At 42.5% G+C, this 144,159-nt stretch overlaps 1 protein-coding gene across 1 annotated transcript; it reads left to right on the plus strand.

Moving 5' to 3' along the window:
* The first annotated feature begins 5,546 nt into the window (after positions 1–5,546).
* LOC138851462 (RB1-inducible coiled-coil protein 1-like) lies at positions 5,547–116,526 on the plus strand. Its single transcript, XM_070080614.1, has 16 exons — positions 5,547–5,693; positions 6,619–6,761; positions 9,971–10,202; positions 12,562–12,687; positions 14,002–14,076; positions 17,041–17,232; positions 22,440–22,604; positions 23,578–23,789; positions 24,341–24,536; positions 25,596–25,748; positions 26,604–26,841; positions 26,919–26,950; positions 41,977–42,162; positions 44,528–44,755; positions 46,985–47,165; positions 116,362–116,526. The coding sequence occupies exons 1-16, from the start codon at positions 5,547–5,549 to the stop codon at positions 116,445–116,447; spliced, it is 2,592 nt and encodes an 863-aa protein (XP_069936715.1). The 3' UTR covers positions 116,448–116,526.
* The last annotated feature ends 27,633 nt before the right edge of the window (positions 116,527–144,159 follow it).

The raw sequence follows: 144,159 nt of genomic DNA on the forward strand, positions 1-144,159 counted from the left end.
TTATATCACTGAAACCTGGGGTTGCAATCAGGCGGTCTGTTGACCAGTATGATTTCACTTTGTGCTTATACACATGTGGCATAAGCATTATTGTGGCAAAGAAAAGATACATCTCAGCCACAGTTGCCTCCTTCCACTGGTGTAGACGTGATTTTGGTGAAAGTAATGTGTTTGCCATGGTGTACTCGTAGTATGTGTTGCTTTCCATGACAATACTTTCCATCAGGGGTTCGTCAAAGAATAACTCGAAACATTCCAGTTCAGTGGCATTGTTCCCAAGTGTACAAGATGGCCGTATTCCACTTTGGCTGTCATCAAACTGGTGGGCATTTGGAACAAAATTGACAGCTTCCTGCCAATCCCAGGTGCGGTCTGCTGGTGGGTACTGGACAATGACAGGTGGTTGTGGTTGTGGAGGCTGGTGTGGTGGGTGGGTGGGGGATGGTGGCTTTTGTTGTAGCTCAGCTGAGGCAGCAGCGTGGGTGGCAGCATGGGTGGCAGCATGGCCCACTGCTGGTGCCTCACAGCCAGCACCACCACCACGCACATTTTCCATTCCAATTGCAACACTATCATCGTCATTTTCACTGTCTGTTCCTGTTGTACAGCCACGGGATGTACTCCAAGATGCACTCCTTCCCCTTGGAATAGCATATGGCACACTACCAGAGCGCATATATCGTCGTATATACTGACGCTTCACTGGGGAATATTGCACTTCACTATCACTACTGGAACTAGTTTGAAGAGCTTGTAGTTCATGTTCACTATCACTGTCATCACACATGCTCTCATCTGAGTCTGGGATTTGGGAAAATTGGAGTTTCTTCTTGGATTCTGGTACAACTGAACGTGAACAAGACGGCCCAGCACCAGAGGTGGAAGGCTGAGGGTCGTCTGGGTTTTCCTCACTATTACCGATATTATGATCATTAGTTTCGGTCAAAACCTCACCAAAACCTTGAAACTCATCTTCACTGGCACTTCCATCTGTATTAGAACTGTCACTGGGGAACAAAAGTGTCCCAATTCGCCGAGGAGTGAGGAGCTTCTTACTGCGAGGCATGGTGGACATTGTTTACTAAAATGGCATTCCCACAATGCACCACTGGGTCCCAGATTTTTTTTCTACCGCACACACCAACCACACAGACCCATTCTCTCACATCTAGGCCTACCAGCCTTATCCCGCGAGATTTGACGGCGCTAGAATTCATGCATACTAGTACGACAAAAACCCCTGCACGTAAGCCGTACTAGTACGTCCGAAACCCTCAAAGGGTTAATCATCAATGTCTGTTGATGTTATAATTTCACTCATCAATCTGTTTTATGCTAGATTTATGTTTTATTAATAAATTATTATACAGTAGGCTCTCTTATAAACCTACTCTATATATAGTATGATTTTTGGAGAGCAATTGAAAAAATTGCAATGAAATTGGAAAAATAATTTTGCAGTACAATTGAAAAGAAAAAATTTTGCATTGCAACTGAAAAAAATTCTTTTGCAGTGCAAGTGAGAAAAAATTGCAGTGCATCTTGTCGGTATTTTACGCCATTGTCAATATGTAAGTTAGTCTACATAGCTGTATACAGTGGACCCCCGGTATTTGATATTAATCCATTCCTGAGAGCTCATCGAATACCGATAATATCGAGAACCGAATCAATTTTCCTCATAAGAAATAATGGAAATCAAATTAATCCGTGCAAGACACCCAAAAGTATGAAAAAAAAAATTTTACTACACGAAATATTAAGTTTAATGCAATAGAATGATTACAATAACAATAAAATAATTGACACTTACCTTTAACCCTTTGACTGTCGCAACCCCCAATCCTGAGGTGTCTCCTGGTGTCGCAAAATTTAAAAAAAAAAAATTATTTTTTCTTATGAAACGATAGAGAATCTTTTCCCAATTGCAATGACACCAAAAAAAACGAAATTTGATGGAAAACTGACGGAATTATGCTCTCTCAAAGTTAGCGACCTCGGCGCTGTTTACAAATCGGCGATTTCGCCCATTTTGAGCCCTATTTTCGGCTAATTCCATTTTTCCAGTCACCCAAACTCATAGCTATTTCTTTAGAACTCCATTTTTTCTATCGATTGAGTACAAGAAACTGCCCATTTACCAATTTCAACTACCTAATAATGTGATCAGAATTTTGCAAGTTGGCCAATTTCACGAAAACTAAAAAATATGACAATTTCAAAATAAGGTCCAGAATGAACAATGCAGACATTCCTGGCTCTAAAATAACATTTTCTTTGTTCATCAGTCATGTCTCCAGGCCCCTCTGATATTACTCTTGCTTTCTATTTTGAATTTTTATTCAAACAAAAAATAGAAGATTTACTATTATGCAGACTACTGCAATATTGTAATAATTGTATAAATAACATCAACCCATCCATGACTGCATATTAGAATGGCTAGTTGGACATTTATTGGACAATGACATCATTTGTTTACTTTTGAACATTGGCAAAAATCAAACATTTCCCGTACTTTGTGCTCCATTTCCAGGTTCTTTTTATAGTAAAATCAATCAAAATCACCTCTATTTCTATAATATGTTTTCCATTCTATCAAATGAGACCAAGAAAATGAGAATACAACCATAAATACTATACGAAAATAGACCACAAAGTCGGCATTTTAATTAAAAAAAACGGTCGGAGTTTTTTTTTCTCATTATGCACTGCGTGCTCCAGGATTTTTTTTATATGGTGCACACTGACCACACAGAACCATTCTCTCACATGTGGGCCTACCAGCTTTCTCCTGCTTGATTTGAAACTGCTAGAATTTATGAGTATATATACGTCAAACACTGTACCTCGTAAGATGTATATATATGGCCGCGACAGTCAAAGGGTTAAAGAAGATCTGGTGATGATTGATGGGATGGGAGGAGGGGAGAGGTGTTAGTGTTTAGAAGGGGAATCCCCTTCCATTAGGACTTGAGGTAGCAAGTCCTTTTCCGGGGTTACTTCCCTTCTTCTTTTAATGCCACTAGACCAGCTTGAGAGTCACTGGACCTCTGTCGCACAACAAATCTGTCCATAGAGCTCTGTACCTCCCGTTCCTTTACGATTTGTCTAAAATGGGCCACAACATTGTCATTGTAATAGTCACCAGCACGGCTTGCAATAGCTGTGTTAAGGTGATTTCCATCCATAAAGGTTTGCACTTCAACCCACTGTGCACACATTTCCTTAATTTTTGAAGTAGGCACAATGGAGTCCACAACTGGCATAGGCTTCTCAGGGTTAGCCCCAAACCCTTCAAAATCTTTCTTTATTTCCATACTAATTCTCACCCTTTTTACCACAGGGTTGGCACTAGAAGCTTTCTTTGGGCCCATGGTGACTTATTTTGCAGAAACAAACACCAAACACAGTGATAATATGGATAATATGGAATGTACCGAATGTATCCTTAGATGCACGCACACAGGCTGGCTTGTAAACACTAGCACACACGGGGCAGTTCAGGCCACACGTGGACAGGTCTCGTACGAATAGTATTGAATACCGGGTTTTCAATCGAAAACCGAGGAAATTTTTTTGCGATATAATGCATCGAATACCGGATTTATCGAATACCGATGCCATCGAATACTGGGGGTCCACTGTATTCTTTGTCATGTAAAAGGACACAAGTGCAACTAATGTGACATTGTATTGTGGCAACGTTTTGTTCTCCAGGAACTTGATCAAGTTGTTACAAATAATACATGGACACCAAGGGTGTAGTTACATGAGTGGGTGTGAGTTGGACCTGACTAGCTTGTGCTGCTGGGTCTGGTACCGTGCTCCATTCTTGAGTGGAGGTGACCAGACTGGGTGGGTCATTGGGCTAATCTGGGGGGGGGGTCATTGGGCTAATCCGGGGGGGACATGGACCTGCTCTGCATGGGTCAGTAGGCCTGTTGCAGTGTTCCTTCTTTCTTATGTTCTTATAAGCTTAGAGTGTGGTGTAATACTAGTGGTAGTAGTAATATTAGTTGTGGTAGTAGTAATATTAGTTGTGGTAGTAGTAATATTAGTTGTGGTAGTAGTAATATTAGCTGTAGTAGTAGTAATATTAGTTGTGGTAGTAGTAGTAGTAATACAATATGGTAGAACAATCCACCTGTATATACTGTGTCCATGTATTGTTTGTAACGGCTTGACAAAGCTCCTGGAGAGCGAAACGTTGCCACAATAAAATGTTACATTAGTTGCACTTGTGTCCTTTTACTTAACATATTGTCGGTAATTTTTTATTTATCTATTTATTTAGTAATTTGAGCATACATACAGAGGTACAAAAAAAAAATACAGGTAAGAGCAGCATGCCAAAGCCACTTATATGCATAGCATTACGGGCTGTTCAGAGTAGGCCTGGTAGATTTTGTTCAGAGTAGGCTTGGTAGATTTTGTTCAGAGTAGGTCTGGTAGATTTTGTTCAGAGTAGGCTTGGTAGATTTTGTTCAGAGTAGGCTTGGTAGATTTTGTTCAGAGTAGGTCTGGTAGATTTTGTTCAGAGTAGGTTTGGTAGATTTTGTTCAGAGTAGGTCTGGTAGATTTTGTTCAGAGTAGGTCTGGTAGATTTTGTTCAGAGTAGGCCTGGTAGATTTTATTCAGAGTAGGCCTGGTAGATTTTGTTCAGAGTAGGCCTGGTAGATTTTGTTCAGAGTAGGCCTGGTAGATTTTATTCAGAGTAGGCCTGATAGATTTTGTTCAGAGTAGGCCTGGTAGATTTTGTTCAGAGTAGGCCTGGTAGATTTTGTTTATAGTAGGACTGCTAGATTGTGTTTAGAGTAGGCCTGGTAGAATTTGTTTATAGTAGGCCTGGTGGATCACCCATATCCCACTCTTTTTTTACTTAAAGTTTGTTATAAATGCCATTATAAAGGCGATATTTTATGAGATGTATTAAAGAATGCAGCGCTAAGTGTGGGCGATTACACGAGATGGATTTACATTGCATAGCAATGCCTGCAGGATGTTCAAGCCGCTAGTATTCAAAACCTTCTTTACCTTCCATCTCCATCCATTCCTACCTGTCCTTCCTTCCTCCAGATATGCATAATCAGGGAATGTGTGAGGGTTTGAACCATGGAAAGTGGTAAAAGTCACAGGTCAGTGTGTTAACAACTGTACCAGCTGGTACACACACACACACACATGCACGCATGTACAAACACATGCACACACACATGCACGCACGCACACACAACACACACACACACATACACACAGCGAGGACCTAGTAGTGTTCAGTGAAGAGGCGGGACCAGGAGCTGAATCTCGACCCCTGCAACCACAATTAGGTGAGTACACACACCAGCTGGTACATACTAACTGGTATACATACTAACTGGTATACACACCAGCTGGTGTACACACTAGCTGGTAAACACACCAGCATGATTGTGGTGTAATGTTATCAGAATCAGCTGGTACAGTTGTGAACACAGTGGTCTAGAGTTTTAGTGCTTGTTCGACACAGGTTGAACCCCTGTCCATTCCCTGGTTTGTTTACAGTCATGTTATTCATGAGTGAAAATATGCATAATATTGGTACTAACATGAATTTGGTTTATAGGGAACACCTGGAGTCTGAAACGGATATGGACGAGTTTGAGAAAGTTGGCGTCAGCGGTGGAAGCGATGGCGCGTTCTCCCCCATGGAGGTGGGTTGTGTCTCGATGAATGATGGTCAGGTGTATTGAATAGTACAGTGGAACCTCAAATATCGAACTTTCTTCAGTCCAGAAGGCTGTCCGAGTGCCGTTACCGAACGAATTTATTCCCATCAGGAATAATGTAAATTAGATTAGTTCATTTCAGACCCTCAAAAATACACTTATAAAAGCACTTACAAAAATACACTTACATAATTGGTTGAGTTGGGAGCAGTTCGATTTTTGAGGTTCCACTGTATTAGTAATAATAATACCGCCTCTCCTCGCATAACGACGGAGTTCCGTTCCTAAGATCACATCGGTAAACAAATTCGTCACTAAGTGAGGAACATACTATAATGGTAGTGGGTTTGTGTCAACCATCTTTGATATTGTTTTAATGTCACATTTGTACCATTTATAACATTTGTGTTATGTTTTTAAATGTTTATACAGTAGTGTACTGTATATTGTAATTAATGGAAATAAGGAATTCAGCTCTAATATACATTATTTAGGTATACATACTGGTCAGAGAGCCCATCGTAAGTCTGAGTCATCGATAAATGAGTACGTCACTAAGTGAGGAGAGGCTATAGTTAGAAGAAGAGTTAGAAGAAGTTTGAACAAGAGTTAGAACTTAGAATGATCATTGTCTTTAAATATCTAATCTCTGTGTAACTACTAAATTACCTTAACAGTGATCTAAATACTCTATCAACTTGTTTTAGACATGTCTGACTTTAGTTCTGTATGAAACTCATTCCATAACTGTGACCTCTTCTATTTATGATACACTTGTATAGACCTTGTATTGAGACTGTGTGTAACCTGTTCTAACCTGTATGTAATTCTGTTTTAAATGTGCTGCTGTAATTCCTTAGAAATTGACCTTTGCGACACTTGGGTAAATTGCCATTGTGTGTTGTTGCAGGCGCTACCTGATGCCAGCCGCAACTCCATGAAGACCAAACACCACTACTCAGTGCAGGTCAACGAGTCTAAACACATTAAGCTGGATGGCGGTCACGGCGGCGCCACCTCGCCGGCGAGCTCCACAAACCAGGAGGAGCTGAGGTACGTAGCTCTAGCAGAGTTCTTGCTGTATGTCATTGGGTCTCGTGCCACTGGTGTGCATTTATCATCATCATGCAGCAAATTGCTGGTTCAGCAGACTAATATTGGCGGCGGTTGGCCAGTGGATCGTGGGGAATGATAGCAAGAATAACTGCTCTTGCCATCTTGTCCTTTTCTCTCCAGTGACCTTCTCTACATTTTCTCACTCATTTGTGACTTTAACAGTGGTCCAGGACGGCCTGAAACATTGCCATAAGTTTCATTTTGAGTGAGGTTCGTCGGGGACGAGACCATTCCACCATTTCTGCAACGACGTTGGCTGATCCTCCATGGGGCGGCCTCCGTCCCATGTTTGCGGCATCTGGTAAACCTCCCACAATTACTGGCTGCCCACCACCCATCTATTGGTCTGCTGGACCAATGGGGGATGCTGTTTTAGGCCCAGACTGGGGTAGAGGGGTGGAGGTGGGGGTGGAGGACAGTGTAGTTTTATTTACATTCGAAGTTGTTAGTCGTTTTCAGAGCGGATTTTTTACAATGATGGTCACTGCAAGTCACTGTTATTTTCACAGCAATTCCCACAGTAAAGTTGTGTACCTCATATCTATCCTGTGGATGGTAGTGGCTAGTTTATTGTATACTTCATATCCATCCTGTGGATGGTAGTGGCTAGTTTATTGTGTACCTCATAGCCATCCTGTGGATGGTAGTGGCTAGTTTATTGTGTACCTCATATCCATCCTGTGGATGGTAGTGGCTAGTTTATTGTGTACCTCATATCCATCCTGTGGATGGTAGTGGCTAGTTTATTGTGTACCTCATATCCATCCTGTGGATGGTAGTGGCTAGTTTATTGTGTACCTCATATCCATCCTGTGGATTGTAGTGGCTAGTTTATTGTGCACCTCATATCCATCCTATGGATGGTAGTGGCTAGTTTATTGTGTACCTCATATCCATCCTGTGGATGGTAATGGCTAGTTTATTGTGCACCTCATATCCATCCTGTGGACGGTAGTGGCTAGTTTATTGTGTACCTCATATCCATCCTGTGGATGGTAGTGGCTAGTTTATTGTGTACCTCATATCCATCCTGTGGATGGTAGTGGCTAGTTTATTGTGTACCTCATATCCATCCCATGGATGGTAGTGGCTAGTTTATTGTATACACTAATTCCATTCTATGGATGATAGCACAAAAACATACAGGTACACTATAGGCCTGGGAACGAAGCCTCAAAATGGTTAACCAGATTACATCTGGAGACAGGAACACAGTGTATGATGGGACTGTATATCTCTGTGATTATCTTCAGTGACCAGAGCTTGAGATACAGTCAACTCTCTTATATATCTCCTCTATATAGAGGAGCTTTATAAGTGAGTTGACTGTATATAGAGGAGCTTTATATGAGAGTTGACTGTATATAGATGAGCTTTATAAGAGAGTTGACTGTATATAGAGGAGCTTTGTAAGAGAGTTGACTGTATATAGAGGAGCTTTATAAGAGAGTTGACTGTATATAGAGGAGCTTTATAAGAGAGTTGACTGTATATAGAGGAGCTTTATAAAGAGAGTTGACTGTATATAGAGGAGCTTTATAAGAGAGTTGACTGTATATAGAGGAGCTTTATAAGAGAGTTGACTGTATATAGAGGAGCTTTATAAGAGAGTTGACTGTATATAGAGGAGCTTTATGAGAGAGATGGTTTACACAGGCAGATTTCCACCACACTTGACATTTCACCGTTTGGGATGTTCTGACGAGCGATCAATTGTTTGAGCTACAGCTACTACAGTCATGTGAGTTGGTGCAATGGGGTGTGGAGGATTGATACTCCGTCCCTCATAGCAAGACTGGCGCTTCTCTCGCTGTCGGTATGTTTTATCTTTTTTTTTTTATCAAGTCGGCCATCTCCCACCTAGGCAGGGTGACCTAAAAAGAAAGAAAATCCTCAAAAAGAAAATACAATATATGTTTTACCTTTTTCTTTCTCTTTTCTTTCAACGTACTGGCCGTATCCCACCGAGGCAGGGTGGCCCAAAAGGAAAAATGAAAGTTTCTCCTTTCAAATTTAGTAATATATACAGGAGAAGGGGTTACCAGCCCCTTGCTCCCGGCATTTTAGTCGCCTGTTACAACACGCATGGCTTACGGAGGAAGAATTCTGTTCCACTTCCCCATGGAGAATGTTTTACCTATCATATGTAAATAATATTCGCTCTTCGAGGTGCCATGGTTCTGGTACAGTGATCTTCATCCATAGAAATAGAGTTAGCTTTTTGCATACTTGCCAGTATATAGGCAGTGATCAACTGCGAGGAGCGCAGCGTACGGGCATCGGTGTAATGTTTAAGTTTTAAGTTAAGGTTTGTGCAAGTTATTCCTGAACTTGCGTCTGTAAGGGCAAACTGATTTAAATTTTTTAAATGCCTCAGGTAACTGGTTAATTGATTTCAGCACTGTTGCATCCAGTTGTCTGCCTATATCCAATGAGCCGTGTCCCTCGAGAAGACTCTTGATTCACCGTAATCGTCAAGTTAGGCCTTACTCAGCCATCAGTATACTTGTAATAGTACAAGAAAAGTTTATACCAGACAGTTTTTTACTACTACTACTATTACTGGTACTACTACTACTAGTATTAATAATAAGAGTGCAGTCTGAAGGATGGGTAGGGATGCTGCAGGTCAGAGGGTCGTCTGAACTGTGATGTTAGCACACTTCGGGCATGACAAGTCATCAAATGAATGATGGTGAATGTGTTTCCTCTTTTCTTGTGGTTGTCCTACCTCAATTTGAGATGACTGGTGTGTTAAAAAATTAATAATAATAATAGAGATCTCGTTCTACCTGAATTATATTTCTTAGTCGAAGGGTTTGTCACCCTTTTGTTGTATTGTGAAGTTGAAGTATTTTTTACTAAGGTATAGCTAGTAATGTAACTGATGTAGTTAGTAAGCTATCTAGAAAAGTAACTAGCAACATAACTAGCAACATAACCAATAAAATAACTAGAAATATATTATGAGCGCACTCTGAAATACGGTGGCAGATTTCCTGTTGTTGTTGTATGAGATGGTTCAGTCTGGTTTGCATCGAGTCGGAATGCCGTTGGCACTCTGGGTCACGGCCCATTGGATAAAGCTTGGCGAAGGTGCGGCAGTTGTGAACTAGCGTAGAGGGCCTGGGTATCTTTCCCACTAGGCAGGGCAGTGTAGCCTCGGAGAGTCCCCAGGATCCCCCGTACAGTCCCGAGGAGTTTGCCAACGCCGAATTCTACATTGATGAGTCGATGCCCTCCAGCTACACCGAGAGTGGCGGTACGGCGGCCTCCGGCTCGAGGCATCCCGCAGCACTGGTGAAGACGCACCATGTCGTCACAGCGGAGCTGCAGCAGCAATTGGAGGACAAAAATACAGCCATTATCATCTTGCAGGTTAGTGGGTGCACCTCCCCTGGCTTGTTTTGGAGTCAGCGACTCTGCAGTGGTGACTGCGGAGCCCTGCCCCTTTAAAGTGCACTTTTCATACACTTTTCGGCTACCCACAGTTTACAAAGGAAAATTTAAATTGTGCTTCGGTCTGCTGTGGACGTTTATTCAGTTCCATGGTGGTCTGGGACCGACCGAAAGCTAATCTGAAATTTCCTCTCCTAGTTGTGGTTAGTCGTGAATTTTTTTAATGCACGTGCTGCCTCCCACCAAGGCAGGGTGACCTAAAAAATTAAATGTTTTTCTTTTTATACATAGTAAATTATACAGGGGGGTGTTACTAGCACCTTGCTGCCAGCGTTTAGTAATTATGCAGTTGAAATATTGTAAGTCAAATCATCGTTAAGTTGAAATATGGTAAGTCAAACCATTGATATAAAGTGGACCCCCGGTTTACGATATTATTTCATTCCAGAAGTATGTTCAGGTGCCATTACTGACCGAATTTGTTCCCATAAGGAATATTGTGAATTAGATTAGTCCATTTCAGACCCCCAAACATACACGTACAAACGCACTTACATAAATACACTTACATAATTGGTCGCATTGGGAACTGATCGTAAATCGGGGGTCCACTGTATTGTGTAAGTCAAACCATCATAAAGTTGACATATTGTAAGTCAAACCATTGTGAAGTTGACATATTGTAAGTCAAATATGGTAAGTCAAATCATCATAAACTTGAAATATGATAAGTCAAGTCTCCCCTGTACCGTTATGCTTGTTGCAGTGTTATTAATCTAACATTATTCTATTTGTTTAAGTTTCATGTTATCCTGTATTGTTCTGTGGCAGGTAAGACCCGGGGAGCCTGTTAATATGACCAGCGTATTAGACCTGTGTGTTTACCAGACCTGTGTGTTTACCAGACCTGTGTGTTTACCAGACCTGTGTATTTACCAGACCTGTGTGTTTACCAGACCTGTGTGTTTACCAGACCTGTGTGTTTACCAGACCTGTGTATTTACCAGACCTGTGTGTTTACCAGACCTGTGTGTTTACCAGACCTGTGTGTTTACCAGACCTGTGTGTTTACCAGACCTGTGTATTTACCAGACCTGTGTGTTTACCAGACCTGTGTATTTACCAGACCTGTGTGTTTACCAGACCTGTGTGTTTACCAGACCTGTGTGTTTACCAGACCTGTGTATTTACCAGACCTGTGTGTTTACCAGACCTGTGTGTTTACCAGACCTGTGTATTTAACAAACCTGTGTGTTTAACAGACCTGTGTATTTACCAGACCTGTGTGTTTACCAGACCTGTGTGTTTACCAGACCTGTGTATTTACCAGGCACTGAAGCGTTGGTTGTGCATGTTGACCATGCTCTGGTGAACTAACGTGTTCCCTCAGTTTTGCATACTAAACAGGAGTGGATGGTGGTTAATAATGAGGTGTGGTTGATATCGAGCGGATGATTGTTGATAAATGTGGCAGACTGAGAGAATCCTTTCATCAACAGGCAGTTAGAATGGTTATTGGTGGCAGCATTTAGATATTGGGATATACCTGAAGATTGTATTCTGTAGAATATATCCTGAAGAATGTATTGTGAAGGATGTATCCTGAAGAATGTATCATGAAGGATGTATCCTGAAGGATATTTCCTTGGGGGTTAATGCCACTGTGACCTGGTCCCTGGCTAGTCCTCCTGGTGGATCAGGGCCTGATCAGTCAGACCTATTACTGCTGGCACTAGTATTGTCAGGATATTGAGCAATTATTTCACACGAACAACGACTTTATGAAGTAACGGACAGGCGTGGCATGAATGTTGTATCCCATGAGGTATTCTCACTTTTAATACACATGCGTGAGTGCATTAGATAGGAGTGAGTGGAGACAAGTAGTTTTATGACTTGATGTGCTGTTAGAGTGTGAGCAAAGTAACATTTATGAAGGGATTCAGGGAAACTGGTAAGCTGGACTCGAGTCCTGGGGGTAGGAAGTACAGTGTCTGCACTCTGAAGGAGGGGTGTTAATGTTGCAGTTTTGTAACTGTAGTGTAGGCATGCCTCTGGCAAGACAGTGATGGAGTGAATAATGATGAAAGTGTTTTTTTTTTTTCGGGTCACCCTGCCTTGGTGGGAAACGACCGATGTATCAATAAAACAACGGAAGTATTTCTGCAGTGTGAGGTATTTAAGTATGCCATATGAGGTAACCACATATGCCGTACAAGGTGTTTATGCTTGCAGTATGATGTATTTACAGGTGTGGTATGGGGTATTTACAGGTGTGGTATGAGGTGTGCGTGCACGCCACACCGTGCTACAGGTTGTAACTGTTTGTTTATGGCAGAGTGAGCTGAGTCAAGCCAAGGAAGAGATGGAGCGACTCCAGCAGCGTCTCGGGGCCCTGGCGTCACTACACTGTAAAGACGAAGTCCTCAGCCTCAAGACAGAGCTGGCGGCGCTACGGGACAAGGTACCACAACCTCGGCAAAATAAACATTCATTTTCTTTTCATGTATTTTATTATTTCATTTATTTAAATATAATTATGTGTTTCCACATAAAAAATACATACACACATACACACATACATACACACATACACACATACACACATACACTCACACATACATATCAGGAAATTAGAGAAAGTGCAAAGGTTTGCAACAAGATTAGTTCCAGAGCTCAGGGAAATGTCCTATGATGAAAGGTTGAGGGAAATCAGTCTGACGACACTGGAGGACAGGGGGGTCAGGGGAGACATGATAACGACATACAAAATACTGCGTGGAATAGACAAGGTGGACAGAGACAGGATGTTTCAGAGAAGGGACACAGAAAAAGGGGTCACAATTGGAAGTTGAAGACTCAGATGAGTCGCATGGATTTTAGGAAGTATTTCTTCAGCCATAGAGTTGTTAGGAAGTGGAATAGTCCAGGAAGTTATGTAGTGGAGGGAGGAACCATACATAGTTTTAAGATGAGGTATGATAAAGCTCAGGGAGCAGAGGGAGAGAGGACCTAGTAATGATCAGTGAAGTGGCGGGGCCATGAGCTGAGTCTCGACTCCTGCAACCACAATTAGGTGAGTACAGTTAGGTGAATACACACACACACACACACATACATACATACATTTTTTGTTTTTCAACGTACCAGCCGTATCCCACCGAGGCGGGGCGGCCCAAAAGGAAAAATGAAAGTTTCTCCTTTTAAATTTAGTAATATATACAGGAGAAGAGGTTACTAGCCCCTTGCTCCTGGCATTTTAGTTGCTTCTTACAACACGCATGGCTTACGGAGGAAGAATTCTGTTCCACTTCCCCATGGAGGTAAGAGGAAATAAACAAGAACAAGAACTAGAAAGAAAATAGAAGAAAACCCAGAGGGGTGTGTGTATATACACTTGTACATGTATGTTTAGTGTGACCTAAGTGTAAGTAGAAGTAGCAAGATGTACCTGAAATCTTGCATGTTCATAAGACAGAAAAAAGGCACCAGCAATCCTACCATCATGTAAAACAATTACAGGCTTTGTTTTACACTCACTTGGCAGGACGGTAGTACCTCCCTGGGCGGTTGCTGTCTACCAACCTACTACCTAGAACATACATACATATACATACTTATTGTAATTTTTAATCAAACTTGTTGTTTAAGGTTCATTTCAAGGAAAAAAATTGAGCTCAGTCTTTTCGGTAATTAGCAGAGTTTTATTTTTAATTGACTCACTGGAACGAGTGCTCATTGAGCCCTGACCTGAGTGTAATGCTGGTGTTGTTGACAGGTGCGGGACGAGCGCGAGGCCTATTTGAAACACATCTCTGAGCTGTCCTCTCAGATTATGGACATTCTCCTGCAGGTGAGTGTATGGGGGGCTGCTGCCTCTCTTGTTCTGCTGCAGGAGGTGTTACTAGCACCTGCTCTGTTGTAGGAGGTGTTACTAGCACCTATTCTGCTCCAGGAGGTGTTACTAGCACCTATTCTGCTGCAGGTGTTACTAGCACCTATTCTGTTGCAGGAGGTGTTACTAGCACCTGTTCTGTTGTAGGAGGTGTTACTAGCACCTATTCTGCTCCAGGAGGTGTTACTAGCACCTATTCTGCTGCAGATGTTACTAGCACCTATTCTCCTGCAGGTGTTACTAGCACCTATTCTGCTGCAGGTGGTGTTACTAGCACCTATTCTGCTGCAGGAGATGTTGCTAGCACCTATTCTGCTGCAGGAGGTGTTACTAGCACCTATTCTGCTGCAGGAGGTGTTACTAGCATCTATTCTGCTGCAGGAGGTGTTACTAGCACCTATTCTGCTGCAGGAGGTGTTACTAGCACCTATTCTGCTGCAGGAGGTGTTACTAGCACCTATTCTGCTGCAGGAGGTGTTACTAGCACCTATTCTGCTGCAGGAGGTGTTACTAGCACCTATTCTGCTGCAGGAGGTGTTACTAGCACCTATTCTGCTGCAGGAGGTGTTACTAGCACCTATTCTGCTGCAGGAGGTGTTACTAGCACCTATTCTGCTGCAGGAGGTGTTACTAGCACCTATTCTGCTGCAGGAGGTGTTACTAGCACCTATTCTGCTGCAGGTGTTACTAGCACCTATTCTGTTGCAGGAGAAGGTGTTACTAGCACCTATTCTGTTGCAGGAGAAGGTGTTACTAGCACCTATTCTGTTGCAGGAGAAGGTGTTACTAGCACCTATTCTGTTGCAGGAGGTGTTACTAGCACCTATTCTGCTGCAGGAGGTGTTACTAGCACCTATTCTGCTGCAGGAGGTGTTACTAGCACCTATTCTGCTGCAGGAGGTGTTACTAGCACCTATTCTGCTGCAGGAGGTGTTACTAGCACCTATTCTGCTGCAGGAGGTGTTACTAGCACCTATTCTGCTGCAGGAGGTGTTACTAGCACCTATTCTGCTGCAGGAGGTGTTACTAGCACCTATTCTGCTGCAGGAGGTGTTACTAGCACCTATTCTGCTGCAGGAGGTGTTACTAGCACCTATTCTGCTGCAGGAGGTGTTACTAGCACCTATTCTGCTGCAGGAGGTGTTACTAGCATCTTGCTAGCTTTTATATGCCTCTGAACGTGAAAAAAAAACTTTTTCACTTTTGAGCAATTTCCATTTTACGAAGGTAGCCCAGAACCTAACCTCTTGTATAAGCAGGACCCTCTTGTACAGCAGTAGCCCAGAACCTGACCTGTTGTATAAGCAGGGGCCTCCTGTACAGCAGTAGCCCAGAACCTAGCCTGTTGTATAAGCAGGACCCTCTTGTACAGCAGTAGCCCAGAACCTAGCCAGTTTTATAAGCAGGACCCTCTTGTACAGCAGTAGCCCAGAACCTAGCCAGTTTTATAAGCAGGACCCTCTTGTACAGCAGTAGCCCAGAACCTAGCCAGTTTTATAAGCAGGACCCTCTTGTACAGCAGTAGCCCAGAACCTAACCTGTTGTACAAGCAGGGCTCTCTTGTACAGCAGTAGCCCAGAACCTAGCCAGTTGTATAAGCAGGGCCCTCTTGTACAGCAGTAGTCCAGAACCTAACCTGTTGTATAAGCAGGGCCCTATTGTACAGCAGTAGCCCAGAACCTAACCAGTTGTATAAGCAGGGCTCTCCTGGACAGCAGTAGCCCAGAACCTAACCTGCTGTATAAGTGGGGCCCTCTATATAAGTGCACCAACTAAACAGATACACAAATATATATGAAGTAGGTACTGTAGACTCATTACATCCAGGTTCCTTTCATTTTTTAATCTTTATTATGCAAAGGAAGATAAGCAGAGGGTATATAAACAGTGTGAAGGTCTCTCATGCGGAAAGGTGCAGTACGTGTCTGCTCTCTCAATTTATATATGAACACTGTCTCCAGCTTGATCACAGATGATGCAAATGATATGAAAACACTGTATGTATTAACTGTTGTTTATTGTACAGTAGTCTTCCCCATATTCCCTGGGGATATGTTCCAAAACCTACCTTAGATGCCTGAAACTGCGGATAGTAGTGAAATACAGTGGACCCCCGCATAACGATTACCTCCGAATGCGACCAATTATGTAAGTGTATTTATGTAAGTGCATTTGTACGTGTATGTTTGGGGGTTTGAAATGGACTAATCTACTTCACAATATTCCTTATGGGAATAAATTCGGTCAGTACTGGCACCTGAACATACTTATGGAGTGAAAAAATATCGTTAACCGGGGGTCCACTGTACAGTGGAACCCCGAGTTTCGGTCATAATTCATTCCAGAAGGCTGTTTCAGTGTCGATACCAAATGAATTTGTTCCCATAAGGAATAATGTAAATTAGATTAGTCTATTTCAGACCCCCAAAAATACACTTAGAAAAGCACTTACAATAATGGACTTACATAATTGTTCGAGTTGGGAGCTGTACGAAACTTGGGGTACCACTGTGTATATGCTACAGCCTCTCCTCCCTTAACAACAGAGTTCTATTCCTAAGACCACATCAGTAAACGAATTCGTCATTAAGTGAGGAGCATACTATAATGGTAGTGGGTTTGTGTCAGCCATCTCTGATATTGTTTTAATGTCACCGTTGCACCATTTATAAAATTTTTAGTATATACGTATATTTAACCCTTTCACTGTCGGTCTTGTAATATTACGGCTTGCAAGCCAGTGTTGGTCCTGTAATAGTACGCCAAAATTCTAGTGACTTCCAGCCTTTTGAGAGATAGCTGGTAGACCTACATATGAAAGAATGGGTTAAGTGAGGAGAGGCTGTACTCATAATTTGAATAATGCGACCACTTCACGGGATTCATTATTCACGCTAATCAAGATTTGGCAATGTTTTTCAGATTCAGGTACAAAGTTCTGCAGAGCAGAGTGCCGCAGTGAGTGCTGCAGTGACGCTAGCACAGGCTGACCAGGACAGACTGCGAGAGCAGCTCCAGGAAACCATTGACCTGCAGTCGCACAAGTTGAACGATGCCCAGCGAGAGATTGAAGTCTACCAGGAACAACTCCATCGACAACAAGAGAATTTGCAGGTCAGTGTTGGCGTTCCTGCATATAAATCTGTAGGGGAAGGAAGGCGGGGTAGGGGTTGTCCTCAAAAACGTTGGAGGGATGGGGTAAAGGAAGTGTTGTGGGCGAGGGGCTTGGACTTCCAGCAAGCGTGCGTGAGCGTGTTAGATAGGAGTGAATGGAGACAAATGATATTTGGGACCTGACGAGCTGCTGGAGTGTGAGCAGGGTAATATTTAGTGAAGGGATTCCAGGAAACCGGTTATTTTATATAACTGGATTTGAGTCCTGGAAATGGGAAGTACAATGCCTGCACTCTAAAGGAGGGGTTTGGGGTATTAGCAGTTTGAAAGGATATACAGTGGACCCCTGCCTTACGATGGCATGATGTTACGTTAAATCTGCCATACGATACATTTGAACGCAAAAATTTTGCCTTGCCTCACACTAAAAAACTCGTCTCACGCAATTCGTCTGGGACACGTCCCACATGTGGCCTCAGCGCCAGTGTTTACAAGCCAGCCAGTGCGGTCGCATCTATGCATACATTCAGTACATTTCACATTATCCCAGTGTTTTTAGTGCTTGTAGCTGAAAAATAAGTCACCATGAACCCCAAGAAAGCTTCTAGTGCCATCCCTGTGGTAAAAAGGGCAAGAATTAGTATGGAATTGAAAAAAGAGATTAAGGAAATGTGTACAAAGTGGGTTGAACTTCAAACCTTTACGGATAAAAATCACCCTGACACAGCTACTGCACGCCGTGTTGGCAACCTGTACAACGACAATGTTATGGCCCACTTTAGGAAAGTCTTAAACGAACAAGAGGTACAGAGCTCTATGGACAGATTTGTTGTGCAACAGAGGTCCAGTGACTCAAGGTGGTCCTAGTGGCATTAAAAGAAGAAGGGAAGTAACCCCAGAAAAGGACTTGATACCTCAAGTCCTAATGGAAGGGGATTCCCCCTCTAAACAATAACAACTTCCACACACTCCCCTCCTCCCATCCCATCAATCATCACCAGATCTTCAATAAAGGTAAGTGTCATGTATTCTATTGTTAGTAGAGTATTAACTGTGCATGTCTTCTTCAGTTTGTATTAAAATTAATATTTCGTGTGGTTAAAAATTTTTTTTTTCGTACTTTGGGGTGTCTTGCACGGTAATTTGATTTCCATTATTTCTTATGGGGAAAATTAATTCGCCTTACGATAATTTCAGCATACGATGAGCTCTCAGGAACAGATTAATATCGTAAGGTGGGGTCCACTGTACTGTGTATCTTTATACGTATATACTTCTAAACTGTTGTATTCTGAGCACCTCTGCAAAAACAGTGACAGTGTGTGAGTGTGGTGAAAGTGTTGAATGATGATGAAAGTATTTTCTTTTTGGGGATTTTCTTTCTTTTTTGGGTCACCCTGCCTTGGTGGGTCACCCTGCCTGGGTGGGTCACCCTGCCTGGGTGGGTCACCCTGCTTCGGTGGGTCACCCTGCCTCGGTGGGTCACCCTGCCTCGGTGGGTCACCCTGCCTCGGTGGGTCACCCTGCCTCGGTGGGTCACCCTGCCTCGGTGGGTCACCCTGCCTCGGTGGGTCACCCTGCCTCGGTGGGTCACCCTGCCTCGGTGGGTCACCCTGCCTCGGTGGGTCACCCTGCCTCGGTGGGTCACCCTGCCTCGGTGGGTCACCCTGCCTCGGTGGGTCACCCTGCCTCGGTGGGTCACCCTGCCTCGGTGGGTCACCCTGCCTCGGTGGGTCACCCTGCCTCGGTGGGTCACCCTGCCTCGGTGGGTCACCCTGCCTCGGTGGGTCACCCTGCCTCGGTGGGAGACGACCGACTTGTTGAAAAAAAAAATAATAATAATAATAGTAATAATGTTTATTGCAGCATGGTACGATGTTTATTCAAGGTGAATGACATTTGGGTATACATGCAGAAAGCCCGTAAATATGCAGAGCCGCTTGGGCAAATGTAACATTAGCATAAGATCAATAAAGCAGTAAGAATATTGAGTAATTTAGTACTTAGTTACTTGGGTGAGTGCAAATATAAGTTTAGAAGTTTACAATGCCTACAAGAGAATTGAATATCATATTAGCTTATGAGCATGTTCGATAAGAGTGAATGGAGATGAATGGTATTTGGGACCTGACGATGTGTTGGAGTGTGAGCAGGGTAATATTTAGTGAAGGGATTCAGGGAAACCGGTTATTTTCATATAGTCGGACTTGAGTCCTGGAAATGGGAAGTACAATGCCTGCACTTTAAAGGAGAGGTTCGGGATATTAGCAGTTTGGAGGGATATGTTGTGTATCTTTATTGTGTATGCTTCTAGACTGTTGTATTCTGAGCACCTCTGCAAAAACAGTGATTATGTGCGAGTGTGGTGAAAGTGTTGAAAGATGAAAGTATTTTCTTTTTGGGTCACTCTGCCTCGGTGGGAGACGGCCGACTTGTTAAAAAAAAAAAATTAGCTCGTGGTATATGGGATAATAAGTTTAATTGAGAGTAATACGGGTTTGACTGTTACGGCAAAAGTGGATACAACGGCAGTGTGTTGTTACCCTATTCTATGTGTTAGTTACATAGTGAGAACAGAAGCTAGTAGTGTTTCCCTGTCATATTCCATCACACAGTTTGGATCATATATTGTTGAAATGGTCAGTCTGATCTGGGAGGCTTCAGTAGGCTGAAGAGGATATCAGGTATCATCTTTGATATCCTCTTTGATATCTTCTTTGTTATCCTCTTTGATATTATCTTTGTCCATGTGATGTCTAACAGATCAGACTGACACATTTCGACAATCTTCTTCTTCTTTCAACAAACCGGCTGTATCCCACCAAGGCAGGGCGGCCCAAAAAGAAAAACAAAAGTTTCTCTTTTCAAATTTAGTAATTTATACAGGAGAAGGGGTTACTAGCCCCTTGCTCCCGGCATTTTAGTCGCCTCTTACAACACGCATGGCTTACGGAGGAAGAATTCTGTTCCACTTCCCCATGGAGATAAGAGGAAATAAACAAGAACAAGAACTAGAAAGAAAATAGAAGAAAACCCAGACGGGTGTGTATATACGTATATGCTTGTACATGTATGTGTAGTGTGACCTAAGTGTAAGTAGAAGTAGCAAGACGTACCTGAAATCTTGCATGTTTATGAGACAGAAAAAAGACACCAGAAATCCTACCATCATGTAAAACAATTACAGGCTTTCGTTTTACACTCACTTGGCAGGACGGTAGTACCTCCCTGAGCGGTTGCTGTCTACCAACCTACTACCTAGGATATTTCAACAATATATGATCCAAACTGTGTGATGGAATATGACAGGGAAACACTGCTAGCTTCTGTTCCCACTGTATAACTATCACATAGCATAGGGTAGCAACACACTGCTGTTGTATCCAATTTTTCTGGATACAAAATCGTATTTTTCGATGAATTAGGCACGCTTTTTACCCCCACAATAAGTCTTGGAAAATCGCCCTGGGCCTTGTATGCTCAAGGTCAGCATCAAGGATAAGCTTTGTGTTACACTTTAGTAGTAGTACTTATTTACTAACGTTATGTTACAGCTGCTTAGTAACATTATTTTGTATGTTTTGTATACCGCAAAAACGGTACTAGGTGGTGAGGTGAAGCAGGTGGTAGGAGGGCAGGTGGAGCAGGTGGTAGGAGGGCAGGTGGAACAGGTGGTAGGAGGGCAGGTGGAGCAGGTGGTAGGAGGGCAGGTGAAGCAGGTGGTAGGAGGGCAGGTGGAGCAGGTGATAGGAGGGCAGGTGGAACAGGTGGTAGGAGGGCAGGTGGAACAGGTGGTAAGAGGGCAGGTGGAGCAGGTGATAGGAGGGCAGGTGGAACAGGTGGTAGGAGGGCAGGTGGAACAGGTGGTAAGAGGGCAGGTGAAGGTGGGAGGAACAGACAGGACAGTAGAGGAAGGGATAGAGATGTATCAGGTCTAAACAGCAAATATAACAGTGGGAGGATTTTCCAACGTAGATATCTGTTATTATTATCTATTGTGATTATCTATTTTGATTATTATTATTGTGATTATCTGTTTTGATTATTGTTATTATCTATTGTGTTTATTTTGATTATTGTTATTATCTATTGTGATTACCAATTCGTAGCTGCAGGACTAGAGTTGACGTCATGGCATCTTGTCGAGAATAGCTCTAGTGCCGTCAGTTCGCAATCTAACATCTTAGTCAATTCTCTTGTAAAGCTCGACTATATATTGTGATTTTCTCATGAATACAATTTAAAAAATTAATCTGGAATGGAGCTGTAAAGGCCTTGCAAAATTCTATTAAATTTTGAATGTAATTTTTCAGTTACATTTACAAAATGTTGTACTGTATGGAGGAGCTTTATAAGGGAACTGACTGTATATAGAACTTTATAAGGGAACTGACTGTATATAGAACTTTATAAGGGAACTGACTGTATATAGAACTTTATAAGGGAACTGACTGTATATAGAACTTTATAAGGGGACTGACTGTATATAGAACTTTATAAGGGAACTGACTGTATATAGAACTTTATAAGGGGACTGACTGTATATAGAACTTTATAAGGGAACTGACTGTATATAGAACTTTATAAGGGGACTGACTGTATATAGAACTTTATAAGGGGACTGACTGTATATAGAACTTTATAAGGGAACTGACTGTATATAGAACTTTATAAGGGGACTGACTGTATATAGAACTTTATAAGGGGGCTGACTGTATATAGAACTTTATAAGGGGACTGACTGTATATAGAACTTTATAAGGGGACTGACTGTATATAGAACTTTATAAGGGAACTGACTGTATATAGAACTTTATAAGGGGACTGACTGTATATAGAACTTTATAAGGGGGCTGACTGTATATAGAACTTTATAAGGGGACTGACTGTATATAGAACTTTATAAGGGGACTGACTGTATATAGAACTTTATAAGGGAACTGACTGTATATAGAACTTTATAAGGGGACTGACTGTATATAGAACTTTATAAGGGAACTGACTGTATATAGAACTTTATAAGGGAACTGACTGTATATAGAACTTTATAAGGGGACTTACTGTATATAGAACTTTATAAGGGGACTGACTGTATATAGAACTTTATAAGGGAACTGACTGTATATAGAACTTTATAAGGGGACTGACTGTATATAGAACTTTATAAGGGAACTGACTGTAACTACTTAACTGACTACACATTTCAGCAAACAACTGTGGAGTTCGAGGAGGCCAAGAGAATGTTGGTAGAGGAGAAGGTGGAGGCTGTGAAGAGACTGACCTTGGAGCACGAGCTGGAGATGGTTGCCCTCAAGGAGCGCTGGCGCGAGGACGACCTTACACGCCAGGAGGAGATTGTGACCCTCACCCAGGTCAGTTGTCTTCCTGCCTTCCTTCCTGCCTTCCTTCCTGCCTTCCTGACTGACTGCTTTCCTTCCTAACTGCTTAACCTAACCTAACACTTGTCTTGTTTCCTGACAAACCTAACCTAACCTAACCTAACATAACCTAACCTAACTTAACTTAGCCTAACCTAACCTAACACTTGACTTGTTTCCTGACAAACCTAACCTAACCTAACTTAACTTTGCCTAGCCTAACCTAACCTAACCTAACCTAACCTAACATAACCTAACCTAACCTAACCTAACCTAACATAACCTAACATAACTTAACCTAACCTAACCTAACCTAACCTAACCTAACACAACACTTGTTTCCTGCCAAACCTTACCTAACCTAGCCTAACCTAACCAAACCTAACCTAACCTAACCTAACCTAACCTAACATAACCTAACCTAACCTAACATAACCTAACATAACCTAACTTAACTTAACCTAACCTAACCTAACCTAACCTAACACAACACTTGTTTCCTGCCAAACCTTACCTAACTTAGCCTAACCTAACCTAACACTTGTCTGTTTCCTGACAAACCTTACGTTACCTAACCTAATAGAAGAATGAGATTTAGAACGGCATTTTGGTCCACTTGGAGCATTGACTAGCCACACTCCGCGCTTCTGTGTGACCAGTTAACGGTCCAGGTCGGACCAAAACCTGGTCATAAGTTTGCTGTCAGCATTTACCTTTAAGAGAAATTAAAAGTCCTTGAATCTCCCATCAGCATTTACCTTTTACCTAAAAGGCCTTGAATCTCCCATCAGCATTTACCTTTTACCTAAAAGGCCTTGAATCTCCCATCAGCATTTACCTTTTACCTAAAAGGCCTTGAATCTCCCATCAGCATTTACCTTTTACCTAAAAGGCCTTGAATCTCCCATCAACATTTACCTTTTACCTAAAAGGCCTTGAATCTCCTATCAACATTTACCTTTTACAGAAATTAAAAGGCCTTGAAGATGCTCTGGTGGAGGCTGAGAGAGAGCGGAGTGAGTTGGAGAAGAATTTCCAGAACCGCTTTGAGGTACACATCCAAGAGGAGAAGGACAAGATTGTACAGATCCTGGAGGTCAGCTTCAGCGAGAGAGAAAAAAAGGCTCTGGAGAGTCTTAGGGAACAGCTGGTACAGGAACACCAGCAGCACGTCACCAGGTGGGTCGGATTTGCTCGTTGCAGCAGCACCAGCTGTGTGTCAGCAAATGTCGGCCAGGTTGTTATTGCTGACGGTCTGGGTGACCAGGCTTGTCTGGTGCTAGCCTGGTCAACCAGGTTGTTACTGCTGGCAAAACCTGGTTGATCAGGCTTGTCTGGTGCTAGCCTGGTCAACCAGGTTGTTACTGCTGACAGTCTGGCCAACTATGTTGTTACTGCTGACAGTCTGGCCAACCAGGTTGCTACTGCTGACAGTCTGGTCAACCAGGTTGTCAGCAGTAACAAATTATGTAAATAAAAATTTTTAAATGCAAATTTGGTAAAAATTGTCAATAATAAAAATTTTTAAATAAGAATTTTGTAAAAATTAACTTTGTAAATAATAAAAATTTCGTAAATGATAAATATTAATTTTGTAAATAATAAAAATTTCGTAAATGATAAATATTAATTTTGTAAATAAAAATTCAACAGTCCAGTTTTTCACATATAATTTTAAAACCGCTGAAGGCATTAAAGAATGGGCATGATGGGATCATGTTTGCTGTCAGGCTGGCGAATGAGCGGGAGGCGGCGGTGCAGGCGGCGTGCGAGGAGGTGCGCACCAAGCTGGTGGTGGAGTGGAGGGAGGTGGTGGAGCAGCAGCACAAGGACCTGGGCGAGCAGCACAGCGCACACCTGGCGCAGTGCCAGCACCAGTGGCAGCTTGACAAGCAAGCTGAGATTGACGCCAGGCTGGCCCAAGTTGTACGTTGTTTGTTGTTGTTATGAGGGTCGACTTGTGTAGTGTCTACTGTAAGAGTCGACTCTTGTGTAGCGTCTAGTGTAAGAGTTGACTCTTGCGTAGCGTCTCGTGTAAGAGTCGACTCTTGTGTAGCGTCTCGTGTAAGAGTCGACTCTTGTGCAGCGTCTAGTCTAAGAGTCGACTCTTGTGCAGCGTCTAGTCTAAGAGTCGACTCTTGTGTAGTGTCTAGTGTAAGAGTCGACTCTTGTGTAGTGTCTAGTGTAAGAGTCGACTCTTGTGTAGCGTCTAGTGTAAGAGTCGACTCTTGTGCAGCGTCTAGTCTAAGAGTCGACTCTTGTGTAGCGTCTAGTGTAAGAGTGTGCACTGCTGTCTGAGCTGTGAGTGAGCTCTTGTGTAGCGTCTAGTGTAAGAGTGGACTCGTGTCTGTCTAGTGAAGAGTTGACTCTTGTGTAGCGTCTAGTGTAAGAGTCGACTCTTGTGTAGCGTCTAGTGTAAGAGTCGACTCTTGTGTAGCGTCTAGTGTAAGAGTCGACTCTTGTGTAGTGTCTACTGTAAGAGTCGACTCTTGTGTAGCGTCTAGTGTAAGAGTCGACTCTTGTGCAGCGTCTAGTGTAAGAGTCGACTCTTGTGTAGCATCTAGTGTAAGAGTCGACTCTTGTGTAGCGTCTAGTGTAAGAGTCGACTCTTGTGCAGCGTCTAGTGTAAGAGTCGACTCTTGTGTAGCATCTAGTGTAAGAGTCGACTCTTGTGTGGTGTCTACTCTAAGAATCTTGTATATAATCTATTATAAGACTCAACTCGTCTCTCATTAACATTACAGTCTGGCATCACAATAACAGCATTTATCATTCACCTTGAGGTGGTGGTGGCGACACAGGGTGCTCGGTGGAGGGAGGAGCAGGATAGCAGCGTGGAGCAGATATGGCATCACAATAATAATAATAATAACATAATAATAATAACATAATAATAATAATAATAATAATAATAATAATAATAATAATAACAATTATCATTGACACTGCACTATGACCCTGTTATTGTGGTGATAACAAACGCAGGATGCTCGGTGGAGGGAAGAGAGGGACAGCAGTGTGGAGCGGGTACGACAGCAGTATAAACTGGAGCTGGAGGGTCTGCGTTCTCGCTTCCGCATGATGACCACGGCCAGCATGGACAAATCCCCCTCCGAGACCTCCCTCGAGAAGTTTGAGGTCAGTGATGTCCTTGTCTTTTGTTTGCTCTTGTTTACAAGTTAATTTTACAGCTTAGGAACTTTTATCCTAACTTAAGTTCATTTTAAAGTCCTAAACTACCTAAACCAGGGGTCCCCAACCTATATCCCGGGGGCCACATGTGGCCCTCCTAAGAAAAGGATGTGGCCCTCACTTAACATTACAAACCCACTTTTATGTACCCACAAACCTACTTTTACATAGGTTCAGTACTGCACAACAATTACCAAAAAAATTTTTGCCATTCGTAAAAATTAGGAAATACAGTAGACCCCTGCTTTACGATCAGCTCCCAACACCACCATGGGGCAGAGCATATGTGGGTGCGCTTGTACGTAGTATGTTTGGGGTGGGTCTGAGCTGACTAACGAATTTACAGTATTCCTTATAGAACAAATTCGGCCAGTACTGGCACCTTGAACATACTTCTGAATGAAATAATATCAAATCTGTGGGTCCACTATACATTGTCAGTATTTGTGAGAATTATTTAAATGTGGCCCTTCTTTAAATTTGGCTAAATTGGTTCATTCATACGAAAAAGTGTTGTGGAACTACTGGTCTATATACACCCTCCCGGGGATGCCACCCACACCAATCCACTAACACCCAGGTACCTACTTATTGCTAGGTGAACAGTGTATGTACACTGAGAAGTGTTTATCTCAGTCTATATATATATATATATATATATATATATATATATATATATATATATATATATATATATATATATATATATATATATATATATATACAGAAGATATATATCTCAGTGCATATACACAGAGAGGTGTATATTCTAAAGTATGTACAGAGAGGTGTATATCTCAGTGTATATACACAGAGAGGTATATTTCAGTGTGTATGATTGAGAGGTATATCTCAGTGTATACCTTGAGATATACACTGTTTGAAGTAGCCGATGGTGAACGATCACGTGCCAAGCTTAATTTGAAAATCACAACAGGTGTCAATTTCCACTGTACATGCCTGAGTTCAGGAGCTGGGAGAAGGAGGCAATACACTGTTGTGGAGGATCGCAATAGGGAGGACGGAGGCGGTGGAGGCGGTAAGGTCAATCCTCCAGCAGAAGTTTAGGCGACAAAGAGTAGCAGATGTTAAACACGACGCAGAGAAGTTAAAGAGAAGAGCAACGAAGAATGGAAGCAGAGAAACAAGTGAGAGGGAGAGAGAGAGAGAGAGAGTGGGAGAGAGAGAGAGAGGGGGAGAGAGAGAGAAAGGGGAGAGAGAGAAAGGGGAGAGAGAGAAAGGGGAGAGAGAGAAAGGGGAGAGAGAGAAAGGGGAGAGAGAGAAAGGGGAGAGAGAGAAAGGAGAGAGAGAGAGAGAGAGAGAGAGAGAGAGAGAGAGAGAGAGAGAGAGAGAGAGAGAGAGAGAGAGAGAGAGAGAGAGAGAGAGAGAGAGAGAGGGAGAAGAGAGAGAGAGAGAGAGAGAGAGTGGGTGAGAGAGAGAGCGTGAGAGAGAGAGAGAGAGAGAGAGAGAGAGAGAGAGAGAACTGATGTAGGTAACAGCTCTTAAATTGTCAATAAAGCTAGGGACCCTTACCCTAACCTTGTCAAAAACCTGTGTAAAAAAAGAGAAAGAGGGAAGATAGAGAGAGAGGGGAGAGAGAGAGAGAGAGGAGAAAGAGAGAGGGGAGAGAGAAAGAGGGGAGAGAGAGAGAGAGAGAGAGGAGAAAGAGAGAGGGGAGAGAAAAAGAGACATCCTACCACCTATAACAGGAACTTGCACATGCAAGCCTGTAGGCATATGGGTGATGTTCAAAAGTGGGCCATTGCTAAATGGGAGTTGGACACTCAAAGAAAGTTAGCATCAGGTAGGTAGGCTCCAAAACCTGCGGTCCCTGTCAAGGACAGACAAGGTTATCTGGCCTGATGAACTTATTCCACCTCTAAATCGACAGGATGGGACCACCTCTACTAGTAGTCAAGAGAAAGGACCTCTTTGCTGAACACTTTGCTACTAAAATGCAAGTTCCTGATCCAGCAAGGGACCCTCCTTATTGAAGGCAAGAACTGTATCAAAACCGTCAGTGACAATAAGGCAGGAGGAGGTGCATTTCCCTTCTTAAATCACTTGACCAAGAGGCGTGCGCTGCAAAGGCCCAGACAAGTTGGAGCCCAAGATTGTTGAGAAGATGTGCAGACCAGCTAGCAGCACCTCTAATCAAGATCTTTCAGCACTGCCTAGTACAGTGCAAATGGCCCTCTCCATGGAAAGAGGCAATGCAGTCCCTGTTCACAAAAGAAGAGCAGAGCAGAAATCTCCGCAACTACAGACCAGTGTCACCCTGTCAATCACTGGTAAGATCCTGAGACAATAATCTCAAGACAAATGACAGATTTTTTTGACTACCACCACTACTTTATGATCGTCAATATGGTTTGAGAAAGGTTACCTGCTGCTGATCTGTTGTTAAACCTCCACTAAGTGGCACCCAGCTTTGGATGAATCCAAAGTCAGTCAGGTGGGTAGCACTGACACAAGCGCGCTTTTCGAATCGGTGTGCACCAGGGCCTCTTAGCAAAAACTTCAAGCACTGGGAATTGCAGGTTTACGCTATGTCTCCTCAGTGATTACCTCATGGTAGATCTCAAGTGTAGTCCTCAATGGAACGGAATCAGCAAGACATCCTATTGGGGCAAGTTGCCCACAAGGAAGTGTGCTGGGTCCACTGTTATGGAATGTCTACTTCAACGACCTTCTTCATCTCATCCCAGAATCACATGCATATGCAGATTCACTGCACACTGACATTCACTTATCCAAGAGAAGAAATGCCAGCTGCTCTGGGTTACATCAATCACCAGCTGAGAGCCATCAGCTTGGGGAAATAGATGTGGGCAACATTTGCACCTGAGAAAACGCAAATGATGATCGTCTAGGCACCAAGGATGGTACGCTGGTGCAGTAGTTAGATGAATGGGAGGATGTTGGCACCTGAGAAGAAGTTGATACATCCTTATGAAATTTGACTCAACCAACCAATAGAAGAACCATGTTAACCCGGTAAACAAGGCAGCCAGGAGCTTACAGCACTTCGCCGTATCTCGCATCTGTTTCTGACAGTAGGGGCTGTGCATGTCGTAACAGGCACAAGTACGCTCACACCTTGAGTATGCTCCATTTTCTGGTTTGCCTGTCCCCCTCTCATCTGCGCATCGCTTGACAGAGTAGAGAACAGAGCAAGGCGCCTCATCTTCTCGCCTGGACCCATCCTGGATGATCTGTCATTTCAGCAGAGCCTTCCAACATAGGAGGGATGTGGGTGGCCTACTGTTATGTACAAGGCCAATATTGTCAAAATACCACACTTGGATCCACTTTGAGGACAGCGAAATGCTTTTATGCCACAAGACGGCAGAGCAGCACCTTCACTCTGGCTGTACCCTTCTCCAGAACATCACTCCATCTGAGATCATACATACCCAGGATGACTCTCGAAAGATGGAACACATCTGCTCAGCATAATGATGTCAACGTAGATAACGCTGCTGATCAAATGAAAATGCTGGCTCCACAGATGGCTCCAGAACTTCATCCTGTTCCCTACTTGTATGTCTCATAACAATAAAATAAGTCAAATGAGCTGATGTAGGTACAGTTTCAGCTTATCAATAAAGGAATCCTTAACTCAAATATTTGTCAATAGCTTAGATCCTTAACCTTGTCAAACCATGTGTAAAAAGAGAGGGGGAGAGAGAGGAGAGAGAGAGGAGAGAGAGAGAGGGGAGAGAGGGAGAGAGAGAGGAGGAGAGAGAGAGAGGGAGAGAGAGGGGAGAGGAAGAGAGAGAGAGAGAGAGAGGAGGAGAGAGAGAGAGAGAGAAAGGAAGAGAGAGAGAGAGAGAGAGATAGAGAGAGAGAGATAGAGAGAGAGAGAGAGAGAGAGAGAGAGAGAGAGAGAGAGAGAGAGAGAGAGAGAGAGAGAGAGAGAGAGAGAGAGAGAGAGAGAGAACTGATGTAGGTAACAGCTCTTAAATTGTCAATAAAGCTAGGGACCCTTATCCTAACCTTCAAAAACTCTGTGTAAAAAGAGAAAGAGGGAAGATAGGAGAGAGAGGGAGAGAGAGAGAGAGGAGAAAGAGAGAGGAGAGAGAAAGAGGGAGAGAGAGAGAGACAGAGAGAGAGGAGAGAGAGAGAGAGAGAAAGAGAGGGAGAGAGAGAGAGGGAGAGAGAGAGAGGGGAGAGAGAGAGGGAGAGAAAGAGAGGGGAGAGAGAGAGGGAGAGAGAGAGAGGGAGAGAGAGAGAGGGGAGAGAGAGATAGGAGAGAGGATATATATATATATATATATATATATATATATATAGATGGATAAAAGGCTTCAAGGAAGAATATTTGGATTTTCTTCCTTGAAGCCATTTGAATATTCCACTCCTCCATCAACTCATCTTTTAAACTATTTTTTTTTACCAATAGGAATATTTTTATTACAATATGGCACAGAAGGTTTAAGAGATACATTGTTGATATAAAGGTGGCATATAATGGTACATGCTGTTACGTGTATCACCGACATAAGGCTTAAAATCCTCATCCAGCTCCTCGTGAGCTGGGGCGTAGCCCAAAATGCAGCATGCATTACCCTTTGAACAGCCGCTGAGTCACGGAACAGAAAACTAGCTGCCCTGGGATCCCTAGTTACCCTGATGAGTCTTTTTCCCAGCTCCTAAGGAAAATTAGATGCACTCTTTCCCATGAGCCAAGGGTCTCTGAGCCTATGGGAAACAAAACATATAATGATGGGCAAGTTCTCCATATTTTCTAGGACTTTTGGGACTCCCTAGCTGGCAGCTGCCCCCTCCTTCCTCCCTGGTGTATTGAGACAGGTATCAGCCAAGGTAGATGCACATGGTCCCACACCACCTGCTCCCATCTGTCCAGGCTTGGAAGGGTGATACCATCTGGACGCTCTGGCTGCCATCAGATCTGCATAGCTGGGGTGGCTCCTTTACTGCTGGGCATCCAGCTGTTGTGAGGCTCCTCCGATAATGTTATATATATATATATATATATATATATATATATATATATATATATATATATATATATATATATATATATATATATATATATATACATTTATCACACTGGCCGATTCTCTACCAAGCAGCAGGGGGTGGCCTAAAGAAAAACTTTCTACCAACATCTACTCCATCACCAGTTCCTGCCAGAAGCTTTACACTATAGTTTTTAAACTGCAATATTAACACCCTCTCAGAGGCAGGCACTGTACTTCCCATCTCCAGACTCAAGTCTGAACAATGTTTCTTCGAACCCTTCATAACAAGCATGAGCCACACTCCAAACAGCACGCCATATTAAATTGATGAACCATTCACCTTATCAAACACGCCGCCACGCATGCTCGTTGAAATCCAAGTCTTCAAGACAAAAACCTTCTCACCCTCCCTCCAACCTTCTCTAGGCTGACCTCATTCTTCCTTCCACCAGACCGATACACTCTTGAAGTTAATTTTAGCTTCAGCCCATTCCTCCACATTAACACCAACAACCTCTTTCCCGTGCCCCTCTGGACAACAGTTTTGCATCTCGCACCTCCTCCCCAACTTCTTCAAACTGATTTAATTCCTCTGCACAGCAATACACCATTACTGCTTCAGACATGACATCTTTCCACTGCCTTCCAGTTTTTCTTCCTCGCTGCAACATTCATCACTCATGTTCACACCATTACAAGAGTCAAGCAGGTGTCCATATTTCCTCATATCTTTTCTCTTCTCAGCTTCCAAGGACAAAAAGTTCTTGTCTCCACAGACTCCTACATACCACTCACTTTTCATCAATTCTAAGGATTCACCTCATCTTTCATAGACCCATCCGCTGACACGTCCACTCCCAAATATCTGAATACATTCACCTCCTCCATGCTCTCTCCCTCCAATCTGATATCCAATCTTTCATCACCTAATCTTTTTGTTATCCTCATAACCTTACTCTTTCCTGTATTCACTTTCAATTTTCTTCTTTTGCACACCCTACCAAATTCATCCACCAATCTCTGCAACTTCTCTTCAGAATCTCCCAAGAGCACAGTGTCATCAGCAAAGAGCAACTGTGACAACTCCCACTTTATGTGTGATTCTTTATCTTTTAACTCCACGCCTCTTGCCAAGACCCTCGCATTTACTTCTCTTACAACCCCATCTGATATATCTGTGGCCCCTCTATAAACATGTACATCCTGAAGTCTACTCAACAGTCTTTTATCTACCAAAACATAATCCAACAAACTACTGTCATTTCGCCCTACATCATATCTTGTATACTTATCCTCTTTTTCTTAAAATATGTATTACCTATAACTAAACCCCTTTATATACAAAGTTCAAGCAAAGGGCTCCCATTATCATTTACACCTGGCTCCCCAAACTTACCTACCATATATATATATTTATATATATATGTATATATATGTATGTATATATATATATGTATATATATGTATATATATAGTATATATATATATATCACCCAGGGAGGTACTACCGTCCTGCCAAGTGAATGTAAAACGAAAGCCTGTAATTGTTTTACATGATGGTAGGATTGCTGGTGTCTTTTGTCTGTCTCATAAATATGCTAGATTACAGGTACGTCTTGCTACTTCTACTTACACTTAGGTCACACTACACATACATGTACATGTTTATTTATACACACTCATCTGAGTTTTCTTTGATTTTATCTTAATAGTTCTTGGTCTTATTACTTTTCCTTTTATATCCATGGGGAAGTGGAATAAGAACCTTTCCTCCGTAAGCCACGCGTATTGTAAAAGTCAACTAAAATGCCGGGAACAATGGGCTAGTAACCCCTTTTCCTGTAAAGATTACTAAAAAGAATAAGAAGAAGAAAATTGTCAAAGTGGGAAGTGTGAATGTGCGTGGATGTTGTGCAGATGATAAGAAAGAGATGATTGTGGATGTTATGAATGAGAAGAAGCTGGATGTCCTGGCTTTAAGTGAAACAAAAATGAAGGGGGTGGGAGAGTTTCAGTGGAGAGGTATAAATGGGATTAGGTCAGGGGTTTCAAATAGAGTTAGAGCTAAAGGAGTAGCAATAATGTTGAAGGATAAGTTATGGCAGGAAAAGAGGGACTACAAATGTATAAATTCAAGGATTATGTGGAGTAAAATAAAGATTGAATGTGAAAAGTGGGTTATAGTAAGCGCGTATGCACCTGGAGAAGAGAGAAGTGTAGAGGAGAGAGAGAGATTCTGGGAAATGTTGAGTGAATGCGTGGGGAGTTTTGAATCAAGTGTGAGAGTAATGGTGATTGGGGATTTCAATGCTAAAGTGGGTAAAAATGTTATAGAGGGAGTAGTAGGTAAATTTGGGGTGCCAGGGGTAAATGTAAATGGGGAGTCTTTAATTGAGCTATGTGTAGAAAGAGATTTGGTAATAAGTAATACATATTTTATGAAAAAGAGGATAAATAAATATACAAGGTATGATGTAACACGTAATGAAAGTAGTTTGTTAGATTATGTATTGGTGGATAAAAGGTTGATGGGTAGGCTCCAGGATGTACACATGTTTATAGAGGGGCAACTGATATATCGGATCATTATTTAGTTGTAGCTACAGTTAGAGTAAGAGGTAGATGGGAAAAGAGGAAGGTGGCAACAACAAGTAAGAGGGAGGTGAAAGTGTATAAACTAAGGGAGGAGGAAGTTCGGGAGAGATATAAGCGACTATTGGCAGAAAGGTGGGCTAGTGCAAAGATGAGTAGTGGGGGGGTTGAAGTAACCAGTGTCCGTTGACTCAACGACCAACCGTCTCTGCCTGAGTCACGGTCTTTCATATTGCGCTGAACTGACACTATTTCAAAAGACCCACTCACTGGGTACTGGGCAGCCAGCTAGTCAGTATTACGAGTGTAACCAAGGAGATAGGTACGGCTGGCAAGGGCTCTCTCCACATAACAGCAATTATACGTAATAACAGCCTACGTGAGTATTTCTTACCTAATCCACGTATCGAACTCCCACATGATACTGGAACTGATGGGATCATGACAGAAATGTTAAAAGCAGGGGGGGATATACAGTGGACCCCCGGTTAACGATTTTAATCCGTGCAAGAGGGGTAATCGTTATGCGAAATAATCGTTATGTGAATGAATTTTCCCCATAAGAAATAATGGAAATAAAATTAATCCGTGCAAGACACCCAAAAGTATGAAAAAAAATTTTTTTTACCACATGAAATGTTAATTTTAATACACACAAACTGAAAAAGGCATGCACACTTACATGACACTTACTTTTATTGAAGATCTGGTGATGATTGATGGGATGGGAGGAGGGGAGAGCATTATCTTCTTACTGTTTAGAAGGGGAATCCCCTTCCATTAGGACTTGAGGTAGCAAGTCCTTTTCCGGGGTTACTTCCCTTCTTCTTTTAATGCCACTAGGACCAGCTTCAGAGTCACTGGACCTCTGTCGCACAACAAATCTGTCCATAGAGCTCTGTACCTCCCGTTCCTTTACGATTTGTCTAAAATGGGCCACAACATTGTCATTGAAATAGTCACCAGCACGGCTTGCAACAGCTGTGTCAGGGTGATTTTCATCCATAAAGGTTTGCAGTTCAACCCACTGTGCACACATTTCCTTAATTTTTGAAGTAGGCACAATGGATTCCACAACTGGCATAGGCTTCTCAGGGTTAGCCCCAAACCCTTCAAAATCTTTCTTAATTTCCATACTAATTCTCACCCTTTTTACCACAGGGTTGGCACTAGAAGCTTTCTTGGGGCCCATGGTCACTTATTTTCCAGAAACAGCACCGAAAACACTGTAATAATACGAAATATTCCGATTGTATGCTTGGATGTTATTGCGGAGGCTGGCTGGTAAACAATGCCACCGGTGGAACATGTGAGCGTAGCTCAGGCCGCACATTGGAAGCGTCTCGGACGAAAATCGGTAAGCGGGTTTTTAAGCGGTATGCGAGGCAAAATTTTTGCAATTAAAGTAAGCGGTATGCGAAATAATCGCTATGTGATGCCATCGTTATGCGGGGGTCCACTGTAGTGTTGGAGTGGTTGGTACTTTTGTTTAATAAATGTATGAAAGAGGGGAAGGTACCTAGGGATTGGCAGAGAGCATGTATAGTCCCTTTATATAAAGGGAAAGGGGACAAAAGAGATTGTAAAAATTATAGAGGAATAAGTTTACTGAGTATACCAGGAAAAGTATACGGTAGGGTTATAATTGAAAGAATTAGAGGTAAGACAGAATGTAGAATTGTGGATGAGCAAGGAGGCTTCAGAGTGGGTAGGGGATGTGTAGATCAAGTGTTTACATTTAAGCATATATGTGAACAGTATTTAGATAAAGGTAGGGAAGTTTTTATTGCATTTATGGATTTAGAAAAGGCATTTGATAGAGTGGATAGAGGAGCAATGTGGCAGATGTTGCAAGTATATGGAATAGGTGGTAAGTTACTAAATGCTGTAAAGAGCTTTTATGAGGATAGTGAGGCTCAGGTTAGGGTGTGTAGAAGAGAGGGAGAATACTTCCCGGTAAAAGTAGGTCTTAGACAGGGATGTGTAATGTCACCATGGTTGTTTAATATATTTATAGATGGGGTTGTAAAAGAAGTAAATGCTAGGGTGTTCGGGAGAGGGGTGGGATTAAATTATGGGGAATCAAATTCAAAATGGGAATTGACACAGTTACTTTTTGCTGATGATACTGTGCTTATGGGAGATTCTAAAGAAAAATTGCAAAGGTTAGTGGATGAGTTTGAGAATGTGTGTAAAGGTAGAAAGTTGAAAGTGAACATAGAAAAGAGTAAGGTGATGAGGGTATCAAATGATTTAGATAAAGAAAAATTGGATATCAAATTGGGGAGGAGTATGGAAGAAGTGAATGTTTTCAGATACTTGGGAGTTCACGTGTTGGCGGATGGATTTATGAAGGATGAGGTTAATCATAGAATTGATGAGAGGAAAAAGGTGAGTGGTGCGTTGAGGTATATGTGGAGTCAAAAAACGTTATCTATGGAGGCAAAGAAGGGAATGTATGAAAGTATAGTAGTACCAACACTCTTATATGGATGTGAAGCTTGGGTGGTAAATGCAGCAGCGAGGAGATGGTTGGAGGCAGTGGAGATGTCCTGTCTAAGGGCAATGTGTGGTGTAAATATTATGCAGAAAATTCGGAGTGTGGAAATTAGGAGAAGGTGTGGAGTTAATAAAAGTATTAGTCAGAGGGCAGAAGAGGGGTTGTTGAGGTGGTATGGTCATTTAGAGAGAATGGATCAAAGTAGAATGACATGGAAAGCATATAAATCTATAGGGGAAGGAAGGAGGGGTAGGGGTCGTCCTCGAAAGGGTTGGAAAGAGGGGGTAAAGGAGGTTTTGTGGGCGAGGGGCTTGGACTTCCAGCAAGCGTGCATGAGCGTGTTAGATAGGAGTGAATGGAGACGAATGATACTTGGGACCTGACGATCTGTTGGAGTGTGAGCAGGGTAATATTTAGTGAAGGGATTCAGGGAAACCGGTTATTTTCATATAGTCGGACTTGAGTCCTGGAAATGGGAAGTACAATGCCTGCACTTTAAAGGAGGGGTTTGGGATATTGGCAGTTTGGAGGGATATGTTGTGTATCTTTATACGTATATGCTTCTAAACTGTTGTATTCTGAGCACCTCTGCAAAAGCAGTGATAATGTGTGAGTGTGGTGAAAGTGTTGAATGATGATGAAAGTATTTTCTTTTTTGGGGATTTTCTTTCTTTTTTGGGTCACCCTGCCTCGGTGGGAGACGGCCGACTTGTTGATATATATATATATATATATATATATATATATATATATATATATATATATATATATATATATATATATATATATATATATATATATACAGTGGACCCCCGCTTAACGATCACCTCCAAATGCGACCAATTATGTAAGTGTATTTATGTAAGTGCATTTGTACGTGTATGTTTGGGGGTCTGAAATGGACTAATCTACTTCACAATATTCCTTATGGGAAAAAATTCGGTCAGTACTGGCACCTGAACATACTACTGGAATGAAAAAAGTTCGTTAACCGGGGGTCCACTGTATATATATATATACACATATATATATATACATATATATATACACATATATATACATATATATATACACATATATATATATATACATATATATATACACATATATATATATACATATATATATATATGGTAGTAGGTTGGTAGACAGCAACCACCCAGGGAAGTACTACCGTCCTGCCAGATGACTGTGAAACAAAAACCTGTAACTGTTTTGCATGATGGTAGGATTGCTGGTTTCTTTTTCTGTCTCATAAACACGCTAAGATAACAGGGATATCTTGCTACTCCTACTTACACTTTGGTCACACTTCACAGACACGCACATGCATATATATGTATACATACATCTAGGTTTTTCTCCTTTTTCTAAATAGCTCTTGTTCTTTTTTATTTCTTCTATTGTCCATGGGGAAGTGGAAAAGAATCTTTCCTCCGTAAGCCATGCGTGTCGTATGAGGCGACTAAAATGCCGGGAGCAATGGGCTAGTAACCCCTTCTCCTGTATACAATTACTAAAAAAGAGAAGAAGAAAAACTTTATAAAACTGGGTTGCTTAAATGTGCGTGGATGTAGTGCGGATGACAAGAAACAGATGATTGCTGATGTTATGAATGAAAAGAAGTTGGATGTCCTGGCCCTAAGCGAAACAAAGCTGAAGGGGGTAGGAGAGTTTCAGTGGGGGGAAATAAATGGGATTAAATCTGGAGTATCTGAGAGAGTTAGAGCAAAGGAAGGGGTAGCAGTAATGTTAAATGATCAGTTATGGAAGGAGAAAAGAGAATATGAATGTGTAAATTCAAGAATTATGTGGATTAAAGTAAAGGTTGGATGCGAGAAGTGGGTCATAATAAGTGTGTATGCACCTGGAGAAGAGAGGAATGCAGAGGAGAGAGAGAGATTTTGGGAGATGTTAAGTGAATGTATAGGAGCCTTTGAACCAAGTGAGAGAGTAATTGTGGTAGGGGACTTGAATGCTAAAGTAGGAGAAACTTTTAGAGAGGGTGTGGTAGGTAAGTTTGGGGTGCCAGGTGTAAATGATAATGGGAGCCCTTTGATTGAACTTTGTATAGAAAGGGGTTTAGTTATAGGTAATACATATTTTAAGAAAAAGAGGATAAATAAGTATACACGATATGATGTAGGGCGAAATGACAGTAGTTTGTTGGATTATGTATTGGTAGATAAAAGACTGTTGAGTAGACTTCAGGATGTACATGTTTATAGAGGGGCCACAGATATATCAGATCACTTTCTAGTTGTAGCTACACTGAGAGTAAAAGGTAGATGGGATACAAGGAGAATAGAAGCATCAGGGAAGAGAGAGGTGAAGGTTTATAAACTAAAAGAGGAGGCAGTTAGGGTAAGATATAAACAGCTATTGGAGGATAGATGGGCTAATGAGAGCATAGGCAATGGGGTCGAAGAGGTATGGGGTAGGTTTAAAAATGTAGTGTTAGAGTGTTCAGCAGAAGTTTGTGGTTACAGGAAAGTGGGTGCAGGAGGGAAGAGGAGCGATTGGTGGAATGATGATGTAAAGAGAGTAGTAAGGGAGAAAAAGTTAGCATATGAGAAGTTTTTACAAAGTAGAAGTGATGCAAGGAGGGAAGAGTATATGGAGAAAAAGAGAGAAGTTAAGAGAGTGGTGAAGCAATGTAAAAAGAGAGCAAATGAGAGAGTGGGTGAGATGTTATCAACAAATTTTGTTGAAAATAAGAAAAAGTTTTGGAGTGAGATTAACAAGTTAAGAAAGCCTAGAGAACAAATGGATTTGTCAGTTAAAAATAGGAGAGGAGAGTTATTAAATGGAGAGTTAGAGGTATTGGGAAGATGGAAGGAATATTTTGAGGAATTGTTAAATGTTGATGAAGATAGGGAAGCTGTGATTTCGTGTATAGGGCAAGGAGGAATAACATCTTGTAGGAGTGAGGAAGAGCCAGTTGTGAGTGTGGGGGAAGTTCGTGAGGCAGTAGGTAAAATGAAAGGGGGTAAGGCAGCCGGGATTGATGGGATAAAGATAGAAATGTTAAAAGCAGGTGGGGATATAGTTTTGGAGTGGTTGGTGCAATTATTTAATAAATGTATGGAAGAGGGTAAGGTACCTAGGGATTGGCAGAGAGCATGCATAGTTCCTTTGTATAAAGGCAAAGGGGATAAAAGAGAGTGCAAAAATTATAGGGGGATAAGTCTGTTGAGTGTACCTGGTAAAGTGTATGGTAGAGTTATAATTGAAAGAATTAAGAGTAAGACGGAGAATAGGATAGCAGATGAACAAGGAGGCTTTAGGAAAGGTAGGGGGTGTGTGGACCAGGTGTTTACAGTGAAACATATAAGTGAACAGTATTTAGATAAGGCTAAAGAGGTCTTTGTGGCATTTATGGATTTGGAAAAGGCGTATGACAGGGTGGATAGGGGGGCAATGTGGCAGATGTTGCAAGTGTATGGTGTAGGAGGTAGGTTACTGAAAGCAGTGAAGAGTTTTTACGAGGATAGTGAGGCTCAAGTTAGAGTATGTAGGAAAGAGGGAAATTTTTTCCCAGTAAAAGTAGGCCTTAGACAAGGATGTGTGATGTCACCGTGGTTGTTTAATATATTTATAGATGGGGTTGTAAGAGAAGTAAATGCGAGGGTCTTGGCAAGAGGCGTGGAGTTAAAAGATAAAGAATCACACACAAAGTGGGAGTTGTCACAGCTGCTCTTTGCTGATGACACTGTGCTCTTGGGAGATTCTGAAGAGAAGTTGCAGAGATTGGTGGATGAATTTGGTAGGGTGTGCAAAAGAAGAAAATTAAAGGTGAATACAGGAAAGAGTAAGGTTATGAGGATAACAAAAAGATTAGGTGATGAAAGATTGAATATCAGATTGGAGGGAGAGAGTATGGAGGAGGTGAACGTATTCAGATATTTGGGAGTGGACGTGTCAGCGGATGGGTCTATGAAAGATGAGGTGAATCATAGAATTGATGAGGGAAAAAGAGTGAGTGGTGCACTTAGGAGTCTGTGGAGACAAAGAACTTTGTCCTTGGAGGCAAAGAGGGGAATGTATGAGAGTATAGTTTTACCAACGCTCTTATATGGGTGTGAAGCGTGGGTGATGAATGTTGCAGCGAGGAGAAGGCTGGAGGCAGTGGAGATGTCATGTCTGAGGGCAATGTGTGGTGTGAATATAATGCAGAGAATTCGTAGTTTGGAAGTTAGGAGGAGGTGCGGGATTACCAAAACTGTTGTCCAGAGGGCTGAGGAAGGGTTGTTGAGGTGGTTCGGACATGTAGAGAGAATGGAGCAAAACAGAATGACTTCAAGAGTGTATCAGTCTGTAGTGGAAGGAAGGCGGGGTAGGGGTCGGCCTAGGAAGGGTTGGAGGGAGGGGGTAAAGGAGGTTTTGTGTGCGAGGGGCTTGGACTTCCAGCAGGCATGCGTGAGCGTGTTTGATAGGAGTGAATGGAGACAAATGGTTTTTAATACTTGACGTGCTGTTGGAGTGTGAGCAAAGTAACATTTATGAAGGGATTCAGGGAAACCGGCAGGCCGGACTTGAGTCCTGGAGATGGGAAGTACAGTGCCTGCACTCTGAAGGAGGGGTGTTAATGTTGCAGTTTAAAAACTGTAGTGTAAAGCACCCTTCTGGCAAGACAGTGATGGAGTGAATGATGGTGAAAGTTTTTCATTTTCGGGCCACCCTGCCTTGGTGGGAATCGGCCGGTGTGATAAAAAAAAAAAAAAAAAAAAAAAAAAAAATAATGTATATATATATAGATATATATATATATATATCTAAATATATATATATATATATATATATATAGATATATATATAATATATATATATATATATATATATATATATATATATATATATATATATATATATATATATATATATATATACAGTGGACCCCCGCATAGCGAACGCCTTGCATAGCGAACAATCCGCATAGCGAACGCTTTGTTCGCTAAAATTTTGCCCCGCATAGTGGACAAAAACCCGCTCAGCGACCTTCGTCCGAGACGCGTCCAATGTGCAGCCTCAGCCAACCTCACATGTGCCGCCCGTCCCATTGTTTACCAGCCAGCCTCCGCGGTAACATTCAAGCATACACTCGGAATATTTCGTATTATTACAGTGTTTTCGGTGCTGTTTCTGGAAAATAAGTGACCATGGGCCCCAAGAAAGCTTCTAGTGCCAACCCTGTGGTAAAAAGGGTGAGAATTAGTATGGAAATTAAGAAAGATTTTGAAGGGTTTGGGGCTAACCCTGAGAAGCCTATGCCAGTTGTGGAATCCATTGTGCCTACTTCAAAAATTAAGGAAATGTGTGCACAGTGGGTTGAACTGCAAACCTTTATGGATGAAAATCACCCTGACACAGCTGTTGCAAGCCGTGCTGGTGACTATTTCAATGACAATGTTATGGCCCATTTTAGACAAATCGTAAAGGAACGGGAGGTACAGAGCTCTATGGACAGATTTGTTGTGCGACAGAGGTCCAGTGACTCTGAAGCTGGTCCTAGTGGCATTAAAAGAAGAAGGGAAGTAACCCCGGAAAAGGACTTGCTACCTCAAGTCCTAATGGAAGGGGATTCCCCTTCTAAACAGTAAGAAGATAATGCTCTCCCCTCCTCCCATCCCATCAATCATCACCAGATCTTCAATAAAAGAAAGTGTCATGTAATTGTGCATGCCTTTTTCAGTTTGTGTGTACTAAAATTAACATTTTTTTGTGGTAAAAAAATTTTTTTTCATACTTTTGGGTGTCTTGCACGGATTAATTTTATTTCCATTATTTCTTATGGGGAAAATTAATTCGCATAGCGAACATTTCGCATAACGACCAGCCCTCTTGCACGGATTAAGTTCGCTATGCGGGGGTCCACTGTATATATATATATATTATGTGTGTGCATTGATGACTATACCTGACCACGTGTCGTTGATGACTGTATCTAGCCACCTGTCGTTGATGACTGTAACCATCTACCATTGATGACTGTACCTAACCACCTGTCATTGATGACTGTACCTAACCACCTGTCATTGATGACTGTACCTAACCACCTGTTTTTGATGGCTGTACCTAACCACCTGTCCTTCAGATCGTGTTTAATGATGCCATCAAGTCGGTGACACAAGACAAGGAGAGGGTCATTGAGGACCTGCGCCTCAGAGTAGAGCTCCTCACCGACGAGACGGAAAAGCTACGGAGGTTGGCACACGGTGCTTCCGCAGAGGCCTCCGAACACTTCGTCAGCGCTCTCGTCAGCGAGAATGATGGACTCAAGGTACGGCAGGATCTAAAGTTCAAGGTACGGCAGGATCTCAGGTTCAAGGTATGTCAGGATCTAGGGTTCAAGGTATGGCAGGATGTAGGGTTCAAGGTACGGCAGGATCTAGAGTTCAAGGTACATCAGAATCTAGGGTTCAAGGTACGGCAGGATCTAGGGTTCAAGGTACGGCAGGATCTAGGGTTCAAGGTACGTCAGGATAGAGAGTTCAAGGTACCATTTAGTTATTGGGCAGGAGATGCAATATTCCTCAAGTGAAAAACATAGGTGCCATGAGTACGCTAAAAGACAACACAATAAGTGTCAGCAGCCCAAGACTGTTCAACTGTCTCCCAGCATACCACTGGCTGTCTTCAAGACCCCTGGCTGTCTTCAAGAACCCTGGCTGTCTTCAAGACCCCTGGTTGTCTTCAAGACACTTGGCTGTCTTCAAGACCCCTGGTTGTCTTCAAGACACTTGGCTGTCTTCAAGACCCCTGGTTGTCTTCAGGACACTTGGCTGTCTTCAAGACCCCTGGTTGTCTTCAAGACACTTGGCTGTCTTCAAGACCCCTGGTTGTCTTCAGGACACTTGGCTGTCTTCAAGACCCCTGGTTGTCTTCAAGACACTTGGCTGTCTTCAAGACCCCTGGTTGTCTTCAAGACACTTGGTTGTCTTCAAGACCCCTGGTTGTCTTCAAGACACTTGGCTGTCTTCAAGACTCCTGGTTGTCTTCAAGACCCCTGGTTGTCTTCAAGACACTTGGTTGTCTTCAAGACCCCTGGTTGTCTTCAAGACACTTGGCTGTCTTCAAGACTCCTGGTTGTCTTCAAGACACTTGGCTGTCTTCAAGACCCCTGGTTGTCTTCAAGACACTTGGCTGTCTTCAAGACCCCTGGTTGTCTTCAAGACACTTGGCTGTCTTCAAGACCCCTGGTTGTCTTCAAGACACTTGGTTGTCTTCAAGACCCCTGGTTGTCTTCAAGACACTTGGTTGTCTTCAAGACCCCTGGTTGTCTTCAAGACCCCTGGTTGTCTTCAAGACACTTGGTTGTCTTCAAGACCCCTGGTTGTCTTCAAGACACTTGGCTGTCTTCAAGACTCCTGGTTGTCTTCAAGACACTTGGCTGTCTTCAAGACCCCTGGTTGTCTTCAAGACACCTGACTGTCTTCAAGACACCTGGCTGTCTTAAAGACACTTGGCTGTCTTCAAGACACCTGGCTGTCTTCAAGACACCTGACTGTCTTCTAGACACCTGGCTGTCTTCATGAGGGAAGCTGGACAGACACACAAAGTCAGCACCTGACCAACTAGGCTGTGGTTCCTACATTGATTTACATGCAAGCCAACAGCAACAGCCTGGTTGATCAGGTCCTCATCCAGCATGAGGCCTGGTCATGAACCGGGCTATGGGGGCATTGACCCCTGAAACACCCAGGTATACCAGCCTTACCACTAACACCACTTCCTCTCTTCCCCCCCACCTCATATACAGCCTCTCCTCACTTAATGACGGAGTTCCACTCTTGGGACATCAGTAAACAAATTCGTCACTAAGTGAGGAACATACTATAATGGTAGTGGGTTTGTGTCAACCATCTTTGATATTGTTTTAATGTCACATTTGAACCATTTATAACATTTCTGGTATATTTTTAAATGTTTATACAGTAGTGTGCTGTATATTGTAATAAACAGAATAGAGGAAATTAGCTCTAATATACAGTGGTACCTCGAGTTTCGAAGAGCTCCCAACTCGAACAATTATGTAAGTGTATTATTGTAAGTGTATTTTTGGGGGTCTGAAACAGACTAATCTAATTTATTATTCCTTATGGGAAAATTCGTTCGGTAATGGCACTCGAACAGCCTTCTGGAACGAACTATGGCCAAAACTCGAGGTACCACTGTACATTATTTAGGTATATACAGTGGACCCCTGCCTTAGGATATTATTTCATTCCAGAAGTATGTTCAGGTGCCAGTACTGAACGAATTTGTTCCCATAAGGAATGTTGTGAATTAGATTAGTCCATTTCAGACCCCCAAACATACACGTACAAACGCACTTACATAAATACACTTACATAATTGGTCGCATTGGGAGCTGATCGTAAAGCGGGGGTCCACTGTATTCTGGTCAGAGAGCCCGTCATAAGTTTGAGGCATAGGTAAACAAGTACGTCACTAAGTGAGGAGAGGCTGTACTGTCTCCCTCGTTTGTGTAACTGACTTGTAAACATTGCCATCTGCTCCTGTCTCCTATATGTGGGTTATTTGTGTATAGTATTGGCACCCTTCTGGCAAGACAGTGATGGAGTGAGTGATGATGAATGTGTTTCTTCTTTTTAGGGTAAAAAATTGTGGTTTTTGCATTGCAGGAGCGTTGCGAAGTGTTGCAGAAGGACGTCATTCGCCTGGAAGGAGAGGTCCTGCGTGCCAAACGACTGAGTTTCGTAGTGGCGGCGGAACGACCGACGGATCTCTCTATGTCATTCACAGACGCCGGTGCCGCCGCGACCGCCACTACTAGCCCCTCGGCGCCAGTCAGTACAAATGATGACATCAGGAAGTTGCAGCAGGAGAACCAGGAACTCAGAGATAAACTGGTGAGTGGTGTACCTTTGTACCTTTTATTTGTACCTTTTAGTTGTACCTTTGTACCTTTTAGATGTACCTTTGTACCTTTTAGATGTACCTTTGTACCTTTTAGATGTACCTTTGTACCTTTTAGATGTACCTTTGTACCTTTTAGATGTACCTTTGTACCTTTTAGATGTACCTTTGTACCTTTTAGATGTACCTTTGTACCTTTTAGATGTACCTTTGTACCTTTTAGATGTACCTTTGTACCTTTTAGATGTACCTTTGTACCTTTTAGATGTACCTTTGTACCTTTTAGATGTACCTTTGTACCTTTTACATGTATCTTTGTATCTTTTAGATGTACCTTTGTACCAGCTTTATAAGAGAGCTGACTGTATATAGAGGAGCTTTATATCAGAATTGACTGTATGAAGATAAATACATGAGTGAGATATCAGACTGGGCAAATATTTTTATTAGTGGGTTTGAGAATGACCTGCCTAGTATGTACCAATAGACCTACTACAGTGTCTCTCCTTTCTTTTTTTTTTTTTTATTATCGCACTGGCCGATTCCCACCAAGGCAGGGTGGCCCGAAAAAGAAAAACTTTCACCATCATTCACTCCATCACTGTCTTGCCAGAAGGGTGCTTTACACTACAGTTTTTAAACTGCAACATTAACACCCCTCCTTCAGAGTGCAGGCACTCTGGAGTCGAGGTAATCAGTCCCTCAGCCTGGAGTCGAGGTAATCAGTCCCTCAGCCTGGAGTCGAGGTAATCAGTCCCTCAGCCTGGAGTCCAGGTAATCAGTCCCTCAGCCTGGAGTCGAGGTAATCAGTCCCTCAGCCTGGAGTCCAGGTAATCAGTCCCTCAACCTGGAGTCAATGGAATCAGTCCATCGATCTTGATGATAATACAGTATATGGGGCTAATATACTCACTTATCTGCAGTATATAAACCCTTCATGCATATGATGTATTCTTATCAAGATTGAGGGACTGATTAGCTCAAACTCCTGATCTTCACCATTTTTCTCTGTATAGGACTGATGATGCTACTGTGTAGCAAAACATTTCCACGGTAAAGATACCCAGGTGTTGTACATGTGTCTAATTTTTCAACTTATCAGCTTCCTCCTCAACCCTCTAACTTCTACATTTGCTTTGAAGGAAAGTCTCTGAGGTTTGGCCTAAGTAGCGATATTGGGCAGTGCAGAAGCAGCTGATATATGAACCATTTACCTACGTTTATGTTCTTATACAGTAAGGTCACAGTAAATAGGTGATGCAGTAAGATTTTAATATAAATATTGGTTTAGGATTATACAAATTAGATTAATTTTTAACGATAAAATTTAGGAAGAATTTAAGCTATACAATGGAACCTGGCTTTTCGTATACCCTAGTCTGTGTGTAAAAACTATAGTTTTTTTTTATTTTTAACAAGTCGGCCGTCTCCCACGGAGGCAGGATGACCCAAAAGGAAAGAAAATCCCCAAAAAGAAAATACTTTCATCATCATTCAACACTTTCACTTCACTCACACATAATCACTGTTTTTGCAGAGGTGCTCAGAATACAACAGTTTAGAAGTACAGTGGACCCTCAGCTAATGATGGCATCACCTAACATTAAATCCAGCTAACGGTACATTTTAACACAAACATTTTGCCTCAGCTAATGCTAAAAAACTCACCTTACGATATTCGGTCTCAGGTACCAATTAATATCGTTAGGTGAGGGTCCACTGTATATATAAAGATATACAACATATCCTTCCAAACTGCCACTATCTTGAACTCCTCCTTTAAAGTGCAGACATTGTACTTCCCATTTCCAGTACTCAAGTCCGGCTATATAAAAATAACCGGTTGTTCTCTATAAAATGTATTTTTTGTTAATATTTTTGGGTGTCTGGAACAGATTAATTGGATTTACGTTATTTCTTATGGGAAATGTTAAAAAAAATACATTTTATAGAGAATAACTATAGTTTTACATACAGACTAAGGCATACGAAAACCCAGGTTCCACTGTTTTTGACAAGTCCTTGACCATCCCACCCACATCATTCCATGATGGGTGTAATGTCGAATGTGAGGTGATATCTCAGCCTTACAAGCCTTCTGCTGTTTTTTTTATTTTTTTGCAGTTCCTTGATAATGTGAGAAGTAACGAGAGCACTGGGAATTTAACCATTTTTTCAGTGGTTGTTTTGCATTATATTGTCATGTTTGTATTGTGGGACAGAGTCGCAGTGCAACATCTCTGGTGGAACGTGGCAAGATCAGCATTCACTCTTGTCAGGCTGGAGAGGCAGTGTTGCTGGTGTGGGATGATAACCACCACCACTACAGAGTCTTGTTGGAGGGTAACCCACACCTACACTTCCTCCACACTGACTCCTACAATCCACTTGGCCTCTCTAAAGGTATGTGTATGATGTTCTATGTACTTCTGTCCACTTTACCATTCTAAACTGCAGTGTACCATGGTGTTTGTACCTGTACTGTCTACTGTACCATTCTAAACTGCAGTCTACCATGGAGTTTGTACATGTACTGTCTAGTTTACTGTTCAAGGTACTTATACTACCCACTATACTGTTTTCAGTACTTCTACTATGCACTTTACTGTTCTAAATACTTGTACTTATAGTAAAGTAAGTTCCTGAGCCCCAACAAATTATTTTCAAGGCTAATTAAAGAACGAAAGTTGGAACTTAGTCAGCCATTAATGAGCCTATTTAAATGCGTCCATCCAAACTGGTGTTGTGCCAGAGATGTGGAAGACGGCTAATGTAGTTCCTATAGTCAAATCGGAGTAAGTCCATTCCAGCAAACTACCATCCAGTAAGTTGTCAGACTTACTGGATGGTAAGTCTGACGACTTACCATTAGAATCATTTTTTGTTTTTTTTCAACAAGTCAGCCGTCTCCCACCTAGGCAGGGTGACCCAAAAAAAGAAAGAAAATCCCCCCAAAAGAAAATACTTTCATCATCATTCAACACTTTCACCTCACTCACACATTATCACTGTTTTTGCAGAGGTGCTCAGAACACAACAGTTTAGAAGCATATACGTATAAAGATACACAACATATCCCTCCAAACTGCCAATATCAGTTATAGCTGATATTATTAGAAGTCACCTTGATGACCATAATTTGATTAACGAGTCTCAGCGTAGATTCACGAGAGGTCGTTCCTGCCTGACCACTTTACTGACATTCTTTAATAAAGGTTTTGAGGCAGTAGGTAACTTTATTGAGGAAACGTGTTACCATACAGTGGCTTCATCAGTCCATTACAAATAAGAGCGGTGTAAAGAGAGGAGGAGTTAAAGGCAATCAGTCCCTCAGCCTGGAATCAATGTGTTCATTCCATCAATCTTGAAGGAAGTACAGCATATATAGGTCGGAATATTCTTCAACACTTGTCCAACTTTTGGATGAAGACCTACTTACACTAGTGGATGGTTCCACTGTGACTCCGCCTCCTCCTGCTACTTACACTAGTGGATGGTTTCACTGTGACTCCGCCCCCTCCTGCTACTTACACTAGTGGATGGTTCCACTGTGACTCCACCTCCTCCTGCTACTTACACTAGTGGATGGTTCCACTGTGACTCCACCTCCTCCTGCTACTTACACTAGTGGATGGTTCCACTGTGGCTCCACCTCCACCTGCTTCCACTCACCTGACTACAGTATATAAGCCACTTCTCCCACCATATGCTGTACTGTCTTCAACATTGATGGACTGAGTATGTCAGTTCCAGGCTGAGGGACTGATTACCTAAAACTTCTCTGCTTACACCATTCATCTCTGTATTGGACTGATAAAGCCATTGTGTGGTAAAACATTTGCTCAGTAAAGATTCTCATAAGTGTCTCATTCTTCAACTTGTCAATTTTCTAAACCATTTGTCATAATAATATTTATATAAGTACAGTAGGACTTCCGTATCCAAGGACCTGCCGGGGATACCAAAACTGTGGATAATAGCAAACACTATATACAGTAGGACCCCCGTGTCCAAGGACCTGCCTGGGATACCAAAACTGTGGATAATAGTAAACACTATATACAGTAGGACCCCCGTATCCAAGGACTGCCAGGGATACCAAAACTGTGGATAATAGCAAACACTGTATACAGTAGGACCACCGTGTCCAAGGACCTGCCGGGGATACCAGAATCGCAGATAATAGCAAACTCTTTATATAACTCTGATACATACCTTATTATAGAGTGTAATTGATAAATTATGCACAATAAGTGAAGAATTGTCACTTTTTCACCAATGGGAAGCAGCTCACAGCTTCCCTTAGGCTTCGAACAATTGCCAGCTTCTCTAGTTTTGTGCATTGGGGCCATTATTATGCAAAATTTTTGGACCACAGTAAACCATTTATACCACATCAGTGAATACTGGGGTTCTACTGTACATAAGAATATAGGAACACTAGGCAGGTCCTACTGGCCCACACTAGGCAGGTCTACTGATACTAGGGTTCTACTGTACATAAGAACAGAGGAACACTATAGCAGGCCTACTGGCCAACACTAGGCAGGTCCTACTCAAACTCAAACCCACCAACAAAAATATTTGTCAAACCCATTTTTTCTCCACAGTAATATAAATATAAACACTAGTAATTGAATAAATTGAAGAAAATTCTGTCCCAAACGTTTCTTGGGATTTAAATAATATGAGTATGTTACTGAGAACAAGTAATAGTATATATAACTCCGCAAGAACATAATCTCAACAAAAAGTATCTTAAAGTAAACAAAGGAACTGATTATAAATAAAACTCCTAAATCATTATTCAATAAACAAAAATATTTCCTTCTTCATTAAATAAATATTTAACTCACACACCAACACTCTTGTGTCTTTTGTTTATACCATTGGTGAGGCTTTTCACCTTGGCCTTGTTCGCAGTCTTTTTATTCATCTCTGCCTTCTTAGGGTCAGTTATTTTGTATATACCTTTTCGATTACTGGCACCTCGGAGGGCAGTTAACCTGTAGGCTAGGTCAACATCATTAATTGTTTCTATCTCTTGAATTTTCCTCTTTTTGCTCTTCTTTTGCTTGCCATTTAACCCTGTCTGGTCCTGGTCAGTTTTCTCCGATGCATTTTGTCTGCGACGTCTGTTATGTTTCCTTGTTTTTGGCTTTCTTACCATAGCCATCTTCAGTGTATCGCCGGTTGGTCTCCTCCAGAGTTTGACTGGTGCGATCAGTCCCATGGCACTCATTGTAATTGACATGAGGACACACAACACAGTCATTGTGAAGGGAGTAGAGGAACACTCATCACAGCGTGATGTCACCTCAAGAAGTGTTGTTTTGAGATTTTGGATTTCCACGTAACATTCGTAAGCGGTGATGAAGCGACCAATGATGGGCAGCCACCTTGGATCAAACTGAAGGTCACTGTCGGCACTTGTCTCTTGTACTGGGGTGTTGCTCACATATCGCCACACATCAACTACAGTTGAGAGAGAGAACCAATAGAACACTGGCTGGCAAGCATCAGTAGCTTGGTTAACCTCTCTTCTGAGGTCGTCTCTCTCCTTTTCTAAATCACGAACCCATGGATCGAAAAGCTGATAATAACAACCCAATATTTCCAGAATGATTCCCACTGCCAGCATCCACAAGCAGCAGGTTTTCAGTGCCATTTTGCAAGACATTTTGATGACTCTTATGCTTAGTGTTTAGTGCTTTATTTGATTATAATTTGATTTTGAATCTTAAGCTCAGTTATTTCAATCATATATTAATATAATAAATGATGCCCCATATTATTAAATATATCAATATTCTGAAAAAATAGTGACCTTCGAATTTTCATTTTATAATTGAGTGTGTGTGTAGAATTTATTTAACCCTTTCAGGGTCCGTCCCGTAGATCTACGGCTTTATGTTCAGGGTCCAAACCGTAGATCTACGCCATGAGCTCAGCTCACTCTGATAAACTGTGAGTGGTACATTTGGGCCTAGATATGAGAGAATACATCTATGTGGTATGTGTGCACCACATAAAACAGATCCTGCAGCACACTGTGTATAATGAGAGAAAAAAATTGAAATCATGATTTTTCGATTAAAACAGCAACTTTGCAGTGTTTTTTCGTATGTTTTTTATAGTTGTATTTGCGATTTCTTGGTCTCATTTGATAGAATGGAAGACATATTACAGAAATAGAGATGATTTTGATTGGTTTTAGCATTGGAAATGGCTTGAAACTGAGCTCAAAGTAGCGGAAATGTTAAATTTTTGCCGATATTCAAGAGTAAACAAACGACCTCACACGTCTAATACACACCAGCTGGTGGGTCTAATATACATTCACAAATATGGTGATGATATTTATACAATTATTACAGTATTGCATAACAGTAAATCATCTATTTTTTGGTGTGAATAAAAATTCATTATGTGAATAAAAAATCAAAATGGAATTTATTTGTAAAGCCTCAAAACATAACTAATGAACAGAGGAAATGTTAGTTTAGTGCCAGGAATGCCTACATTGTTTATTCTGGACCCTATTTTGAAATTGGAATATTTTGAACTTTGTGTTAAATTGGCCAAATTAACAATTTCCGATCACTTTATTTTGTAGTTGAAACAGTTGACTTGGCGATTTCTTGTGCTCAATCGATAGAATAGAACTAATACTAGTGAAATAGCTAAGAATTTGGTTGATTGGAATAATGTAATTGGCCTAAAATGGGAGTCAAAGTCGGCAAAATCGCCGATTCGTAAATATCGCTGACACATCAAAATTCGCGAGAGCATAATTTCGTCAATTTTCCACCAAATTTCGTACTTTTTGTTTTATTACCTTCACAAAAAGATTCTCTACGATTTCATAAGAAAAAATAACGAATTTTTTTTTTGAAAATTCTTGGACACTGGTGCGTGACTCCAGATTTGGGCCTTGGACCCTGAAAGGGTTAAATGGAAGGGAACTGAAATTTTATAGTGTAACAGTGTAAGTGTTTTGTGATGTGAGATGTAGTATAATGTGTAGTGATAGTGAAGTGCTGTATAGTGATAAGTATAGTGTTTAGGGATAGTGTATTATAGTTTTTCCTCTTTTCTTATTGTCTTACTGGCCCATGCTAGGCAGGTCATTATAAAACTCAGTTCTACCAACAAAAATATTTGCCCAACCGATTTTCTATGCTACCCAGGAATAAGTTTTGATTGTAGTTATGTCTATTCTTGATGTAGTTATGTTTAGCCTGGGCGTAGTTACATCTAGTCTGGACATACATCTAGCCTGGGTGTAGTTATGTCTAACCTGGGCGTAGTTACATTTACTCTGGGCGTAGTTACATCTAGCCTGGATGTAGTTACATCTAGCCTGGACATAGTTACATCTAGCCTAGACATACATAGTTACATGTTGCCTGGACGTACATAGTTACATCTAGCCTGGGCGTAGTTACATCTGTCCTGGGCATAGTTACATCTATCCTGGGCATAGTTACATCTATCCTGGGCATAATTGCATGTAGCCTGGACGTAGTTGCATGTAGCCTGGACGTAGTTATGATCTCTCCACATTAATAGATATAAACAGTATTTAAATAAATTAAAGTCTATTTCTCAAATGATTTGTTGGGATTTAAATAATTATTTTTATTATGGAGTACATCTTGTCTCCACGTAAGTTAATATTGAGCACAGGTATTGTAATATATACATCTCCTCAACAAAATATTCTCAACAAAAAAATATCTTAATGTAAACATAGGAACTGATTATAAATAAAACTCCTAAATCATAATTCACTAAACAAAAATATTTCCTTCTTCATTAAATAAATATTTAACTCACACACCAACACTGTGTCTTTTGTTTTTACCATTGGTGAGGCTTTTCACCTTGCGCTTGTTTGCAGTCATTTTATTCATCTCTGCCTTCTTAGGGTCAGTTATTTTGTATATACCTTTTTGGTTACTGGCACCTCGGAGGGCAGTTAACCTGTAGGCCAGTTCAGCATCGTTAATTGTTTCTATCTCGTTAATTTTCTTCTTTTTACTCTTCTTTTGCTCGTCATTTAATCCTTTCTGGTCCTGGTCAGTTTTCTCCGATGCATTTTGTCTGCGACGTCTGTTATGTTTCCTTGTTTTTGGCTTTCTTACCATAGCCATCTTCAGTGTATCGCCGGTTGGTCTCCTCCAGAGTTTGACTGGTGCGATCAGTCCCATGGCACTCATTGTAATTGACATGAGGACACACAACACAGTCATTGTGAAGGGAGTAGAGGAACACTCATCACAGCGTGATGTCACCTCAAAAAGTGTTGTTTTGAGATTTTGGATTTCCACGTAACATTCGTAAGCGGTGATGACGCGACCAATGATGGGCAGCCACCTTGGATCAAACTGAAGGTCACTGTTGGCACTTGTCTCTTGTACTGGGGTGTTGCTCACATATCGCCACACATCAACTACAGTTGAGAGAGAGAACCAATAGAACACTGGCTGGCAAGCATCAGTAGCTTGGTCAACCTCTCTTCTGAGGTCGTCTCTCTCCTTTTCTAAATCACGAACCCATGGATCGAAAAGCTGATAATAACAACCCAATATTTCCAGAATGATTCCCACTGCCAGCATCCACAAGCAGCAGGTTTTCAGTGCCATTTTGCAAGACATTTTGATGATTCTTATGTTTAGTGTTTAGTGCTTTATTTGATTATAATTTGATTTTGAATCTTAAGCTCAATTATTTCAATCATATATTAATTAAATAAATGATGCCCCATTTTACTAAATATATCAATATTCTGAAAAATAGTTATCTTCGAATTTTCATTTTATAATTGAGTGTGTGTGTAGAATTTATTTAAATGGAAGGGAACTGAAATTTTATAGTGTAACAGTGTAAGTGTTTTGTGATGTGAGATGTAGTATAATGTCTAGTGATAGTGAAGTGTTTCATAGTGATAATAAGTATAGTGTTTAGTAGTAGTGTAGTATAGTGTTTCTCCTTTCTTATGGTCTTACTGGCCCATACTAGGCAGGTCTTTATAAAACTCTGTTCTACCAACAAAAATATTTGTCCAACCCATTTTCAGTGCTACCCAGGAATAAGTTTTGATTGTAGTTATGTCTATCCTTGATGTAGTTATGTTTAGCCTGGGTGTAGTTACATCTAGTCTGGACATACATACATCAAGCCTGGGTGTAGTTACGTCTAGCCTGGGCATAGTTACATCTATCCTGGGCGTAGTTACATCTATCCTGGGCGTAGTTACATCTAGCATGGATGTAGTTACTTCTAGCCTGGACATATATAGTTACATCTTGCCTGGACGTACATAGCTACATCTAGCCTGGGCGTAGCTACATCTGTCCTGGGCATATGCCCAGGATAGATGTGACACATCTATCCTGGGCGTAATTACATCTAGCCTGGACGTAGTTGCATGTAGCCTGGGCGTAGTTATGATCTCTCCACATTAATAGATATAAACAGTATTTAAATAAATTAAAGTCTATTTCTCAAATGATTTGTTGAGATTTAAATAATTATTTTTATTATGGAGTACATCTTGTCTCCACGTAAGTTAATATTGAGCACAGGTATTGTAATATATACATCTCCTCAACAACATAATCTCAACAGAAAAATATCTTAATGTAAACAAAGGAACTGATTATAAATAAAACTCCTAATCATAATTCACTAAACAAAAATATTTCCTTCTTCATTAAATAAATATTTAACTCACACACCAACACTCTTGTGTCTTTTGTTTTTACCATTGGTGAGGCTTTTCACCTTGGCCTTGTTCGCAGTCTTTTTATTCATCTCTACCTTCTTAGGGTCAGTTATTTTGTATATACCTGTTTGGTTACGGGCACCTCGGAGGGCAGTTAACCTGTAGGCTAGTTCAACATCGCTAATTGTTTCAACCTCATTAATTTTCTTCTTTTTGCTCTTCATTTGCTTGCCATTTAACTGTGTCTGGTCCTGGTCAGTTTTCTTCGATGCATTTTGTCTGCGACGTCTGTTATGTTTGCTTGTTTTTGGCTTTCTTACCATAGCCATCTTCAGTGTATCGCCGGTTGGTCTCCTCCAGAGTTTGACTGGTGCGATCAGTCCCATGGCACTCATTGTAATTGACATGAGGACACACAACACAGTCATTGTGAAGGGAGTAGAGGAACACTCATCACGGCGTGATGTCACCTCAAGAAGTGTTGTTTTGAGATTTTGGATTTCCACATAACATTCGTAAGCGGTGATGACGCGACCAATGATTGGCAGCCACCTTGGATCAAACTGAAGGTCACTGTCGGCACTTGTCTCTTGTACTGGGGTGTTGCTCACATATTGCCACACATCAACTACAGTTGAGAGAGAGAACCAATAGAACACTGGCTGGCAAGCATCAGTAGCTTGGTCAACCTCTCTTCTGAGGTCGTCTCTCTCCTTTTCTAAATCACGAACCCATGGATCGAAAAGCTGATAATAACAACCCAATATTTCCAGAATGATTCCCACTGCCAGCATCCACAAGCAGCAGGTTTTCAGTGCCATTTTGCAAGACATTTTGATGATTCTTATGTTTAGTGTTTAGTGCTTTATTTGATTATAATTTGATTTTGAATCTTAAGCTCAATTATTTCAATCATATATTAATTAAATAAATGATGCCCCATTTTACTAAATATATCAATATTCTGAAAAATAGTTATCTTCGAATTTTCATTTTATAATTGAGTGTGTGTGTAGAATTTATTTAAATGGAAGGGAACTGAAATTTTATAGTGTAACAGTGTAAGTGTTTTGTGATGTGAGATGTAGTATAATGTCTAGTGATAGTGAAGTGCTGTATAGTGATAATAAGTATAGTGTTTAGTAGTAGTGTAGTATAGTGTTTCTCCTTTCTTATGGTCTTACTGGCCCATACTAGGCAGGTCTTTATAAAACTCTGTTCTACCAACAAAAATATTTGTCCAACACATTTTCAGTGCTACCCAGGAATAAGTTTTGATTGTAGTTATGTCTATCCTTGATGTAGTTATGTTTAGCCTGGGCGTAGTTACATCTAGTCTGGACATACATACATCTAGCCTGGGTGTAGTTATGTCTAACCTGGGCGTAGTTACATTTACTCTGGGCGTAGTTACATCTAGCCTGGATGTAGTTACATCTAGCCTGGATGTAGTTACATCTAGCCTAGATGTAGTTACATCTAGCCTGGACATAGTTACATCTAGCCTAGACATACATAGTTACATCTTGCCTGGACGTACATAGTTACATCTGTCCTGGACATAGTTACATCTATCCTGGGCATAGTTACATCTATCCTGGGCATAATTACATCTAGCTTGGACGTAGTTGCATGTAGCCTGGACGTAGTTATGATCTCTCCACATTAATAGATATAAACAGTATTTAAATAAATTAAAGTCTATTTCTCAAATGATTTGTTGGGATTTAAATAATTATTTTTATTATGGAGTACATCTTGTCTCCACGTAAGTTAATATTGAGCACAGGTATTGTAATATATACATCTCCTCAACAAAATATTCTCAACAAAAAAATATCTTAATGTAAACATAGGAACTGATTATAAATAAAACTCCTAAATCATAATTCACTAAACAAAAATATTTCCTTCTTCATTAAATAAATATTTAACTCACACACCAACACTCTTGTGTCTTTTGTTTTTACCATTGGTGAGGCTTTTCACCTTGGCCTTGTTCGCAGTCATCTTATTCATCTCTGCCTTCTTAGGGTCAGTTATTTTGTATATACCTTTTTGGTTACTGGCACCTCGGAGGGCAGTTAACCTGTAGGCCAGTTCAGCATCATTAATTGTTTCTATCTCGTTAATTTTCTTCTTTTTACTCTTCTTTTGCTCGTCATTTAATCCTTTCTGGTTCTGGTCAGTTTTCTCCGATGCATTTTGTCTGCGACGTCTGTTATGTTTCCTTGTTTTTGGCTTTCTTACCATAGCCATCTTCAGTGTATCGCCGGTTGGTCTCCTCCAGAGTTTGACTGGTGCGATCAGTCCCATGGCACTCATTGTAATTGACATGAGGACACACAACACAGTCATTGTGAAGGGAGTAGAGGAACACTCATCACAGCGTGATGTCACCTCAAGAAGTGTTGTTTTGAGATTTTGGATTTCCACGTAACATTCGTAAGCGGTGATGACGCGACCAATAATGGGCAGCCACCTTGGATCAAACTGAAGGTCACTGTCGCCACTTGTCTCTTGTACTGGGGTGTCGCTCACATATCGCCACACATCAACTACAGTTGAGAGAGAGAACCAATAGAACACTGGCTGGCAAACATCAGTAGCTTGGTTAACCTCTCTTCTGAGGTCGTCTCTCTCCTTTTCTAAATCACGAACCCATGGATCGAAAAGCTGATAATAAGAACCCAATATTTCCAGAATGATTCCCACTGCCAGCATCCACAAGCAGCAGGTTTTCAGTGCCATTTTGCAAAACATTTTGATGATTCTTATGCTTAGTGTTTAGTGGTTTATTTGATTATACTAATTTGATTTTGAATCTTAAGCTTAATTATTTCAATCATATATTAATATAATAAATGATGCCCCATTTTATTAAATATATCAATATTCTGAAAAAATAGTGACCTTCGAATTTTCATTTTATAATTGAGTGTGTGTGTAGAATTTATTTAAATGGAAGGGAACTGAAATTTTATAGTGTAACAGTGTAAGTGTTTTGTGATGTGAGATGTAGTATAATGTCTAGTGATAGTGAAGTGCTGTATAGTGATAAGTATAGTGTTTAGGGATAGTGTATTATAGTTTTTCCTCTTTTCTTATGGTCTTACTGGCCCATACTAGGCAGGTCATTATAAAACTCAGTTCTACCAACAAAAATATTTGCCCAACCGATTTTCTGTGCTACCCAGGAATAAGTTTTGATTGTAGTTATGTCTAGCCTGCATGTAGTTACATCTAGCCTGGGTGTAGTTATGTCTAGCCTGGGCATAGTTACATCTATCCTGGACGTAGTTGCATGTAGCCTGGACGTAGTTGCATGTAGCCTGGACGTAGTTATGATCTCTTCACATTAATATAGATATAAATAGTATTTAAATAAAGTAAAGTACACCTACCATCCGACTTACGACCGAGTTCGGTTCCGAGAAACCGGTCGTAAGTCGAAATGGTCGTAAGTCGAACTTTACTACTGAATATCAACAAAACATTTTTGTAATGACTTTATTTTATTGTTTTATTTTGGTATTTCATGTTTTACTTTACTTTTTATGTTGTTATTACTGTGTTTTATACTGTAAGGTTTAGGATAAACACTGTGTACAACACAAATAGTTGTTTATTTCCCAGAAATTTGGCAAAAAAAACACGGTCGTAAGTTGAGTGGTCGTAAGTCGGATGGTAGGTGTATTTCTCAAATGATTTGTTGGGATTTAAATAATTATTTTTATAATGGAGTACATCTTGTCTCCATGTAAGTTAATATTGACCACAGGTATTGTAATATATACATCTCCTCAACAAAATATTCTCAACAAAAAAATATCTTAATGTAAACATAGGAACTGATTATAAATAAAACTCCTAAATCATAATTCACTAAACAAAAATATTTCCTTCTTCATTAAATAAATATTTAACTCACACACCAACACTCTTGTGTCTTTTGTTTTTACCATTGGTGAGGCTTTTCATGTTGTGCTTGTTTGCAGTCATTTTATTCATCTCTGCCTTCTTAGGGTCAGTTATTTTGTATATACCTTTTTGGTTACTGGCACCTCGGAGGGCAGTTAACCTGTAGGCCAGTTCAGCATCGTTAATTGTTTCTATCTCGTTAATTTTCTTCTTTTTGCTCTTCTTTTGCTTGCCATTTAACCCTGTCTGGTCCTGGTCAGTTTTCTTCGATGCATTTTGTCTGCGACGTCTGTTATGTTTCCTTGTTTTTGGCTTTCTTACCATAGCCATCTTCAGTGTATCGCCGGTTGGTCTCCTCCAGAGTTTGACTGGTGCGATCAGTCCCATGGCACTCATTGTAATTGACATGAGGACACACAACACAGTCATTGTGAAGGGAGTAGAGGAACACTCATCACAGCGTGATGTCACCTCAAGAAGTGTTGTTTTGAGATTTTGGATTTCCACGTAACATTCGTAAGCGGTGATGACGCGACCAATGATGGGCAGCCACCTTGGATCAAACTGAAGGTCACTGTCGGCACTTGTCTCTTGTACTGGGGTGTTGCTCACATATCGCCACACATCAACTACAGTTGAGAGAGAGAACCAATAGAACACTGGCTGGCAAGCATCAGTAGCTTGGTCAACCTCTCTTCTGAGGTCGTCTCTCTCCTTTTCTAAATCACGAACCCATGGATCGAAAAGCTGATAATAACAACCCAATATTTCCAGAATGATTCCCACTGCCAGCATCCACAAGCAGCAGGTTTTCAGTGCCATTTTGCAAGACATTTTGATGATTCTTATGTTTAGTGTTTAGTGCTTTATTTGATTATAATTTGATTTTGAATCTTAAGCTCAATTATTTCAATCATATATTAATAAAATAAATGATGCCCCATTTTACTAAATATATCAATATTCTGAAAAATAGTTATCTTCGAATTTTCATTTTATAATTGAGTGTGTGTGTAGAATTTATTTAAATGGAAGGGAACTGAAATTTTATAGTGTAACAGTGTAAGTGTTTTGTGATGTGAGATGTAGTATAATGTCTAGTGATAGTGAAGTGCTGTATAGTGATAATAAGTAAAGTGTTTAGTAGTAGTGTAGTATAGTGTTTCTCCTTTCTTATGGTCTTACTGGCCCATACTAGGCAGGTCTTTATAAAACTCCGTTCTATCAACAAAAATATTTGTCCAACCCATTTTCAGTGCTACCCAGGAATAAGTTTTGATTGTAGTTATGTCTATCCTTGATGTAGTTATGTTTAGCCTGGGCATAGTTACATCTAGTCTGGACATACATACATCTAGCCTGGGTGTAGTTATGTCTAACCTGGGCGTAGTTACATTTACTCTGGGCGTAGTTACATCTAGCCTGGATGTAGTTACATCTAGCCTGGATGTAGTTACATCTAGCCTGGATGTAGTTACATCTAGCCTGGACATAGTTACATCTAGCCTAGACATACATAGTTACATCTTGCCTGGACGTACATAGTTACATCTGTCCTGGACATAGTTACATCTATCCTGGGCATAGTTACATCTATCCTGGGCATAATTACATCTAGCTTGGACGTAGTTGCATGTAGCCTGGACGTAGTTATGATCTCTCCACATTAATAGATATAAACAGTATTTAAATAAATTAAAGTCTATTTCTCAAATGATTTGTTGGGATTTAAATAATTATTTTTATTATGGAGTACATCTTGTCTCCACGTAAGTTAATATTGAGCACAGGTATTGTAATATATACATCTCCTCAACAAAATATTCTCAACAAAAAAATATCTTAATGTAAACATAGGAACTGATTATAAATAAAACTCCTAAATCATAATTCACTAAACAAAAATATTTCCTTCTTCATTAAATAAATATTTAACTCACACACCAACACTCTTGTGTCTTTTGTTTTTACCATTGGTGAGGCTTTTCACCTTGGCCTTGTTCGCAGTCATTTTATTCATCTCTGCCTTCTTAGGGTCAGTTATTTTGTATATACCTTTTTGGTTACTGGCACCTCGGAGGGCAGTTAACCTGTAGGCTAGTTCAACATCGTTAATTGTTTCAACCTCATTAATTTTCTTCTTTTTGCTCTTCATTTGCTTGCCATTTAACTGTGTCTGGTCCTGGTCAGTTTTCTTCGATGCATTTTGTCTGCGACGTCTGTTATGTTTCCTTGTTTTTGGCTTTCTTACCATAGCCATCTTCAGTGTATCGCCGGTTGGTCTCCTCCAGAGTTTGACTGGTGCGATCAGTCCCATGGCACTCATTGTAATTGACATGAGGACACACAACACAGTCATTGTGAAGGGAGTAGAGGAACACTCATCACAGCGTGATGTCACCTCAAGAAGTGTTGTTTTGAGATTTTGGATTTCCACGTAACATTCGTAAGCGGTGATGACGCGACCAATGATGGGCAGCCACCTTGGATCAAACTGAAGGTCTCTGTCGGCACTTGTCTCTTGTACTGGGGTGTTGCTCACATATCGCCACACATCAACTACAGTTGAGAGAGAGAACCAATAGAACACTGGCTGGCAAGCATCAGTAGCTTGGTCAACCTCTCTTCTGAGGTCGTCTCTCTCCTTTTCTAAATCACGAACCCATGGATCGAAAAGCTGATAATAACAACCCAATATTTCCAGAATGATTCCCACTGCCAGCATCCACAAGCAGCAGGTTTTCAGTGCCATTTTGCAAAACATTTTGATGATTCTTATGCTTAGTGTTTAGTGGTTTATTTGATTATACTAATTTGATTTTGAATCTTAAGCTTAATTATTTCAATCATATATTAATATAATAAATGATGCCCCATTTTATTAAATATATCAATATTCTGAAAAAATAGTTATCTTCGAATTTTCATTTTATAATTGAGTGTGTGTGTAGAATTTATTTAAATGGAAGGGAACTGAAATTTTATAGTGTAACAGTGTAAGTGTTTTGTGATGTGAGATGTAGTATAATGTCTAGTGATAGTGAAGTGCTGTATAGTGATAAGTATAGTGTTTAGGGATAGTGTATTATAGTTTTTCCTCTTTTCTTATGGTCTTACTGGCCCATACTAGGCAGGTCATTATAAAACTCCGTTCTACCAACAAAAATATTTGCCCAACCGATTTTCTGTGCTACCCAGGAATAAGTTTTGATTGTAGTTATGTCTAGCCTGGATGTAGTTACATCTAGCCTGGATGTAGTTACATCTAGCCTGGGTGTAGTTACATCTAGCCTGGATGTAGTTACATCTAGCCTGGATGTAGTTACATCTAGCCTGGATGTAGTTACATCTAGCCTGGGTGTAGTTATGTCTAGCCTGGGCATAGTTACATCTATCCTGGACGTAGTTGCATGTAGCCTGGACGTAGTTATGATCTCTTCACATTAATATAGACATAAATAGTATTTAAATAAAGTAAAGTACACCTACCATCCGACTTACGACCGAGTTCGGTTCCGAGAAACCGGTCGTAAGTCGAAATGGTCGTAAGTCGAACTTTACTACTGAATATCAACAAAACATTTTTGTAATGACTTTATTTTATTGTTTTATTTTGGTATTTCATGTTTTACTTTACTTTTTATGTTGTTAGTACTGTATTTTATACTGTAAGGTTTAGGATAAACACTGTGTACAACACAAATAGTTGTTTATTTCCCAGAAATTTGGCAAAAAAAACACGGTCGTAAGTTGAGTGGTCGTAAGTCGGATGGTAGGTGTATTTCTCAAATGATTTGTTGGGATTTAAATAATTATTTTTATTATGGAGTACATCTTGTCTCCACGTAAGTTAATATTGAGCACAGGTATTGTAATATATACATCTCCTCAACAAAATATTCTCAACAAAAAAATATCTTAATGTAAACATAGGAACTGATTATAAATAAAACTCCTAAATCATAATTCACTAAACAAAAATATTTCCTTCTTCATTAAATAAATATTTCACTCACACACCAACACTCTTGTGTCTTTTGTTTTTACCATTGGTGAGGCTTTTTACCTTGGCCTTGTTCGCAGTCATTTTATTCATCTCTGCCTTCTTAGGGTCAGTTATTTTGTATATACCTTTTTGGTTACTGGCACCTCGGAGGGCAGTTAACCTGTAGGCCAGTTCAGCATCGTTAATTGTTTCTATCTCGTTAATTTTCTTCTTTTTACTCTTCTTTTGCTCGTCATTTAATCCTTTCTGGTCCTGGTCAGTTTTCTCCGATGCATTTTGTCTGCGACGTCTGTTATGTTTCCTTGTTTTTGGCTTTCTTACCATAGCCATCTTCAGTGTATCGCCGGTTGGTCTCCTCCAGAGTTTGACTGGTGCGATCAGTCCCATGGCACTCATTGTAATTGACATGAGGACACACAACACAGTCATTGTGAAGGGAGTAGAGGAACACTCATCACAGCGTGATGTCACCTCAAGAAGTGTTGTTTTGAGATTTTGGATTTCCACGTAACATTCGTAAGCAGTGATGACGCGACCAATGATGGGCAGCCACCTTGGATCAAACTGAAGATCACTGTCGGCACTTGTCTCTTGTACTGGGGTGTTGCTCACATATCGCCACACATCAACTACAGTTGAGAGAGAGAACCAATAGAACACTGGCTGGCAAGCATCAGTAGCTTGGTCAATCTCTCTTCTGAGGTCGTCTCTCTCCTTTTCTAAATCACGAACCCATGGATCGAAAAGCTGATAATAACAACCCAATATTTCCAGAATGATTCCCACTGCCAGCATCCACAAGCAGCAGGTTTTCAGTGCCATTTTGCAAGACATTTTGATGATTCTTATGTTTAGTGTTTAGTGCTTTATTTGATTATAATTTGATTTTGAATCTTAAGCTCAATTATTTCAATCATATATTAATTAAATAAATGATGCCCCATTTTACTAAATATATCAATATTCTGAAAAATAGTTATCTTCGAATTTTCATTTTATAATTGAGTGTGTGTGTAGAATTTATTTAAATGGAAGGGAACTGAAATTTTATAGTGTAACAGTGTAAGTGTTTTGTGATGTGAGATGTAGTATAATGTTTAGTGATAGTGAAGTGTTGCATAGTGATAATAAGTATAGTGTTTAGTAGTAGTGTAGTATAGTGTTTCTCCTTTCTTATGGTCTTACTGGCCCATACTAGGCAGGTCTTTATAAAACTGCATTCTACCAACAAAAATATTTGTCCAACCCATTTTCAGTGCTACCCAGGAATAAGTTTTGATTGTAGTTATGTCTACCCTTGATGTAGTTATGTTTAGCCTGGGCGTAGTTACATCTAGTCTGGACATACATACATCAAGCCTGGGTGTAGTTACGTCTAGCCTGGGCATAGTTACATCTATCCTGGGCGTAGTTACATCTATCCTGGGCGTAGTTACATCTAGCATGGATGTAGTTACTTCTAGCCTGGACATATATAGTTACATCTTGCCTGGACGTACATAGCTACATCTAGCCTGGGCGTAGCTACATCTGTCCTGGGCATATGCCCAGGATAGATGTGACACATCTATCCTGGGCGTAATTACATCTAGCCTGGACATAATTACATCTAGCCTGGACGTAGTTGCATGTAGCCTGGGCGTAGTTATGATCTCTCCACATTAATAGATATAAACAGTATTTAAATAAATTAAAGTCTATTTCTCAAATGATTTGTTGAGATTTAAATAATTATTTTTATTATGGAGTACATCTTGTCTCCACGTAAGTTAATATTGAGCACAGGTATTGTAATATATACATCTCCTCAACAACATAATCTCAACAGAAAAATATCTTAATGTAAACAAAGGAACTGATTATAAATAAAACTCCTAATCATAATTCACTAAACAAAAATATTTCCTTCTTCATTAAATAAATATTTAACTCACACAACAACACTCTTGTGTCTTTTGTTTTTACCATTGGTGAGGCTTTTCACCTTGGCCTTGTTCGCAGTCTTTTTATTCATCTCTACCTTCTTAGGGTCAGTTATTTTGTATATACCTGTTTGGTTACTGGCACCTCGGAGGGCAGTTAACCTGTAGGCTAGTTCAACATCGCTAATTGTTTCAACCTCATTAATTTTCTTCTTTTTGCTCTTCATTTGCTTGACATTTAACTGTGTCTGGTCCTGGTCAGTTTTCTTCGATGCATTTTGTCTGCGACGTCTGTTATGTTTGCTTGTTTTTGGCTTTCTTACCATAGCCATCTTCAGTGTATCGCCGGTTGGTCTCCTCCAGAGTTTGACTGGTGCGATCAGTCCCATGGCACTCATTGTAATTGACATGAGGACACACAACACAGTCATTGTGAAGGGAGTAGAGGAACACTCATCACGGCGTGATGTCACCTCAAGAAGTGTTGTTTTGAGATTTTGGATTTCCACATAACATTCGTAAGCGGTGATGACGCGACCAATGATTGGCAGCCACCTTGGATCAAACTGAAGGTCACTGTCGGCACTTGTCTCTTGTACTGGGGTGTTGCTCACATATTGCCACACATCAACTACAGTTGAGAGAGAGAACCAATAGAACACTGGCTGGCAAGCATCAGTAGCTTGGTCAACCTCTCTTCTGAGGTCGTCTCTCTCCTTTTCTAAATCACGAACCCATGGATCGAAAAGCTGATAATAACAACCCAATATTTCCAGAATGATTCCCACTGCCAGCATCCACAAGCAGCAGGTTTTCAGTGCCATTTTGCAAGACATTTTGATGACTTAAGCTTACTGTTTAGTGCTTTATTTGATTATACTAATTTGATTTTGAACCTTAAACTTAATTATTTCAATCATATATTAATAAAATAAATGATGCCCCATTTTACTAAATATATCAATATTCTGAAAAATAGTTATCTTCGAATTTTCATTTTATAATTGAGTGTGTGTGTAGAATTTATTTAAATGGAAGGGAACTGAAATTTTATATTGTAACAGTGTAAGTGTTTTGTGATGTGAGATGTAGTATAATGTCTAGTGATAGTGAAGTGTTTCATAGTGATAATAAGTATAGTGTTTAGTAGTAGTGTAGTATAGTGTTTCTCCTTTCTTATGGTCTTACTGGCCCATACTAGGCAGGTCTTTATAAAACTCTGTTCTACCAACAAAAATATTTGTCCAACACATTTTCAGTGCTACCCAGGAATAAGTTTTGATTGTAGTTATGTCTACCCTTGATGTAGTTATGTTTAGCCTGGGCGTAGTTACATCTAGTCTGGACGTAGTTACATACATTAAGCCTGGGTGTAGTTACGTCTAGCCTGGGCATAGTTACATCTATCCTGGGCGTAGTTACATCTATCCTGGACGTAGTTACATCTAGCCTGGGTGTAGTTACTAACCTCTAGCTCTGTAGTTACATCTATATGTAGTTACATCTAGCCTGGACATAGTACATAGCTACATCTAGTTACATCTTGGGCGTACATAGCTACATCTGTCCTGGGCGTATACATCTGTCCCAGGATAGATGTACATCTATCCTGGGCATAGTTACATCTATCCTGGGCATAATTACATCTAGCCTGGACGTAGTTGCATGTAGCCTGGACGTAGTTATGATCTCTCCACATTAATAGATATAAACAGTATTTAAATAAATTAAAGTCTATTTCTCAAATGATTTGTTGGGATTTAAATAATTATTTTTATTATGGAGTACATCTTGTCTCCACGTAAGTTAATATTGAGCACAGGTATTGTAATATATACATCTCCTCAACAAAATATTCTCAACAAAAAAATATCTTAATGTAAACATAGGAACTGATTATAAATAAAACTCCTAAATCATAATTCACTAAACAAAAATATTTCCTTCTTCATTAAATAAATATTTAACTCACACACCAACACTCTTGTGTCTTTTGTTTTTACCATTGGTGAGGCTTCTCACGTTGCGCTTGTTTGCAGTCATTTTATTCATCTCTGTCTTCTTAGGGTCAGTTATTTTGTATATACCTTTTTGGTTACTGGCACCTCGGAGGGCAGTTAACCTGTAGGCCAGTTCAGCATCGTTAATTGTTTCTATCTCGTTAATTTTCTTCTTTTTGCTCTTCTTTTGCTTGCCATTTAACTGTGTCTGGTCCTGGTCAGTTTTCTTCGATGCATTTTGTCTGCGACGTCTGTTATGTTTGTTTGTTTTTGGCTTTCTTACCATAGCCATCTTCAGTGTATCGCCGGTTGGTCTCCTCCAGAGTTTGACTGGTGCGATCAGTCCCATGGCACTCATTGTAATTGACATGAGGACACACAACACAGTCATTGTGAAGGGAGTAGAGGAACACTCATCACAGCGTGATGTCACCTCAAGAAGTGTTGTTTTGAGATTTTGGATTTCCACATAACATTCGTAAGCGGTGATGACGCGACCAATGATGGGCAGCCACCTTGGATCAAACTGAAGGTCACTGTCGGCACTTGTCTCTTGTACTGGGGTGTTGCTCACATATCGCCACACATCAACTACAGTTGAGAGAGAGAACCAATAGAACATTGGCTGGCAAGCATCAGTAGCTTGGTCAACCTCTCTTCTGAGGTCGTCTCTCTCCTTTTCTAAATCACGAACCCATGGATCGAAAAGCTGATAATAACAACCCAATATTTCCAGAATGATTCCCACTGCCAGCATCCACAAGCAGCAGGTTTTCAGTGCCATTTTGCAAGACATTTTGATGATTCTTATGTTTAGTGTTTAGTGCTTTATTTGATTATAATTTGATTTTGAATCTTAAGCTCAATTATTTCAATCATATATTAATTAAATAAATGATGCCCCATTTTACTAAATATATCAATATTCTGAAAAATAGTTATCTTTGAATTTTCATTTTATAATTGAGTGTGTGTGTAGAATTTATTTAAATGGAAGGGAACTGAAATTTTATATTGTAACAGTGTAAGTGTTTTGTGATGTGAGATGTAGTATAATGTCTAGTGATAGTGAAGTGTTGTATAGTGATAATAAGTATAGTGTTTAGTAGTAGTGTAGTATAGTGTTTCTCCTTTCTTATGGTCTTACTGGCCCATACTAGGCAGGTCTTTATAAAACTCCGTTCTACCAACAAAAATATTTGTCCAACCCATTTTCAGTGCTACCCAGGAATAAGTTTTGATTGTAGTTATGTCTATCCTTGATGTAGTTATGTTTAGCCTGGGCATAGTTACATCTAGTCTGGACATACATTCATCAAGCCTGGGTGTAGTTACGTCTAGCCTGGGCGTAGCTACATCTGTCCTGGGCATATGCACAGGATAGATGCGACACATCTATCCTGGGCGTAATTACATCTAGCCTGGACATAGTTACATCTAGCCTAGACATACATAGTTACATCTTGCCTGGACGTACATAGTTACATCTAGCCTGGGCATAGTTACATCTGTCCTGGGCATAGTTACATCTATCCTGGGCATAGTTACATCTATCCTGGGCATAATTACATCTAGCTTGGACGTAGTTGCATGTAGCCTGGACGTAGTTATGATCTCTCCACATTAATAGATATAAACAGTATTTAAATAAATTAAAGTCTATTTCTCAAATGATTTGTTGGGATTTAAATAATTATTTTTATTATGGAGTACATATTGAGCACAGGTATTGTAATATATACATCTCCTCAACTAAATATTCTCAACAAAAAAATATCTTAATGTAAACATAGGAACTGATTATAAATAAAACTCCTAAATCATAATTCACTAAACAAAAATATTTCCTTCTTCATTAAATAAATATTTAACTCACACACCAACACTCTTGTGTCTTTTGTTTTTACCATTGGTGAGGCTTTTCACCTTGGCCTTGTTCGCAGTCATTTTATTCATCTCTGCCTTCTTAGGGTCAGTTATTTTGTATATACCTTTTTGGTTACTGGCACCTCGGAGGGCAGTTAACCTGTAGGCCAGTTCAGCATCATTAATTGTTTCTATCTCGTTAATTTTCTTCTTTTTACTCTTCTTTTGCACGTCATTTAATCCTTTCTGGTTCTGGTCAGTTTTCTCCGATGCATTTTGTCTGCGACGTCTGTTATGTTTCCTTGTTTTTGGCTTTCTTACCATAGCCATCTTCAGTGTATCGCCGGTTGGTCTCCTCCAGAGTTTGACTGGTGCGATCAGTCCCATGGCACTCATTGTAATTGACATGAGGACACACAACACAGTCATTGTGAAGGGAGTAGAGGAACACTCATCACAGCGTGATGTCACCTCAAGAAGTGTTGTTTTGAGATTTTGGATTTCCACGTAACATTCGTAAGCGGTGATGACGCGACCAATGATGGGCAGCCACCTTGGATCAAACTGAAGGTCACTGTCGGTACTTGTCTCTTGCACTGGGGTGTTGCTCACATATCGCCACACATCAACTACAGTTGAGAGAGAGAACCAATAGAACACTGGCTGGCAAGCATCAGTAGCTTGGTCAACCTCTCTTCTGAGGTCGTCTCTCTCCTTTTCTAAATCACGAACCCATGGATCGAAAAGCTGATAATAACAACCCAATATTTCCAGAATGATTCCCACTGCCAGCATCCACAAGCAGCAGGTTTTCAGTGCCATTTTGCAAGACATTTTGATGATTCTTATGTTTAGTGTTTAGTGCTTTATTTGATTATAATTTGATTTTGAATCTTAAGCTCAATTATTTCAATCATATATTAATTAAATAAATGATGCCCCATTTTACTAAATATATCAATATTCTGAAAAATAGTTATCTTCGAATTTTCATTTTATAATTGAGTGTGTGTGTAGAATTTATTTAAATGGAAGGGAACTGAAATTTTATAGTGTAACAGTGTAAGTGTTTTGTGATGTGAGATGTAGTATAATGTCTAGTGATAGTGAAGTGTTGTATAGTGATAATAAGTATAGTGTTTAGTAGTAGTGTAGTATAGTGTTTCTCCTTTCTTATGGTCTTACTGGCCCATACTAGGCAGGTCTTTATAAAACTCTGTTCTACCAACAAAAATATTTGTCCAACACATTTTCAGTGCTACCCAGGAATAAGTTTTGATTGTAGTTATGTCTATCCTTGATGTAGTTATGTTTAGCCTGGGCGTAGTTACATCTAGTCTGGACATACATACATCTAGCCTGGGTGTAGTTATGTCTAACCTGGGCGTAGTTACATTTACTCTGGGCGTAGTTACATCTAGCCTGGATGTAGTTACATCTAGCCTGGATGTAGTTACATCTAGCCTAGATGTAGTTACATCTAGCCTGGACATAGTTACATCTAGCCTAGACATACATAGTTACATCTTGCCTGGACGTACATAGTTACATCTAGCCTGGGCGTAGTTACATCTGTCCTGGGCATAGTTACATCTATCCTGGGCATAGTTACATCTATCCTGGGCATAATTACATCTAGCCTGGACGTAGTTGCATGTAGCCTGGACGTAGTTATGATCTCTCCACATTAATAGATATAAACAGTATTTAAATAAATTAAAGTCTATTTCTCAAATGATTTGTTGGGATTTAAATAATTATTTTTATTATGGAGTACATCTTGTCTCCACGTAAGTTAATATTGAGCACAGGTATTGTAATATATACATCTCCTCAACAAAATATTCTCAACAAAAAAATATCTTAATGTAAACATAGGAACTGATTATAAATAAAACTCCTAAATCATAATTCACTAAACAAAAATATTTCCTTCTTCATTAAATAAATATTTAACTCACACACCAACACTCTTGTGTCTTTTGTTTTTACCATTGGTGAGGCTTTTCACCTTGGCCTTGTTCGCAGTCATTTTATTCATCTCTGCCTTCTTAGGGTCAGTTATTTTGTATATACCTTTTTGGTTACTGGCACCTCGGAGGGCAGTTAACCTGTAGGCCAGTTCAGCATCATTAATTGTTTCTATCTCGTTAATTTTCTTCTTTTTACTCTTCTTTTGCTCGTCATTTAATCCTTTCTGGTTCTGGTCAGTTTTCTCCGATGCATTTTGTCTGCGACGTCTGTTATGTTTCCTTGTTTTTGGCTTTCTTACCATAGCCATCTTCAGTGTATCGCCGGTTGGTCTCCTCCAGAGTTTGACTGGTGCGATCAGTCCCATGGCACTCATTGTAATTGACATGAGGACACACAACACAGTCATTGTGAAGGGAGTAGAGGAACACTCATCACAGCGTGATGTCACCTCAAGAAGTGTTGTTTTGAGATTTTGGATTTCCACGTAACATTCGTAAGCGGTGATGACGCGACCAATGATGGGCAGCCACCTTGGATCAAACTGAAGGTCACTGTCAGTACTTGTCTCTTGTACTGGGGTGTCGCTCACATATTGCCACACATCAAGTACAGTTGAGAGAGAGAACCAATAGAACACTGGCTGGCAAGCATCAGTAGCTTGGTCAACCTCTCTTCTGAGGTCGTCTCTCTCCTTTTCTAAATCACGAACCCATGGATCGAAAAGCTGATAATAACAACCCAATATTTCCAGAATGATTCCCACTGCCAGCATCCACAAGCAGCAGGTTTTCAGTGCCATTTTGCAAGACATTTTGATGATTCTTATGCTTAGTGTTTAGTGGTTTATTTGATTATAATTTGATTTTGAATCTTAAGCTCAATTATTTCAATCATATATTAATATAATAAATGATGCCCCATTTTACTAAATATATCAATATTCTGAAAAAATAGTGACCTTCGAATTTTCATTTTATAATTGAGTGTGTGTGTAGAATTTATTTAAATGGAAGGGAACTGAAATTTTATAGTGTAACAGTGTAAGTGTTTTGTGATGTGAGATGTAGTATAATGTCTAGTGATAGTGAAGTGCTGTATAGTGATAAGTATAGTGTTTAGGGATAGTGTATTATAGTTTTTCCTCTTTTCTTATTGTCTTAGTGGCCCATGCTAGGCAGGTCATTATAAAACTCAGATCTACCAACAAAAATATTTGCTAACCGATTTTCTATGCTACCCAGGAATAAGTTTTGATTGTAGTTATGTCTACTCTTGATGTAGTTATGTCTAGCCTGGATGTAGTTACATCTAGCCTGGGCATAGTTACATCTATCCTGGACGTAGTTGCATGTAGCCTGGACGTAGTTGCATGTAGCCTGGACGTAGTTATGATCTCTTCACATTAATATAGATATAAATAGTATTTAAATAAAGTAAAGTGCACCTACCATGCAACTTACGACCGATTTCGGTTCCGAGAAACCGGTCGTAAGTCGAAATGGTCGTAAGTCGAACTTTACTACTGAATATCAACAAAACATTTTTGTAATGACTTTATTTTATTGTTTTATTTTGGTATTTCATGTTTTACTTTACTTTTTATGTTGTTAGTACTGTATTTTATACTGTAAGGTTTAGGATAAACACTGTGTACAACACAAATAGTTGTTTATTTCCAAGAAATTTGGCAAAAAAAAAACACGGTCGTAAGTTGAGTGGTCGTAAGTCGGATGGTAGGTGTATTTCTCAAATTATTTGTTGGGATTTAAATAATTATTTTTATTATGGAGTACATCTTGTCTCCACGTAAGTTAATATTGAGCACAGGTATTGTAATATATACATCTCCTCAACAAAATATTCTCAACAAAAAAATATCTTAATGTAAACATAGGAACTGATTATAAATAAAACTCCTAAATCATAATTCACTAAACAAAAATATTTCCTTCTTCATTAAATAAATATTTAACTCACACACCAACACTCTTGTGTCTTTTGTTTTTACCATTGGTGAGGCTTTTCACCTTGCGCTTGTTTTCAGTCATTTTTTTCATCTCTGCCTTCTTAGGGTCAGTTATTTTGTATATACCTTTTTGGTTACTGGCACCTCGGAGGGCAGTTAACCTGTAGGCCAGTTCAGCATCGTTAATTGTTTCTATCTCGTTAATTTTCTTCTTTTTACTCTTTTTTTGCTCGTCATTTAATCCTTTCTGGTCCTGGTCAGTTTTCTCCGATGCATTTTGTCGTCTGCGACGTCTGTTATGTTTCCTTGTTTTTGGCTTTCTTACCATAGCCATCTTCAGTGTATCGCCGGTTGGTCTCCTCCAGAGTTTGACTGGTGCGATCAGTCCCATGGCACTCATTGTAATTGACATGAGGACACACAACACAGTCATTGTGAAGGGAGTAGAGGAACACTCATCACAGCGTGATGTCACCTCAAGAAGTGTTGTTTTGAGATTTTGGATTTCCACGTAACATTCGTAAGCGGTGATGACGCGACCAATGATGGGCAGCCACCTTGGATCAAACTGAAGATCACTGTCGGCACTTGTCTCTTGTACTGGGGTGTTGCTCACATATCGCCACACATCAACTACAGTTGAGAGAGAGAACCAATAGAACACTGGCTGGCAAGCATCAGTAGCTTGGTCAACCTCTCTTCTGAGGTCGTCTCTCTCCTTTTCTAAATCACGAACCCATGGATCGAAAAGCTGATAATAACAACCCAATATTTCCAGAATGATTCCCACTGCCAGCATCCACAAGCAGCAGGTTTTCAGTGCCATTTTGCAAGACATTTTGATGATTCTTATGTTTAGTGTTTAGTGGTTTATTTGATTATAATTTGATTTTGAATCTTAAGCTCAATTATGTCAATGATATATTAATTAAATAAATGATGCCCCATTTTACTAAATATATCAATATTCTGAAAAATAGTTATCTTCGAATTTTCATTTTATAATTGAGTGTGTGTGTGTAGAATTTATTTAAATGGAAGGGAACTGAAATTTTATAGTGTAACAGTGTAAGTGTTTTGTGATGTGAGATGTAGTATAATGTCTAGTGATAGTGAAGTGTTGCATAGTGATAATAAGTATAGTGTTTAGTAGTAGTGTAGTATAGTGTTTCTCCTTTCTTATGGTCTTACTGGCCCATACTAGGCAGGTCATTATAAAACTCCGTTCTACCAACAAAAATATTTGTCCAACCCATTTTCAGTGCTACCCAGGAATAAGTTTTGATTGTAGTTATGTCTATCCTTGATGTAGTTATGTTTAGCCTGGGCGTAGTTACATCTAGTCTGGACATACATACATCTAGCCTGGGTGTAGTTATGTCTAACCTGGGCGTAGTTACATTTACTCTGGGCGTAGTTACATCTAGCCTGGATGTAGTTACATCTAGCCTGGATGTAGTTACATCTAGCCTAGATGTAGTTACATCTAGCCTGGACATAGTTACATCTAGCCTAGACATACATAGTTACATCTTGCCTGGACGTACATAGTTACATCTGTCCTGGACATAGTTACATCTATCCTGGGCATAGTTACATCTATCCTGGGCATAATTACATCTAGCTTGGACGTAGTTGCATGTAGCCTGGACATAGTTATGATCTCTCCACATTAATAGATATAAACAGTATTTAAATAAATTAAAGTCTATTTCTCAAATGATTTGTTGGGATTTAAATAATTATTTTTATTATGGAGTACATCTTGTCTCCACGTAAGTTAATATTGAGCACAGGTATTGTAATATATACATATTAATATTTTAATATTATCACACCGGCCGATTCCCACCAAGGCAGGGTGGCCCGAAAAAGAAAAACTTTCACCATCATTCACTCCATCACTGTCTTGCCAGAAGGGTGCTTTACACTACAGTTTTTAAACTGCAACATTAACACCCCTCCTTCAGAGTGCAGGCACTGTACTTCCCATCTCCAGGACTCAAGTCCGGCCTGCCGGTTTCCCTGAATCCCTTCATAAATGTTACTTTGCTCACACTCCAACAGCACGTCAAGTATTAAAAACCATTTGTCTCCATTCACTCCTATCAAACACGCTCACGCATGCCTGCTGGAAGTCCAAGCCCCTCGCACACAAAACCTCCTTTACCCCCTCCCTCCAACCCTTCCTAGGCCGACCCCTACCCCGCCTTCCTTCCACTACAGACTGATACACTCTTGAAGTCATTCTGTTTCGCTCCATTCTCTCTACATGTCCGAACCACCTCAACAACCCTTCCTCAGCCCTCTGGACAACAGTTTTGGTAATCCCGCACCTCCTCCTAACTTCCAAACTACGAATTCTCTGCATTATATTCACACCACACATTGCCCTCAGACATGACATCTCCACTGCCTCCAGCCTTCTCCTCGCTGCAACATTCATCACCCACGCTTCACACCCATATAAGAGCGTTGGTAAAACTATACTCTCATACATTCCCCTCTTTGCCTCCAAGGACAAAGTTCTTTGTTTCCACAGACTCCTAAGTGCACCACTCACTCTTTTTCCCTCATCAATTCTATGATTCACCTCATCTTTCATAGACCCATCCGCTGACACGTCCACTCCCAAATATCTGAATACGTTCACCTCCTCCATACTCTCTCCCTCCAATCTGATATTCAATCTTTCATCACCTAATCTTTTTGTTATCCTCATAACCTTACTCTTTCCTGTATTCACCTTTAATTTTCTTCTTTTGCACACCCTACCAAATTCATCCACCAATCTCTGCAACTTCTCTTCAGAATCTCCCAAGAGCACAGTGTCATCAGCAAAGAGCAGCTGTGACAACTCCCACTTTGTGTGTGATTCTTTATCTTTTAACTCCACGCCTCTTGCCAAAACCCTCGCATTTACTTCTCTTACAACCCCATCTATAAATATATTAAACAACCACTGTGACATCACACATCCTTGTCTAAGGCCTACTTTTACTGGGAAAAAATTTCCCTCTTTCCTACATACTCTAACTTGAGCCTCACTATCCTCGTAAAAACTCTTCACTGCTTTCAGTAACCTACCTCCTACACCATACACTTGCAACATCTGCCACATTGCCCCCCTATCCACCCTGTCATACGCCTTTTCCAAATCCATAAATGCCACAAAGACCTCTTTAGCCTTATCTAAATACTGTTCACTTATATGTTTCACTGTAAACACCTGGTCCACACACCCCCTACCTTTCCTAAAGCCTCCTTGTTCATCTGCTATCCTATTCTCCGTCTTACTCTTAATTCTTTCAATTATAACTCTACCATACACTTTACCAGGTACACTCAACAGACTTATCCCCCTATAATTTTTGCACTCTCTTTTATCCCCTTTGCCTTTATACAAAGGAACTATGCATGCTCTCTGCCAATCCCTAGGTACCTTACCCTCTTCCATACATTTATTAAATAATTGCACCAACCACTCCAAAACTATATCCCCACCTGCTTTTAACATTTCTATCTTTATCCCATCAATCCCGGCTGCCTTACCCCCTTTCATTTTACCTACTGCCTCACGAACTTCCCCCACACTCACAACTGGCTCTTCCTCACTCCTACAAGATGTTATTCCTCCTTGCCCTATACACGAAATCACAGCTTCCCTATCTTCATCAACATTTAACAATTCCTCAAAATATTCCTTCCATCTTCCCAATACCTCTAACTCTCCATTTAATAACTCTCCTCTCCTATTTTTAACTGACAAATCCATTTGTTCTCTAGGCTTTCTTAACTTGTTAATCTCACTCCAAAACTTTTTCTTATTTTCAACAAAATTTGTTGATAACATCTCACCCACTCTCTCATTTGCTCTCTTTTTACATTGCTTCACCACTCTCTTAACTTCTCTCTTTTTCTCCATATACTCTTCCCTCCTTGCATCACTTCTACTTTGTAAAAACTTCTCATATGCTAACTTTTTCTCCCTTACTACTCTCTTTACATCATCATTCCACCAATCGCTCCTCTTCCCTCCTGCACCCACTTTCCTGTAACCACAAACTTCTGCTGAACACTCTAACACTACATTTTTAAACCTACCCCATACCTCTTCGACCCCATTGCCTATGCTCTCATTAGCCCATCTATCCTCCAATAGCTGTTTATATCTTACCCTAACTGCCTCCTCTTTTAGTTTATAAACCTTCACCTCTCTCTTCCCTGATGCTTCTATTCTCCTTGTATCCCATCTACCTTTTACTCTCAGTATAGCTACAACTAGAAAGTGATCTGATATATCTGTGGCCCCTCTATAAACATGTACATCCTGAAGTCTACTCAACAGTCTTTTATCTACCAATACATAATCCAACAAACTACTGTCATTTCGCCCTACATCATATCGTGTATACTTATTTATCCTCTTTTTCTTAAAATATGTATTACCTATAACTAAACCCCTTTCTATACAAAGTTCAATCAAAGGGCTCCCATTATCATTTACACCTGGCACCCCAAACTTACCTACCACACCCTCTCTAAAAGTTTCTCCTACTTTAGCATTCAAGTCCCCTACCACAATTACTCTCTCACTTGGTTCAAAGGCTCCTATACATTCACTTAACATCTCCCAAAATCTCTCTCTCTCCTCTGCATTCCTCTCTTCTCCAGGTGCATACACGCTTATTATGACCCACTTCTCGCATCCAACCTTTACTTTAATCCACATAATTCTTGAATTTACACATTCATATTCTCTTTTCTCCTTCCATAACTGATCATTTAACATTACTGCTACCCCTTCCTTTGCTCTAACTCTCTCAGATACTCCAGATTTAATCCCATTTATTTCCCCCCACTGAAACTCTCCTACCCCCTTCAGCTTTGTTTCGCTTAGGGCCAGGACATCCAACTTCTTTTCATTCATACATCAGCAATCATCTGTTTCTTGTCATCCGCACTACATCCACGCACATTTAAGCAACCCAGTTTTATAAAGTTTTTCTTCTTCTCTTTTTTAGTAATTGTATACAGGAGAAGGGGTTACTAGCCCATTGCTCCCGGCATTTTAGTCGCCTCATACGACACGCATGGCTTACGGAGGAAAGATTCTTTTCCACTTCCCCATGGACAATAGAAGAAATAAAAAAGAACAAGAGCTATTTAGAAAAAAGAGAAAAACCTAGATGTATGTATATATATATATGCATGTGCGTGTCTGTGAAGTGTGACCAAAGTGTAAGTAGGAGTAGCAAGATATCCCTGTTATCTTAGCGTGTTTATGAGACAGAAAAAGAAACCAGCAATCCTACCATCATGCAAAACAGTTACAGGTTTTTGTTTCACAGTCATCTGGCAGGACGGTAGTACTTCCCTGGGTGGTTGCTGTCTACCAACCTACTACCTACATCTCCTCAACAAAATATTCTCAACAAAAAAATATCTTAATGTAAACATAGGAACTGATTATAAATAAAACTCCTAAATCATAATTCACTAAACAAAAATATTTCCTTCTTCATTAAATAAATATTTAACTCACACACCAACACTCTTGTGTCTTTTGTTTTTACCATTGGTGAGGCTTTTCACCTTGGCCTTGTTCGCAGTCATCTTATTCATCTCTGCCTTCTTAGGGTCAGTTATTTTGTATATACCTTTTTGGTTACTGGCACCTCGGAGGGCAGTTAACCTGTAGGCCAGTTCAGCATCATTAATTGTTTCTATCTCGTTAATTTTCTTCTTTTTACTCTTCTTTTGCTCGTCATTTAATCCTTTCTGGTTCTGGTCAGTTTTCTCCGATGCATTTTGTCTGCGACGTCTGTTATGTTTCCTTGTTTTTGGCTTTCTTACCATAGCCATCTTCAGTGTATCGCCGGTTGGTCTCCTCCAGAGTTTGACTGGTGCGATCAGTCCCATGGCACTCATTGTAATTGACATGAGGACACACAACACAGTCATTGTGAAGGGAGTAGAGGAACACTCATCACAGCGTGATGTCACCTCAAGAAGTGTTGTTTTGAGATTTTGGATTTCCACGTAACATTAGTAAGCGGTGATGACGCGACCAATAATGGGCAGCCACCTTGGATCAAACTGAAGGTCACTGTCGCCACTTGTCTCTTGTACTGGGGTGTCGCTCACATATCGCCACACATCAACTACAGTTGAGAGAGAGAACCAATAGAACACTGGCTGGCAAGCATCAGTAGCTTGGTCAACCTCTCTTCTGAGGTCGTCTCTCTCCTTTTCTAAATCACGAACCCATGGATCGAAAAGCTGATAATAAGAACCCAATATTTCCAGAATGATTCCCACTGCCAGCATCCACAAGCAGCAGGTTTTCAGTGCCATTTTGCAAAACATTTTGATGATTCTTATGCTTAGTGTTTAGTGGTTTATTTGATTATACTAATTTGATTTTGAATCTTAAGCTTAATTATTTCAATCATATATTAATATAATAAATGATGCCCCATTTTATTAAATATATCAATATTCTGAAAAAATAGTGACCTTCGAATTTTCATTTATAATTGAGTGTGTGTGTGTAGAATTTATTTAAATGGAAGGGAACTGAAATTTTATAGTGTAACAGTGTAAGTGTTTTGTGATGTGAGATGTAGTATAATGTCTAGTGATAGTGAAGTGCTGTATAGTGATAAGTATAGTGTTTAGGGATAGTGTATTATAGTTTTTCCTCTTTTCTTATGGTCTTACTGGCCCATACTAGGCAGGTCATTATAAAACTCCGTTCTACCAACAAAAATATTTGCCCAACCGATTTTCTGTGCTACCCAGGAATAAGTTTTGATTGTAGTTATGTCTAGCCTGGATGTAGTTACATCTAGCCTGGATGTAGTTACATCTAGCCTGGATGTAGTTACATCTAGCCTGGGTGTAGTTACATCTAGCCTGGATGTAGTTACATCTAGCCTGGATGTAGTTATATCTAGCCTGGATGTAGTTACATCTAGCCTGGGTGTAGTTATGTCTAGCCTGGGCATAGTTACATCTATCCTGGACGTAGTTGCATGTAGCCTGGACGTAGTTATGATCTCTTCACATTAATATAGATATAAATAGTATTTAAATAAAGTAAAGTACACCTACCATCCGACTTACGACCGAGTTCGGTTCCGAGAAACCGGTCGTAAGTCGAAATGGTCGTAAGTCGAACTTTACTACTGAATATCAACAAAACATTTTTGTAATGACTTTATTTTATTGTTTTATTTTGGTATTTCATGTTTTACTTTACTTTTTATGTTGTTAGTACTGTATTTTATACTGTAAGGTTTAGGATAAACACTGTGTACAACACAAATAGTTGTTTATTTCCCAGAAATTTGGCAAAAAAAACACGGTCGTAAGTTGAGTGGTCGTAAGTCGGATGGTAGGTGTATTTCTCAAATGATTTGTTGGGATTTAAATAATTATTTTTATTATGGAGTACATCTTGTCTCCACGTAAGTTAATATTGAGCACAGGTATTGTAATATATACATCTCCTCAACAAAATATTCTCAACAAAAAAATATCTTAATGTAAACATAGGAACTGATTATAAATAAAACTCCTAAATCATAATTCACTAAACAAAAATATTTCCTTCTTCATTAAATAAATATTTCACTCACACACCAACACTCTTGTGTCTTTTGTTTTTACCATTGGTGAGGCTTTTTACCTTGGCCTTGTTCGCAGTCATTTTATTCATCTCTGCCTTCTTAGGGTCAGTTATTTTGTATATACCTTTTTGGTTACTGGCACCTCGGAGGGCAGTTAACCTGTAGGCCAGTTCAGCATCGTTAATTGTTTCTATCTCGTTAATTTTCTTCTTTTTACTCTTCTTTTGCTCGTCATTTAATCCTTTCTGTTCCTTGTCAGTTTTCTCCGATGCATTTTGTCTGCGACGTCTGTTATGTTTCCTTGTTTTTGGCTTTGTTACCATAGCCATCTTCAGTGTATCGCCGGTTGGTCTCCTCCAGAGTTTGACTGGTGCGATCAGTCCCATGGCACTCATTGTAATTGACATGAGGACACACAACACAGTCATTGTGAAGGGAGTAGAGGAACACTCATCACAGCGTGATGTCACCTCAAGAAGTGTTGTTTTGAGAGTTTGGATTTCCACGTAACATTCGTAAGCAGTGATGACGCGACCAATGATGGGCAGCCACCTTGGATCAAACTGAAGATCACTGTCGGCACTTGTCTCTTGTACTGGGGTGTTGCTCACATATCGCCACACATCAACTACAGTTGAGAGAGAGAACCAATAGAACACTGGCTGGCAAGCATCAGTAGCTTGGTCAACCTCTCTTCTGAGGTCGTCTCTTTCCTTTTCTAAATCACGAACCCATGGATCGAAAAGCTGATAATAACAACCCAATATTTCCAGAATGATTCCCACTGCCAGCATCCACAAGCAGCAGGTTTTCAGTGCCATTTTGCAAGACATTTTGATGATTCTTATGTTTAGTGTTTAGTGCTTTATTTGATTATAATTTGATTTTGAATCTTAAGCTCAATTATGTCAATCATATATTAATTAAATAAATGATGCCCCATTTTACTAAATATATCAATATTCTGAAAAATAGTTATCTTCGAATTTTCATTTTATAATTGAGTGTGTGTGTAGAATTTATTTAAATGGAAGGGAACTGAAATTTTATAGTGTAACAGTGTAAGTGTTTTGTGATGTGAGATGTAGTATAATGTTTAGTGATAGTGAAGTGCTGTATAGTGATAATAAGTATTGTGTTTAGTAGTAGTGTAGTATAGTGTTTCTCCTTTCTTATGGTCTTACTGGCCCATACTAGGCAGGTCTTTATAAAACTCCGTTCTACCAACAAAAATATTTGTCCAACACATTTTCAGTGCTACCCAGGAATAAGTTTTGATTGTAGTTATGTCTATCCTTGATGTAGTTATGTTTAGCCTGGGCGTAGTTGCATCTAGTCTGGACATACATACATCTAGCCTGGGTGTAGTTATGTCTAACCTGGGCGTAGTTACATTTACTCTGGGCGTAGTTACATCTAGCCTGGATGTAGTTACATCTAGCCTGGATGTAGTTACATCTAGCCTGGATGTAGTTACATCTAGCCTGGACATAGTTACATCTAGCTTAGACATACATAGTTACATCTTGCCTGGACGTACATAGTTACATCTGTCCTGGACATAGTTACGTCTAGCCTGGGCGTAGTTACATCTATCCTGGGCGTAGTTACATCTATCCTGGGTGTAGTTACATCTAGCATGGATGTAGTTACTTCTAGCCTGGACATATATAGTTACATCTTGCCTGGACGTACATAGTTACATCTAGCTTGGGCGTAGCTACATCTGTCCTGGGCATATGCCCAGGATAGATGTGACACATCTATCCTGGGCGTAATTACATCTAGCCTTTACGTAGTTGCATGTAGCCTGGGCGTAGTTATGATCTCTCCACATTAATAGATATAAACAGTATTTAAATAAATTAAAGTCTATTTCTCAAATGATTTGTTGGGATTTAAATAATTATTTTTATTATGGAGTACATCTTGTCTCCACGTAAGTTAATATTGAGCACAGGTATTGTAATATATACATCTCCTCAACAAAATATTCTCAACAAAAAAATATCTTAATGTAAACATAGGAACTGATTATAAATAAAACTCCTAAATCATAATTCACTAAACAAAAATATTTCCTTCTTCATTAAATAAATATTTAACTCACACACCAACACTCTTGTGTCTTTTGTTTTTACCATTGGTGAGGCTTTTCACCTTGGCCTTGTTCGCAGTCATTTTATTCATCTCTGCCTTCTTAGGGTCAGTTATTTTGTATATACCTTTTTGGTTACTGGCACCTCGGAGGGCAGTTAACCTGTAGGCCAGTTCAGCATCGTTAATTGTTTCTATCTCGTTAATTTTCTTCTTTTTACTCTTCTTTTGCTCGTCATTTAATCCTTTCTGGTCCTGGTCAGTTTTCTCCGATGCAGTTTGTCTGCGACGTCTGTTATGTTTCCTTGTTTTTGGCTTTCTTACCATAGCCATCTTCAGTGTATCGCCGGTTGGTCTCCTCCAGAGTTTGACTGGTGCGATCAGTCCCATGGCACTCATTGTAATTGACATGAGGACACACAAGACAGTCATTGTGAAGGGAGTAGAGGAACACTCATCACAGCGTGATGTCACCTCAAGAAGTGTTGTTTTGAGATTTTGGATTTCCACGTAACATTCGTAAGCGGTGATGACGCGACCAATGATTGGCAGCCACCTTGGATCAAACTGAAGGTCACTGTCGGCACTTGTCTCTTGTTCTGGGGTGTCGCTCACATATCGCCACACATCAACTACAGTTGAGAGAGAGAACCAATAGAACACTGGCTGGCAAGCATCAGTAGCTTGGTCAACCTCTCTTCTGAGGTCGTCTCTCTCCTTTTCTAAATCATGAACCCATGGATCGAAAAGCTGATAATAACAACCCAATATTTCCAGAATGATTCCCACTGCCAGCATCCACAAGCAGCAGGTTTTCAGTGCCATTTTGCAAGACATTTTGATGATTCTTATGTTTAGTGTTTAGTGCTTTATTTGATTATACTAATTTGATTTTGAATCTTAAGCTCAATTATGTCAATCATATATTAATTAAATACATGATGCCCCATTTTACTAAATATATCAATATTCTGAAAAATAGTTATCTTCGAATTTTCATTTTATAATTGAGTGTGTGTGTAGAATTTATTTAAATGGAAGGGAACTGAAATTTTATAGTGTAACAGTGTAAGTGTTTTGTGATGTGAGATGTAGTATAATGTCTAGTGATAGTGAAGTGTTGCATAGTGATGGAAATATAAACACAAATGCAGTATAATGTGATCCTTTATTGACAACGTTTCACCCACACAGTGGGCTTTTTCAAGTCACACACGGATCTACCTGGGGTTGGAAGGTACGAGAGTATTTATAGTCATGTTCAGAATGTTGAGGTCAGGTGGAGAATGCTGCATCTGATGATCTACCGGGTGGGGTTATAGAGTCTTGGGTAGCTTGGCAGGGGTATTGGACAAGTTGTGAGTAGACCTTCTGCAGTGTTCTATGTTCTTATGTGGGATAGCGATGAAGAAGTTTCTTGGCGAGTGGTTCAGCTATGTTATAGAAGCCATTGTTCTGGTTGAAATTGTTGGTTGTAGAGATGAGCGATGATTCCAGGATTCTTCTGTATTGAGTGTTGTCTTCTGTGGCTATAAGTCAATACAGAAGAATCCTGGAATCATCGCTCATCTCTACAACCAACAATTTCAACCAGAACAATGGCTTCTATAACATAGCTGAACCACTCGCCAAGAAACTTCTTCATCGCTATCCCACATGAGAACATAGAACACTGCAGAAGGTCTACTCACAACTTGTCCAATACCCCTGCCAAGCTACCCAAGACTCTATAACCCCACCCGGTAGATCATCAGATGCAGCATTCTCCACCTGACCTCAACATTCTGAACATGACTATAAATACTCTCGTACCTTCCAACCCCAGGTAGATCCGTGTGTGACTTGAAAAAGCCCACTGTGTGGGTGAAACGTTGTCAATAAAGGATCACATTATACTGCATTTGTGTTTATATTTCCATTGTGTCGGTATTTTATACCATTTATTTCCATCGTTGCATAGTGATAATAAGTATAGTGTTTAGTAGTAGTGTAGTATAGTGTTTCTCCTTTCTTATTGTCTTACTGGCCCATACTAGGCAGGTCTTTATAAAACTCTGTTCTACCAACAAAAATATTTGTCCAACCCATTTTCAGTGCTACCCAGGAATAAGTTTTGATTGTAGTTATGTCTATCCTTGATGTAGTTATGTTTAGCCTGGGCGTAGTTACATCTAGTCTGGACATACATACATCTAGCCTGGGTGTAGTTATGTCTAACCTGGGCGTAGTTACATTTACTCTGGGCATAGTTACATCTAGCCTGGATGTAGTTACATCTAGCCTGGACATAGTTACATCTAGCCTAGACATACATAGTTACATCTTGCCTGGACGTACATAGTTACATCTAGCCTGGGTGTAGTTATGTCTAACCTGGGCGTAGTTACATTTACTCTGGGCGTAGTTACATCTAGCCTGGACATAGTTACATCTAGCCTAGACATACATAGTTACATCTTGCCTGGACGTACATAGTTACATCTAGCCTGGGCGTAGTTACATCTGTCTTGGGCATAGTTACATCTATCCTGGGCATAGTTACATCTATCCTGGGCGTAGTTACATCTAGCCTAGACATACATAGTTACATCTTGCCTGGATGTAGTTACATCTAGCCTGGATGTAGTTACATCTAGCCTAGACATAGTTACATCTAGCCTAGACATACATAGTTACATCTAGCCTGGATGTAGTTACATCTAGCCTGGATGTAGTTACATCTAGCCTGGACATAATTACATCTAGCCTAGACATACATAGTTACATCTTGCCTGGACGTACATAGTTACATCTAGCCTGGGCATAGTTACATCTGTCCTGGGCATAGTTACATCTATCGTGGGCATAGTTACATCTATCATGGGCATAATTACATCTAGCCTGGACGTAGTTGCATGTAGCCTGGACGTAGTTATGATCTCTCCACATTAATAGATATAAACAGTATTTAAATAAATTAAAGTCTAATTCTCAAATGATTTGTTGGGATTTAAATAATTATTTTTATTATGGAGTACATCTTGTCTCCACGTAAGTTAATATTGAGCACAGGTATTGTAATATATACATCTCCTCAACAAAATATTCTCAACAAAAAAATATCTTAATGTAAACATAGGAACTGATTATAAATAAAACTCCTAAATCATAATTCACTAAACAAAAATATTTCCTTCTTCATTAAATAAATATTTAACTCACACACCAACACTGTTGTGTCTTTTGTTTTTACCATTGGTGAGGCTTTTCACCTTGGCCTTGTTCGCTGTCATTTTATTCATCTCTGCCTTCTTGGGGTCAGTTATTTTGTATATACCTGTTTGGTTACGGGCACCTCGGAGGGCAGTTAACCTGTAGGCTAGTTCAACATCGTTAATTGTTTCAACCTCATTAATTTTCTTCTTTTTGCTCTTCATTTGCTTGCCATTTAACTGTGTCTGGTCCTGGTCAGTTTTCTTCGACGCATTTTGTCTGCGACGTCGGTTATGTTTGTTTGTTTTTGGCTTTCTTACCATAGCCATCTTCAGTGTATCGCCGGTTGGTCTCCTCCAGAGTTTGACTGGTGCGATCAGTCCCATGGCACACATTGTAATTGACATGAGGACACACAACACAGTCATTGTGAAGGGAGTAGAGGAACACTCATGACAGTGTGATGTCACCTCAAGAAGAAGTGTTTTAAGATTTTGGATTTCCGTGTAACATTCGTAAGCAGTGATGACGCGACCAATGACAGGCAGCCACCTTGGATCAAACTGAAGGTCACTGTCAGTACTTGTCTCTTGTACTGGGGTGTCGCTCACATATTGCCACACATCAAGTACAGTTGAGAGAGAGAACCAATAGAACACTGGCTGGCAAGCATCAGTAGCTTGGTCAACCTCTCTTCTGAGGTCGTCTCTCTCCTTTTCTAAATCACGAACCCATGGATCGAAAAGCTGATAATAACAACCCAATATTTCCAGAATGATTCCCACTGCCAGCATCCACAAGCAGCAGGTTTTCAGTGCCATTTTGCAAGACATTTTGATGATTCTTATGTTTAGTGTTTAGTGCTTTATTTGATTATACTAATTTGATTTTGAATCTTAAGCTCAATTATGTCAATCATATATTAATTAAATAAATGATGCCCCATTTTACTAAATATATCAATATTCTGAAAAATAGTTATCTTCGAATTTTCATTTTATAATTGAGTGTGTGTGTAGAATTTATTTAAATGGAAGGGAACTGAAATTTTATAGTGTAACAGTGTAAGTGTTTTGTGATGTGAGATGTAGTATAATGTCTAGTGATAGTGAAGTGCTGTATAGTGATAAGTATAGTGTTTAGGGATAGTGTATTATAGTTTTTCCTCTTTTCTTATTGTCTTAGTGGCCCATGCTAGGCAGGTCATTATAAAACTCAGATCTACCAACAAAAATATTTGCCCAACCGATTTTCTATGCTACCCAGGAATAAGTTTTGATTGTAGTTATGTCTACCCTTGATGTAGTTATGTCTAGCCTGGATGTAGTTACATCTAGCCTGGGTGTAGTTACGTCTAGCCTGGGCATAGTTACATCTATCCTGGACGTAGTTGCATGTAGCCTGGACGTAGTTATGATCTCTTCACATTAATATAGATATAAATAGTATTTAAATAAAGTAAAGTGCACCTACCATGCAACTTACGACCGATTTCGGTTCCGAGAAACCGGTCGTAAGTCGAAATGGTCGTAAGTCGAAATGGTCGTAAGTCGAACTTTACTACTGAATATCAACAAAACATTTTTGTAATGACTTTATTTTATTGTTTTAGTTTGGTATTTCATGTTTTACTTTACTTTTTATGTTGTTAGTACTGTGTTTTATACTGTAAGGTTTAGGATAAACACTGTGTACAACACAAATAGTTGTTTATTTCCCAGAAATTTGGCAAAAAAAACACGGTCGTAAGTTGAGTGGTCGTAAGTCGGATGGTAGGTGTATTTCTCAAATGATTTGTTGGGATTTAAATAATTATTTTTATTATGGAGTACATCTTGTCTCCATGTAAGTTAATATTGACCACAGGTATTGTAATATATACATCTCCTCAACAGCATAATCTCAGCAAAAAAATATCTTAATGTAAACAAAGGAACTAATAAATAAAATTCCTAAATCATAATTCATTAAATAAATATTTAACTCACACACCAACACTCTTGTGTCTTTTGTTTTTACCATTGGTGAGGCTTTTCACCTTGGCCTTGTTTGCAGTCATTTTATTCATCTCTGCCTTCTTAGGGTCAGTTATTTTGTATATACCTTTTTGGTTACTGGCACCTCGGAGGGCAGTTAACCTGTAGGCCAGTTCAGCATCGTTAATTGTTTCTATCTCGTTAATTTTCTTCTTTTTACTCTTCTTTTGCTCGTCATTTAATCCTTTCTGGTCCTGGTCAGTTTTCTCCGATGCATTTTGTCGTCTGCGACGTCTGTTATGTTTCCTTGTTTTTGGCTTTCTTACCATAGCCATCTTCAGTGTATCGCCGGTTGGTCTCCTCCAGAGTTTGACTGGTGTGATCAGTCCCATGGCACTCATTGTAATTGACATGAGGACACACAAGACAGTCATTGTGAAGGGAGTAGAGGAACACTCATCACAGCGTGATGTCACCTCAAGAAGTGTTGTTTTGAGATTTTGGATTTCCACGTAACATTCGTAAGCGGTGATGACGCGACCAATGATTGGCAGCCACCTTGGATCAAACTGAAGGTCACTGTCGGCACTTGTCTCTTGTTCTGGGGTGTCGCTCACATATCGCCACACATCAACTACAGTTGAGAGAGAGAACCAATAGAACACTGGCTGGCAAGCATCAGTAGCTTGGTCAACCTCTCTTCTGAGGTCGTCTCTCTCCTTTTCTAAATCATGAACCCATGGATCGAAAAGCTGATAATAACAACCCAATATTTCCAGAATGATTCCCACTGCCAGCATCCACAAGCAGCAGGTTTTCAGTGCCATTTTGCAAGACATTTTGATGATTCTTATGTTTAGTGTTTAGTGCTTTATTTGATTATACTAATTTGATTTTGAATCTTAAGCTCAATTATGTCAATCATATATTAATTAAATACATGATGCCCCATTTTACTAAATATATCAATATTCTGAAAAATAGTTATCTTCGAATTTTCATTTTATAATTGAGTGTGTGTGTAGAATTTATTTAAATGGAAGGGAACTGAAATTTTATAGTGTAACAGTGTAAGTGTTTTGTGATGTGAGATGTAGTATAATGTCTAGTGATAGTGAAGTGTTGCATAGTGATGGAAATATAAACACAAATGCAGTATAATGTGATCCTTTATTGACAACGTTTCACCCACACAGTGGGCTTTTTCAAGTCACACACGGATCTACCTGGGGTTGGAAGGTACGAGAGTATTTATAGTCATGTTCAGAATGTTGAGGTCAGGTGGAGAATGCTGCATCTGATGATCTACCGGGTGGGGTTATAGAGTCTTGGGTAGCTTGGCAGGGGTATTGGACAAGTTGTGAGTAGACCTTCTGCAGTGTTCTATGTTCTTATGTGGGATAGCGATGAAGAAGTTTCTTGGCGAGTGGTTCAGCTATGTTATAGAAGCCATTGTTCTGGTTGAAATTGTTGGTTGTAGAGATGAGCGATGATTCCAGGATTCTTCTGTATTGAGTGTTGTCTTCTGTGGCTATAAGTCAATACAGAAGAATCCTGGAATCATCGCTCATCTCTACAACCAACAATTTCAACCAGAACAATGGCTTCTATAACATAGCTGAACCACTCGCCAAGAAACTTCTTCATCGCTATCCCACATGAGAACATAGAACACTGCAGAAGGTCTACTCACAACTTGTCCAATACCCCTGCCAAGCTACCCAAGACTCTATAACCCCACCCGGTAGATCATCAGATGCAGCATTCTCCACCTGACCTCAACATTCTGAACATGACTATAAATACTCTCGTACCTTCCAACCCCAGGTAGATCCGTGTGTGACTTGAAAAAGCCCACTGTGTGGGTGAAACGTTGTCAATAAAGGATCACATTATACTGCATTTGTGTTTATATTTCCATTGTGTCGGTATTTTATACCATTTATTTCCATCGTTGCATAGTGATAATAAGTATAGTGTTTAGTAGTAGTGTAGTATAGTGTTTCTCCTTTCTTATTGTCTTACTGGCCCATACTAGGCAGGTCTTTATAAAACTCTGTTCTACCAACAAAAATATTTGTCCAACCCATTTTCAGTGCTACCCAGGAATAAGTTTTGATTGTAGTTATGTCTATCCTTGATGTAGTTATGTTTAGCCTGGGCGTAGTTACATCTAGTCTGGACATACATACATCTAGCCTGGGTGTAGTTATGTCTAACCTGGGCGTAGTTACATTTACTCTGGGCATAGTTACATCTAGCCTGGATGTAGTTACATCTAGCCTGGACATAGTTACATCTAGCCTAGACATACATAGTTACATCTTGCCTGGACGTACATAGTTACATCTAGCCTGGGTGTAGTTATGTCTAACCTGGGCGTAGTTACATTTACTCTGGGCGTAGTTACATCTAGCCTGGACATAGTTACATCTAGCCTAGACATACATAGTTACATCTTGCCTGGACGTACATAGTTACATCTAGCCTGGGCGTAGTTACATCTGTCTTGGGCATAGTTACATCTATCCTGGGCATAGTTACATCTATCCTGGGCGTAGTTACATCTAGCCTAGACATACATAGTTACATCTTGCCTGGATGTAGTTACATCTAGCCTGGATGTAGTTACATCTAGCCTAGACATAGTTACATCTAGCCTAGACATACATAGTTACATCTAGCCTGGATGTAGTTACATCTAGCCTGGATGTAGTTACATCTAGCCTGGACATAATTACATCTAGCCTAGACATACATAGTTACATCTTGCCTGGACGTACATAGTTACATCTAGCCTGGGCATAGTTACATCTGTCCTGGGCATAGTTACATCTATCGTGGGCATAGTTACATCTATCATGGGCATAATTACATCTAGCCTGGACGTAGTTGCATGTAGCCTGGACGTAGTTATGATCTCTCCACATTAATAGATATAAACAGTATTTAAATAAATTAAAGTCTAATTCTCAAATGATTTGTTGGGATTTAAATAATTATTTTTATTATGGAGTACATCTTGTCTCCACGTAAGTTAATATTGAGCACAGGTATTGTAATATATACATCTCCTCAACAAAATATTCTCAACAAAAAAATATCTTAATGTAAACATAGGAACTGATTATAAATAAAACTCCTAAATCATAATTCACTAAACAAAAATATTTCCTTCTTCATTAAATAAATATTTAACTCACACACCAACACTGTTGTGTCTTTTGTTTTTACCATTGGTGAGGCTTTTCACCTTGGCCTTGTTCGCTGTCATTTTATTCATCTCTGCCTTCTTAGGGTCAGTTATTTTGTATATACCTGTTTGGTTACGGGCACCTCGGAGGGCAGTTAACCTGTAGGCTAGTTCAACATCGTTAATTGTTTCAACCTCATTAATTTTCTTCTTTTTGCTCTTCATTTGCTTGCCATTTAACTGTGTCTGGTCCTGGTCAGTTTTCTTCGACGCATTTTGTCTGCGACGTCGGTTATGTTTGTTTGTTTTTGGCTTTCTTACCATAGCCATCTTCAGTGTATCGCCGGTTGGTCTCCTCCAGAGTTTTACTGGTGCGATCAGTCCCATGGCACTCATTGTAATTGACATGAGGACACACAACACAGTCATTGTGAAGGGAGTAGAGGAACACTCATCACAGTCTGATGTCACCTCAAGAAGAAGTGTTTTAAGATTTTGGATTTCCGTGTAACATTCGTAAGCAGTGATGACGCGACCAATGACAGGCAGCCACCTTGGATCAAACTGAAGGTCACTGTCAGTACTTGTCTCTTGTACTGGGGTGTCGCTCACATATTGCCACACATCAAGTACAGTTGAGAGAGAGAACCAATAGAACACTGGCTGGCAAGCATCAGTAGCTTGGTCAACCTCTCTTCTGAGGTCGTCTCTCTCCTTTTCTAAATCACGAACCCATGGATCGAAAAGCTGATAATAACAACCCAATATTTCCAGAATGATTCCCACTGCCAGCATCCACAAGCAGCAGGTTTTCAGTGCCATTTTGCAAGACATTTTGATGATTCTTATGTTTAGTGTTTAGTGCTTTATTTGATTATACTAATTTGATTTTGAATCTTAAGCTCAATTATGTCAATCATATATTAATTAAATAAATGATGCCCCATTTTACTAAATATATCAATATTCTGAAAAATAGTTATCTTCGAATTTTCATTTTATAATTGAGTGTGTGTGTAGAATTTATTTAAATGGAAGGGAACTGAAATTTTATAGTGTAACAGTGTAAGTGTTTTGTGATGTGAGATGTAGTATAATGTCTAGTGATAGTGAAGTGCTGTATAGTGATAAGTATAGTGTTTAGGGATAGTGTATTATAGTTTTTCCTCTTTTCTTATTGTCTTAGTGGCCCATACTAGGCAGGTCATTATAAAACTCAGATCTACCAACAAAAATATTTGCCCAACCGATTTTCTATGCTACCCAGGAATAAGTTTTGATTGTAGTTATGTCTACCCTTGATGTAGTTATGTCTACCCTTGATGTAGTTATGTCTAGCCTGGATGTAGTTACATCTAGCCTGGGTGTAGTTACGTCTAGCCTGGGCATAGTTACATCTATCCTGGACGTAGTTGCATGTAGCCTGGACGTAGTTATGATCTCTTCACATTAATATAGATATAAATAGTATTTAAATAAAGTAAAGTGCACCTACCATGCAACTTACGACCGATTTCGGTTCCGAGAAACCGGTCGTAAGTCGAAATGGTCGTAAGTCGAAATGGTCGTAAGTCGAACTTTACTACTGAATATCAACAAAACATTTTTGTAATGACTTTATTTTATTGTTTTAGTTTGGTATTTCATGTTTTACTTTACTTTTTATGTTGTTAGTACTGTGTTTTATACTGTAAGGTTTAGGATAAACACTGTGTACAACACAAATAGTTGTTTATTTCCCAGAAATTTGGCAAAAAAAACACGGTCGTAAGTTGAGTGGTCGTAAGTCGGATGGTAGGTGTATTTCTCAAATGATTTGTTGGGATTTAAATAATTATTTTTATTATGGAGTACATCTTGTCTCCATGTAAGTTAATATTGACCACAGGTATTGTAATATATACATCTCCTCAACAGCATAATCTCAGCAAAAAAATATCTTAATGTAAACAAAGGAACTAATAAATAAAATTCCTAAATCATAATTCATTAAATAAATATTTAACTCACACACCAACACTCTTGTGTCTTTTGTTTTTACCATTGGTGAGGCTTTTCACCTTGGCCTTGTTTGCAGTCATTTTATTCATCTCTGCCTTCTTAGGGTCAGTTATTTTGTATATACCTTTTTGGTTACTGGCACCTCGGAGGGCAGTTAACCTGTAGGCCAGTTCAGCATCGTTAATTGTTTCTATCTCGTTAATTTTCTTCTTTTTACTCTTCTTTTGCTCGTCATTTAATCCTTTCTGGTCCTGGTCAGTTTTCTCCGATGCATTTTGTCGTCTGCGACGTCTGTTATGTTTCCTTGTTTTTGGCTTTCTTACCATAGCCATCTTCAGTGTATCGCCGGTTGGTCTCCTCCAGAGTTTGACTGGTGTGATCAGTCCCATGGCACTCATTGTAATTGACATGAGGACACACAAGACAGTCATTGTGAAGGGAGTAGAGGAACACTCATCACAGCGTGATGTCACCTCAAGAAGTGTTGTTTTGAGATTTTGGATTTCCACGTAACATTCGTAAGCGGTGATGACGCGACCAATGATTGGCAGCCACCTTGGATCAAACTGAAGGTCACTGTCGGCACTTGTCTCTTGTTCTGGGGTGTCGCTCACATATCGCCACACATCAACTACAGTTGAGAGAGAGAACCAATAGAACACTGGCTGGCAAGCATCAGTAGCTTGGTCAACCTCTCTTCTGAGGTCGTCTCTCTCCTTTTCTAAATCATGAACCCATGGATCGAAAAGCTGATAATAACAACCCAATATTTCCAGAATGATTCCCACTGCCAGCATCCACAAGCAGCAGGTTTTCAGTGCCATTTTGCAAGACATTTTGATGATTCTTATGTTTAGTGTTTAGTGCTTTATTTGATTATACTAATTTGATTTTGAATCTTAAGCTCAATTATGTCAATCATATATTAATTAAATACATGATGCCCCATTTTACTAAATATATCAATATTCTGAAAAATAGTTATCTTCGAATTTTCATTTTATAATTGAGTGTGTGTGTAGAATTTATTTAAATGGAAGGGAACTGAAATTTTATAGTGTAACAGTGTAAGTGTTTTGTGATGTGAGATGTAGTATAATGTCTAGTGATAGTGAAGTGTTGCATAGTGATGGAAATATAAACACAAATGCAGTATAATGTGATCCTTTATTGACAACGTTTCACCCACACAGTGGGCTTTTTCAAGTCACACACGGATCTACCTGGGGTTGGAAGGTACGAGAGTATTTATAGTCATGTTCAGAATGTTGAGGTCAGGTGGAGAATGCTGCATCTGATGATCTACCGGGTGGGGTTATAGAGTCTTGGGTAGCTTGGCAGGGGTATTGGACAAGTTGTGAGTAGACCTTCTGCAGTGTTCTATGTTCTTATGTGGGATAGCGATGAAGAAGTTTCTTGGCGAGTGGTTCAGCTATGTTATAGAAGCCATTGTTCTGGTTGAAATTGTTGGTTGTAGAGATGAGCGATGATTCCAGGATTCTTCTGTATTGAGTGTTGTCTTCTGTGGCTATAAGTCAATACAGAAGAATCCTGGAATCATCGCTCATCTCTACAACCAACAATTTCAACCAGAACAATGGCTTCTATAACATAGCTGAACCACTCGCCAAGAAACTTCTTCATCGCTATCCCACATGAGAACATAGAACACTGCAGAAGGTCTACTCACAACTTGTCCAATACCCCTGCCAAGCTACCCAAGACTCTATAACCCCACCCGGTAGATCATCAGATGCAGCATTCTCCACCTGACCTCAACATTCTGAACATGACTATAAATACTCTCGTACCTTCCAACCCCAGGTAGATCCGTGTGTGACTTGAAAAAGCCCACTGTGTGGGTGAAACGTTGTCAATAAAGGATCACATTATACTGCATTTGTGTTTATATTTCCATTGTGTCGGTATTTTATACCATTTATTTCCATCGTTGCATAGTGATAATAAGTATAGTGTTTAGTAGTAGTGTAGTATAGTGTTTCTCCTTTCTTATTGTCTTACTGGCCCATACTAGGCAGGTCTTTATAAAACTCTGTTCTACCAACAAAAATATTTGTCCAACCCATTTTCAGTGCTACCCAGGAATAAGTTTTGATTGTAGTTATGTCTATCCTTGATGTAGTTATGTTTAGCCTGGGCGTAGTTACATCTAGTCTGGACATACATACATCTAGCCTGGGTGTAGTTATGTCTAACCTGGGCGTAGTTACATTTACTCTGGGCATAGTTACATCTAGCCTGGATGTAGTTACATCTAGCCTGGACATAGTTACATCTAGCCTAGACATACATAGTTACATCTTGCCTGGACGTACATAGTTACATCTAGCCTGGGTGTAGTTATGTCTAACCTGGGCGTAGTTACATTTACTCTGGGCGTAGTTACATCTAGCCTGGACATAGTTACATCTAGCCTAGACATACATAGTTACATCTTGCCTGGACGTACATAGTTACATCTAGCCTGGGCGTAGTTACATCTGTCTTGGGCATAGTTACATCTATCCTGGGCATAGTTACATCTATCCTGGGCGTAGTTACATCTAGCCTAGACATACATAGTTACATCTTGCCTGGATGTAGTTACATCTAGCCTGGATGTAGTTACATCTAGCCTAGACATAGTTACATCTAGCCTAGACATACATAGTTACATCTAGCCTGGATGTAGTTACATCTAGCCTGGATGTAGTTACATCTAGCCTGGACATAATTACATCTAGCCTAGACATACATAGTTACATCTTGCCTGGACGTACATAGTTACATCTAGCCTGGGCATAGTTACATCTGTCCTGGGCATAGTTACATCTATCGTGGGCATAGTTACATCTATCATGGGCATAATTACATCTAGCCTGGACGTAGTTGCATGTAGCCTGGACGTAGTTATGATCTCTCCACATTAATAGATATAAACAGTATTTAAATAAATTAAAGTCTAATTCTCAAATGATTTGTTGGGATTTAAATAATTATTTTTATTATGGAGTACATCTTGTCTCCACGTAAGTTAATATTGAGCACAGGTATTGTAATATATACATCTCCTCAACAAAATATTCTCAACAAAAAAATATCTTAATGTAAACATAGGAACTGATTATAAATAAAACTCCTAAATCATAATTCACTAAACAAAAATATTTCCTTCTTCATTAAATAAATATTTAACTCACACACCAACACTGTTGTGTCTTTTGTTTTTACCATTGGTGAGGCTTTTCACCTTGGCCTTGTTCGCTGTCATTTTATTCATCTCTGCCTTCTTAGGGTCAGTTATTTTGTATATACCTGTTTGGTTACGGGCACCTCGGAGGGCAGTTAACCTGTAGGCTAGTTCAACATCGTTAATTGTTTCAACCTCATTAATTTTCTTCTTTTTGCTCTTCATTTGCTTGCCATTTAACTGTGTCTGGTCCTGGTCAGTTTTCTTCGACGCATTTTGTCTGCGACGTCGGTTATGTTTGTTTGTTTTTGGCTTTCTTACCATAGCCATCTTCAGTGTATCGCCGGTTGGTCTCCTCCAGAGTTTGACTGGTGCGATCAGTCCCATGGCACACATTGTAATTGACATGAGGACACACAACACAGTCATTGTGAAGGGAGTAGAGGAACACTCATGACAGCGTGATGTCACCTCAAGAAGAAGTGTTTTAAGATTTTGGATTTCCGTGTAACATTCGTAAGCAGTGATGACGCGACCAATGACAGGCAGCCACCTTGGATCAAACTGAAGGTCACTGTCAGTACTTGTCTCTTGTACTGGGGTGTCGCTCACATATTGCCACACATCAAGTACAGTTGAGAGAGAGAACCAATAGAACACTGGCTGGCAAGCATCAGTAGCTTGGTCAACCTCTCTTCTGAGGTCGTCTCTCTCCTTTTCTAAATCACGAACCCATGGATCGAAAAGCTGATAATAACAACCCAATATTTCCAGAATGATTCCCACTGCCAGCATCCACAAGCAGCAGGTTTTCAGTGCCATTTTGCAAGACATTTTGATGATTCTTATGTTTAGTGTTTAGTGCTTTATTTGATTATACTAATTTGATTTTGAATCTTAAGCTCAATTATGTCAATCATATATTAATTAAATAAATGATGCCCCATTTTACTAAATATATCAATATTCTGAAAAATAGTTATCTTCGAATTTTCATTTTATAATTGAGTGTGTGTGTAGAATTTATTTAAATGGAAGGGAACTGAAATTTTATAGTGTAACAGTGTAAGTGTTTTGTGATGTGAGATGTAGTATAATGTCTAGTGATAGTGAAGTGCTGTATAGTGATAAGTATAGTGTTTAGGGATAGTGTATTATAGTTTTTCCTCTTTTCTTATTGTCTTAGTGGCCCATACTAGGCAGGTCATTATAAAACTCAGATCTACCAACAAAAATATTTGCCCAACCGATTTTCTATGCTACCCAGGAATAAGTTTTGATTGTAGTTATGTCTACCCTTGATGTAGTTATGTCTACCCTTGATGTAGTTATGTCTAGCCTGGATGTAGTTACATCTAGCCTGGGTGTAGTTACGTCTAGCCTGGGCATAGTTACATCTATCCTGGACGTAGTTGCATGTAGCCTGGACGTAGTTATGATCTCTTCACATTAATATAGATATAAATAGTATTTAAATAAAGTAAAGTGCACCTACCATGCAACTTACGACCGATTTCGGTTCCGAGAAACCGGTCGTAAGTCGAAATGGTCGTAAGTCGAAATGGTCGTAAGTCGAACTTTACTACTGAATATCAACAAAACATTTTTGTAATGACTTTATTTTATTGTTTTAGTTTGGTATTTCATGTTTTACTTTACTTTTTATGTTGTTAGTACTGTGTTTTATACTGTAAGGTTTAGGATAAACACTGTGTACAACACAAATAGTTGTTTATTTCCCAGAAATTTGGCAAAAAAAACACGGTCGTAAGTTGAGTGGTCGTAAGTCGGATGGTAGGTGTATTTCTCAAATGATTTGTTGGGATTTAAATAATTATTTTTATTATGGAGTACATCTTGTCTCCATGTAAGTTAATATTGACCACAGGTATTGTAATATATACATCTCCTCAACAGCATAATCTCAGCAAAAAAATATCTTAATGTAAACAAAGGAACTAATAAATAAAATTCCTAAATCATAATTCATTAAATAAATATTTAACTCACACACCAACACTCTTGTGTCTTTTGTTTTTACCATTGGTGAGGCTTTTCACCTTGGCCTTGTTTGCAGTCATTTTATTCATCTCTGCCTTCTTAGGGTCAGTTATTTTGTATATACCTTTTTGGTTACTGGCACCTCGGAGGGCAGTTAACCTGTAGGCCAGTTCAGCATCGTTAATTGTTTCTATCTCGTTAATTTTCTTCTTTTTACTCTTCTTTTGCTCGTCATTTAATCCTTTCTGGTCCTGGTCAGTTTTCTCCGATGCATTTTGTCGTCTGCGACGTCTGTTATGTTTCCTTGTTTTTGGCTTTCTTACCATAGCCATCTTCAGTGTATCGCCGGTTGGTCTCCTCCAGAGTTTGACTGGTGTGATCAGTCCCATGGCACTCATTGTAATTGACATGAGGACACACAAGACAGTCATTGTGAAGGGAGTAGAGGAACACTCATGACAGCGTGATGTCACCTCAAGAAGAAGTGTTTTAAGATTTTGGATTTCCATGTAACATTCATAAGCAGTGATGACGCGACCAATGACGGGCAGCCACCTTGGATCAAACTGAAGGTCACTGTCGGTACTTGTCTCTTGTACTGGGGTGTCTCTCACATATCGCCAAACATCAACTACAGTCGAGATGGAGAACCAATAGAACACTGGCTGGCAAGCATCAGTAGCTTGGTCAACCTCTCTTCTGAGGTCGTCTCTCTCCTTTTCTAAATCACGAACCCATGGATCGAAAAGCTGATAATAACAACCCAATATTTCCAGAATGATTCCCACTGCCAGCATCCACAAGCAGCAGGTTTTGAGTCCCATCTTGCTAGTTATTTTGATGAGTCTTCTTAAGCTTACGAGTAGTGAAGAAGTGAAGTGAAACTCTCAAAAAAATTCAAATGTAAAACTTTTCAGAGGTCACTAATTTCAGTCGTATATTAATACAAACTGTTATGCGCCATTTTACGAAATATATCAATATACTGAAAAAATAGTGATTTTCGAATTTTTAGTTTAAAATGGAAAGTGTACATAGAATTTATTTATATGAAAGGTTACCAAAATTTAACAGTGTATCAGTGAGGTGTATTATAGTGTGTAGTGATGGTGAGTGTAGTATAGGGTGTAGTGATTGTGTAGTATAGTGCCTATTGATAGTGTATAGTGTTGAGTGTAGTATAACATGTGATGGTGAGTGTAGTATAGTGTGTAGTGATGGTGAGTGTAGTATAGGGTGTAGTGATTGTGTAGTATAGTGCCTATTGATAGTGTATAGTGTTGAGTGTAGTATAACATGTGATGGTGAGTGTAGTATAGTGTGTAGTTATGGTGAGTGTAGTATAGTGTGTAGTGATTGTGTAGTATAGTGCCTATTGATAGTGTCTAGTGTTGAGTGTAGTGTAACATGTGATGGTGAGTGTAGTATAGTGTCTGGTGATGGTGAGTGTAGTATAGTGTGTAGTGATTGTGTAGTATAGTGCCTATTGATAGCATATAGTGTCTAGTGTTGAGTGTAGTATAACATGTGTTGATGGTGAGTGTAGTACAGTGTCTGGTGATAGTGTAGTGGTGTACTCCCTTAACCTACATTATCTTGTAAGACATAGAAAGAGCGCAGACATGATTGCAGTGTACAAGTCTAAGATGGCCATAAATAACTGAGATATAAACAAGGTACTGATGATATCCCTTCAAGAAAGAACTCAAAATAATGGATACAGATTTGATCAATTTAGATTTAGAAAGAATATAGGAAAGTAATTTTGTGAAAATGTAGTTGGTGAAGGGAACAGTCTGCCTAGTAGGGTCAGTGAAGGTAAACCCTTGGGTATATTCAAATATAGGTTAGATAAATACATTAGGATATTGTTTTGAAGTGATTAGTGCTTTTATTTAACCCGTAAACGGTCCAAACGTATATATGTGTTTTTACCGCTAGTGCCCCAAACGTATATACAGGTCTCCCTCAACATTCACGTTTTCAACTTTCACGGGCTTCACACATTCACGAATTCCCAACCACCAAATTCCCAGCCACCAAGTCATATTTAAGATTCCCGCCACCTGCGAGTCCCTACTACCCTCCCTCTGACCACCACAACTGGCAGCCAGCCCTCCCACCACTGTGTGGTGAGTGTTTTGTTTGTTTATTATTTGCTATTAAACTACAGTATAAATAATGTAAACCCATTCATGACTGCATATTGGAATGGCTATTAGGAAAGGTATTAGACGGTGACATCATGTGTTTACTCTTGAACACTGCAAAGAATTAAACATTTCTGCTACAGCTAATAATAACAACAGTAATAATAATTATAATAATAATAATAATAATAATAATAATAATAATAATAATCATAATAATAATAATAAATATGACATAATTGAAGAAGGAAATTGTACAAAAATACGAGTGAGTGGTTGACACATCGTCAGTGTGACTTTGTTTATGCTGGAGTGAACATTAGTCTCCGTGCTCTTCCAAACATTTCACAATAATTCATTGTGTTTGGTGCTTGTAGATTGAGTGTGACTGGAGTGGTAGAGGCAGTGATTGAGGCAATGGTATTTAATAACATACATGTTAATAATAATACATGTTATTAATAATATGTACTATTATTATTTATAACATATATGTTATTAAATACCACTGCCTCAACCGCTGAATTATTGTGAAATGTTTGGAAGAGCACGGAGACTAATGTTCACTCCAGCATAAACAAAGTCACACTGACGATGTGTCAACCACTCCCTCGTATTTTTGTACAATTTCCTTCTTCAGTTATATCATATTTATTATTATTAGCACCCTTCTGGCAAGACAGTGATGAAGTGAATGATGGTGAAAGTTTTTCTTTTTCGGGCCACCCTGCCTGGGTGGGAATCGGCCAGTGTGATAATAAAAAAAAAAATTATTATTATAATTATTATTATTACTATTGTTATTATTAGCAGTAGCACAAATGTTTGATTCTTTACTGTGTTCAAGAGTAAACACATGATGTCACCGTCTAATACCTTTCCTAATAGCCATTCCAATATGCAGTCATAAATGGGTTTACATTATTTATACTGTAGTTTAATAGCAAATAATAAACAAACAAAACACTCACCACACTGAGTGGTGGGAGGGCTGGCTGCCAGTTGTGGGGGTCGGAGGGAGGGTAGTAGGGACTCGCAGGTGGCGGGAAACTTAAATATGATTTAGTGGCTGGGAATTTGGCGGTTGGGAATTCGTGAATGTGTGAAGCCCGTGAAAGTGAGGGTCAGAGGGAGGGTAGTAGGGACTCACAGTGGTGGAGGCAGTGGTGGAGTCTGTGGTATTTAATAACATACATGTTATTAACATACATGTTATTAAATAACATACATTATTAAAGCATAACATGTATATATTTAGTACAATTTATGACGTTTTGATGTATTTTATGATTATTCATGGTTCAACAAGTTAAGGAAGCAGTATTGTAATATATTTCCCTACAATATACAGTGGACCTTCAACCAGCGATATTAATCCGTTCCTGAGAGCTCATCGTTAGTCAAGTTAATTTTCCCCATAAGAAATAATGGAAATCAAATTAATCCGTGCAAGACACCCAAAAGTATTGAAAAAAAAAATTTTACCACATGAAATATTAATTTTAATACACACAAACTGAAGATTACATGCACAGTTACATGACACTTACCTTTATTGAAGATCTGGTGATGATTGATGGGATGGGAGGAGGGGAGACCGTTGATCTTGTTAGTGTTTAGAAGGGGAATCCCCTTCCATTAGCACTTGAGGCAGCAAGTCTTTTTCTGGGGTTGCTTCCCTTCTTCTTTTAATGCCACTAGGACCAGCTTCAGAGTCACTGGACTTCTGTTGCACAACATATCTGTCCATAGTGGCCTGTACCTCTCGTTCCTTTATGACTTTCCTAAAGTGTTTCACAACATTGTTAGTGTAATAGTCACCAGCACGGCTTGCAGTAGCTGTGTGAGGGTGATTTTCATCAATAAAGGTTTGCACTTCAAGCCACTTTGCACACATTTCCTTTATCTTTGTAGTAGGCAACTTCTTCAATTTCTCTCTCCCCTCCTCTGAACCAGTTTCCTCAGGTCTGGCCTCTTGCTGTTGAAGTTGATCTATCAGCTCATCAGTGGTTAATTCTTCATTGTCCTCCTCCACCAACTCTTCCACATCCTCCCCACTAACCTCCAACCCCAAGGACTTCCCCAATGTCACAACTGATTCCTCAACTGGCATAGGATTCTCAGGGTTAGCCTCAAACCCTTCAAAATCCCTTTTGTCTACACATTCTGGCCACAGTTTTTTCCAAGCAGAGTTCAATGTCCTCTTAGTCACTTCCTCCCAAGCCTTACCTGTAATGTTTACACAATTGAGGATGGTAAAATGATCTTTCCAAAACTCTCTTAGAGTCAGTTGAGTTTCTGAGGTCACTACAAAGTACCTTTCAAACAGAGCTTTTGTGTACAGTTTCTTGAAGTTGGAAATAACCTGCTGGTCCATGGGCTGCAGGAGAGGAGTGGTATTAGGAGGCAAAAACTTCACCTTAATGAAGCTCATGTCCCTAGAAAGTCGCTCTGCCACGTCTGTAGGATGACCAGGGGCATTGTCTAACACCAGGAGGCACTTAAGTTCTAATTTCTTTTCAATTAGGTAATTTTTCACAGTGGGGGCAAATGCATGATGTAACCAGTCATAGAAAAAGTCCCTAGTGACCCATGCCTTACTGTTTGCCCTCCACAGCACACACAAATTAGCCTTGAGGACATTGTTTTTCCTGAACACTCTGGGAGTTTCAGAGTGATACACCAATAAAGGCTTCACTTTGCAATCACCACTAGCATTGGCACACATGAGAGGAGTAAGCCTGTCTTTCATAGGCTTATGTCCTGGGAGTGCCTTTTCCTCCTGAGTAATGTACGTCCTGCTTGGCATTTTCTTCCAAAACAGGCCTGTTTCGTCACAATTAAACACTTGTTCAGGTTTCAGTCCTGCACGTATTTTTCAGCCGATTTGTGGTCCGAACTGGCAGCCTCACCATGCCTTATCACACTATGAATGCCACTACGCTTCTTAAATCTCTCAAACCAACCTTTGCTGGCCTTAAATTCACTCACATCACTAGTTGCTGGCATTTTTGTAATTAAATCGTCATTCAACTTCCTAGCCTTTTCACATATGATCACTTGAGAGATGCTGTCTCCTGCTATCTGTTTCTCATTTATCCACACCAATAAAAGTCTCTCAACATCTTCTATCACTTGCGATCTCAGTTTCGAAAACATAGTTGCACCTTTGGCAAGAACAGTTTCCTTGATTGCCGTTTTCTTGCCCACAATAGTAGCGATGGTTGATTGGGGTTTACTATACAACCTGGCCAGCTCAGAGACACGCACTCCACTTTCATACTTAGCAATGATCTCTTTCTTCATCTCCATAGTAATTCTCACCCTTTTTGCTGTAGGGTTGGCACTAGAAGCTTTCTTGGGGCCCATGGTGACTTATTTTGCAGGTGCAATCACTACAAAGGCTGTGATAATATGAAATGTTCCAGTTGTATGTTTGGAAGCGACCGCGGTGGCTGGCTGGCTTGTAAACACTGGCACCCAAGGGACAAGTGAGGCGCGCTCAGGCCAAAGTGGACACGTATGGTACGGAACGAATAGCGCTGGTTGGGTTTTTAAGCGCTAGTCGAGGCAAAATTTTTGCGTTAAAATGTATCGCTAGTCAGATTTATCGTTAATCGATGCCATCGTTGGTCGAGGGTCCACTGTATTGGGGCACCAAACATTCACGGTTTTTCAACATTCGCGAGGCTCTTGATCCCCTAACCCTCGTGAATGTTGAGGGAGACCTGTATACGTTTTATGTCCTACATTTAACATTGCCACAATAAGCCTGAGTCGCCTAGACATGTGAGAATGGGTGTGAGCACTCACTGTGCACCATATTAAAATAATTGGGGATGCCTGGGTACCATATGCTCTTTTTTCCTATTAAAAAACAACAATTTTTTTTTCTCAAAAAAGTTGGGGCAGTGCGGTAGTGAACGTATATATACGTTTGGACCGTTTACGGGTTAATAGATATATGGAAGAGGGGATGGTATCTAGGGATTGGCAGAGAGCGTACCTGGAGTATAACTGAAGAGGGTTTTGGGGTGAATGCCCCCACAGCTTGGTCTGAAACCAGGCCTTGTGGTGGATCTGGTCTGATCATCCAGGCTGTTATTGTTGGCTGCAAGCAAGCTGACATACAAACCACAGACCGGCTGGTCAGGTATTGACTTTAGAAGCCTGTCCAAGTGCTTTCTTGAAGGCAGCCAGGGGTCTATTGGTAATCCCCCTTATGTATGCTGGGAGGCAGTTGAAAAGTTTTGGGCCCCTGACACTTATTGTGTTGTTTCTCATTGTACTCGTGGCACCCCTGCTTTTCATTGCGGGAATGTTGCATCTCCTGCCGAGTCTTTTGCTTTCGTAGAGAGTGTTTAAATCTGTAGTGGAGGGAAGATGGGGTAGGGGTCAGCCTAGGAAGGGTTGTAGGGAGGGGGTAAAGTTCAAGCATGTGAGGAGCTTGAACTTCCAGCAAGCATGTGTGAGCACATTAGATAGGAGTGAATAGAGACAAATGGTTTTTATGACATGATGTGCTGTTGGAATGTCAGCAAAGTAACATTTATGAAGGGATTCATGGAAACTGGCAAGCTGGACTTCAGTCCTGGAGGTGGGAAGTACAGTGCCGGCAGTCTAAAAGATGGGTATTGATATGTTGCAGTTTTTACCTGTAGTGTAAGCATGCCTCTAGCAAGACAGTGATGGAGTGAATGATTATGAAAGTGATTCTTCTCTTTCGTTCACCCTGCCTTGGTGGGGTGACCGAGCAAATTCGCTGATGACATGAAGATAGGATAATTGATTCAGAGGAAAATGTCACTGACCTTTAGGAAGATTTAGACAAACTCATGTTGTGGTCAGAAAAGTGGTGGATGCAGTTCATTGTAGGTAAATGCAAAGTTCTGAAGCTTGGGAATGTCCATAAACTAAATACTGTAGAACTTAGCCATATAGAATGCAAGGACTTGGGTGTTATGGTAAGCAGAAACCTGAAACCAAGACAGCAGTGCATAAGTGTACATAATAAGACAAACAGATTATGTATTATTATTTTTTTATTATCACACTGGCCGATTCCCACCAAGGCAGGGTGGCCCGAAAAAGAAAAACTTTCACCATCATTCACTCCATCATTGTCTTGCCAGAAGGGTGCTTTACACTACAGTTTTTAAACTGCAACATTAACACCCCTCCTTCAGAGTGCAGGCACTGTACTTCCCATCTCCAGGACTCAAGTCCGGCCTGCCGGTTTCCCTGAACCCCTTCATAAATGTTACTTTGCTCACACTCCAACAGCACGTCAAGTATTAAAAACCATTCGTCTCCATTCACTCCTATCAAACACGCTCACGCACGCCTGCTGGAAGCAAACAGATTACCGGGATGTATATGAAGAAGCGTAAGCAAAAGTCCAGCGGTTATATTACAGCTCCACACATCACGAGTAAGGCCTCACTTAGATTACGCAGCTCAGTTCTGGTCTCCATATTACAGAATGGATATAAATTTGTTAAATTTCAGCAAAGAATAACAAAATTATTACATAGCATAAGAAATCTTCCTTACTAAGAAAGATTGAAATTCTTTAACCTGTAAACGGTCCAAACGTATATATACGTTTTTTCAACATTTGAAAATGTGTAAAAAAAACTTTGATCTATTTTTTTTTGTTATACAGTGGACCCCCGGTTAATGATATTTTTTCACTCCAGAAGTATGTTCAGGTGCCAGTACTGACCGAATTTGTTCCCATAAGAAATATTGTGAAGTAGATTAGTCCATTTCAGACCCCCAAACATACACGTGCAAACGCACTTACATAAATACACTTACATAATTGGTCGCATTCGGAGGTGATCGTTATGCGGGGGTCCACTGTATTTGAAAATATGTAAAAAAAAAAAAAACGTAGATCTACTTTTGGAGCGCTGCACATGTGAACGTAGATCTGCTTGGACCGTTTACGGGTTAAATTACATTCTCTTGTAAGACGAAGAATGAGGGGAGACATGATCGAAGTGTACAAGTGGAAGATAGGTATTAATAAAGGGGATATAAATATGGTCTTAAGGATGTCTCTCTAAGAGAGAACCCGCAGTAATGAATTCAAATTAGATAAGTTTAGATTTAGAAAGGATATAGGAAAGTACAGTGGACCCCCGGTTAACGAACTTTTTTCATTCCAGTAGTATGTTCAGGTGCCAGTACTGACCGAATTTGTTCCCATAAGGAATATTGTGAAGTAGATTAGTCCATTTCAGACCCCCAAACATACACGTACAAAAGCACTTACATAAATACACTTACATAATTAGTCGCATTTGGAGGGGATTGTTAAGCGGGGGTCCACTGTATTGGTTTGGAAATATAGTTGATGAGCAGAACAGTCTGCCTAGTATGGTTATTGAAGCTAAAACTTTGGGTGGCTTTAAATTTAGGTTAGATAAATACATGAGTGAGAAGGGTTTGGATTTAAATGGGACTTGCACATAAGTTAAAAGATTTGTCTGTATAAACCTTGGTTATAAATGCCGACAGTTTGGTTTAATGGAACACAGGAGCCAAGTAATCACATTCTTTATGGTTTAATGGAACACAGGAGTCAAGTAATCACATTCTTTATGGTTTAATGGAACACAGGAGTCAAGTAATCACATTCTTTATGGTTTAATGGAACACAGGAGTCAAGTAATCACATTCTTTATGGTTTAATGGAACACAGGAGCCAAGTAATCACATTCTTTATGGTTTAATGGAACACAGGAGTCAAGTAATCACATTCTTTACCTATCTTCATCCCAATATGTCATTCTTCAGGTCACCATGAATCACTCACTTTAGTCTCTGCTTGTAATACTGTCCTTGTAACCTCTGTATGTTAGAAGTGATCAAGGTCCCAAGAACTAGTGTTTGTTTATGTGTGTCTTGCTAAACCAAAAGGGTTATCAAAGCTTATTACTTGGGTAGCACTGAAAATAGATTGGGTAAATATTTCTGTTAGTGGGTTGGATTTGAGAATGACTTACCCAGTATGGACCAATAGGCCTGATGAAAACTGAGACACAATAGGCTTTGTTGCAGTGTTCTTTCCTATGTTCCTACCTTCCAAGCTTCTTTCATTTAGGCCATGGTTATCTGATCCCACTGTATGTTTCTGTTATTGAAGCTGAATTTGGTGACCAGCATAACGGGTCGCCTTATGCTGGTCAGAAGCCCTGTGTATACATGTCTGTACCTCTGTTATGTTGTGGTCTGAGTGTATGGTTTTTGATACTGTTATATTTTGTATCAAATCATCATTGTTAGTGGAGATGAGGTCAAGTCTTGTTGGCTCTATTATTTGCTGGTTTAAGGTGAATTTGTTGCAGAAATTTAATAGTGTCTGCAGTTCTAGAGTTTTCAGGTAGGGTGTTCCAGATTTTAGGTCCTTTGAAATATATTGAATTTTTGTAAAGGTTTAGTCGAACACGGGGAATGTCATAGAGATGTTCCAGTCACGGTACTGTGCCTTTTTTTGTTATTTAATAGCGCATGTTTGTGCAAATTTTCATCTGAGCTGCCTCCTGGGGTGACCTGCTAAAACTTTATTTGCTACATTCCTCCCAGTAACAAAATGTTTGTGGCAGGAGTTGGGAGATTCTCCAAACAGCGGTCAATTAGAATTGTTGGAAAGCTGCGTCCGGAGGCGTGTATACAGCCACAATGACAAAGTTTTGGTTTTCAATCTTTACTGCCAAAACTTCAACTACGTCGTTTGTGGTGTTAGGAGTGTTCTGTGCCAGTGACTCTGTCACACACACACCCATCTCCCCTTGTTGCCTATTCACTGTCACACACACACCCATCTCCCCTTGTTGCCTATTCACTGTCACACACACACCCATCTCCCGTTGTTGCCTATTCACTGTCACACACAGACCCATCTCCCCTTGTTGCCTATTCACTGTCACACACAGACTCATCCCCTCTTGTTGCCTATTCACTGTCACACACAGACTCATCCCCTCTTGTTGCCTATTCACTGTCACACACAGACTCATCCCCCCTTGTTGCCTATTCACTTTCACACACGCACCCATCCCCTCTTGTTGCCTATTCACTGTCACACACAGACCCATCCCCCCTTGTTGCCTATTCACTTTCACACACAGACTCATCCCCTCTTGTTGCCTATTCACTTTCGCACACAGACTCATCCCCTCTTGTTGCCTATTCACTCTCACACACAGACCCATCCCCTCTTGTTGCCTATTCACTTTCACACACAGACTCATCCCCTCTTGTTGCCTATTCACTCTCACACACAGACTCATCCCCTCTTGTTGCCTATTCACTGTCACACACAGACTCATCCCCTCTTGTTGCCTATTCACTGTCACACACAGACTCATCCCCTCTTGTTGCCTATTCACTGTCACACACAGACTCATCCCCTCTTGTTGCCTATTCACTGTCACACACAGACCCATCCCCTCTTGTTGCCTATTCACTGTCACACACAGACCCATCCCCTCTTGTTGCCTATTCACTCTCACACACAGACCCATCCCCTCTTGTTGCCTATTCACTCTCACACACAGACCCATCCCCTCTTGTTGCCTATTCACTGTCACACACAGACCCATCCCCTCTTGTTGCCTATTCACTGTCACACACAGACCCATCCCCCCTTGTTGCCTATTCACTGTCACACACAGACCCATCCCCTCTTGTTGCCTATTCCCTCTCACACACAGACCCATCCCCTCTTGTTGCCTATTCACTGTCACACACAGACCCATCCCCTCTTGTTGCCTATTCACTCTCACACACAGACCCATCCCCCCTTGTTGCCTATTCACTGTCACACACAGACCCATCCCCTCTTGTTGCCTATTCACTCTCACACACAGACTCATCCCCTCTTGTTGCCTATTCACTGTCACACACAGACTCATCCCCTCTTGTTGCCTATTCACTGTCACACACAGACCCATCCCCTCTTGTTGCCTATTCACTGTCACACACAGACCCATCCCCTCTTGTTGCCTATTCACTCTCACACAGACCCATCCCCCCTTGTTGCCTATTCACTGTCACACACAGACCCATCCCCTCTTGTTGCCTATTCACTGTCACACACAGACCCATCCCCTCTTGTTGCCTATTCACTCTCACACAGACCCATCCCCCCTTGTTGCCTATTCACTGTCACACACAGACCCATCCCCTCTTGTTGCCTATTCACTGTCACACACAGACCCATCCCCTCTTGTTGCCTATTCACTCTCACACACAGACCCATCCCCTCTTGTTGCCTATTCACTGTCACACACAGACCCATCCCCTCTTGTTGCCTATTCACTGTCACACACAGACCCATCCCCTCTTGTTGCCTATTCACTCTCACACACAGACCCATCCCCCCTTGCTGCCTATTCACTCTGCCACATCCAAATAGGTTATAACCTAGGATCCATATTTGGTTATCAGAGTGATCGTTTATGTGAGTCTCTGTGAGCAGTCCACTGATGAAAGGTATTTTGTTTATCGATGGCTTTAGATCAGCATTGAGTAGCACTAATATCTGTTGTCCTGGAGGCCACTGACTCTGGTGGTGTTAGGATTTTTGTCATTTCTTGCCAGCTTTTTACTCGTCCTGGCACTAAAAATCACTGTCTCTGGAGGAAGGGTTGACGGAGGACAGGTAACAAGAGTGGTGGGGGGTGGGAAGGGTCATGATTCACCTGCTATAGCGGTAACAGCAGGTTGTGTGAGCAGGTGCCTGTCACACAACCTCTGTTCTAGTAGACGTCTGCTCTAGAGTGCTGCTCTAAAGAGCTCTTCTATCTGAAGCTCTGATCCACAGAGTTCGGCTCTCTAGTGCTGTCCTCTCTAGACCTCCGCTCTCTAGACCTTTGCTATCTAGAGCTCTACTATCTATGGCTCTGTTCTCTATACATAAAACACAAACCACAGCTTGGTACCATACCTGTCATAGATAAAACACTAGCCACAGCCACACCGCTCACCTCTACCCACAATAGATGCCTCCCACACTAACGTCCTGGGGCGCCCACAACACTCAGGGCCACCCACAACACCCAGGGCCACCCACAACACCCAGGGCCACCCACAACGCCCTGGACCACCCACAACACCCAGGGCCACCCACAACACCCAGGGCCACCCACAACACCCAGGGCCACCCACAACACCCAGGGCCACCCACAACACCCAGGGCCACCCACAACACCCAGGGCCACCCACAACACCCAGGGCCACCCACAACACCCAGGGCCACCCACAACACCCATAGCCACCCACAACACCCAGGGCCACCCACAACACCCATAGCCACCCACAACACCCAGGGCCACCCACAACACCCAGGGCTACCCACAACACCCAGGGCCACCCACAACACCCAGGGCCACCCACAACACCCAGGGCCACCCACAACACCCAGGGCCACCCACAACACCCAGGGCCACCCACAACACCCAGGGCCACCCACAACACCCAGGGCCACCCACAACACCCAGGGCCACCCACAACACCCAGGGCCACCCACAACACCCAGGGCCACCCACAACACCCAGGGCCACCCACAACACCCATAGCCACCCACAACACCCAGGGCCACCCACAACACCCATAGCCACCCACAACACCCATAGCCACCCACAACACCCAGGGCCACCCACAACACCCAGGGCCACCCACAACACCCAGGGCCACCCACAACACCCAGGGCCACCCACAACACCCAGGGCCACCCACAACACCCATAGCCACCCACAACACCCAGGGCCACACACAACACCCAGGGCCACCCACAACACCCATAGCCACCCACAACACCCAGGGCCACCCACAACACCCATAGCCACCCACAACACCCAGGGCCACCCACAACACCCAGGGCCACCCACAACACCCATAGCCACCCACAATACCCAGGGCCACCCCCAACACCCAGGGCCACCCACAACACCCAGGGCCACCCACAACACCCAGGGCCACCCACAACACCCAGGGCTACCCACAACACCCAGGGCATAGCCACCCACAACACCCAGGGCCACCCACAACACCCATAGCCACCCACAACACCCATAGCAACACCCACAAAACCCATGGCTACCCACAACACCCATAGCCACCCACAACACCCAGGGCCACCCACAACACCCAGGCCACCCACAACACCCATAGCCACCCACAATACCCAGGGCCACCCACAACACCCATAGCCACCCACAACACCCAGGGCCACCCACAACACCCAGGGCTACCCACAACACCCAGGGCCACCCACAACACCCAGGGCCACCCACAACACCCAGGGCTACCCACAACACCCAGGGCCACCCACAACACCCATAGCCACCCACAACACCCAGGGCCACCCACAACACCCAGGGCTACCCACAACACCCAGGGCCACCCACAACACCCAGGGCCACCCACAACACCCAGGGCTACCCACAACACCCAGGGCCACCCACAACACCCAGGGCCACCCACAACACCCAGGGCTACCCACAATACCACCCACCGCACACAGTCATAAATCCTAGGTATCTTCAATAATTTGTGGCCAGGTCAAACCTCCTACTGATTCACCCAGAATTTAAAATGTTCCACACTTCCTCCGGTATTGACTGGTGTTTTACTGTGGGACGCGTTTAAAAAACGTCGAGGTACGTTGTATGTCCTTTACGAAGTGTTTTACGGTGTAATGATCGAACTAGTCAGCCCTATGGTTGCTATACAGTGTGGTCAGCCCTATGGTTACTATACAGTGTTGTCAGCCCTCTGGTTACTATACAGTGTTGTCAGCCCTATGGTTACTATACAGTGTTGTCAGCCCTCTGGTTACTATACAGTGTTGTCAGCCCTATGGTTGCTATACAGTGTGGTCAGCCCTATGGTTGCTATACAGTGTGGTCAGCCCTATGGTTACTATACAGTGTTGTCAGCCCTATGGTTGCTATACAGTGTTGTCAGCCCTATGGTTACTATACAGTGTTGTCAGCCCTCTGGTCATTATACAGTGTGGTCAGCCCTATGGTTGCTATACAGTGTGGTCAGCCCTATGGTTACTATACAGTGTTGTCAGCCCTATGGTTGCTATACAGTGTGGTCAGCCCTATGGTTACTATACAGTGTTGTCAGCCCTATGGTTACTATACAGTGTTGTCAGCCCTATGGTTACTATACAGTGTTGTCAGCCCTCTGGTCATTATACAGTGTTGTCAGTCCTATGGTTACTATACAGTGTGGTCAGCCCTATGGTTACTATACAGTGTTGTCAGCCCTCTGGTCATTATACAGTGTTGTCAGTCCTATGGTTACTATACAGTGTGGTCAGCCCTATGGTTACTATACAGTGTTGTCAGCCCTATGGTTACTATACAGTGTTGTCAGCCCTCTGGTCATTATACAGTGTGGTCTGCCCTCTGGTTACTATACAGTGTTGTCAGCCCTCTGGTTACTATACAGTGTTGTCAGCCCTCTGGTTACTATACAGTGTTGTCAGCCCTATGGTCATTATACAGTGTGGTCAGCCCTATGGTCATTATACAGTGTGGTCAGCCCTATGGTTACTATACAGTGTAGTCAGCCCTATGGTTACTATACAGTGTTGTTAGCCCTATGGTCATTATACAGTGTGGTCAGCCCTATGGTCATTATACAGTGTGGTCAGTCCTATGGTTACTATACAGTGTAGTCAGCCCTATGGTTACTATACAATGTTGTCAGCCCTATGGTTACTATACAGTGTTGTCAGCCCTATGGTTACTATACAGTGTTGTCAGCCCTATGGTTACTATACAGTGTGGCCAGCCCTATGATTACTATACAGTGTAGTCTGCCCTATGGTTACTATACAGTGTTGTCAGCCCTATGGTTACTATACAGTGTGGTCAGCCCTATGGTTACTATACAGTGTGGTCAGCCCTATGGTTACTATACAGTGTGGTCTGCCCTATGGTTACTATACAGTGTGGTCTGCCCTATGGTTACTATACAGTGTGGTCAGCCCTATGGTTACTATACAGTGTTGTCAGCCGTTTGGTTACTATACAGTGTGGTCTGCCCTATTGTCACTATACAGTGTTGTCAGCCCTATGGTTGCTATACAGTGTGGCCAGCCCTATGGTTACTATACAGTGTTGTCAGCCCTATGGTTACTATACAGTGTGCTCAGCCCTATGGTTACTATACAGTGTGGCCAGCCCTATGGTTACTATACAGTGTGGTCAGCCCTATGGTTACTATACAGTGTGGCCAGTCCTATGGTTACTATACAGTGTGGCCAGTCCTATGGTTACTATACAGTGTGGTCTGCCCTATGGTTACTATACAGTGTGGTCAGTCCTATGGTTACTATACAGTGTGGTCAGCCCTATGGTTACTATACAGTGTGGTCAGTCCTATGGTTACTATACAGTGTGGTCAGTCCTATGGTTACTATACAGTGTGGTCAGCCCTATGGTTACTATACAGTGTGGCCAGTCCTATGGTTACTATACAGTGTGGTCAGTCCTATGGTTACTATACAGTGTGGCCAGTCCTATGGTTACTATACAGTGTGGTCTGAACTATGGTCACTATACAGTGTGGTCAGTCCTATGGTTACTATACAGTGTGGCCAGCCCTATGGTTACTGTACAGTGTGGTCAGTCCTATGGTTACTATACAGTGTGGCCAGTCCTATGGTTACTATACAGTGTGGTCTGAACTATGGTCACTATACAGTGTGGTCAGTCCTATGGTTACTATACAGTGTGGCCAGCCCTATGGTTACTATACAGTGTGGTCAGTCCTATGGTTACTATACAGTGTGGTCAGTCCTATGGTTACTATACAGTGTGGCCAGGCCTATGGTCACTATACATTGTGGCCAGCCCTATGGTCGCTATACAGTGTGGCCAGCCCTATGGTCTCTACAATGTGGCCAAGCCTATGGTCACTATACAAGATGGCCAGACCTATGGTCACTATACAATATAGTCACTACACAATATAGCCAGGCCTATGGCCACTACACAATATAGCCAGGCCTATGGTCACTTCACAATATAGCCAGGCCTATGGCCACTACACATAGCCAGGCCTATGGCCACTACACAATAAGCCAGGCCTATGGCCACTACACAATATAGCCAGGCCTATGGCCACTACACAATATAGCCAGGCCTATGGTCACTACACAATATAGCCAGGCCTATGGTCACTACACAATATAGCCAGGCCTATGGCCACCACACAATAAGCCAGGCCTATGGCCACTACACAATATAGCCAGGCCTATGGCCACTATATTGAACACTATGTGCTTAATTGTCCACTTATTGAGGAATATAGAGATAGATAGTATAACAAATAGACAGTAGAACAACCTGTACTCACCTATTTGTGGTTCCAGGGGTTGAGACACAGCTCCTGGGCCGCCTCTTCACTGGTCACTTACTAGGTCCTCTCTCTCTCTCTGTGATGTGTCAAGATATATTATTATTAATAATAAAATTAAATTTGCTGATAAGAGATAAGTGAACCGTGGATATAAATCCTAATGTATCCCAGGTAACCCTTTTGAGGCCTAGTTCCTAGGCCTATTGTGTATCATATGTTCTTGTGATACCATCCATAGTACCTACACGAGGTGCACAAACTAGCCACTACCATGTACACTACGTACACGAGGTGCACAAACTAGCCACTACCATGTACACTACGTACACGAGGTGCACAAACTAGCCACTACCATGTACACTACGTACACGAGGTGCACAAACTAGCCACTACCATGTACACTACGTACACGAGGTGCACAAACTAGCCACTACCATGTACACTACGTACACGAGGTGCACAAACTAGCCACTACCATGTACACTACGTACACGAGATGCACAAACTAGCCACTACCATGTACACTACGTACACGAGGTGCACAAACTAGCCACTACCATGTACACTACGTACATGAGGTACACAAACTAGCCACTACCATGTACACTACGTACACGAGGTGCACAAACTAGCCACTACCATGTACACTACGTACACGAGGTACACAAACTAGCCACTACCATGTACAGTACGTACACGAGGTACACAAACTAGCCACTACCATGTACACTACGTACACGAGGTACACAAACTAGCCACTACCATGTACACTACGTACACGAGGTACACAAACTAGCCACTACCATGTACACTACGTACACGAGGTACACAAACTAGCCACTACCATGTACACTACGTACACGAGGTTGACAAACTAGCCACTACCATGTACACTACGTACATGAGGTGCACAAACTAGCCACTACCATGTACAGTACGTACATGAGGTACACAAACTAGCCACTACCATGTACACTACGTACATGAGGTACACAAACTAGCCACTACCATGTACAGTACGTACATGAGGTGCACAAACTAGCCACTACCATGTACAGTACGTACATGAGGTACACAAACTAGCCACTACCATGTACACTACGTACATGAGGTACACAAACTAGCCACTACCATGTACACTACGTACATGAGGTACACAAACTAGCCACTACCATGTACACTACGTACATGAGGTGCACAAACTAGCCACTACCATGTACAGTACGTACATGAGGTACACAAACTAGCCACTACCATGTACACTACGTACATGAGGTACACAAACTAGCCACTACCATGTACAGTACGTACATGAGGTGCACAAACTAGCCACTACCATGTACAGTACGTACATGAGGTACACAAACTAGCCACTACCATGTACACTACGTACATGAGGTACACAAACTAGCCACTACCATGTACAGTACGTACATGAGGTGCACAAACTAGCCACTACCATGTACACTACGTACATGAGGTGCACAAACTAGCCACTACCATGTACAGTACGTACACGAGGTGCACAAACTAGTCACTACCATGTACACTACGTACATGAGGTACACAAACTAGCCACTACCATGTACACTACGTACACGAGGTGCACAAACTAGTTACTACCATGTACACTACGTACATGAGGTGCACAAACTAGCCACTACCATGTACAGTACGTACACGAGGTGCACAAACTAGCCACTACCATGTACACTACGTACATGAGGTTCACAAACTAGCCACTACCATGTACACTACGTACATGAGGTGCACAAACTAGCCACTACCATGTACAGTACGTACATGAGGTACACAAACTAGCCACTACCATGTACAGTACGTACACGAGGTACACAAACTAGCCACTACCATGTACAGTACGTACACGAGGTACACAAACTAGCCACTACCATGTACAGTACGTACACGAGGTACACAAACTAGCCACTACCATGTACACTACGTACACGAGGTGCACAAACTAGCCACTACCATGTACACTACGTACACGAGGTGCACAATCTAGCCACTACCATGTACACTACGTACACGAGGTACACAAACAAGCCACTACCATGTACAGTACGTACACGAAGTACACAAACTAGCCACTACCATGTACAGTACGTACACGAGGTACACAAACTAGCCACTACCATGTACAGTACGTACACGAGGTACACAAACTAGCCACTACCATGTACAGTACGTACACGAGGTGCACAAACTAGCCACTACCATGTACACTACGTACACGAGGTGCACAATAAATTAGCCTATCCTTTGCAGAATTTCCAGATTGTTCCACGTACGTACGTGGAACAATCCTATGTACGTACGTACGTTATTCTTTGCACAACACACTCACTGTTCGTCTTGTACTTTTCAGTGTTGCCTAGAAAAGCGTACAGTACGGCCGAGGTGGTCAGCAAGGAGTTTTGCCAGGCCAAGAAGGTAAGTACGGACTGTACGTGATTTTAAAAAAACATGTATATTTCGTGCTGTTTTGGTATAGAAGGTAAGTACGTAGCGTACGTGGTTTTACAACCACGTATGTCTTATGTTGTTAGGCTTAGAAGGTAAGTAAGCACTGTACGTGATTTTTAAACCCCCATTATATCTCATTTTGTCTGATCTGGAATGTACGTATGTGTCGTACGTGATTTTAAACCCCTTTATATATCGTTTTGTCGGACCTGGAATGTACGTACGTGATTTTAAACCCCATTATATCTCATTTTGTCTGATCTGGAATATATGTACGTGTTGTACGTCATTTAAACCCCATTATATATAGCTTTGTCGGGCCTGGAATGTACGTACGTGATTTTAAACCCCATTATATCTCATTTTGTCTGATCTGGAATATATGTACGTGTTGTACGTCATTTAAACCCCATTATATATAGCTTTGTCGGGCCTGGAATGTTCGTACATGATTTTAAACTCCATTGTACGTTTTGTCGGACCTGGAATGTACGTACGTGTTGTACGTTCTTTTAGAGAGAGAGAGAGAGAGAGAGAGAGAGAGAGAGAGAGAGCAGCGCTAATCATTGCACGTCACCTGTGTGCACACAAGTGTGCACTTTGGTGTACATGGGTGGAGCACGCGTCATGTACACATTGAGGCTTGCGCCGTGTGTACGTACATGTACGTGTGTGTGGAGAGGGTGGCGGGTCCCAGCGTCACTAGCATCTTAGCAGCACGCGCTAGCCTCCCGGGCAAGCAAGTCATAGTCTCCTCCCTTGGAGAACTACTGAACCTTCGTTTATATCCCTCTGTCCTAGCCACATCCTGACCCATCCACACTGACTATCCACCTACCCACCTGCCCCACCCACCTAGCCACCTACACAATAACTCAGATTTGCTGCCCACTACAGTACAAGGTGGTTTTAGTGGTTGACATAAGGGTGCCACTAGATTGTGTTTTCAGTGACCCCTTGTTTCTATCCCTCTCTCCTAGCCCCATCCTGCCCTGTCCATACTGCCTATCCACCTACCCACCTGCCCCACTCACCTAGCCACCTGCACAATAACTCAGATTTGCTGCCCACTACAGTACAAGGTGGTTTTAGTGGTTGACATAAGGGTGCCACTAGATTGTGTTTTCAGTGAACCCTTGTTTCTATCCCTCTCCCCTAGCCCCATCCTGACCCATCCACACACTGCCTATCCACCTACCCACCTGCCCCACCCACCTAGCCACCTACACAATAACTCAGATTTGCTGCCCACTACAGTACAAGGTGGTTTTAGTGGTTGACATAAGGGTGCCACTAGATTGTGTTTTCAGTGAACCCTTGTTTCTATCCCTCTCTCCTAGCCCCATCCTGCCCCATCCCCACTCCTCACCCACCTACCCACCTGCCCTACCCACCTAGCCACCTACACAATAACTCACATTCTGCCCACTACAATACAAGATGGTTTTAGCGATGGACACATGTGCACTACCAGACTGTGTTATCACTGAACCCTTCTTTCTATCCCTCCCTCCTAGCCCCATCCTGCCCCATCCCCACTCCTAACCCACCTACCCATCTGCCCATCCCACCCACCCACCTCCCCATGAACTGAGATTTGCTGGCAGACAGCCCACCAAGGGTAGGTTGTGTCGACAACACAAGCCGGTTTCAGTGACCGACACATACTTCCAGATGTCTCGTCTCCCCAACCACTACTTGTATCCCTCCCCCCCATCCCCATCCTTCCCCATCCCCACTCCTCACCCACCTACCCACCTTCCCCACCCACCTAACCACCTACCCAGGAACTGAGATTTCTTGGCAGACGGCCCACTACAACACAAGCCGGTATTATTAACCGGCACACGCATACTCCCAGACGGTCTTATCTCCGGGTTTTACTCTGGATATCACCCAGGGCATTTTTTTTTTTCGTTTTTGGGAGTTACTAATTTTTAAAATTGCGTACGTCAGTAGGTACCAGTACCCTGTCTGATACCCGGTGCTATGATAGGTCGTGGGTGGCATCCTGGGCAGTGTGAGACGTATGGATAGGTGGCCTAACACCCACTGTCAGTGTTCACCTAGCAGTAAATAGGTATCTGGGTGGTGTGGGTGGCATCCTGGGCAAGGTGAGACGTATGGATAGGTCATCTACCACCCGCTGTCAGTGTTCACCTAGCAGTAAATAGTTATCTGGGTGGTGTGGGTTATCCTGGGTTGTTAACCCAGGATAACCCAAGAAAGCCAGGCTGTGTTAGGTGACCTGTCTCACCCTGCCCAGGATGCCACCCACACCACCCAGATAACTATTTACTGCTAGGTGACATAAGGGATAGTTAATAAGTGGTCGCTATTTCCAGGTTAGTTAATAAGTGGTCACTATACTTCCTGTGTTAAGTGGTCACTACCTGGGTTAAGTGGTCACTATACTTCCTGGTTTAAGTGGTCACTATACTTCCTGTGTTAAGTGGTCACTACCTGTGTTAAGTGGTCACTACCTGGGTTAAGTGGTCACTATACTTCCTGTGTTAAGTGGTCACTACCTGTGTTAAGTGGTCACTACCTGGTTTAAGTGGTCACTATACTTCCTGTGTTAAGTGGTCACTATACTTCCTGTGTTAAGTGGTCACTACCTGTGTTAAGTGGTCACTACCTGTGTTAAGTGGTCACTATACTTCCTGTGTTAAGTGGTCACTATACTTCCTGTGTTAAGTGGTCACTATACTTCCTGTGTTAAGTGGTCACTATACTTCCTGTGTTAAGTGGTCACTACCTGGGTTAAGTGGTCACTATACTTCCTGTGTTAAGTGGTCACTATACTTCCTGTGTTAAGTGGTCACTATACTTCCTGTGTTAAGTGGTCACTATACTTCCTGTGTTAAGTGGTCACTATACTTCCTGTGTTAAGTGGTCACTATACTTCCTGTGTTAAGTGGTCACTATACTTCCTGTGTTAAGTGGTCACTACCTGGGTTAAGTGGTCACTATACTTCCTGTGTTAAGTGGTCACTATACTTCCTGTGTTAAGTGGTCACTATACTTCCTGTGTTAAGTGGTCACTACATGGGTTAAGTGGTCACTACCTGGGTTAAGTGGTCACTATACTTCCTGTGTTAAGTGGTCACTATACTACCTGTGTTAAGTGGTCACTATACTTCGTGTTAAGTGGTCACTATACTTCCTGTGTTAAGTGGTCACTACCTGTGTTAAGTGGTCACTATACTTCCTGTGTTAAGTACTTGGTCACTATACTTCCTGTGTTAAGTGGTCACTACCTGTGTTAAGTGGTCACTACCTGGGTTAAGTGGTCACTATACTACCTGTGTTAAGTGGTCACTATACTACCTGTGTTAAGTGGTCACTACCTGTGTTAAGTGGTCACTGTACTTCCTGTGTTAAGTACTTGGTCACTATACTTCCTGTGTTAAGTGGTCACTACCTGTGTTAAGTGGTCACTACCTGGGTTAAGTGGTCACTATACTACCTGTGTTAAGTGGTCACTATACTACCTGTGTTAAATGGTCACTACCTGGGTTAAGTGGTCACTATACTTCCTGTGTTAAGTGGTCACTATACTACCTGTGTTAAGTGGTCACTACCTGTGTTAAGTGGTCACTACCTGGGTTAAGTGGTCACTATACTTCCTGTGTTAAGTACTTGGTCACTATACTACCTGTGTTAAGTGGTCACTACCTGTGTTAAGTGGTCACTACCTGGGTTAAGTGGTCACTATACTTCCTGTGTTAAGTACTTGGTCACTATACTTCCTGTGTTAAGTGGTCACTACCTGGGTTAAGTGGTCACTATACTTCCTGTGTTAAGTACTTGGTCACTATACTACCTGTGTTAAGTGGTCACTACCTGGGTTAAGTGGTCACTATACTTCCTGTGTTAAGTGGTCACTATACTACCTGTGTTAAGTGGTCACTACCTGTGTTAAGTGGTCACTATACTTCCTGTGTTAAGTACTTGGTCACTATACTTCCTGTGTTAAGTACTTGGTCACTATACTTCCTGTGTTAAGTGGTCACTACCTGGGTTAAGTGGTCACTATACTTCCTGTGTTAAGTGGTCACTATACTACCTGTGTTAAGTGGTCACTATACTTCGTGTTAAGTGGTCACTATACTTCCTGTGTTAAGTGGTCACTACCTGTGTTAAGTGGTCACTATACTTCCTGTGTTAAGTACTTGGTCACTATACTTCCTGTGTTAAGTGGTCACTACCTGGGTTAAGTGGTCACTATTCTTCCTGGTTTAAGTGGTCGCAAAATTAAATGGTCAGTAACCTTCTAAGTGGTCACTATACTGTGAGTTAAGTGTACATTATACTTCCTGTGTTAAGTGGTGATAACTTGGTCCATGGGCTGAGGTTATTAAAGCTAGCTTACTCTCACTTTAAGTGGTTTAAGTGGTCGTAAGCTCAGGTTAAGTAGCAGTTAGTAGAGATTTAAGTGACCGTTAAACCAGGGTTAAGTGGTAGTATTGAGAGAGAGAGAGAGAGAGAGAGAGAGAGAAACAGAGAGGGAGACAGAGAGGGGGAGACAGAGAGGGAGAGACAGAGAGAGGGAGACAGCGGGGGAGAGACAGAGAGGGAGAGACAGAGAGGGGGAGACAGAGACGGGGAGATAGGGAGGGAGAGACAGAGAGGGGGAGACAGAGAGGGAGAGACAGGGCGGGGGAGAGACAGAGAGGGGGAGAGAGACAGGGAGAGAGAAACAGAGAGGGAGACAGAGTAGTCCCTGTTCACAAAAAGAAGATCAGAGCAGAAATCAGCAACTACAAACCAGTGTCACTCCTGTCAATCACTGGTAAGATCCTTGAGACAATAATCTCAAGACAGTTGTTGGACTACCACTCACTACTTTGTGATCGTCAATATGGCTTCAGGAAAGGTTACTCTGCTGCTGATCTGTTAAACCTCTCCACTAAGTGGCACCAGTCACTGGATGAATCCAAAGTCAGCTGTGTGGTGGCACTGGACATTGCTGGCACTTTCCACCGGGTGTGGCACCAGGGCCTCTTAGCAAAATTTCAAGCACTAGCAATTGCAGGCTCTACACTACGTCTCCTCAGTGATTACCTTCATGGTAGATCTCTAAGTGTAGTTCTCAATGGAACGGAATCAGCAAGACTCCTATTGGGACAAGTGTTCCACAAGGAAGCGTGCTGGGTCCATTGTTATGGAATGTCTACTTCAACGACCTTCTTCATCTCATCCCAGAATCACATGCATATGCAGACGACTGTACACTGACATTCACTTATCCAAGAGAAGAAATGCCAGCTGCTCTAAGCTACATCAATCACCAGCTGAGAGCTATATCAGCTTGGGGAAATAGATGGCAAGTAACATTTGCACCTGAGAAAACGCAAATGATGATGGTCTCTAGGCACCATGATGGTAATGCTGGTGCAGTAGTAAGGATGAATGGGAGGATGTTGGCACCTGGAGAAGAAGTTGATATCCTTGGGGTGAAATTTGACTCCAAACTAACCATGAAGAACCATGTTGTAAATCTTGCAAACAAGGCAGCCAGGAAGCTTACAGCACTTCGCCGTATCTCGCATCTGCTTGACAGTAGGGGTTGCAAGATCCTGTACGAGGCACAAGTACGCTCACACCTTGAGTATGCTCCACTTTCTTGGTTTGCCCCCCCCCCCTCTCATCTGCGACTGCTTGACAGAGTAGATAACAGAGCAAGACGTCTCATCTCTCGCCTGGACCCATCCTGGATAGATCTGTCATTTCAGCAGAGCCTTCAACATAGGAGGGATGTGGGTGGCCTTACTGTTATGTACAAGGCCAATATTGTCAAAATACCACACTTGGATCCACTTCGAGGACAGCGTGAAACAAGCTTTTATGCCACAAGACGGGCAGAAAGCAGCAACTTCACTCTGGCTGTACCCTTCTCCAGAACATCACTCCATCTGAGATCATACATACCCAGGATGACTCGAGTATGGAACACATTCATACAGCATAATGATGTCAACGAGATAAAGTCAGTTGATCAAATGAAAATGCTGGTCCATAGATGGCTCCAACTTCATCCTGTTCCCTACTTGTATGTCTCATAACAATAAAAATGCTTTCAAATGAGCTGATGTAGGTAACAGCTGTTAGCTTGCCAATAAAGTTAGGAATCCTTAACCTAACCTGGTCAAACCCTGTGTAAAAAAACGGAGAGAGAGACAGGGAGATAGATAGGGAGAGACAGAGAGACAGAGATAGAAAGAGATATGGAGAGAAAGAGAAAGATAGATATGCAGAAATAGATAAAGAAACGGCTAGATATACAATAGAAAGGGATATATATATATATATATATATATATATATATATATATATATATATATATATATATATATATATATATATATATATATATATATATATATATACAGAGAGAGAGAGAGAGAGAGAGAGATGCGGGTACAGGTGCGTCTCTCTCCCTCTCACCTGGCAGTACCAGCAAGCACGCACGCGCGCGTACACACACACACACACACACACACACACATATATATATATATATATATATATATATATATATATATATATATATATATATATATATATATATATATATATATATGTCGTGCCGAATAGGTAAATTTTAGAAAGGACTTAATTTTAAATGGTTTATTGATAATTAACGAGTTGTATGTATGAAGAGGGTTCGATCCCTGAGAATATTGTATCAGTCAGGGTATTGTGGAAGGTATTGTAGAGGATATCGTAGCTGTCACACAAGGTAAGATAAGGGATGCTGTGGGTCATCTTGCGGCACGGACAGATGCAGATAGTAATGTTGCAGACAGTGGGTGTTTCACCAGCTGTTAGGGGTTAGTTCTACCCCTTCCCCCTTCCCTTTGTATCGTTAGCTTAAGTATCCCCCTATAAAGGGATCCCTGGTAACCGTTAAGCGATTTCTTTCTGGTTTATTCCTGATTTCTCATCTATAACTGGAGAATGCATCAACGGATCGGGTTGAAACTTTCCACGGTGATGCAGAGTAACTATTGCAAGGGGCAGGTAATATTTGGCGTACGTAGGTGCCGCCTGGTGGGTGTTATGTACGTTTTTGTGTGGGATAAGTTGCTGAACCCTCTCCTGTTTGCTTCTTAATAATAGTTGAAATTGTCGGGAATCTTCACTTCTGAAGGTTGTTAGTGGACCACCACATGGACCACATGGACCACCACATGGACCACATGGACCACCACATGGACCACATGGACCACCGCATGGACCACATGGACCGCCACATGGACCACATGGACCGCCACATGGACCACCACATGGACCACATGGACCACATGGACCGCCACATGGACCACATGGACCGCCGCATGGACCACATGGACCACCACATGGACCACATGGACCGCCACATGGACCACATGGACCGCCACATGGACCACATGGACCGCCGCATGGACCACATGGACCACCACATGGACCACATGGACCACCGCATGGACCACATGGACCGCCACATGGACCACATGGACCACCACATGGACCACATGGACCGCCACATGGACCACCACATGGACCACATGGACCGCCACATGGACCACATGGACCACATGGACCGCCGCATGGACCACATGGACCACCACATGGACCGCCGCATGGACCACATGGACCACATGGACCGCCACATGGACCGCCACATGGACCACATGGACCGCCACATGGACCACATGGACCACCGCATGGACCACATGGACCACCGCATGGACCACATGGACCACCGCATGGACCACATGGACCGCCGCATGGACCACATGGACCGCCGCATGGACCACATGGACCGCCGCATGGACCACATGGACCACCACATGGACCACATGGACCGCCGCATGGACCACATGGACCGCCGCATGGACCACATGGACCGCCGCATGGACCACATGGACCGCCGCATGGACCACATGGACCGCCGCATGGACGACCACGTGGACCACCAGAGTACATGGACCACCACAGTACATGGACCACCACAGTACATGAACCACCACAGTACATGGACCACCACAGCACGTGGACCTCCACAGCACGTGGACCACAGTACATCCACAGCACGTGGACCATGGATCACAGACCACCACAGTACATGGACCACCACAGTACATGGACCACCACAGTACATGGACCTCCACAGCACGTGGACCACCACAGTACATGGACCACCACAGTACATGGACCACCACAGTACATGGACCACCACAGTACATGGACCACCACAGTACATGGACTTCCACAGCACGTGGACCACCACAGTACATTGACCACCACAGTACATGGACCACCACAGTGCATGGACCACCACACCACATGGACCACCACAGCACGTGGCCCTCCACAGCACGTGGACCACCATAGTACATGGACCACCACAGTACATGGACCACCACAGTACGTGGACCACCACACCACATGGACCACCACAGTACATTGACCACCACACCACATGGACCACCACAGTACATGGACCACCACAGTACGTTGACCACAACAACACATGGACCACCACAGTACATGGACCACCACAGTACATGGACCACCACAGTACGTGGACCACCATAGTACATGGACCACCACAGTACATGGACCACCACAGTACGTGGACCACCACAGTACATGGACCACCACAGTACATGGACCACCACAGTACATGGACCACCACAGTACATTGACCACCACACCACATGGACCACCACAGTACATGGACCACCACAGTACATGGACCTCCACAGTACGTGGACCACCATAGTACATGGACCACCACAGCACGTGGACCTCCACAGTACGTGGACCACCATAGTATATGGACCACCACAGTACATGGACCACCACAGTACGTGGACCACCACAGTACATGGACCACCACAGTACATTGACCACCACAGTACATGGACCACCACAGTACATTGACCACCACACCACATGGACCACCACAGTACATGGACCACCACAGTACATGGACCTCCACAGTACGTGGACCACCATAGTACATGGACCACCACAGCACGTGGACCTCCACAGTACGTGGACCACCATAGTATATGGACCACCACAGTACATGGACCACCACAGTACATGGACCACCACAGCACGGGGACCACCACAGTACATGGACCACCACAGTACATGGACCACCACAGTACATGGACCACCACACCACATGGACCACCACAGTACATTGACCACCACACCACATGGACCACCACAGTACATGGACCACCACAGTACATGGACCACCACAGTACATTAACCACCACACCACATGGACCACCACAGTACATGGACCACCACAGCACGTGGACCTCCACAGCACGTGGACCACCACAGCACGTGGACCACCACAATACGTTGACCACCACACCACATGGACCACCACAGTACATGGACCACCATAGTACATGGACCACCACAGTACATGGACCACCACAGCACATGGACCACCACACCACATGGACCACCACAGCACGTGGACCACCACAACACGTTGACCACCACACCACATGGACCACCACAGTACATGGACCACCACAGTACATGGACCACCACACCACATGGACCACCACAGTACATGGACCACCACAGTACATGGACCACCACAGTACATTGACCACCACAGTACATGGACCACCACAGTACATGGACCACCACAGTACATGGACCACCACAGTACATGGACCACCACACCACATGGACCACCACAGTACATTGACCACCACAGTACATGGACCACCACACCACATGGACCACACCACATGGACCACCACAGTACATGGACCACCACAGTACATTGAACACCACACCACATGGACCACCACAGTACATGGACCACCACAGTACATGGACCACCTCAGTACATTGACCACCATAGTGCATGGACCACCACACCACATGGACCACCACAGTACATTGACCACCACAGTACATGGACCACAACACCACATGGACCACCACAGTACATGGGCCACCACAGTACATGGACCACCACACTACATGGACCACCACAGTACATGGACCACCACACTACATGGACCACCACAGTACATTGACCACCACACCACATGGACCACCACAGTACGTGGACCACCACAGTACATGGACCACCACAGTACGTGGACCACCACACCACATGGACCACCACAGTACATTGACCACCACACCACATGGACCACCACAGTACGTGGACCACCACAATACATGGACCACCACAGTACATTGACCACCACAGTGTATGGACCACCACACCACATGGACCACCACAGTACATGGACCACCACAGTACATGGACCACCCCACTACATGGACCACCACAGTACATGAACCACCACAGTACATGGACCAGCACAGTGCATGGACCACCAAACCATATGGACCACCACAGTACATGGACCACCACACCACATGGACCACCACAGTACATGGACCACCACAGTACATGGACCACCATAGTACATGGACCACCACAGCACGTGGACCACCACAGGACATGGACCACCACAGTACATGGACCACCACAGTACCTGGACCACCACAGCACGTGGACCTCCACAGCACGTGGACCACCACAGTACATGGACCACCATAGTACATGGACAACCACAGTTCATGGACCACCACACCACATGGACCACCACAGTACATTGACCACCACACCACATGGACCACCACAGTACATGGACCACCACAGTACATGGACCACCACACCACATGGATCACCACAGTACATGGACCAACATAGTACATGGACCACCACAGTACATGGACCACCACAGTACATGGACCACCACAGTACATGGATCACCACAGTACATGGACCACCACAGTACATGGACCACCACACCACATGGACCACCACAGTGCATGGTCCACCACAGTACATGGACCACCACAGTACATGGACCACCACAGTACATTGACCACCATTACAGTACATGGACCACCACACCACATGGACCACCACAGTACATGGACCACCACAGTACATTGACCACCACAGTACATTGACCATCACACCACATGGACCACCACAGTACATGGACCACCACAATACATTGACCACCACACCACATGGACCACCACAGTACATGGACCACCACAGTACATGGACCACCACAGCACGTGGACCACCACAGTACATTGACCGCCACACCACATGGACCACCACAGTACATGGACCACCAATTACATGGACAACCACAGTACATTGACCACCACACCACATGGATCACCAATTACATGGACCACCACAGTACATGGACCATCACAGTACATGGACCACCACAGTACATTGACCACCACACCACATGGACCACCAATTACATGGACCACCACAGTACATGGACCACCACAGTACATTGACCACCACACCACATGGACCACCAATTACATGGACCACCACAGTACATTGACCACCACACCACATGGACCACCAGTTACATGGACCACCACAGTACATTGGCCACCACACCACATGGACCACCAGTTACATGGACCACCACAGTACATGGACCACCACAGTACATTGACCACCACACCACATGGACCACCAGTTACATGGACCACCACAGTACATTGACCACCACACCACATGGACCACCACAGTACATGGACCTCCACAGCACGTGGACCACCACAGCACGTGGACCACCACAGCACGTGGACCACCACAGCTCGTGGACCACCACAGCACGTGGACCACCACAGCACGTGGACCACCACAGCACGTGGACCACCACAGCACGTGGACCACCACAGCACGTGGACCTCCACAGCACGTGGACCTCCACAGCACGTGGACCACCACAGCACGTGGACCACCACACCACATGGACCACCACACCACATGGACCACCACAGTACATGGACCACCACAGTACATTGACCACCACACCACATGGACCACCACAGTACATGGACCTCCACAGCACGTGGACCACCACAGTACATGGACCACCACACCACATGGACCACCACAGTACATGGACCACCACAGTTCATTGACCACCACAGTACATGGACCACCACAATACATGGACCACCACAGCACGTGGACCACCACAGTACATGGACCACCACACCACATGGACCACCACACCACATGGACCACCACAGTACATTGACCACCACACCACATGGACCACCACAGTACATGGACCACCACAGTACATGGACCACCACAGTACATGGACCACCACAGTACATGGACCACCACAGTACATTGACCACCACACCACATGGACCACCACAGTACATGGACCACCACAGTACATGGACCACCACAGTACATGGACCACCACAGTACATTGACCACCACACCACATGGACCACCACAGTACATGGACCACCACAGTTCATTGACCACCACACCACATGGACCACCACAGTACATTGACCACCACACCACATGGACCACCACAGTACATGGACCACCATAGTATATGGACCACAGTACATGGACCACCACAGTACATGGACCACCACAGTACATTGACCACCACAGTACATGGACCACCACAGTACATGGACCACCACAGTACATTGACCACCACAGTACATGGACAACCACAGTACATTGACCACCACAGTACATGGACAACCACAGTACATGGACCACCACAGTACATGGACCACCACACCACATGGACCACCACAGTACATGGACCACCACAGTACATGGACAACCACAGTACATGGACCACCACAGTACATGGACCACCACAGTACATTGACCACCACACCACATGGACCACCACAGTACATTGACCACCACACCACATGGACCACCACACTACATGGACCACCACACCACTTGGACCACCACAGTACATGGACCACCACAGCACGTGGACCACCACAGTACATGGACCACCACAGTACATGGACCACCACAGTACATTGACCACCACACCACATGGACCACCACAGTACATGGACCACCACAGTACATTGACCACCACAGTACATGGACCACCGTACCATATGGACCACCACAGTACATGGACCACCACAGTACATTGACCACGACACCACATGGACCACCACAGTACATGGACCACCACAGTACATTGACCACCACACCACATGGACCACCACACCACATGGACCACCACACCACATGGACCACCAGAGTACGTGAACCACCACAGCACGTGGACCACCACAGTACATGGACCACAGTACATTGACCACCACACCACATGGACCACCACACCACATGGACCACCACAGCACGTGGACCACCACAGCACGTGGACCAGCTGGTAATATTGACAAGAGAAACCATAGTGGACCAACACCTGTACCCGCATGTTTTGGGGGAGGGGGGAGGGAGGGGAGGTGTGAGGGAGGGGAGGGGGAAAATTCTCACCTGTAAATACCCTGGTTGTTGCTTCCGGTAGGTTGAACTCTAGCTACCGGACCGTTCTTTGTGTGTTCTGGAGTAGATGGTGTGTGTGTGTGTGTGTGTGTGTGTGTGTGTGTGTGTGTGTGTGTGTGTGTGTGTTTGCTTGCTCACATATTATGGTTGCAGGGGTCGATTTATAGTTCCTGGCCCCGCCTCTTCACTGGGCACTACTAGGTCACTCTCCCTGCTCCATGAACTTTATCATACCTCTTCTTAAAGCTGTGTATGGATCCTGCCTCCACTACATCACTCTCCAGATTGTTCCACTTCCTGACAACTCTGTGACTGAAGAAATACTTCCTGACATCCCTGTGACTCATCTGAGTCTTCAACTTCCAGTTGTGTCCCCTTGATGTTGTGTCCCCTTGTTGCTGTGTCCCCTTGTTGTTGTGTCCCCTTGTTGTTGTGTCCCCTTGTTGTTGTGTCCCCTTGTTGCTGTGTCCCCGTGTTGTTGTGTCCCCTTGTTGTTGTGTCCCCTTGTTGCTGTGTCCCCGTGTTGTTGTGTCCCCTTGTTGTTGTGTCCCCTTGTTGTTGTGTGCCCTTGTTGTTGTGTCCCCTTGTTGTTGTGTCCCCTTGTTGTTGTGTCCCCTTGTTGCTGTGTCCCCGTGTTGTTGTGTCCCCTTGTTGTTGTGTCCCCTTGTTGCTGTGTCCCCGTGTTGTTGTGTCCCCTTGTTGTTGTGTCCCCTTGTTGCTGTGTCCCCTTGTTGTTGTGTCCCCTTGTTGTTGTGTCCCCTTGTTGCTGTGTCCCCGTGTTGTTGTGTCCCCTTGTTGTTGTGTCCCCTTGTTGTTGTGTCCCCTTGTTGCGGGGTCCCCGTGTTGTTGTGTCCCCTTGTTGTTGTGTCCCCGTGTTGTTGTGTCCCCTTGTTGTTGTGTCCCCGTGTTGTTGTGTCCCCTTGTTGTTGTGTCCCCTTGTTGCTGTGTCCCCTTGTTGTTGTGTCCCCTTGTTGTTGTGTCCCCTTGTTGTTGTGTCCCCTTGTTGTTGTGTCCCCTTGTTGTTGTGTCCCCTTGTTGCTGTGTCCCCGTGTTGTTGTGTCCCCTTGTTGTTGTGTCCCCTTGTTGTTGTGTCCCCTTGTTGCTGTGTCCCCGTGTTGTTGTGTCCCCTTGTTGTTGTGTCCCCTTGTTGCTGTGTCCCCTTGTTGTTGTGTCCCCTTGTTGCTGTGTCCCCTTGTTGTTGTGTCCCCTTGTTGTTGTGTCCCCTTGTTGCTGTGTCCCCTTGTTGTTGTGTCCCCTTGTTGCTGTGTCCCCTTGTTGTTGTGTCCCCTTGTTGCTGTGTCCCCTTGTTGTTGTGTCCCCTTGTTGTTGTGTCCCCTTCTTGCTGTGTCCCCTTGTTGTTGTGTCCCCTTGTTGCTGTGTCCCCTTGTTGCTGTGTCCCCTTGTTGTTGTGTCCCCTTGTTGTTGTGTCCCCTTGTTGCTGTGTCCCCTTGTTGCTGTGTCCCCTTGTTGTTGTGTCCCCTTGTTGCTGTGTCCCCTTGTTGTTGTGTCCCCTTGTTGTTGTGTCCCCTTCTTGCTGTGTCCCCTTGTTGTTGTGTCCCCTTGTTGCTGTGTCCCCTTGTTGCTGTGTCCCCTTGTTGCTGTGTCCCCTTGTTGCTGTGTCCCCTTGTTGTTGTGTCCCCTTGTTGCTGTGTCCCCTTGTTGTTGTGTCCCCTTGTTGCTGTGTCCCCTTGTTGTTGTGTCCCCTTGTTGTTGTGTCCCCTTGTTGTTGTGTCCCCTTGTTGTTGTGTCCCCTTGTTGCTGTGTCCCCTTGTTGTTGTGTCCCCTTGTTGTTGTGTCCCCTTGTTGCTGTGTCCCCTTGTTTCTGTGTCCCCTTGTTGCTGTGTCCCCTTGTTGCTGTGTCCCCTTGTTGCTGTGTCCCCTTGTTGCTGTGTCCCCTTGTTGCTGTGTCCCTTTGTTGCTGTGTCCCCCTGTTACTGTGTACCCTTGTTGTGTCCTCTTGTTGCTGTGTCCCCTTGTTGCTGTGTCCCCTTGTTGCTGTGTCCCCTTGTTACTATGTCCCCTTGTTGCTGTGTCCCCTTGTTATTGTGTCCCCTTGTTGTTGTGTCCCCTTGTTGCTGTGTCCCCTTGTTGCTGTGTCCTCTTGTTGCTGTGCCCCCTTGTTGCTGTGTCCCCTTGTTGCTGTGTCCCCTTGTTGCTGTGTCCCCTTGTTGTGTCCCCTTGTTGCTGTGTCTCCTTGTTATTGTGTCCCCTTGTTGCTGTGTCCCCTTGTTGCTGTGTCCCCTTGCTGCTGTGTCCTCTTGTTGTTGTGTCCCCTTGTTGCTGTGTCCCCTTGTTGCTTTGTCCTCTTGTTGCTGTGTCCCCTTGTTGTTGTGTCCCCTTGTTGCTGTGTCCCCTTGCTGCTGTGTCCTCTTGTTGTTGTGTCCCCTTGTTGCTGTGTCCCCTTGTTGCTTTGTCCCCTTGTTGCTGTGTCCCCTTGTTGCTGTGTCCCCTTGTTGCTGTGTCCCCTTGTTGCTGTGTCCCCTTGTTGCTGTGTCCCCTTGTTGCTGTGTCCCCTTGTTGCTGTGTCCCCTTGTTGCTGTGTCCCCCTGTTACTGTGTACCCTTGTTGTGTCCTCTTGTTGCTGTGTCCCTTTGTTGCTGTGTCCCCTTGTTGCTGTGTACCCTTGTTGCTGTTTCCCCTTGTTACTGTGTCCCTTGTTGCTGTGTCCCCTTGTTATTGTGTCCCCTTGATATTGTGTCCTCTTGTTGTGTCCCCTTGTTGCTGTGTCCCCTTGTTGCTGTCTCCCCTTGTTATTGTGTCCTCTTGTTGCTGTGTCCTCTTGTTGCTGTGTCCCTTTGCTGCTGTGTCCCCTTGTTGTTGTGTCCCCTTGTTGCTGTGTCCCCTTGTTGCTGTGTCCCCTTGTTACTGTGTACCCTTGTTACTGTGTACCCTTGTTATTGTGTCCTCTTGTTGCTGTGTCCCCTTGTTGCTGTGTCCCCTTGTTGCTGTGTCCCCTTGTTGCTGTCCCCTTGTTGTTGTGTCCCCTTGTTGTTGTGTCCCCTTGTTACTGTGTCCCCTTGTTATTGTGTCCCCTATTTACTGTGTCCCCTTGTTGCTGTGTCCCCTTGTTGCTGTGTCCCCTTGTTGTGTCCCCTTGTTGCTGTGTCTCCTTGTTATTGTGTCCCCTTGTTGCTGTGTCCCCTTGTTGCTGTGTCCCCTTGTTGCTGTGTCCTCTTGTTGTTGTGTCCCCTTGTTGCTGTGTCCCCTTGTTGCTGTGTCCTCTTGTTGCTGTGTCCCCTTGTTGTTGTGTCCCCTTGTTGCTGTGTCCCCTTGCTGCTGTGTCCTCTTGTTGTTGTGTCCCCTTGTTGTTGTGTCCCCTTGTTGCTTTGTCCCCTTGTTGCTGTGTCCCCTTGTTGCTGTGTCCCCTTGTTGCTGTGTCCCCTTGTTGCTGTGTCCCCTTGTTGCTGTGTCCCCTTGTTGCTGTGTCCCCTTGTTGCTGTGTCCCCCTGTTACTGTGTACCCTTGTTGTGTCCTCTTGTTGCTGTGTCCCCTTGTTGCTGTGTCCCCTTGTTGCTGTGTCCCCTTGTTGCTGTGTACCCTTGTTGCTGTTTCCCCTTGTTACTGTGTCCCTTGTTGCTGTGTCCCCTTGTTATTGTGTCCCCTTGATATTGTGTCCTCTTGTTGTGTCCCCTTGTTGTTGTGTCCCCTTGTTGCTGTGTCCCCTTGTTATTGTGTCCTCTTGTTGCTGTGTCCTCTTGTTGCTGTGTCCCTTTGCTGCTGTGTCCCCTTGTTGTGTCCCCTTGTTGCTGTGTCCCCTTGTTGCTGTGTCCCCTTGTTACTGTGTACCCTTGTTACTGTGTACCCTTGTTATTGTGTCCTCTTGTTGCTGTGTCCCCTTGTTGCTGTGTCCCCTTGTTGCTGTGTCCCCTTGTTGCTGTCCCCTTGTTGTTGTGTCCCCTTGTTGTTGTGTCCCCTTGTTACTGTGTCCCCTTGTTATTGTGTCCCCTATTTACTGTGTCCCCTTGTTGCTGTGTCCCCTCGTTGCTGTGTCCCCTTGTTGTTGTGTCACCTTGTTACTGTGTCCCCTTCTTGCTGTGTCCCCTTGTTGCCGTGTCCCATCTCTGGAACATCCTGTCTCTGTCCACCTTGTCAATTCCTCGCAATAATTTGTATGTCGTTATCATGTCTCCCCTAACCCTCCTGTCCTCCAGTGTCGTCAGGTCGATTTCCCTTAACCTCTCCTCGTAGAACATGCCGCCTAGCTCCGGGTCTAGTCTTGTTGAAAACCTTTGCACTTTCTCTAATTTATTGACGTGTTTGACCAGGTGTGGGTGTTACAAAAAACGTGATTCTAAAAGCTTAGAGATCTCCAGGTAATACTAGAAAGGACTGCCCTTCTAGCATCCAGCCTGTTACTGGGTTTTCGTAACAAGTAGTCAGTATCTTTGTCCAATTATCCATTAGAATTCAGTATGAATTATTAGTGGTTTAGAATTACAACTGGTAGGTTACTAACTAGAGAAATTAAAATTTAATAAATTTATTAAGTCTAGAGGTATATTATCAAATTAAATTAAATTAATCAATTCAAACAAATTAATAATAATCACTTCTCTCGTGTACAATATTATTGTGCTGAAAGCACATATAACATTTATAATTCTTAAGTACCGTCTGGTACATTAACATTTAATAAGATATTACAAATATGTACAAGTGTGTATGTATGTGTGTAAGTGCTATAAGTAGTTCACTATGTCTCAAGACTCGACTAGACTTAAACAAGTGACTGACAAAATCCTCAAATAAACTAACTTCTTGACCAACTGGCAATCAGAACAGTCTGCTTGAACAATAAAAAGAATGCTAAGCCCAATAGCAATATAACAAGCAACTGCGACACAGAATCAGGATCAAGGAGATAATATAACGACAATAAGTAGGGACCATCAGCAGATCCTCCACAAAAGTCACAAAACTCCCATACTACTGAATCTAAGTTCAGCATAAGAAAATCCCCGACTGTGATAATACACAGATACCAGTACAAGTTAGATACCAGTACAAGTTAGGTCAGAAGCTACAGCTCAGGACCTGAGTTGCTCAGAGTGTCTATGAGACACACAACCTCAGTACATCATCGAAAATCACTAAGTCTATACAATGTTCTGTGAACAGAGTTCTACAGAACTAACAAGAATAATGAGACAAGAGACGATCTTCCAACAAAGGCCTATAAGGGAGATTTAGGCACTTTGGAATACGTCCAACCACCAAGAGAGTCTAGACCAGACTGAATACTTCAGGCGAGGTGAGGACAACCCCCCTCGATCACGTGATAGCTCCGAGGGTCGCTGCCCAACAAGAAGCCAGCAGGGAAACAAGCAAAGAGCGATAATTACAGTAGTTAGACAATCAAGACTTGAACTGAGCACATAATATGTTACGTTCTACCTAACCAAAGGAAGCTAAGTCAAATAACAATATAAAGCAATACATTTACGATTTAGCTATTACTGCAAATACAAGCAATATAAAATTATATGAAAAGGTAATAATTATATATACAGTGGTCCCTTGCTTTTCGTAGTTCTCGGCAATCGTAAATTTCGCCAATCATAGGGGTATTTTCGTATAAACATGGACTCGCTTTTCATAGGTTGACTCGCGAATAGTAGTTCGTCCGGGACGCGTACCCACGGTGTGAGCCGGGGCGGCCTCCCTACCCAGCCAATCTGGTATTGTTTACCAGTGAGTGAAGGTCCCCTCAAGTGCTCCTACGAAATATTTCATAATATTCCACTCATCTTAGTGCTTGCAAGTACTAAATAAGCTACCATGGCTCCAAAGAAAGCTCCTAGTGCCAAGCCTGTGGTAAAGAAGGTGAGAAATATGTACAGTGACAAAGTCTTGGGTCATTTTAGGGAAGTGTTAGACGCCAGAAACAGAGCTCTCTCCATAGTTACTTTGCAAGACAAGACTAGAGTGACTCTCAAGGTGGTCCTAGTGGCATTAAGAAACAGAGAAGAGAAGCAACCCCAGAGAAGCAATTGGTACCTGAGGTGTTGATGGAAGGGGATTCCCCTTCCAAACTATAAACAATCCACTCTCTCTCCTCCTCCAGTCTCCCATACACTAAGAAGAATCTTCAATAACGGTAAGTGTTATGCTGTTAATGTTTCATTCATCATTTACCATTGTATTGTTTATGTACTACATGTATATTTCATGTAAAAAAATTTTTGTTTTAATACATCTGAGTGTCAGGAACAGATTAATTGTATTTACATTATTTCTTATGGGGAAAATTGATTCGCAAATCGTAAATTTCGTTTATAGTAACGGCTCCAGGAACGGATTAATTACGAAAAACGAGGGACCACTATATATATATACATACATATTAGTCATTGCAACCCATTCAGGGGTTGCAACATTGGGTTTCAAACTGGTGCTGCATACTCTAGTATGCAGTTATCTGGTTGATGTGTGCTTCAGGAGATGTGCTTAGTGCTATACTCACCCCAAGATCCTTTTCCTCTCCGCCTGTCTGCTGCCTACGGCCTGGTCACAGACCGGGCCGCGGGGGCGTTGACCCCCGGAACTCTCTCCAGGTAAACTCCAGGTTCCCCAAGTTTCATAACTTTGCACTTGGGGGGTTAAATTCCAGGTTCCAGTTGTTGGACCAGGCTTACAGCCTGTCCAGATCCCTTTTTAAGCTTACCTTGTCTTCTTCCACTTCACATCATCAAACCATACCACGGGTGGGGCTTGAACACGTGGTTAGAGTATCGTTAAACTCCAGACCCACGCGTCTGCAAACAGGGACACTTCGGAGTCTATTCCTTCCGTCATGTCGTTCACAAATACCAGAAACAGCACTGGTCCTAGGACTGACCCCTGTGGGACCCCGCTGGTCACAGATGCCCACTCTGACACCTCGCCACGTACCATGACTCGCTGCTGTCTTCCTGACAAGTATTCCCTGATCCATTGTAGTGCCTTCCCTGTTATCCCTGCTTGGTCCTCCAGTTTTTGCACTAATTTCTTGTGTGGAACTGTGTCAAACGCCTTCTTGCAGTCCAAGAAAATGCAATCTACCCAGCTCTCTCTTGTCCTACTGCCGTCACCCTGTCATAGAACTCCAGTAGGTCTGTGACACAGGATTTCCCTTCCCTTTGTGTGTTGTATGTGCATGTGTGTGTGTGTGTGTGTGAGTTGTGTGTGTACTCACCTTGTGGTTGCAGGGGTCGAGTCGCATCTAATGGCCCCACCTCTTCACTAGACGTGTGTGTGTGTTCATCTATAACACAGTGTTAATAATAAACAGAGTACGAACTATCGCCTCAGTAGAGGGGGAGCGGGTTACACAGAAGGGGGAGCGGGTTACACAGCAGGGGGAGCGTGTTGCACAACAGAGGGAGCAGGTTACACAGCAGAGGGAGCGTATTACACAGCAGAGGGAGCATGTTACACAGCAGGGGAGCGGGTTACACAGCAGAGGGAGCGTGTTGCACAGCAGGGGGAGCGTGTTACACAGCAGATGGAGCGGGTTACACAACAGAGGGAGCGTGTTACACAGCAGAGGGAGCGTGTTACACAGCAAAGGGAGCGTGTTACACAGCAGGGGAGCGGGTTACACAGCAGAGGGAGCGGGTTACACAACAGAGGGAGCATGTTACACAGCAGAGGGAGCGTGTTACACAGCAGAGGGAGCGTGTTACACAGCAGGGGAGCGTGTTACACAGCAGAGGGAGCGTGTTACACAGCAGGGGGAGCGTGTTACACAGCAGGGGGAGCGTGTTACACAGCAGGGGGAGCGTGTTACACAGCAGAGGTAGCTGGTTACACAGCAGAGGGAGCGTGTTACACAGCAGAGGGAGCGTGTTACACAGCAGAGGGAGCGTGTTACACAGCAGGGGAGCGTGTTACACAGCAGAGGGGGCGTGTTACACAGCAGAGGGAGCGTGTTACACAGCAGGGGAGCGTGTTAAACAGCAGGGGGAGCGTGTTACACAGCGGAGGGAGCGTGTTACACAGCAGGGGGAGCGTGTTACACAGCAGAGGGAGCGTGTTACACAGAGGGAGCGTGTTACACAGCAAAAGGGAGCGTGTTACACAGCAAAAGGGAGCGTGTTACACAGCAGGGAGAGCGTGTTACACAGCAGGGGGAGCGTGTTACACAGCAGGGGGAGCGTGTTACACAGCGGAGGGAGCGTGTTACACAGCAGGGGGAGCGTGTTACACAGCAGAGGGAGCGTGTTACACAGAGGGAGCGTGTTACACAGCAAAAGGGAGCGTGTTACACAGCAGGGAGAGCGTGTTACACAGCAGAGGGAGCGTGTTACACAGCAGGGGAGCGTGTTACACAGCAGAGGGGGCGTGTTACACAGCAGAGGGAGCGTGTTACACAGCAGGGGAGCGTGTTACACAGCAGGGGGAGCGTGTTACACAGCGGAGGGAGCGTGTTACACAGCAGGGGGAGCGTGTTACACAGCAGAGGGAGCGTGTTACACAGAGGGAGCGTGTTACACAGCAAAAGGGAGCGTGTTACACAGCAAAAGGGAGCGTGTTACACAGCAGGGGAGCGTGTTACACAGCAGAGGGGGCGTGTTACACAGCAGAGGGAGCGTGTTACACAGCAGGGGAGCGTGTTACACAGCAGGGGGAGCGTGTTACACAGCGGAGGGAGCGTGTTACACAGCAGGGGGAGCGTGTTACACAGCAGAGGGAGCGTGTTACACAGAGGGAGCGTGTTACACAGAGGGAGCGTGTTACACAGCAAGAGGGAGCGTGTTACACAGCAGGGAGAGCGTGTTACACAGCAGGGGAGCGTGTTACACAGCAGAGGGAGCGTGTTACACAGCAGGTGGAGCGTGTTACACAGCAGAGGGAGCGTGTTACACAGCAGGGGGAGCGTGTTACACAGCAGGGGAGCGTGTTACACAGCAGAGGAAGCGTGTTACACAGCAGGGGAGCGTGTTACACAGCAGAGGTAGCGTGTTACGCAACAAGAGGGAGCGTGTTACACAGCAGAGGGAGCGTGTTACACAGCAGAGGGAGCGTGTTACACAGCAGAGGTAGCGGGTTACACAGCAGGGGAGCGTGTTACACAGCAGGGGGAGCGTGTTACACAGCAGAGGTAGCGGGTTACACAGCAGGGGAGCGTGTTACATAGCAGAGGTAGCGGGTTACACAGCAGGGGAGCGTGTTACATAGCAGAGGTAGCAGGTTACACAGCAGGGGCGCGTGTTACACAGCAGGGGAGCGTGTTACACAGCAGGGAGCGTGTTACACAGCAGAGGGAGCGTGTTACACAGCAGGGGGAGCGTGTTACACAGCAGAGGTAGCTGGTTACACAGCAGGGGGAGCGTGTTTCACAGCAGAGGGAGCGTGTTACACAGCAGGGGAGCATGTTACACAGAGGTAGAGGGTTACACAGGGGGAGCGTGTTACACAGCAGGTGAGCGTGTTACACAGCAGGGGGAGCGTGTTACACAGCAGGGGGAGCGCGTTACACAGCAGGGGAGCGTGTTACACAGCAGGGGGAACGTGTTACACAGCAGAGGGAGCGTGTTACACAGCAAGAGGGAGCGTGTTACACAGCAGAGGGAGCGTGTTACACAGCAGGGAAAGCGTGTTACACAGCAGAGGGAGCGTGTTACACAGCAGAGGGAGCGTCTTACACAGCAGGGGGAGCGTGTTACACAGCAGAGGGAGCGTGTTACACTGCAGGGGAGCGTGTTACACAGCAGGGGGAGCGTGTTACACAGCAGGGGAGCGTGTTACACAGCAGAGGGAGCGTGTTACACAGCAGGGGGAGCGTGTTACACAGCAGGGGAGCGTGTTACACAGCAGAGGGAGCGTGTTACACAGCAGGGAAGCGTGTTACACAGCAGGGGGAGCGTGTTACACAGCAGGGGAGCGTGTTACACAGCAGAGGTAGCGTGTTACACAGCAAGAGGGAGTGGGTTACACAGCAGGGGTAGCGCGGTGCACAGCAAGAGGGAGCGTGTTACACAGCAGAGGGAGCGTGTTACACAGCAGGAGGAGCGTGTTACACAGCAGGGGAGCGTGTTACACAGCAAGAAGGAACGTGTTACACAGCAGAGGGAGTGTTACACAGCAGAGGAAACGTGTTACACAGCAGAGGGAGCGTGTTACACAGCAGGAAGAGCGTGTTACACAGCAGGGGAGCGTGTTACACAGCAAGAAGGAACGTGTTACACAGCAGAGGGAGTGTTACACAGCAGAGGGAGCGTGTTACACAGCAGGGGAGCGTGCTACACAGAGAGAGCGTGTTACACAGCAGGGGAGCGTGTTACACAGCAGAGGGAGCGTGTTACACAGCAGGGGGAGCGTGTTACATAGCAGTGGGAGCCTGTTACACAGCAGAGGGAGCGTGTTAGCAGAGGGAGCGTGTTACACAGCACGGGAGCGTGTTACACAGCAGAGGGAGCGTGTTACACAGCAGGGGGAGCGTGTTACACAGCAGAGGGAGCGTGTTACACAGCAGGGGGAGCGTGTTACACAGCAGGGGAGCGTGTTACACAGCAGAGGGAGCGTGTTACACAGCAGGGGAGCGTGTTACACAGCAGGGGGAGCGTGTTACACAGCAGGGGAGCGTGTTACACAGCAGAGGTAGCGTGTTACACAGCAAGAGGGAGTGGGTTACACAGCAGGGGTAGCGCGGTGCACAGCAAGAGGGAGCGTGTTACGCAGCAGAGGAAACGTTACACAGCAGGGGGAGCGTGTTACACAGCAGGGGAGCGTGTTACACAGCAGAGGGAGCGTGTTACACAGCAGAGGGAGCGTGTTACACAGCAGGGGGAGCGTGTTACACAGCAGGGGAGCGTGTTACACAGCAGGGGAGCGTGTTACACAGCAGAGGGAGCGTGTTACACAGCAGAGGGAGCGTGTTACACAGCAGGGGGAGCGTGTTACACAGCAGAGGGAGCGTGTTACACAGCAGGGGGAGCGTGTTACACAGCAGGGGAGCGTGTTACACAGCAGGGGAGCGTGTTACACAGCAGGGGAGCGTGTTACACAGCAGAGGGAGCGTGTTACACAGCAGAGGGAGCGTGTTACACAGCAGGGGGAGCGTGTTACACAGCAGAGGGAGCGTGTTACACAGCAGGGGGAGCGTGTTACACAGCAGGGGAGCGTGTTACACAGCAGGGGGAGCGTGTTACACAGCAGGGGGAGCGTGTTACACAGCAGAGGGAGCGTGTTACACAGCAGGGGGAGCGTGTTACACAGCAGAGGGAGCGTGTTACACAGCAGAGGGAGCGTGTTACACAGCAGGGGGAGCGTGTTACACAGCAGGGGGAGCGTGTTACACAGCAGAGGGAGCGTGTTACACAGCAGAGGGAGCGTGTTACACAGCAGGGGGAGCGTGTAACACAGCAGGGGAGCGTGTTACACAGCAGGGGGAGCGTGTTACACAGCAGGGGGAGCATGTTACACAGCAGAGGGAGCGTGTTACACAGCAGGGGGTGTTAAAAGGTGAGGGAGGGTATGTAAACACGTGCCCGGCTTCATGCGGGTACAGGTGTAAGTAGCACCTGTAACCCCCTACCCTCTCCCCTCCCCCCCTTCCCTCTCCCCTCCCCCAACCTTCTCCCCTACCCCCTTTCCTCTGTAACTCAGTAACCTTTGTACCACTGTAAGACACTGTACCACTGTAATACACTGTACCACTGTAAGACACTGTACCACTGTAAGACACTGTACCACTGTAATACACTGTACCACTGTAAGACACTGTACCACTGTTATACACTGTACCACTGTAAGACACTGTACCACTGTAATACACTGTACCACTGTAATACACTGTACCACTGTAAGACACTGTACCACTGTAATACACTGTACCACTGTAATACACTGTACCACTGTAAGACACTGTACCACTGTAATACACTGTACCACTGTAATACACTGTACCACTGTAAGACACTGTACCACTGTAATACACTGTACCACTGTAATACACTGTACCACTGTAAGACACTGTACCACTGTAATACACTGTACCACTGTAATACACTGTACCACTGTAAGACACTGTGCCACTGTAATACACTGTACCACTGTAATACACTGTACCACTGTAATACACTGTACCACTGTAATACACTGAACCACTGTAATACACTGTACCACTATAAGACACTGTACCACTGTAATACACTGTACCACTGTAATACACTGTACCACTGTAATACACTGTGCCACTGCAAGACACTGTACCACTGTAAGACACTGTACCACTGTAATACACTGTACCACTGTAAGACACTGTACCACTGTAAGACACTGTACCACTGTAAGACACTGTACCACTGTTATACACTGTACCACTGTAAGACACTGTACCACTGTAAGACACTGTACCACTGTAATACACTGTACCACTGTAATACACTGTACCACTGTAAGACACTGTACCACTGTAATACACTGTACCACTGTAATACACTGTACCACTGTAATACACTGTACCACTGTAAGACACTGTACCACTGTAAGACACTGTTCCACTGTAATACACTGTACCACTGTAAGACACTGTACCACTGTAATACACTGTACCACTGTAATACACTGTACCACTGTAATACACTGTACCACTGTAATACTCTGTACCACTGTAAGACACTGTACCACTGTAATACACTGTACCACTGTAATACACTGTACCACTGTAATACACTGTACCACTGTAATACACTGTACCACTGTAAGACACTGTACCACTGTAATACACTGTACCACTGTAATACACTGTAAGACGCTGTACCACTGTAATACACTGTACCACTGTAATACACTGTAATACACTGTACCACTGTGATACACTGTACCACTGTAATACACTGTACCACTGTAATACACTGTACCACTGTAATACACTGTACCACTGTATGACAAATCTGTACCACTGTACGACACCTCTGTAGCACTGTACGACACATCTGTACCACTGTACGACACCTCTGTAGCACTGTACGACACCTCTGTACCACTGTACGACACATCTGTACCACTGTACGACACATCTGTACCACTGTACGACACATCTGTACCACTGTACGACACATCTGTACCACTGTACGATACCTCTGTACCACTGTACGACACATCTGTACTATACGACACATCTGTACCACTGTACGACACATCTGTACCACTGTACGACACATCTGTACCACTGTACGAGACATCTGTACCACTGTACGACACCTCTGTACCACTGTACGACACATCTGTACCACTGTACGACACATCTGTACCACTGTACGACACATCTGTACCACTGTACGACACATCTGTACCACTGTACGACACCTCTGTACGACACATCTGTACCACTGTACGACACATCTGTACCACTGTACGACACATCTGTACCACTGTACGACACATCTGTACCACTGTACGACACATCTGTACCACTGTACGACACATCTGTACCACTGTACGACACATCTGTACCACTGTACGACACATCTGTACCACTGTACGACACCTCTGTACCACTGTACGACACCTCTGTAGCACTGTACGACACCTCTGTACCACTGTACGACACATCTGTACCACTGTACGACACATCTGTACCACTGTACGACACTTCTGTAGCACTGTACGACACCTCTGTACCACTGTACGACACATCTGTACCACTGTACGTACACTGTACGACACCTCTGTACCACTGTACGACACATCTGTACCACTGTACGACACATCTGTACCACAGTACGACACATCTGTACCACTGTACGACACATCTGTACCACTGTACGACACATCTGTACCACTGTACGACACATCTGTACCACTGTACGACACCTCTGTACCACTGTACGACACATCTGTACCACTGTACGACACATCTGTACCACTGTACGACACATCTGTACCACTGTACGACACCTCTGTACCACTGTACGACACATCTGTACCACTGTACGACACCTCTGTACCACTGTACGACACATCTGTACCACTGTACGACACATCTGTACCACTGTACGACACCTCTGTACCACTGTACGACACATCTGTACCACTGTACGACACATCTGTACCACTGTACGACACCTCTGTACCACTGTACGACACATCTGTACCACTGTACGACACCTCTGTACTAACACAGGTACAGTAGTGACCATTGCATCACTTTTAACGCAATAAGAGGCACCAACGAGCGTCAACAACCACTTAAGTTGACCATATAACCGAGAGTGCAAGTGCCACTCAAGTTCTAGGGACGCAAGTGCCACTCAAGTTCTAGGGACGCAAGTGCCTCTCAAGCCACTGTAAATAAGGGCCATTGTAGGCTGTGCTAGG

This window comes from Cherax quadricarinatus, unplaced genomic scaffold, assembly GCF_038502225.1.
Source record: "Cherax quadricarinatus isolate ZL_2023a unplaced genomic scaffold, ASM3850222v1 Contig680, whole genome shotgun sequence".
Taxonomy (NCBI): Eukaryota; Metazoa; Arthropoda; class Malacostraca; order Decapoda; family Parastacidae; genus Cherax; species Cherax quadricarinatus.

Coding starts and splice junctions, on each gene's coding strand:
- LOC138851462 (XM_070080614.1), top strand. CDS start 5,547: ATGTTATTCATGAGTGAAAATATGCATAATATTGGTACTAACATGAAT. Junction 26,842..26,918: donor GGACGGAGGCGGTGGAGGCG/GTAAGGTCAATC, acceptor GAAGTTAAAGAG/AAGAGCAACGAAGAATGGAA. Junction 26,951..41,976: donor GAATGGAAGCAGAGAAACAA/GTGAGAGGGAGA, acceptor CCTGTCCTTCAG/ATCGTGTTTAATGATGCCAT.